A 144,179-nucleotide genomic window follows, 5' to 3' on the forward strand; every position below is an offset into this window, starting at 1 on the left:
CAATGGGTGCTAGGGTTGCCTCATATGCAAAAGGTCTCTCCATAGGGAGAACGTTAGGCTAGGAGGTGACAAGGGTGCTAAGGGAGCTTTGGCTGTAAATTCCTTGGGCATTGAGGACTACTGAGCCTGGGATGGTTTTCCCAGAAGGCCCAAATGCTAGATAAGGATGGATTGGTGGATTGTACCCATGCATGGGTATCCATGTACTTTGGATATAGAAGTCTTGATGTAAGGCATAGAATGCCACTATAACATTGTACCTAAATATACTACATACAATTGTTTTGAAATACTATTTGAAATTGTATTTGTGTCCATGCCTAATTTATGCGAATGAACATTGTTTTAAAGGACTAATTAATAAAGCTAATTTCTATATGTCTAATTTGAATGTGCTAGATTAAGTAGAGAACTAACTAAACCTATTGAGGAAAGTGGGTGGTTAGATCCATGATGCGTCTTTCTAAATGGTATGGTGGACTCAGTTACCCCGAGAAACCTCCATCATAACCCGAATGTTAGATTGCACAAGTTTGACATGCATCACTCTCCCCTCATTTCTTACTCTCTTTGAACCAAGTGCAATAATGGTTCGCTTCAGCTTAAGGGATAATAGCAATATAGTCACCTTGAAAGCTGATGCTGGATGGTTGGTAGGAGACTATAGCATTAAAATCAAGTTCTTGTTTTCAAGTTGATCCCTATGGGGTTGCAATAAAGCATCCCCTATGAGGTAGACTCAAGGATGTCTGGTTATTCTAATGAGTTTCAGGTGGGAGTAGTCTTGATTGCTTCTTGATGGGCGGCTAAAGTACATGCTATCAATGTTCATTTAGATAGGCACGTTACAAGATTGTAATGTAGTAGAGTTGGTTTGACAAGGAAAAGAAGCTGATGAAAAGGGTTATTGTGAGAGGATGAAGAGGACTACCCAATGGCCAATGTTATTGCCAATATCTATCTCATCCAATACATGTATACGATTGGTGGGTTGAGCATTGGAAATAATTTCAGTTATACACAACTCCAAGGTGGATTTGATAAGATTGCCTTTAAGACTTGGACATTATGGAAGAAAGGTTTCCCTCTTTGTAGAATTAGAACATGAAAGAAGAGACTAAAGAGAGTTTGGTACTCCACCCCAACACCTAGACTTAACTTGATGATATGGCAATTGTTGGCGGTAAAGTTATCCTCCAAAGACATGCTAGTCGATAAGTCTCAATCTCACCAATGTGTCCTCTCTCTAGTAAGAAAGAAGAAATAGTGGTCCACTTATTTTGGAAATGTACAAAGGTCAAATCAGTTTGGAGCTCTCTCAAGAAGTGGTTGGGGAAGCCAATCCCTACAATTCTCTCTCACTTAAAGGAATCAGGGTAGACTCAATGAGGAGTATATGAGGGTTGCGAACCTCATGAGAGCTCTAACCATGAAGTTCTTATGGATGCATGAGAACAATATTATTTTTTGTGAGAGACAGTTTCGTGAGGCTATGGATGTTAGCTCAACCCAAACTCGGCCTTCATGGGGATCAAGGTGGACTCAATTTGACCCTATGGCTGTTATCTCAGCCCTTACAAAAGACTTTATAGCCATGCTTACGGAATGTAGAGCCTAAATTCATGCCTACAATGTTGTCTGTATATGAAATTTACCAAGATCCAACGGTTTAGCATATGCTTGATGCATTAGAAGATGTTATTACTTTACGTTCTTCTCTCTAACATGAATGAAACCTGCATTATAAAAACTCACAACTTGAGAATATGGTTGTTGGTAAAGAAGAAATTTGAAGAAAGTTCAAATGGGAAAGCAAGAGATCGATGGGATAGAGAAGTTACTTGCGGCTAGGCCTAAGTAGACCCTTTTATCAAAGAGATTTTCAAAGACAACTTATTCATTAGTACAATGTACCAACCTTACCTCTTTGCTGAATATGCTAAGGCAAAGGCGCTTATTATTTTTACACTGAATTGTCCATTAGGTCTGAAAAGACCCGGCCCGCGCCCACAAATCTTCGGTATTTCTCGTCCATCGGGGCGTTTGTATATCGCCCTGAGGCAAGCTTTCCCCACTCGCACACGTACCAGCACCACCATCACACGCCGTCGCCCCCCCACCCCCCCTTCTTCCACACACAAACCAAACACCTGATCTACTTGACCGATCAGGATCCGGACCTGTGCGTATCAATCTCCAGCATCCTCATTTCACGTCCCCCTTGCAGAACGTGCCTTTTAGTTTGCTCTCTGTTCTTTACTTAGCTCCTTGTATATGGCGCTGGCAGGTGACGGAGATGGCATTGCCTGGCCTTTGAGGCCGTTTTGATCTCCCCATTGCCAACGAGGATGGATGCGATTCGCAAACAAGCGAGTAAATTTAGGGAGCAGGTGGCAAAGCAGCAACAGGTATGGCTCTTGTTCATTGTTCCATCAGAAGCCTACAAGCAATACCTTAAGTGATGGCGGTAACCGAAACAAGAGTTAACGAATTGGAATGTTCCTGCCAAAAGATTTAGACGAGCTAAGGATTTGGCTTCGACCTGACCGCAAATAAGAGAGAGTGTATCATTGTCGTCTCTTGTGAACAAGAGCTGGTATCTACCAATATGTTGTGAATGATCCTCCAGCATGTTGGAGGTAATATTGTTAATAAGAATTTGGAAATTAACGAAAAGCACTGAATGTGAAAGAGGCATTGATCAACATAAGCCTAGTAAGCTAAAAATATAGTAAGCTAGAAATGCAAATAAAAAGATTATAGCCATCTATATCCTAACCTTTGGCAAGATTATGACAAAAATGGTCGTCAGGTGCTGAAAGCCTTCGATATTGTTGGGTTATGGTTGCAATTTGAGATTGGCTAGTTCCTTATCTATATGATGCTCAAATCAATGTCAAAGACTACATAAGACAGTGCTCTTCTAATTGCACAACTCAGAGATAGTAAGAGAACCCAAAGGTGGATATGATCCTCAAATCAAATATGTTGCAGCTGTAATATTGTTATTATATGCAAGCATAAAGGCTTCTCACAGCAGCTCCATGCTGCCCTCCAGGCCTGTGCACAATGCTGCACATCCACATGCTTCAAATCCTCAAAGGCACCTTGCTGCCCTGTCCAAGATAGATCACTATCAGTCCACAACCAGTCTTGAAGACAGCCTTGATTGCGCATGAACACTCCTGCTTGCCTCGATCCATGAACATTGTTGTTTGCTGTATTGAAGACTTCTGCTATTAATGATTGGCTGATGATGACTTCATGAACTGTGAGCACCCACTTGAAATAAAACCCTTTGACTAGCAATGATTTGACCACCAACCTGCCGCATGGCAGTCCTAAACGTCGTCATACCTATCATGTCATCAATGATCAGGTGCATTGCATTTTCTCCCATTACAACTAACTGTCCTTAGCTGCATTGCATTTGACAGATCACACCATGGGAAGCAGTACTGGAGCTTCTTAGTGTTGCCTTCTCTCCAAAAGTATCCTTGTTTGTGAGTACCTTATAACTGCCACATAAGTATCTAGCATGAAAACAACATTGTCCAAAACACCCAATCATGCTTAGTAAGAAACCCGTATGCTCACACTTGTTCCAACTACTTTGAGAATCCGAGAACTCTATCCATATGACATCAACAAACAAATGCCCCAAACAAGCCTCTGAACTACTGCATTGCATTTGCCATTTCTTGCATTACAAATACTACTGTCCTTAGCTGCACTGGGTCAGAAGCCATGAATGTACAATCAGCATCTTGAATGGCTTGTGACAAGCATTGGGATGAGTATTGGAGTTTCTTAGTTTTGCCTTCTCTTTAGAAGTGTCATCGTTTGTGAATATCTATCATTGCCACAATAAGTATCCACCATGACAGCAATGTTGTCCAAAACACCCAATCATGCTTTATAGGCAGCCCTTGTTCTTCCACTTGTTCCAATTGTGAGAGTGCGCATCGGAAGAAGGAACATGAACACAAAGAGAGAAAGTAGAGAATGAAGGAAGAAATATTGCACTGACTGAAATGTATGCTGAATACAAAGATGTGGACTGATACAGTCTTTGCATGCAGCCCGAAGCGTCAGTGAGAGCACCAAATCAGGCTGAAATGAGTGGCAGCACCAATGTCGGAGAGGAACGGGAGCACGGTGTGCTGTAACCTGCAGAAGAGAGTGAGAAAAGTATGATTGGGGGTCAGCTATATATAGCCCCATCTCCCCAAAGCTGGCCGAATTGTTGGTGGCCAGCAAAACTGACCGGCTAGGCCCCAAAAATGGGCCAACCTGCACAAAAACGCCCTAAAAGCGCTACTGGCCGCTCGAGAAAGAAATGCAGCCAAACTCACAACCTAAATAAACTGACAGAGCTCCTCTGTCTCCTGCCAGATTCTGACAAGAGCTCACAACCAGGAGATGACAGAGTGACATGCTAAATAAGGCAGGCTACCACCCCCTCTTAGATCCTGGGAGGGTTTAAAGACCTAACAATCTCATGTGATGAAGCAAAGAAGCCTTGGGCAAAGGCTTTGTGAAGAGATCAACTGCATTGTCCGCTGTGGGACAGTAGGCCGCGGCCAACTCCGAATCCACGATCCACTCTCGAACATTGTGATACTGAGCCTTAATGTGCTTCGTGCGAGTGTGAAACACAGGGTTCTTAGCCAGAGCAAGGGCACTCTGGTTGTCCATGCGAAGCTTTGTAGGTCCTATCTGTGGAAAGCCAATCTCTGCTAACATGCGACGGAGCCAAACTGCCTCCATAGTGGTCAAACATAAAGCTTGGTACTCAGCCTCTATAGAAGAAAGAGCCATGGTAGGCTGCTTCTTGTTGCTCCAAGAGATAGCTCTTGAGCCAAGGGAGAGAGCATAATCTGCAGTGGATCGTCGCGAATCCACATCACCTGCCCAATCCAAGTCACTCCATCCAGAAAGAGTGACTTCCTCTCCATACATGATCCCGTAGGGTCAAGTCCCTTGCAAATACCGAAGAACACGCAAGGCTGCCCGCTAATGATCCCTTGTAGGAGTCGTCATGAAAGAAGACAACAAAGCCCACCACAAAAGAAATATTCGGCCGAGTATGGATAAGCCAGATAAGAGAGCCAACAAGGCACTTGTAATTGGTAGCATCCTAAAGGGGAACTCCATCTGCCACAATCTTGGACTCAAGGTCCATGGGGCAAGAAATAGGCCGACGCTCCGCCATACAAAACTATGAAAGAAGCTCGGAGATATACCTATGTTGGGAAATAAAAATGGCATGTGCCATGTGATAAATCTCCAATCCAAGAAAGAAGTGAAGGATCCCAAGATTAGTCATGTCAAATTCCTGTTGCAAAAGAGCCCAAGTGTGATCCATCTCTCGAGTATCGCTCTTGGTAATGATAAGATCATCAACATACAAGATCACCAAAACACATCGACTACCCTCAACCTTGAAGTATAGGTTCGGGTCATGATTGGAGCAATGGAAACCTCTTTGCACAAATAAGCGGTCAATCCTCTGGTATGAGAAGTGCGAGGAGTCTGCTTCAGACTGTAAAGGGCCTTCCGCAATCGGTAGACATGGTCCTCCTGTAAAGGGCCTTCCGTAATCGGTAGACATGGTCCTCCTTCCCCTGCACAAGAAGACCATGAGGCTCCGTAAGGATGCCATTCAAGAAGGCAAACTTGACGCCCATTTGATAAATAGGCCAGCGGTGGTGGGCTACAAGAGCCAGAATAACCCGAATAGTAGATATCTAAGTCGTAGGTGCAAAAGTCTCAAAATAATCCAAACCTACCCTTTGTGCAACACCCTTGAATTTTTTTTTTTTTCTATAAATTCCTTCCATAATTATGGCACATTGACATGAGCTAAAACCTTTCAAAACAAATTGAAAAATCTTTATTTAAATAGAAATTAACTCCTCAAATGAATAAATTCTTGAAAAAAATTCAAAATTAACAAAATAGCCAAAAAATTACTCAAAATTGTAAAAAAAAAGTGGATTTCCATGTTCAATTTTCAGCCAATATTTTGCTAATTGAAATGAATGAAAAATAAAAATCAAACACAACCATGCTAAAACAGCATAAAAAGGGAAATAAATATAAATACAAATCTCCAAGCGAAGAAAATCCAAACATAACCTAGCACAATGTGGTTCCAATTGTTACAATCCATTGATACACATCTTATTAATTTAACTTTTTTATTAAAAAAAAACCAAAATAAAAGTACACAAATACATTGAAAATTTTTAGACATGTTCTTATAGACCCACTTCACACTAATCACCTTTCGTCGCTTGGGACGCGGTACAAGCTCCTAAGTATGATTTTACTCAATGGAATCGAGCTCATCTAGCATAGCTTGTCTCCAAACATCTTGTGCAAGAGCCTCCTCAATAGTAGAAGGCTCGGAATCCTAAAGAATCTGTGACATAAGAGCATAGTTCACACAGAGTGAACTATCCCGTTGGGCATGTAAGCGGGCTGATGTGCATGGACCGGTAGGAGTAGCAAGAAAATGAGTGACACTTGAATCTTGCATAAGCTGCCTGTACCACCGGGAAATTTGAGTAGACTTCTCCTGCTGCGAGGGAGACTAAGTAGCCTTTGGAACTTGCAAAGCACTTGTCTGTGTAAGGGACTCCCCCTCACCAAGGGAAGGGAGATCCTCATCATCTGTAGAAGGCTTGTCCTTTGTTGGCTGAGTGTCCCTAGAAGGCTCCTAAAGAGAGGCTGAAGGGACAGAAGAACTCGATGAAGTAGTCGCATTCGCCAAAGACGGAAGGGAAGCTAGAGTAGAGAGTAGAGGAGGAGGAGGGGGAGGAGGACGGGAGGAGCTGAAGACGAAGAAGGGGTAATAAGAGGAAACCTGGAAGGAAGAAGAGGAACAGAAGGTGGGGGAGGGTTAGTCGATGATGAAGTATCACTTGTAAGAGAACCATCAATTGGATCCTTGGAAGCCACAGTCTCATCGAAGATCACATCCCTACTCACCTCAATTTTCCGTGTGGTTGGGTCATAGAGTCGATATCCTTTCATGGTCGTGCTATAGCCCACGAAGATAAGCTTCCTCGACTTTGAGTCGAGCTTCCTCTTCCTCTTCTTCTTGTCCACATGGACAAATGTATCACATCTGAAGATCCGAAAATGAGACACAGAAGGCTTCGTTCCAAAGAAAGCCCCATAGGGAGCCATGTCCTGTAATGTGGAAGTCGGAGAGCGGTTGTGGATGTAAAATGCAGTACCCCAAAGGGAATGAGGAAGTCTCCTATGCTCTAGCATTGATCAGGCCATCTCCAGCATGGTCCGATTCACATGCTCCACCACACCATTCTCTGATGGTGTGTTCGGATGGGTATACTCCACCTGAATGCCGTGATCCCTGTAAAACTGAGAAAAGAGGTGAGAAGTAAACACGCTGCCATGGTCCGCTCGTACACCAAAGCCATATTTGCAACCACCTTCCACTCGCAGAATCGGGAGTACGTCTCGCCCTTGTACTCCAAAAAGTAAGGCCACACATAGCGATTGAAGTCATCCACAATCAACATCAAATACTTGGCCTTCCCAAGGGAGGCCGTGCCCATAGGTGTGCTGCCTGCCTCGCAAGCAGCTAGGGCACAAAGTGTGAATAGGAGGGAAATCTGAAGTCCCTTCACCTTCTTCCAAGCAGCCCGCCGTATCGCATCAAGGTTCAGATGCCCATTACGAGCATGCCAAAGCAGCCCAAGCTCGTGAGAAGACCGTGCAACTAAGGCAATGAGTGTATAAAGCCTGCCCTCTTGTGTACCTGTCTAAAGAGCTGCACTTGAGGAAGCATCCTCCACAGTAACTGCATTCTGCGTAAAGACAACGCGGGTACCTAGCTTGGTCAAACCATAAACAGACAAGAGGTTAAAACCCAAATCTGGTACATAAAGGACCCTGGCAGAAGAAGACTGCCTATCCAGTAGTAAGGGAATAGTCCTCACTCCACGAATGGGAATGGTAGAGTTGCCACCAATGGTGACTATGCCCCCTTGAGAACACGTCCTGAAGCCAATCCTGTCGGTACGTCATGTGAGAAGAAGCCCCACTGCCCACAAGCCTAGGCTTCGCTAATGTAGAAGAAGCAAGAGATGTATCCTCTACCTCAAACAAATGTACAAAGACGGATTTTGTGGTAGCGGGGGTAGCCGTCGAATTCTTCGAATCCTTCTTCTTCGGCTTCAAATGGGGGTCCTTCAGCCAACACTTCTCCTTGGGGTGAGTGCCCTTCCTACAGTGTGGGCACTTGGGCTTCTTCTCCTTTAAATCCTTCTTGTCCTCTTCCTTCTTGTCCTTGGTCTTCTCCTACTGCTTCTTCTTCTTCTTGCCACTTGTACATGCAGTACAAGCCTTGTTGGAGCTAGAACCATTGGCCCCCATCTCTTTGAGTCGCTCATCATGCTCCAAGACAAGCGGTGAAAGCTCCTCCCATAAAAGTTTCTCATGGGTCCTCCAGGTGATAAGACTGTTGTAGAAGACATTGAAACGAGGAGATGGCTGTTGGGCCAAAAGAATCATAGCCATGTCTTTAGAGGAGATCTTCCATCCAAGAGAGGCAAGCTCACACCTCATATCCTCCATCTTCGTGATGTGCGCCTTCATAAACGGAGAATCATCAAAACCGAGCATGCGCAACTTCTTCTCAAGGGAGATCTTGTGGGAAACGTCTTGTGCTGATGCAAGCTTCTTCCACACTTCCGCTGTAGTCTGCAACTTGCGAACATGCACAAGAATAGAATCGTGTAGACTCATAAAGAGAAAGGAATGGGCTTGAGAGTTGAGCCGATCCCATAAGGTTGCATGGTTCATGGAGACCCCATCATCATGGTCCTCCTCAAGACGAGCAATGGGTGAAGAAACAAGCGCCCATAGGTCGGAAGTGTTGAGGATACACTCCACCTTGCACGACCATAAGGAATAGTTGGAACCATCCAATTTATCTTCCTTGGGTAAAGAAGGGAGGATGGGCACCTGAATAGAGGGTATCAGAGAAGGCATATGAACATTCGAGAGACGCTTCTTCGACGAAGCCTTCACTGTGGATGGAACCCTTTGAGATACATGGACAAAAGAAGGATGTGTTCGAGGAAACTCCTCCCGTCAATCACGAAACTCCTAATAGTCACGTCTCCACTCAAAGGAGTGTCGAGAAAGAAGCTCCTCCTTTGAGTCATCAAAGCCTGAAAACTGGTAAGATATCCTGCACACACCCAAGAAATCTTGCGTTTGCAGAGGGAAAGGATTGTGAAGTTGACGACTCCCCCCACTTGATCTAAGGACATCCTTGAAGGTCCATCAACTCCCTGTATACTTGCAAGAGATGCAAATTCAATAACTCAAAAACATTTTATGTGGGATGTTGGGAGCAATTGGGATTAGTATTGGCAAAGTTTTACTCAGCTGGGTCAGATTGGCTGACATTTATGCAAATTTGGACTTGAAATTTTGGAAATTTGCGCAGACTTTATGCACAAACAGCAGAGATTTATGCACAAATTTTGGAAATTTATGCACAAACAGCAGAGATTTATTTCTGGTTGAGAAAGAACAGCAGTGTATTTTGTTGGTTCAGCTTGTGCTTTTGCAGATTAGTGCATTTACTTTTGTGTTCGTGATAAAATGGCTGTAACTTCTTCCAGTTCAGACATCAAGAGTTTGATGAAGATCAAACAGTTTGATGGTCATGGCTTTGACCTTTGGAAAGATCGTATGCAGGGCATTTTGTTTCTAAAGGATTGTGAGGATGTTTTACAGAAAGATAAACCCGCACTAGTGTCTGATGCAGATTGGGCCAGAGTAAATAAAAAGGTTGTGGCTTACATAAAGATGGGTGTCACTGATGACATTCTGACAGACATTAAGGGTTTAGATACAGGTTATGCAATATAGGAGAAGCTGAAAACTACTTATGAGATCACCACACCTGTTAATCAGGTGCATTTATTGTGCAAGTTGGTGAATATGTGACTGGATGAGTCAAAGCCTGTAGCTGAGCACTTGAGTGCATTTACAGGGATTCTAAATCAGCTCAAAGATGCAAATTTGGACTTTGATGATAAGTTGAGGGCGATCTTTTTGATCATGACATTGCTAACTCTTGGGAGACCTTGGTAATTTCACTCAGCAATAATCCCAATCTCTCATATGATGGGATGAGGGGTTCTATCTTGAATGAAGAAATTAGACGTATGTCTAGTGGAGAAGGCAGCAACTCAGCTTATAATGTAAGAGGCAAGGCTGAAAAGAAAAATGTAAATGCAGGGTAGAGAAACAGGAGCAAGAGCAAAGGAAAGGAAAAGAGTGACATTACTTGCTATCACTGTGATCGGAAGGGCCACAAGAAACCTAATTGCAAGTATTACAAGAAGGAACAAGAGAGAAAGAAGAATGCAGGAGATAAAAGGAAGAAAGGAGATAAGACAGATGCATCAGAGGCAACCAAAGGCAAAGAAAAGACCAATGTGGCCTCTAGTGTGGTCATAGAGGAGCTTTCAGATACAGAGGCTGATGTATTATGTGTAGTTGATTATGATGCCCTTGTATGTCACATGTAGGATATGCAGATTACCAAGGCTGATGTGATTGATGCACTCTTGTTAGTTGATAATGGTGTCACTTAGACTTGGATTGTAGACTCTGGTGCCTCTTTCCATGTCTCCTTGCTTAGAGTGTTTTGCTATGTTCAATGCAGGCAGTTATGGAAAGGTGTATCTTGGAAATAACTATGCTTGCAGCATTGATGGGATTGGCACTGTACACTTGTCTTTAGACAATGGTCAAGAGCTTGTGTTGAAAGATCTCGTATATGTGCTTGGTATTAAAAAGAGTTTACTATCTGTTGGTTAGCTTGACCTGCATGGCTACACCACACTGTTTGGTGGTGGTTTGTGGAAAGTAAAAAAGGGTTCCATGCTGATTGCAAATGGAACCAAGAAGGGCACTTTGTATTGTTTGCATTGTAAAGCCTTGAATGGTAAGTTTCTTGCAGTTGCTGAAATTTGCAACTACTTGGAGTTATGGCATAAGAGATCAGGCCATATGAGCCAAAAAGGACTTGATGTCCTTAGCTCTTTGAAGAGGGTTGATGGAAAAAGCTCTAAACTTGACTTTTGTAATGAGTGTTAGTTTGGAAAGCAAATAAAAATTCCTTTTACTCTGGTGTCTCTCGTAAGTCCAATGTCTTGGACTTAGTGCATTCTAATGTATGTAGTATGCCCGTGAAATCGTTGGGTGGTGCTGCATATTTTGTCTCCTTTATTGATGACTGTTCTAAGAAGATTTGGGTATACTTGCTGAAAAAGAAAAGTGAAGTGTTTGCTGTTTTTAAAACTTTTCATGCATTTGTGACCACTCAAGCAAGTAGAAAACTGAAATGCTTGAGAATTGATAATGGGGGTGAGTTCACATCGGCTGAATTCAAGTCCTTTTGTGACTTGCATGGTATTAAGAGGGAGCTTACAGCCCCTTACAACCCTTCTTCAAATGGGGTGGTTGAAAGATATAATAGGATCTCATGTGAAAGAGGATTATTGCTATCTCATGAGTTTACACGCAACCATGCAGATCATTGCTTATACATGAAAAAGGATACAGATGGCAGCCCCATCATACTTGTTTTGTATGTGGATGATATGTTGCTAGTTGGGAAAAGAAAGACTAGCTTGGATGCTCTAAAAAATCAGCCGAAATCAGCTTTCTCCATGAAAGATTTGGTGAATGCAGAGCATATTTTGGGCATGAGGATTCACAGAGATAGAATGCAGAAATTACTGTTTTTATCTCAAGAAAAGTACATTGAAAAGGTACTGGATAGATTGAACATGACTGAAGCTAAGCCTTTTGGGGTACCCTTACCTCCTATCTTAAGCTTAGCAAAGCCAACAGCCCAAAAGATGACGTGGAAGCAAATGCTATGAATGGAGTCCCTTATGCATCAGCTTGTGGCTCTCTTATGTATGCTATGGTTGCTACTCATCCAGACATTGCTCATGCAGTGGGAGTTGTTAGCAGGTTTATGTCAAATCCTGGCAAGACACATTGGGAGGTTGTCAAGTGTATTCTTAGATACTTAAAAGGGTACACAAAGAAAGTGTATTTGCTATGGGCAGGGTGCAATTACTTTGCAAGGTTATTGTGATGCAGATATGGCAAGTGACTTGGACACTCCTAGGTCCACCAGCGGGTCTATCTTTACAGTTGCTGGTGGGGCTGTTTCTTGGTGTTCTAGGTTGCAAAACATTGTTGCACTGAGTACCACTGAAGCTGAATACATATCAGCTATTGAAACTTTTAAGTAAGCTATATGGTTGAACAGACTTGCAGAGGATCTCGACATGTCTATGGATATTGCAGTTTTGGGACGTGATAGCCAGAGTGTTGTGTATCTAGCTAAGAAGGCCATGTACCATTCACGCACAAAGCATATAGATGTGCGATATCACTTCATCGAACAAATTTTGGAAGATGGTCAAATTACATTGACTAAGATCAAAACACAAGACAACCTTGTAGATGTTCTAACTAAAAGCCTAAGCAAAACTCAGCACGAGCATTGCATACAACTAGTGGAAGTTGGTTAGAGGTTCACATGGGACCTTTAAGTGGGAGGTTGTTAGGATAAAGGCCCGATTTAACCTCCGTATAAAGTACACATACATTATTTAGCTATACATGTGAATGCACCCTTATGTGCCCTAAGTATAAATACGTTTTATTCTTTGTGTACCAACACATTGTTGGTACACTCTAACCGAATCGTACTTGACTCTGTTCTCACTCTTGCCCTCGAGCCGTCACACTCCCTCTCGCTCACTCCTGCTCGACTTTCATCTCTCTTAGCTGTGCACTTTTCTCAACAAGAATCAATTCTTGACCATTTTCTAGAGCTAGATGTATGGTGCCCATTCCTTCAATATCACATGTATGATTGTTGCCAAGGTAGACTTTTCCAAGATTACCTTCTTCATAAGTAGAAAAACGCTCCGGAGATGGAGTTACATGAAAAGAAGCACCGCTGTCAACAATCCACAATTGTGACAAACTATCATGAGTTGACAACAAAGCATCTATCACATGTGTTTTAGTGATATACATGTCCTCCACTGTCATAGCAAGCGGATCTGAAAATGCAACCGGCAAATCAGCATCTTTATCATCTTCTATTTTCTCAATAACAACAGTAGATACCATATTTACTTTTTCTATCTCTTTAGGGGTAGAGCTGCCATCCTTGTCATTCTTTTTGCCTTTTGCATTAGCCTGCTTCTTGCATTCTTGTTCCCTTTTAAAGTACTTGCAATCGGGCTTTTTATGCCCTTTGCGACCACATTGATAACAAGTTACATCTTGCTGTTTTTCCTTGCTTTTGCTGCGATTTTTGTTTTTATTTGCAGCATTATATCTTTTTTTAGTTCTTCCTCTTACATTGTAGGTTGATCCATTGTTTTCCCCACTTGCCTTGCGTTTAATCTCTTCATTTAGAATAGAACCACACACACCATCAAATGCCAAGTCGGGGTTATTGCTCAATGACAACCAAATCTTCCCATGAATTGGGCAAGGTCATGAGCAAGAAGATAGCCCTCAATTTAGGATCAAAAGGTGGCAAACCTGCATCATGTAACTGACTCAAAATACCAGTGAAAGCATTCAAATGCTCTGAGGCAGGCTTGGAGTCAGCAAGCTTCAAGTTGACCAACTTCCACATGAGATGTACTTGATTGACAAGAGTTGTATTCTCATAAGTAGCCTTGAGTTTCTCCTAAACTACATAGGCAGTATCAAGCCCCTTTATATCAACCAAGATATCATCTGTGTCGGTCATTTTAATGTAAGTAATGGCCTTTTTATTCATTTTAGCCCAATCCTCATTTAACAAGGCAACAGGCTTATGTTCTTCTAAAGCATCATCACAATCCTTTAGAAAGAGTATACCTTGCATACGATCTTTCCAAAGATCAAAACCATTTCCGTTGAATTTACGAATCTCAAAGAGATTCTTTGCGTCAGATGTAGATGCACTGCCAGCCATCTTCAGCAATACACAACTGCAATAAAGGGCTGAATGCTTTCAGCCAGTAGCAAGGTTTTTAAATTGTAACAGCAAGTACACACTCTTGTACTTCCAAGGTGTCCAAGAAGCAGATGTTTAGCTGCAAATTTCAATCTCAAGTATTGATTACAGCATATGCACGAATCAAATTTGATACATTTGCATTAAGGATAGCTTCCACTTCAATAATACATCACCAAAATTTCCAAATGCAATGACCCAAATGCTGTATTTACCACTGTTTCACCACATAATGAGTATTCAACAATACATGTATCAAGAAAAGCTGCCCTTTTTCAACATTTGAAGCATCCAGTACTCAAAATATCCCCACTCAGCAGTGAATCTGTTGCAAATTTCATTGTCTAGTCTCAAAACGACTCAAAAATACATCACCTATGTGAAAAGTCCCAAAATTTCTTCAGTGAATCTACTCCTATTGCATAAATACATCTTCTCGAGCATCAAGTATGGGTAAATGTTGCAGAAATTTCACGAATTCTGCAAAAGCCCCAATTTTCGGGGTCCAACAAGAGTGTACAAATTTCCAAGAAATTGGCTCAACCAAGTGAAATTTCACTTGAATCGGAAAATCCCCAAAATTTCCAAGACTCATGCACTCATTGTCTGCATTTTATGGTTCAGAAATCATTGAATCATGTGTCTGTTACCAAATCTGGGAAAAGCCTCAAATTTTGAGAAATAGATTTGCACAGATTTATACTTTGTGCTTGTATGTGTGAACACCTTGTAGAGAGGGGAAAATAAGATGAAGTAAAAATAAAAAAATGAGCCGTTGACTTGCTGACCGTTGGCCAAACACCTTGTCACCCATCACGTGGCAACCTTCCGTCGTGTTGCACGCTTGTCGAGTTGCCTGACACGCCGTAAACCGTCGCAATGTGCAGATTCGTCCGCTTGCTATGCCGTGAACCGATTGCCAGTCCGTCAGTCGTCGTTAGTCCGTCTGACGCCGGTGCACTGTTGACTGGTTGCCTACTCTTTAATAGTCCCCATACTATCACGCCTGTAACACTCCTGCGTGTAACTTGAGTCTAACAACTGTCGCTACCTTGTCGAGCTTGAAGCTGGCGGCTACTGTATGTGGCATGCAAAAAACCATTGTAGCTCTGATACCAGTTTGTAGAGGTAAAGCGGAAGTAGATAGAGAAAGAGAGCTGAGAGTAAGCACATCAATCGAGGAGCTCGACTTGGAACTGAACAGTGTTTGATAGTGATAGAGTGAGAGTGAGTCGATGGATAGGTGTGTATTGGTGTGGTACACACAAATAATAAAAGAATGTATTTATACTTAGGGTACAATACACTTACACCTGCTAGGGTGAGTTCATGTGTGAAGTAATATATATATGGGAGATACGTAAAGGGCCTTTACACCCAACATATTGGGTATTGGTCTCGAAGGAAATAGGCTAAGTCTGGGAAGCAACTATGGTGGGTATGTGGAGAGGCAAAAAAGAAGTGCAAAAAGCAAGCAAGGGATTCGCCTTAGGTACTGCTTGCAATGCCACGAATATGGTGGATCTAGAGTCAACCACTCCAAAGAGTGAAAAGGGATAAATGCGCATAGATGTATGTTTACAAACATAATGCCAATGCACTGGAGTTATGCAAGAGGCAATGCAGATGTGATCATACTCATGCAAAATGCGATGCAACGGTTCCTGTCAAAAGATGATGTACCAGCGAGATAGTAGGGTTTGCAGGGAGTAATATGGAGTAAACTCGGCAAACATGGACAAGAGAAGAGAAGAGAGAAGAAACTCTGATGAATTGAATGATGAAGTTCTGAATCATGGAGTGAATGTGATATAAGGGAAGAAGGGTGCCATAGCACAAGAAGATGATGAAGACAGCTACGAACCACGAACCACAATGCCCTCCTGAAGGGGTGTGAGAATAGTGGAGAGGTTGGAGAGAAGAGGTGACAGACTGAATGAATCAGCTGTGAGGAATGAATGAGAGAGTGGCCTATAAATAGCATAGTCAGTCTAGGATGGCGCCCCTTTTTGGGCTGCAAACCCCAAACGCAAAACGCAGAAATGCAAAAAATGCAAACTGCAGGTGAAGGGTTTCTCAACACCCCCTCTCAGGCCCAAAAAGGAAAATAAGAGAAGAGTGAGGTGGAGATGCAATGCTACATGCTGAAGAATGCTCATGTAGCAGGTGTCACTTGGACAGTGTCCCTCGTGGGGAAATTGGTCACTTGCCCAAGCGCCCTAGTACAAAGATGATGAAAACATGCAATGCATAGGAGGAATGTCGGACTTTGTGTGGTGCTGAGAACCATAAGGATATGCCCGTACTCGATCTCGAGAGGTTGCTCCATGCTGACAAGGTGACCAAGGCAAGAAGAGAAGTGGAGGAAGAAGATGTAGAGGATTCCTAAGATCCAAGATTTTCATCGGAAAGAGCATCTGCAGTAAAGAATAGTAGACAGAGTGAACTGGAGAAACCGAAACTCAACCTCGAGAGAGAAGCCACTAGCTCTGTGCATCCATGCTAGAAGGAATACGAAGGCCTCGTCACCAAGTCGCGGCTGAACCTTCGAGGTCCCGATCTAGGTGGTACCTAAAGATCCTGGGTATCAGTAGAGGAGATGACTGGTCGAAGACAACTGCCCTAAGAAAGTAGAGGATGGGTGAAGAGCTTCATGTGGAGTAGGTTCCCCCTCTAAGGTGGGAGGTGGAGGGGCCCCCACTGAAGTCAAAGTAGTAGATGTCCCCTTTGAGGGCAAAGAAATAACACCCCCCTTTGAATCCCCCTCTGAAATAGATAGGGAATCCAAAAACTCATGGATCACGGACTCCGAAATGTCTGATGACGAAGGAAGTACCGCCGGTCATGCCGAAGAAGGTATCTGGGGTGCCGAAGAGCTCCCAGAGGTAGCCTCTGGAACCTAAGTAGTCGAGGGTAGGGAATGGTGGGGCTTGGAATGAGCAAGAGGTGGGTGTAACAGTCGCTGTCTCTCAGTGGAGCAGACTGGGTAGCCGAAGAAGAGGAAGGAGTCGAGTAGCCACTGTCTCTCGAAGGAGCGGACTGATAAGGAGACTATATCAAACAATCACTATCTCTCGATGGAGCGGACTACAGAGCCATAGGTCGTGGAAGCTACTGTACCTGAAAATAAGGGGAGAAGATTGCCGCTGACATTGCGACGATCTCCAAGAGGTCGTAGCGCCAATCGATACTCCATGTGCTTGAAAGGACTTAGTGCGCATCGGATGCGTCTTATTGCCTTGAGCATAGTACTTTGATAGCCGATGTAGAACTATCTGTGTGGCCTAGAAAGGAGAGGTGGCACAAGGAGTGCTTGGTGGAAGACGCATATACTCCGGGGGAATGGGGAGCAAAGGTCGAAGTCGGCAAGCATTAGTGGTGTGTCCGGTGATGCCACAGTAGGAGCACCCAATAGTCTGGTCATCTGTTGGTAAAGAAGCCATGGATACCAGTGTGCCTTGTTGAAGAAGGAAGAGGTCAACCACCATGAACCACAAACTGCAATGTCCGCCTCAAGGGGTGTGAGGGCAGTGTGAAGCACGAACCGCAATGTCCGCCTCAAGGGGTGGGAGGGTAGTGGAAGGGCTGGATGTAAGCTGCCAGTGGGAGGAGGATGTAACCAGCAGTAAGAGGTTGCAACCAATAGAAAAACGCAGGTGAGGAGAGAGAAAGACTAAAAACGTAGGCAGTAGGTGAGAGAAAGACTAAAAATACAAGCAGCACAGCCTACAGGAGAGAGACAGACTAAAAACTCAGGCAGCAGGTGAGAGAGACTAAAAATGCAGGCGGAACAGCCTGTAGGAGAGAGAAAGACTAAAAACGCAGGCAGGACAGCCTGAAGGAGAGGGAAAGACTAAAAATGCAGGAAAAAACAGCAGCAGCAGTCAATATGGTGAAATTACCTCCGAATAGTGTGTGATAGGCTGGAAACAGGCACCAGACTGTTGTAGACAACAATGACTAGCTTGGACCGTGATGTCCTCCGCGTTTGGGGTGTGGGTAGCAAGCTGAAATACCTGAAATCTGCAAAAACGAGATTGTTTTTGAATGGAGAGTGATCAACAATAGTCGCTCTGCTGTAAATAGCTGCAAACTGCGGGTGGAAGGCTGGAAACAGGTGCAAGACTGTAGATGATAGCAAGGGACAGCTGAGATTGCGATGTCCTCCGCGAAAGGGGTGTGGGCAGCAAGCTGAAAACACCTGAAACCTGCAAAAACGAGATTTTGATGCAACGGAAGAAGAAGAGAAGTGGATGCTGAACCCGCCACCGGTCTTTGCCTTCACTGGAGTGGAGGATCTTTGCCACTGTTTGAGCAGATCCGGCTCTAATACCATGTCAAAAGATGATGTACCAGCGAGACAGTAGAGTTTGCGGGGAGGAACATGGAGTAAACTCAGCAAACATGGAGAAGAGAAGAGAAGAGAGAAGAAACTCTGATGAATGGAATGATGAAGTTTTGAATCATGGAGTGAATGTGATACAAGGGAAGAAGGGTGTCGTAGCACAAGGAAGATGATGAAGACATCCACGAACCACGAATGACAAGTCCTCTTGCAAGGGGTGTGAGAGTAGTGGAGAGGCTGGAGAGAAGAGGCGACGGACTGAATGAATCAGCCGTGAGGAATGAATGAGAGAGTGGGCTATAAATAGGCATAGTCCATCTAGGATGGCGCCCCTTTTTGGGGCTGCAAACCCTAAACACAAAAACGCAAATTGTGTGAAGGGTTTCTCAACAACGCCTTGGGGTAAACATTATAGGCCTTCCCTTTTGGCTCAGTTTTGGGCATGAGAGGGGGTGCTAAGCTAAAATGCGCTTTAGATTTGATTAGTATCTTTCAATAGTCCCAAAACATGCTTATTTAATGAAAAACACAAAATTGGAGAGAGTTTGAGTGGTCCCCCAAAATTTTAATTTTTTGGGGCACCCTTCTACGTCTATAAATAGATAGACTGCCCACCATCATTTAGCCTCACTCCTCTTGTGCAGATTTCACTCATTGGCCTTCATCCATATGGTGGTCCTACCCTTGCAATGACTACCACACCTTCCATAGCTTCTCCAATGCTTGGCATCTTCATCCATTGTTGTTGCCCACAGTCTGTCGCCCACAGTCAGGTGCTCCACACTTGGCTGCGTGCGGCAATCTCTCTTGTTGCTTCTGTTTAGACTCTATAGTCCTAGGCGTCAGGTAGCAGCCCTCCACTCCTCCAAGTGACCTTCTGGAACTTGCGTTTCGCCCTTCCCTTTGCAGGCAACAATTGGTTGTGGTCTTCCTTCTCTAGGCGGCAACTCTATTGCTGTTTTTTTAACAAGATGGTGTCGCCACCCTCCTCAGGCATCATTCTCTGTAGTCGCCTTAGTTCCCTAAAACTTTGGTGATTAGTGTTTGCTGTTTCCTGCACTCCGCACTCCGACTAGTGGTCACAACACTTGGGATCCATCTTGAGTGGACATTACTCTTCAACACTCCATTGCACTGCACTTGGGCATTTTGTACACTCTTACATTCATTCACTTCAGAGTTTATTCTCTCTGTGTTTGAGTTTTGAGTCTTGTATTTTGCATTTAGGGTTTGAGTTTTACTTGTCACAATCTAAGTCTTTGTGTTTCAGTCTTGGTCGTACATGCTGTGTTTCCTCAGTGTAAACCCTAGCATATCTTGAAACACAAAGGCTCAGAAAGTGACAAGCAAAACTTAAAACACAGAGGGAAGAAACTTTGAAGTGAATGAATGTTGTAAATGAATGTAAGGCGAGACTTCCAATAGCCGCCAACCTTGCGTTGACCTTGGGGAGAACTAATGCATCACCTGCGAGTCCTTCCGCCGCCTGTCGGCCCTTCAACCTTGCCTCGTCAACCCTGCCGTCCCTCTTTTGCCCTGCTGGATGATTGCCAGTGCCGCCAACTCCCTGTTCCTACTGCTGCCTCACCTTCCGCCTCCTATCACAACTACCTCCTCTATCCCACCATAGCCGCCTCCCTAGCTCACAGCAATCGCCCTGCCTATCACGTCTCAACCTGCTTTGCCCGCACTCTCTTCTCGCTTCGCAGCTATGGACACTTCCTCAGCCTCCTCATCCACCTTTGCAGCCTTCGTAAGATTCCTTGCACAAGCAACATCCATCTCCCCTTCCCTCGCTCAACCCCGACAGGCAGACTAGTGGCTATACCCTGCGCCAATGGACCAGGAAGCACTCGCACCACCGACACATGGAGCTAGTGTATCGCCTGAGATTGTAGCTAGTCCTCCACCATCCCTAGGGGGTTCCAGTGCAGCCCCCCGCATACACTTGGCAGATGCCTTCCCACCAATCCGCTTTGCTCTGGACACAGAGCTGGCACTCAAGGAGAGAGTGACAACTCTAGAAGGATCATCCTTGGCCTGCAGAATGGTTGGAGATCATCCGCCTATCCACAGTCTTTAGGACTGCATCCAGTCTGCTCTTACCGGCACCCCAGCCAGGATCACGTGAGTGGTGCCCCTCGGAAAGGGATGCTTCAGACTCCAGTTCAGCTCACCCGAGCATATGGAGGCAGCACTTGCTACCAGCCCGCTTGATGTTAGGACCTCGGTAGCATACTTTGACAGATGGATCGAGGGCCAGGAGGAGATGGCACTGCCATCACCATCTCTTTTCCTGGCCTTGATGGGTATTTTATGCCATATCTTTCTGAGATTGGCAGTGCAATCGGCCACGTCATATAGAGGGATAGGACCTTTGCTGATGTAGTCTCAGAAGGCCCACATAGATACCCATCGGTCCAAGTGATAACACCCACAGAGTCTTTGCAATGCCTTCCCCAGAATATTAGAATTCCCTCCATTCACGGGGGCTTTCTTATCCAGCCAATCTCTTATACAGGCCTCCGTGGTCAGTGCTTTGCTTGCTGGATGATTGGACATCTTGCAGCTGAATGCCCCAGGACATGCCGACGCCAGACCTCCTTCAGGGATGAGGGAGGTGGTAGACCTAAGACGCATTAGAGGAGTGATGCAGAGCGCTAGAGACTGCGCAAGGCTAGACAGAGGAGGAGACGGTGTTGGCAAAGAGAGCGCGCTGATGAGAGGCAGAGGCACGAGGGCCTAGAGCCGAGCCGTTGGAGAGTGATCAAGAACCTCAGGCCGCCAGCCCATGCAGAGCCACTGCAGTCCCACATTGCTCCCATAGACGCTTCTAGGAGTCCCACAGCCATTGATAGGGGCTCCATTGCAGATGGATGTGATTCAGCCCACGGAGGTAGCGACACCAGTAGCTTCTTAGGAGCTACAACATGCTTCAGATATGCCAGAGTCCCCCAGACCATTGCTCCATTAGGTTGAGCTTCCCGAGCTTAGCCCATCTCAGGTACCGGACACACAGCAGGTAGGGGAGGCCGTGATAGCCCAGGACAATGAGCAGGAGGTAGAGGACTCAGATGCCTACTCTGAGGACTACCCCCCATTACACCCCGCAGCAGAGATAGCGGAGAGGACACATGATCGGGTATATACTAGGAGGCAACAGAGGCATGCATGGGCTGTACAGCCATGCCGGTTCGAGAGGTTGAGACACACTCCATGAGGATACTCTCATGGAATGTACGAGGCTTCGGAGATCGTCACTTTAGGCAGGGTCAGAGCCTCATGCGACAGGATCTGCACAGAGCTCTAGTAGGAGGATCGATTGATTTTCTTATGTTACAAGAGCACCATCTTTTGGCAGACAGGATATTCCGATGCTGCGAGAAGCTATTGCCAGGTCAGAGTCACACTTATTGGGCAGCAGCTGTAGGTGCTACCGAGATACAAGTTGGAGTATGTATATGTGTTGGGGAGCTGTGGACTCAGTCGGTACAAGGCTGGGGTATTCTGATTCCAGGGAGAGCCATGTGGGTCTCGGTGAGAGTGGAGGAGGCACTCATTGGTTTGTTGGGCATTTACGCCCTGAATGGCCAACGAGACAGGAGATAGTTTTGGACAGTCTCTACCACAGGTTGATCACTGGATGGTGGGGGTGACTTTAACATGGTGGAGGCTCTTGAGGACAGGAGAGGCAGATGCACAGAAATCATTAGGGGAGGAGAGCAGGCTGCTTGGGAGGAGTTCTTATTCCATTTTAGAGGCCAGGACCCATGGTTCACAACAGAGTTTGGCAGGACCACAGGCTCACTTCAGTTCTCCAGAAGAGATAGGGCGATAGGAGCCAAGACTTTCTCCAGGTTTGATGGATTTTATGTGGATGACTGGGCCTGCGACAGAGGTGGCCTTACAGGCATCATACCTGGCACGACCCTTTCGGACCACTCATCGATTCAGATACTTCTTGAGAGAGTAGGGGGACCCCATTCCAGTGTCAGGATTCTAGGGCACTTGTTTTATGAGAATGATCTTAGAGAAATAGTCACACAATGTTGGAGATCTAGACCCTTCTCACCTGGATGGGCAACTAGTGACTTGGATGAGAGCCTACAGGAGATTAGTTCCCTCTTCAGAGAGGAGGCCACAAGGAGGAGACAGAGCCTTCTAGAGAAGGAAAGAGCTGCTAGGGCATCATTGGTTGCCTTACAGAGGGAGGAGGAGAGACGGCCAGGATGCAGATGGATAGTTGAGAGGATGCATACCGCCAGGGCAGAGATTGACTCCATGAAGGAAGCTAGATCAGAGTACATATTTCATGCGAGAGCCTCTTTTTGGACTCAGTCTGGGGACAGGGTTAATAGGGATTTTTTCTGCACCACAGGGCCTTAACACTCTAGACAGGGTGATCAGAGACTCAGGAGAGCTGATGGATCCATTGCCAGGGCCCTCTAGAGGCGAGATAGGTGGCCACACAATACTATACATCCCTTCTAGGATCCACCACCAGACCCCCTGGATATGAGAGAGATAGAGAAGCAGTTTGACAGAGCACGGAGAGGGTGGTTACAGACAGGATGAGCAGAAATCTGATGGCCCATTTTACAGAGGAGAAGTTGGAGGAGGCACTTCAGGCATTGCCCTCAAGCAAGTGTCTAGGGGAAGATGGACTAGATAAATCCTTCTTTGTGAGCTACTGGGATCTTATCAAAAAAGGCCTTCACTCAGCCTTTCAGGAGATTATGGCATCAGGGACTATGCCAGAGAGACTCTTTGAGGGGTCGATTCATCTTATCCCGAAAGGAAGTGGAGATAGATTGGAGATCACACAGTGGAGACCGATCACCTTGCTTGGAACTGCCTATAAGATCCTCGCAAAAGCGATTAGTCTCAGGCTGGCACCATTGATGTCAGATATTATACACCCCACTTAGACAGGATGTGTCTGAGAGCGCAGCATCTTGGACAACATCTTCACCTTTTGGGAGACCACAGCTTTGGCTAGATCCAGGAGGCAAGAACTTATTGTGCTCCTTCTCGACTTTGAGAAGGCATATGATCACATGGATTGGGAGTTCCTGGAGGGCACAATGTTGAGGATGGGCTTTCCAGAGCAGTGGGTCAAGGGTGTAGCAACTCTCTATTCTTTAGCACATAGTAGGTCATGACTGGAGGGGCAAGAGGAGATAGATTCAACATCCATAGATCAGTTAGAGAGGGATGTCCACTTGCTCCGTTTTTGTTTCTATTTGTAGCAGAGGCCATGAGTTCCTTCTTGAGAGACAGATCTATAGGTATCAGAGGCATCATGCTACCCATCCTTGAATTTGAGGAGCTTCTTGATGTGGAGTTTGTTGATGATACAGCAGTTTACTATGGGAATGAGGGCAACTTTAGAGCCTTTGTAACAGCCATGGAGACATTTTGCAGAGCATCAGGAGCATTAATTAATTGGCACAAATCCTTTGGATTTTGGATATGCAACACTAGACAGCCAGAGTGGCGACCACATGAGGATTTCACATGGGTTCCCGCGGGACTGTTGTGAGATATCTCGGATGCCATGTGGGGATTGACATTACCTCATAGCAACAGCTGGCACCCCTCCTTTTGAGCATCAGACAGAAGCTTTTGTATTGGAGTTCGGTGAGACTCTCGTTGGCAGGAAGAGTAGTGGTTGCCAACCAAGTTCTTCTTGCGACCATGTGGTACATCACTTCTTGTTGGGCATTCTCTAGGCCGTGTATTGACCAGGTGAAACGCCTCATTAGGAACTTCATTTGGTCAGGAGAAGATGGGAGTCCAGCCAGAGCAAAGGTGGCTTGGGATGCCATCATACAGCCTAGATCCAGAGGAGGATTGGGGATCATAGACCTAGATAGTCAGAGCAAAGCCTTATTGGTCAAGCTCATTGTTAGGGGTCTGCTTCCAGGTGAGGATCCCTAGAAGAAACTTCTAATGGGAAGGTTAGAGGACTTGACACCTATACATGGAGGACCATGGCAGCCTAGCATTCACTGGATATTTCAGGAGATCAGCATCAAAGATTTAGGGAGGAGCTTCGAGGTTTGATTTGCAGCTGCCATTATTAGAGCTTGGAGATTTGTATCTCCAGGGCTCCACTAGCTTCCCCCGACTACTATTGAAGAGAAGAGGAGACAACCTCTTCTCTTTAATCATTATTTGAGATCAGAGTCAGGCCACACCATTGGGCAGCAGACACACTTATCATGGGGGAGATTCTCTTTATAGGTCGCTACATCAGTGGGGGAGTGGTTTGCATTTCAGGAGTTACCACATGAGACCCAAAGGCAAAGATTACAGGGTCTTAGGGGAGCCAGGGCTATGATTGAGGCCGTGATGGAAGGGGTTCCACCAGATTGGCAAACTGAAACAGCTTCCTCTCAGACTTGGATCCTTCTTTCACAATACTCCTCAGATGGTTGGTACTTTAGCCTACCAAATTGGCTGTTTACACAACCTTTGTATCTTTGATGTACTTAGTTACTCTTCACAGAGTTTCTTGTACTTTGTATTTACCTTAGGGGGACTTTCTCCGAGGTGTTATTAATAGAATTCTCTTTTCTTGGAAAAAAAAGAAGTATGCAGAATGCCCAAGGGTAGAGCAATGGAGTGTCGAAGAGCGATGCCCATCGGAGATAGATCCCAAGTGCTGTGATCACTAGTCGGAGTGCGAAAGACGAAGAAAATACCAAACGCTAATCATTGGAGGTTAGATGATTGAGGGGATAGTAGGAAAGGTGTGTGAGACAATAGGCAACAATAGGAAGCTGCAAAAGATGTTGTAGGACAGTTGCCATTAGGGAGGAGATGGTTGCTAATCACCGCCTGGGGAAGAAAATGCCAAACACAAGCTGTAGGACTGACACTTGATGTAGAGGGAGGGCTGCCACGCGTCGCTTGGTTGATAGAGAGTTGAACATAGGAAGAAGAAGACAGTTTGTAGGCTAGCGATGGAAGATGGACCCAACGCAACAGAGAAGTGAGAACTTGCACAAATGGGATAGAGCAATAAAGTATCGGAGAGTGACCTCCACTGGAGACGGATTCCAAGTGTTATGACCACCAATCGCAAATGAGAGAGTGTTGAATAATGAAGGACAACAGGCTGGATACCAAAACATAGCAGTCGGAGCTGAAATTTGGTAAACAAAGTAGTGTACCACTAGAGAAGGCTAAAAGCTAGTCACTTGAGATAGAGAATTGTCAGGAGACAACAGGAGAGGCGTGTGCTGATGTAGGTGGCTTGTTGGATAGCAAGAACATAGGTACTGTAGTAGTTGTCCGGTGGGAGAGATGACAACAGCTTGTTGCCTGGCACCAGATGCTGAAAATGCAGGTTGATAAGTCCTATGATGATGCAGTAGATGGAGACCTCCAAGTAGCAGGGCGATGGCTGAAAACAGGCCGCCTAGGGCTAGATAGTGATGGGTTATTGTTAGTGGTGGATGGACAATAGATGGTAGGTGGTTGGTGGCTGAAATCTGCATAGTAGAGTGAGAAACCTGCATTAAAAGATGAGGTTGAATGGTGGGCAGGTTGTCTATTTATAGATGTTGAAGGGTGCCCCAAAAATTAGGGTTTTAAGGGACCATTGAAGCTCTCTCGAACCTCGCAGCAAATTTGTGCTTTTCAATAATTAAGCTTGTTTTGAGGCTGTTTAAAGATGGTTATTAGTTGTAAAGTGTGTTTTAGCTAAATATCCCCTCTTAGGCCCAAAATTGAGCTTGAAAGGAAAGGCTTGCAATGTTTATCCCAATACGTCTCACCCCAAAGCAACTAGGGTGTCGGACAAAAGGTGCACGGCGGTTGCACAATGGCTTGCCAAGACTATAGAGGTAATGGTTATCTTACGAAGGGAGCCCATGTAGTCACCCTAGAGAGGACAGGGCATTGGACAAAGGGTGCTCGTCGGTTGGCTAGTGGCCTACCAAGCCCTACAGAGGATGGAACTATATTGAGCTTTTGTTTTCGTTTGTTTGTTTGTTTTTTTTGGGTGAAAATTTAATGTTATGGGTGGCGACCTATTAAGTAACAGTGATCCAGAAGACGGGAGTAGGGATGGTACACCCAACACATCACAAACAAGTACAAGCTTGCCCATCAACTTGAGGATATTGATGATGAGGGAAAGGTAATGAAGTATCATGTGAAGAAGGATGGTGGTGTAATCCACTAGTGGAAACAACTTAGGATCCGTCCAGTGGTGCTATGCACAATGGGTTGCATAGTATGCTACATGTTGAAGAATGCTAATGCAATAGGTGCCACTTGGACAGTGTCTCTCTTGGGTGAAATTGTTTACTTGCCCAAGTGCCTTAGTACAAAGATGGTAAAATCATGCAATGCATAGGGGAAGGTGCAATAGGGGAGGGAAAGGCTGATGTCGAAGACAAGTGCTGAGACCTGTAGAATATCAAGAAGGGTAGAAATCCCCTCTTAACTTGAATAGTGATGCAGAAGAAAGAAGAGGAGCTTGAGGATGCTAGTCTTTCTATGATGCCAAGAACCATGTAGATGAAGATGATGAAGTATTCCTATTGGAAGAGCAAAGATAGAAGGCACTGCTATGATAGCATCAAGAAAGATGCTGCACGATCCGCTGCGGGAGGGAAAGTCTCCATGCTAGTAGAAGAACAAATTTCCAAGTAGATGAAACCATGAAAGGAATGGCATGTAGCTCGTCTCCAACTCAGGAAGGACTGGTGCAAACCTGCATACGAGTCCTATACTGAAATATAAAACCTTGCAAAAGAGATGAAAATCTACAAGCATAGAGGGGAGTAGTGAGATGCTCCAAAAAACAAAATTGAAAGAAAAGGAAAGAAAAGCTAAGTGCAATGCAATGAGTATGTAAGTATGCAACAAAAGTCTAAAAAAGAAAAAGGCCAAGTGTGTGGCCACCATCATGTATGCCCACTAGCACGGCTTTGCTAATGGAACACTTGATGAGGTGGTGAAGTGGTTCTAGAAGGTGCAGTAGATGCCCTAGGAATGGATGCATAGTGCAATAGGTGAGCCATTGGCAAACCAATTAGCTAATCTGTTAGTAGTAGTGAAGGATATAGGATGTTGAGGCTGTTCGTGTGCCATATGTCTAGAAGCCACTGGGGTAGATGGAGCGGTTGGTGTAGGAGTGGGAGGCGTAGCTCCATTGGACTAGGTTGCCAGAGTGGAGGTAGTCGCAACAATTTGTTGCAGTTTTCTAGGTGGAAGACCCTGGGCCCTGGTACAACACTCTTGTCCATATGGCACGACCTCTGGTAGTGTGTGCAAAACCTATTTTTCTTAGGAAGTTGCAAAAGGGGTTGTGTTTGTTTGGTTCTATTAGAGGAAAGGGTGTCACCCTTGTTGTGACTTGCCTTTGTATCTTGCGAGTTCTTGCCACTATTGGTTTTCCCTCCCCGGAGAAGAGGCAACCAACCCTTGCCTCTCTGAATGGATGTGTGTGGAGGACTTCTTGTGGACTTGATCGTGCAACCTCACGTAATGCAAGAATTGCTACTCGAACTCGTAGAAGGTTGGCAATCTAGGTAGTGAGATAATGTGTTGGATAAAATAGAAGCATTTGTCGTGTAACTTGTTAAAGAAAAACTTGACTTGATTGTTGTCTAGACTTTGAGGAGCTAGTATTGGCAAACTCGTTGAGTAACCACGGATATTTGGCCAACTTGACTTTTAGATCATCCCCTTAATGGAAAACTCCTGAGCCTCAAAATTGAGATTGACTCATTGAGTGAGATCTTGTGCTGCATAGCGGTCAATGAGATGGCTCCAATGCTTAGATGTGAGGGGAAAATGCTGTAACTGAGAGTGGAATACAAGAAGCAACCCTTGCATTAACTCAACATTGGCTGTGGCATTGTAAGTTCTCCATTGATGGTTGTGATTAGGGTGAGCCAATCAAGGGTCCGAGCATAGGCTCGGTACCAACGACGAGGTCTCAAAGTCCTTGAGATTCAAGCACTTGTTGCGTCAAGTTTGATCAAGTGGTGAAATTTGACCCATTAAAATGAGGCTTATCTGTGAAGGCATTCTTGGCCGTTGCAACAAGAGTGGTAGTGTTAGGAGATGGAGAACGTGTGTAATGGGGGTAGGGTGGATAGGAGAGATAGGGTGGGGAGTGGAGTACACTTGGGAAGAAATCCCAGAGTGCCAGTGCCTACCATGTATATGAGAAGTGTGCATAGTGGGTCAAAATGTGGGCATGGGCGGATTGGGTATGGGCATGGTAACCACCCAAGGAGCCCATGGTGGAGAAATAGGAACACGGGGACTAGAGGATGGAAATCCCCATGTAGGAGTGACCCAAGGGATGTGTGATGACAATCCATAAGCAAAAGATGGATATTTCTACGTCTGAAAGGTCGTTGGGGGGGGGAGGGTGGTTTGTGAGTATCCGAGATAGCGAGGGGAATGCCCATCACAGCCACCCCAAAGGAGAAAGATGTGGAAAACGGGGAGTATGTGGAAAGTAGAGTGTTAAAGGGTGGCATTTCCCCTAACAATGCATCGGGAGGTGTGGTGAATGGAGGGTAGGTAGATTATGGTATGGAGAAAGAGAAAGTGCTAGGAGCGGAGATGGAAGATCCAACCCCTAGCATGCTTTGAGCGAAAGCGGATTGTAATCCAAGATTTTGGAATGGAGATGTGAGTACATTAAAATGGGGATAAGATAGTTCTAGGATGGGAGGGAGTTGAGAAGTGTGGTTTACTTGCTCAAATGAAACAAATGGTAGAGATATACTTGATGAAGGGTATCTGCTTTGAGAGCCTCCTCTATTAAAGTTAACATACTGAAAATCATTCGGATCCTACACAACAAAAGAAGAAACACGAGAGGGTTTTGGCTCATACGACTCAAAAGGGTTATACGAACTTGAGATGAGGCTTGTTTGTAATGAAGGAGATGGATCACCAAATGCGCCAAGTGTGGTGGTCCCTCCAAGATAAAAAGATGGCGAGTCTCATCAATTGGTCTAGACAGAGTAGTAGCACTTGTTGGAGGGGTGTAAACCTGACTGTACGTGATGTGCAAGTACTCAAACTCCTCATTGTAAGATGACCAAAACGTGAAGAAGAAGATGGCAAAGGTGAAGGTGTGTCTACCAAGTGGTGAAATTCGACCCGTTAAAATGAGTCTTATCCATGAAGGCATTCTTGGCCGTTGCAATAGAAGTGGTAGTGCTAGGAGATAGAAAAGATGTGTAATGGGGGTAGGGTGGATAGGTGGGATAGGGTGGGGGTTTGGAGTATACTTGGGAAGGAATCCCAGACTGCCCACCACGCATAGGAGAAGTGTGTGCAGTGGGTCTAAATGTGGGCATGGTAACCACCCGATGAGCCCATGGTGGAGGGATAGGGACAGGGGGAGCAAAGGATGGAAATCCCTATGTAGGAGTGACCCAAGGGATGTGTGACGACAATCCATAAGCAGAGGATGGATATTATGTCTGAAAGGTCATTTGGGGAGTTTGTGAGTGTCTGGGAATAGTGAGGGCATTGCTCATCATAGTTGTCCCAAAGGGGAAAGATATGGAAAAGGGAGGGTATGTGGAAGGTACAATGTTAAAGGGTGGCATTTTCCTTAATGATGACCATGAGGTGTAGTGAATGGAGGGTTGGTAGATTGTGATATGGAGAAAGAGAAAGTGCTAGGAGCGGACCCCTAGTGTGCTTTGAGTGGAAGTGGATTGTAATCCAATATTTTGGAATGAAGATGTGAGTAGATCAAAATGGGGATAAGATAGTGTTGGGATAGGAGAGAGTTGAGAAGTGTGGTTTACTTGCTCAAGTGAAATAAATGGTAGAGATATATCTGATGAAGGATATTTGCTTCGAGAGCCTCCTCTATTAAGTTAACATACTGAAAACCATGTGGATCTTGTACATGAAAAGGAGAAACAGAAGAGGGTTTTGGCTCATACGACATAGGGCTTGGCTGAGATGAAGGAGATAGATCACCAGATGCGTCGAATGTTGTGGTCCCTCCAATATCAGAGAGGTGGCCAATCTCACCAATTAGTTTAGTGGAGCAGTAGCACTTGTTGGAGGGGTGTAAACCAAACTGTACGTGATGTGCAAGTATTTTTCAAACTCTTTCTTTGTAGGGTGACTAAAATGTGGAGAAGAAGATGGTAAAGGTGAAGGTGTGTCTACCTCCTTCTCTAGAATATAATGCCTTCTTAGAGCCTCCAATGATGGAGAACTGTGATAAGGCATCATAGGATCCGTAGAAGAAGGTGCCCAAGACATTATGAGTCAAAATCGAGTTGCTGTGAGGCTTGCACAAAGACTAGCCTTCAAATCACTGCAAGATACGCTTTAGAAGAGCATCGGCTTTGATACCATGTGAAGATATGCTAGAGGTTGCATAGAGGAACACTCCATGTACGACCAAGATTGAAAGACAATTAGACAACAACAAGCAAAACTTAAACGCTAAACACAAAGCACAAAACATAAACACAAAACTCAAAATTCAAACATAGAAACACAGAGAGATGAAACTCTGAAGTGAATGAATGCTATAAATGAATGTAAGAGTGTACAGAATGCCCAAGGGCAGATCAATGAAGTATTGGACAATGATGTTCATTGGAGATGGATCCCAACTGCTGTGACCATTGGTCGCATATGAGAGAGCGCTGAATAATGAAGGGTAGCAGGTTGGCCACCAAAACACAATAGTCAGAGGCTGAAATTTGCTAAACACAAGGGTGTACTACTAGAGAAGGCTGAAAATTGGTACATGAGGCAGAGAACTGTCAGGCGACAACAGGAGAGGTGTGTGCCGATTCAGGCAGTGTGCTGGAGAGCAAAAACTCAGATACTGCAGTAGTTGCCTAGTGGGAGAGATGGCAGCACCCTGTTGCTTGGGACATGGACAACTTTTTTTGAATGTGCTGTCCTCTTTTGCATTAGTCATTAACCAACCCAAGATTGAGTTCCTACCCATAATGTGGGAAGGTCCATAGGAGTGGATGCTCTCTTATCAATTCAAGGTTGTTTGCCCAAGGGAAACCATAAGGTATATTGGTGTGCCTATTGGCATTGGCATCACAATGAAGAAGAGATTTCTCTAGTACCTTCGCAAGGTTCAAAACCAAAGTTTCAAAGTGGTATGGGGTCCTGCTCTTGCTAGCAAGGAGGATTACAACATTCTGACTTCTACCATTGTATACATGGCTTTCTCATTCATGTTTAGCAAGTTGTCTTAGACCAAATGTTGAAAATGCAAGTTGATTAGGTGCTATGATGACACAGCAGTGGGAAACCTCCAAATAGTAGGGTGATGGCTGAAAATAGGCTGCCTAGGGTTGGATGGGCTGTAGTAGGTGATTGTTGGATAGCAGATGGTAGGTGGTTGATGGTTGAAATTTGCACGATAGAGTGAGAAACGTGCACAAAAGGATGAGGCTGAATGGTGGGCAGCCTGTCTATTTATAGATGTTGAAGGGTTCCCCAAAAATTAGGGTTTTGGGGGACCACTCAAACTCTCTCGAACCGTATACCAAATTTGCATTTTTCATTAATTAAGCATGTTTTGGGGATGCTTGAAGATGCTAATCAAATGTAAAGCTTATTTTAGCTCAATAGGGTGGAATAGGGTGAAATACTTGTCAAGACCGAGTAAGAAAGGGGGTAGTGCTACACCATCTCAAAGGCTAGAAAAGTCCTCCTCCTAGGTCCATCTATTGATATGTGAATTCCAAGGGGCTTTGTCTAGGGACTTCTTGTGCCTCGTGAGAGCCATCAAGCTTAACTTTGGACACCCCCTTCCCCTTTTGCATGATTGCAAGAACTCAAACAAAGTATCTGTCTATAGCTGCATACAATGGGTCTTTGATCAATTGGTCTCCCACCACCATGCTAGATAAAGAGGACTGCCTAAATCCATGTAGACGACATGCAAGCTGAGAGGATGAGGCTAGGGTAGCAGATCTTGGCGATGAAAATAGACACTTGCCAACACAATGAGCTGTTTTACAAGCATTTTCTGCAAAAGTCTCAATTTAATTGATGCCTGTTTATTTCTTATTGAGTATTTCTTGTCTTCTCAATTTGCTACCCCATAAAACTGTGGTGTTGTGCTGGTTTGCTGATTTTCGGTGTTTCATATGTCAATACCATTTTGGTTTAGAATATTGGTTTATAAAGTCTAATTCAGCATGTTGATAGCAATTAGGTTTCACATGTTTCCTTATCCGAAAATGGTCAGTAACTTGGGAATCTTCTTGACTTCCTGCTCTAGGCCGTCCTAAAGCAGTTTGCAGGCTATGCTGGGTCACAAGGTCCTGATCTTGTCACAGATGAAGCAGAGGTTCAAAGACACCATCAACTAGAGAGACTTTTCATATCCACACGAGCAGGAAAGGTTTTGACCTATGCTGACATGCTCTTGCATGCTATTATGTTTTACATTTTGACTACATGTTTGTGTGTTAACTGATTGGTAGTTTCCATGTGCAGCATTTTCAAAGAGAGATAGTTAGGGGAATCGATGGCTTTATCTCCACCGGGTCAAAACAGCTCGAAGTTTGTGTGTTCCTGGAATAACCCAACCACCAAATTTACCCTCCCCACTCTTCTGCTTTGTAAGATCTTGAAGTTTCAAGGTCATCAGAAATAATTGAGGTCATCTTTTGCTGGCTACATGCAGCTATAAAGCTGGCAGATGAATGTTCTAGATATGCAACTGAAGGGCCCAAGGCAAGTGGAGCACTCGCACGAGCATCCAATTGTTTTGGTAATTCAATCCACCAATTGGAGAAGGAAAGAGAGATTTTACATCGTGCCCTTGGAACTCAGGTTGATAATCTATAAACTGTATATCTGCCATGTTGTCATTTAATGAGTTCAGCAATGCACTCTCCAATATGTTCAATGAATTAAAAGTTGAGTAATGATGCTCTGTTTGAAGCAAAAGCAAAGGAGCACTCTCTGTTTTGTTGCACCGAAGTTGAATTGTGTGCTGAGCTCATATTCATACTGTTTTAGGGTTATGTACCTACTAACTGCTATTCTTAATTTTTCTTACTAAATTTAATGGCCAGTTGTTGTTGTTCACCTGCTCAGGTCTGTTTGGAGGGGAACCTCATTTTAAAACAATGCAACACAAAATTTCTTGAAGTTGGGAAAAGCCTGTTAAATGTACAATGTCTAATCTTCAAGAAGCCTAGGTCCATGGGCCTACCTCTTACTTTTTGGCTGAATGCTGCATACACGATCCCAGCAGTAATTTATCCATGCATAGTGATCTAACAGATAAGATTCCTATGAACATAGTGCACAGAGACACATGCTTGTGATTTAAAGTCTCGTCTGCTGCATTCGAAAGCCAAGGAAGAGTATCATTTGCTATGAATGGGTGTGATTCAAAATTTGAATATCATATATAGATTTGGATTATCTTGTGGGCTGGGAAATCACTTTTTATGCTAATGACAGGTTGGGCTTGGTTAATTAGTATCAGTAGCAAGCCATTGATATACTGGATACCAGCGGGTGGCGAAACTGCACTACTGCCTTGTGGGGTACCCGCTCTCCACCATTATGGAGTGGCACTACCATCACCTCATAGTGTTGAGGCTGGCTGGGGAGAAGAGTAATTTTATGTGTGGGAAAAATACCCTTGTGAAATGGCCCCCCCTAGGATCCAACCTGCATATGAGACAAGCCACATTCATGAATATAAGGGATTGGACATCAAAATCACCTCCCAACCATAGAGCGAAATGGGCTCATCCCTAAGCTTGGGAGCTAGTAGCACTTAGGGTCATGACCACATCCCAAGGGTTGACGTCCTATGCCACCAACCCACACCATCCCGTTGTACGGATGTGTTGGCTAACAGGCCAAGAGTCCAAGAGTGATGATTACACAATTATGTGCAGCATAGGGCCTTGAATCCTAGTTATAAGAATCGGCTGTCCTAACCCCAAAGTGCCCTTAGTGCATTTCCACAAAGTCACTTCATGGCCGCTGAGACCAATGCTACTAATGCCCATTTGGATATCCAAGGATGTAACACTTTCCTCTTATGAATGATTGTTGTTCTCAGCAATATCCTTAGGGATGAACTGGGAAAACGACTCTTCAATGAATGTACCGACTCCCAATTAGCCTCCGTCTCCGGGTGGTTTTTCCACTTGACCAAATACTCAGGATAAATGGTTCGACGGGATTGTTTAGTCCTAAGATCGAGAACCAATTCGGGTTTGAGTGGAATATAATGAGTAGTATCTTTGAGTCGTCGGACTTCCTCAATTGGAACAATGAGTTCACCTTGTTCCAATAGTTCTTTCAAATGACTAATGTGGAACACAGGGCGATCTCAGATTTCTGACTGTTAATCAAGCTCATAGAATATGCTACTCATATTCTTGGTAATTTGGAAAGGCCCATAATACCTTGAAGATAATTTATAACACTTGTCGATAGTTATTGAATCAGAGACCTTTGGGACTTCTAAGGTAAAACCACATGCCCTCCTAGAGCTCTTGAGGAGTAAGAAGTTGGTTAGAATAAAACTTGGAATGATCCTTGGCCATTTTAATGCTTTCCTTGGCAATCGTCAACATCTCCTACGTATCATGCAAAATGTCAACCATGGACCGCATTTTCACCCCCTTGAGATCAACAACAATCGGTGGTTTTGGCTCATAAACGTACATAAGCATAAATGGGCTATAATGAGTGGTTGAATCCTTAGCATTGCTATAAGCAAACCCAATCTGAGGAAGGTAATGCTCCCAATCAGATTTTCTATTGGAGACATATGCATGCAGCATACTGACTCCCATTTTGATGTCCAAGGATGTAACACTTTGGCTTTTTAATGACAATTGTCATCAAGATGGCTGGACTTTTGGGAAAATACATAGTACTGATTCTTTTAAGGTAAATACTGCTAATCAAGTCTTTGTTTAGCAGTTTCCTTACTGCTTTAGTTTCCCTTCATAGAGTAATGTGGATCATCAGCAAGGGAGGGTATTCCTTGCTTTGGATCAACTAGGGAGAGTGGTGTAGGTTGTAGGAGGGGGTTTTCCTACACAATAGTACCAAGGTTAGAGTTGATGCACTTGTGGATCTCTGCATTGACTTACCAGCCAGTTCTTGCATAACAATATGAGTAACATAGAAAAATTGGCTTGATGAAGTTCAAAGGGATTACATAAACATGCCACCGAGCCTGGCTGGGATGAAGACTTTGAATTGCCTGTCATTGTTGAGATGGGCTATTCTCCCCCAACTGAGAGGTGATCGGACTCATTAATTGAGTGCCCCAACCGAGAAGCATCTTTTGAAAAAGGAAGATGTAGATGAGGAGATTTAGGTCTTGAGGAATGGTAACTAGGTGATGAAGAAGGAGCATGTCTTCCACATTGAGAGAATGGTGCCACCTTAGGGTCTTTAATGAAAGAGAGACTTGATTTGACATTAAGACTCCCAAGATGAAGGTGTTTGAGACATCATGAATTAGATGTGTGTGACGTAAAACCCGAAAGCACAAAGATGTAAAACACAAATCACAGATGCAAAATGCAAAATACACATGCACCCACACATACACACTTTTTCTCTTTGTCTTTTCTCTATTAGTGCAAGATACTCTTTACAAGAGTGCTGGCTCTAATATTAATTGAGGATGCACCAGGGGTTGTAGAGGAAACACAATGTTCGAAGACGAGTAACACACAACGAACTCAAACAAGAATGCAAATGAAGAAGAAGAGTGAACGCTGTACAGAATTGATACATGAAGGGTAGAGAGACAATTGAGTATCCTCAAGGAGTGGAGGCTGTCCAACAGCCACTCTTTGGTGAGAGAAGGTAAGGGAGAGTGTAGTTCTTTGAGAATGGATTTTGAGTGCAGTAACCACCAATGTCCATGATGAAGGATGTTGAGGAGCTGAGGAAAGGGCTGATTGGGCCGTACAAAATAGTCAAAAGAGTGGGTGACTTATTGTCTCCAACTCCCTCTCTCCACTAAGATTCGTAATGTTTTTCACACGAGTCAACTGAAACCTTTTATTGGGTCCCCTAAGGACTATGTGGAGGAGCTGCCACCCATAGATGAGGAGGGCGTCATTCAGTACACTCTTGATTCAATCATTGGACAAAGAGAAAAGAAGCTTCTGATTTAAATGGCAGGGTTTACCCTTGGAAGAAGCTTCCTGGACATTAGAACCTAGCAGCCCATAGTTGACAGAAAATGTCTTTAAGGCAGGGGAATATCAGCACAATGATCATCAGCAGTGGGGTGGATGTTTGGGGCAGCAAACACAGCATCCAGAGGGCAGGCAACAGGTGCAGCAGCCCCACATAGCTACCAGCGGACAAACACAGGCTGTCAGATAATGTCAGCAGCCTGGCAAAGATGGCAGCAACCTGGTGATGATGCTGGACATCAGGGAAAGCAGGCAGCAAACCAGGGTGGGTTGAAGGGTAAGCAATGGTGATGAAAGCTGGAGAGTAAGGGCACCTTGATGATGAGGATTCGGGATTGGATGGTCATGCCCCAGGTGCCTATTTGGAAAACTCCTCCAGCCATTTGTCCTAGAATATCATATGTTTGAATCAATGTCTATATTTGTGTTCTGGATTTGTACAAGAGCTGAAGAAATTAGCTATTAATTATGGGATTGATCTTGGCTAAATCTTTGGTAGTTTAATAGAGGGATGCTTGTATACTACAAGGCTCATTTAAGATTTGTAGACAGATATCAATTGATGTCACACATATTGATAGAGGGATGTTCGTATGCTACAAGGCTCATTTAAGATTGGTAGATGCATATTAATTGATGTCACATAGATTGATAGGCAAGACGGAAACATCCACCTAGGACCCAACCTGCACATGAGACAGCTATAGAGCCAAACGGGTTCACCCCCAAGCTAGGGAGCTAGTAGCACACTGGGTCACAACCACATCCCAAGAGTTGGCATCCCATACCACGAGCCCACTCCATCTTTGTGTACAGATGTGTTGGCCTACGGGCCAAGAGTCCAAGAGTGGTGATCACACAATGAATGTGCACACTAGGGCCTCAAGTCCTATAAATAGGACTTGACTTCCCTAACCTTGAAGTTCCCTTAGTGCATTCGCACTAACTCACTTCATAGTCATTGTGACCTACTAGCGCCCATTTGGATGTCCAAGGATGTAACGGAGAACCACAAGGCAACTAATTCAACGATGCCTGGCTGAAATTGAGTGTCACAGAACCACCACTTGACATTACTTGGCATTAAGACAACTAATGAATATTCGTGGGTATCTGCTTACTTTCCATAATTGTGTAAAAGCTAGGGGATTAGGATGATATTTGTCAAGGATCTATGGAGCGAGTACCTCTGCTTGATTGTGCCACAAAAAATAGGCTCGAATCATATTCTTATTACTATCATCTATCATTTGAGTCACATCTCAACCAAAAGGGTATATAAAGGGGTGTATGATAAATCATTGCCCCTCACCTTACTTGTGTATTCTCCCCTAGCATAGCATCAAACCCTCCTCTTGCACAATGCCCCCTTTACCTCTTAGTTGGCACCTACCCAATTAGTATGGAGAGGAATACAAAGAAGTCCAACTCCCACCATTGGATATGCAAGTATTGTGGGAAGCACTATACAAGCGGTGCAACTCGGCTTCTCCAACATCTTTCCAAGCAGGGGGGGGGGGGGCCAAGTTGATTCATGCAAGAAGATCCCTCAAAACATCGTGGAGGAGATTCTTTCCAAGATTAGAGGGAGATCCACAAGAGGAGTAGGAAGTGGTTTATCTGCACCAACTCCTGTGCCTACTAATGAGGAAGCATCGAATGTGGGCGTATCTTCAATTGATGCGGGAGGCCTCTACCATTGGTGGTGGGGGCTCCACATCCACATCCGCATCCAACTCCGGTAAAGGACAAAGAGTGGAGGCTTATGCGATGCCGGAGAGACAATCCTCTCTCTCTCAAGCTCTTGGTCATGTGCGTGGATTGGTCGCCTTTCTTAGAGAAAGGCAATGCCTTGTGGACATTGAAATTGCACGCACGGTGATTGAGTGCAATCTTGCATTCAATGTCCTAAAGCAAGAGCAATGAAAGAAGATGGTAAAAGCCATTGCCAATGTGGGCTCATGTGAAGGATGGATTGGTGTCACATACAACGACACGAGGACGAAAAAGATTGAAGAAGAGGAGAGGATTGATAGACCCCTTGATCCTATTTGGGCTGCATGGATAAAATATGATTGCTCCATTCTCACCGACGGATGGAGTGATCGTAAGAAGCTAGGCATTATCAACATACTCGTCTCATGTCCACTCAACACTTACTTTTTGAGGGCCATAGATACTGGCAAGAGGGGCAGAAAAACGGACGATGCATTCATCTATCGCCACGTTCGGCAAGCTACCATTGAGGTATACATTTGTCATTGCTGTTTAAATTTGTTTCACTTTCTTTCATTATTATAATTGATTTATGCATAACTATCTATCTCCCTATTCTAATTTCTCTCTAATATCTATCTCGATTCTCTCTTTCCTTCCAAGCCCCAACCCTATCTCTCTTTATTCTTGAATCTTGAAAGTTGAAAGTTCAAAGGCTCAACTCTCGAGTCTCTCTTTCTCTCTCTAATCTCCAAGTATTGTTAGTATACTTGTAATTTGTAAATCGTGGTTGTAGGTGGGCCCCTTAAATGTGGTGCAAGTTGTTACCGACAATGCATTGAATTGTCGACACATAGGCCATTTGCTTGAGGCCGAGTTTCCCACAATTGTGTGGCCTCCATGTGCAAGTCATTGTTTGGACTTGCTCATGGAGGACATTGGAAAGCTCAAGTGGTTAAAGAGGGTGGTCTGCAAAGCTACATCAGTTTTGTCACCTTCTTTACGATAAAGGTAAAGGTGCTTGCGATGTATTGTGAGCGTAGTACAATGGAGTTGAAGAAGCCTTCTTCAACTTGCTTTGCTTTCATGTGGTTATTGCTAGAGCGCCTTTATGAGGTGTAGTCCGCCTTGTGCAGATAGTGGTGTCTACTCTATGGAATGAGTGGGATGAGCATGAGACAGAGGAGGCCAAAGCCATGTAGCGCTTGTGCCTTAATTAGCAGTTTTGGCAAAAAGTCCGTGCCGTTGTCATTGTCCTCTCTTTTATAGGGTGTTACATATGAGCAATTGCGAGGGGTCCATCATGGGCCTTCTTGTTCACTTCTTTAGAGTTGCATTGGTGGAGGCATGTGCTTGTACAATAATCACAAAGACACAGCATGCACATGTTTTAGAGATAGCAGAGAGGAGATGGGCATGGATGCATAAACCCATCCATGGTTTTTCCACATTGGTATATCTGGCCTACAAGTTGCCGACGGTCATGGATGATAGAGAGTTCCATTTGGACCAGCTTGCTTATTTGACTCGTGTGGTCCCTGTGGATGACCACAATGCAGTGCTGGAGAAGCTAGGATGCTATGTAGATTAGAGAGGGCATGTGGCTTTTGCTTCTCCCACTCGTTGGAGGAGGGAGTCACTTGTGAAGCCGTTTTTTTGGTGGCAAAACTTTGGATATACATTGTGTCACTTCCACTCTGTCTCTGTCAAGCTTCTGACACTCTCTCCTTCCATCACCTTCATCTCCTACCATCAAGCACTAGCCTCCACCATCTTTGGAGCAGTGTTTTGGTGGCTGCCCTCTTCCTCTTCCAGCTGACGCTCCTCCTCTAGTATTGGCAATAACTGGCTGGGACTTGCAAAAGTGTTGGGATGTAAAGGTCCTTTATTCACCTCCATGTATTGTACACGTGTATTATTGTGTTGTACATGTGAAAGCACCCTTACGTGCCCTAAGTATAAATACATTTTATTCTTTGTGTACCAACACATTGTTGTTACACCCAAAATCAGCTCGTACTCTCTCTATGTCACTCTCACTGACTTGCACACTTCTACTTCAAATCTTCACACTTTTGTTAGCACCACTCATAATAATTGGTATCAAAGCGAACGTTTTGCATGCTTCCTGAGGCCAAGGTGCAACCGATTGACACGTGACCAGGTCCAGCGAACAAGGCTGCGGGCGATGGAGAAGGCTGTGCGTGGCTAGTCAACGGACTCGAGGTTAGCACACAAAGGACTGACTTGCTCGTGATTGGGCGAACGGATAGGCCTAGGCGAAAGCTGTGCGTGGTTGACGACCGGGCAGCAGGCGCATGCGGGAATCAGTGTGGAGGCCGTTGTGTGGCGACGATGTCCAATGGGACGACACTGTGTGGTGACGGGGTCGCGTGACTGACGCAAAGGGTTGGCGGGTCAATGGAAAAACCAACCAACCCCCCCCCCCCCCCCCCCCCCCACACCAAAAAAAAAAAAAAAAGAAAAAGAAATTCTTTCAATCTCTCTTATCCCCTTGCTTTGACGGGGGTTCGTGCGTGGAAGAATAGCTTTCAAATTTGTGCAAATCTACTTCGGGAAATTTGGGGCTTTTTTCAGATTTGAAGCTGTTTACGCTTGACAGTGACATTTGTGTTAGGAAATGCAAACATTGTGCATAGCGACCTCAGTCAAATTGGGGATTTTGCCAAATTTGTTGGAATTTTACTCATCTAAGTAAAATTTCTTGCCATTGGACCCTGAAAAATTGGGGCTTTTCATGTATTGATGAAATTTTGCTCAGCTTGGTCAGATTGGCTGACATTTACGCACTGTTGGACCTGGAAATTTGGGATTTTGTGCAGATTTCGGTAAATTTTTGTAGTATTTGCTCGTGTGGTGGCTGGTTTATGTAAAAACAACAGAGGTTTATTTATGATTGGGCAAGAACAGTAGTGTATTTACTGATTCAGCTTGTGCTCTTGTAGTTCAGTGCATTTACACTTGTTTGTGATAAAAATGGCTGCAACTTCTGCCAGTTCTGACTTTAAGAGTTTGATGGAAATCAAATGGTTTGATGGTCAGGGTTTTGACCTTTGGAAAGACCGTATGCAAGGCATATTATTCTTAAAGGATTGTGAGGATGCTTTGCAGGAAGATAAACCCGCACAAATGTTTGATCCAGATTGGGCCATAGTCAACAAAAAGGATGTGGCTTATATAAAGATGGGTGTCATTGATGACATTTTGACAAACATTAAGGGCTTACATACTGGTCATGCAATATGGGAGAAGTTGAAAACTACCTATGAGATCACCACACCTATTAATCAAGTGCATTTAATGCGCAAGTTGGTGAATATGTGGTTGGATGAGTCCAAGCCTGCAGCTGAGCACTTGAGTGCATTTACTGGTATTTTAAATTAGCTCAAGGATGCTAATTTGGATTTTGATGATAAGTTGAGGGTGATCTTTCTGATCATGACACTGCCTGATTCCTAGGAGACCTTGGTAGTTTCTCTCAGTAATAACCCTAATCTCTCATATGATGGTGTGAGGGGTTTAATCTTGAATGAAGAAATCAGACGTAAGTCTAGTGGAGAAGGCAACAACTGAGCTTACAATGTTAGAGGTAGGGCTGAAAAGAAAAATACAAATGCTGGACAAAGAAGCAGAAGCAAGAGCAAAGGAAAGGAAAAGAGTGGTATTACTTGTTGTCAATGTGGTCGGAAGGGCCACAAGAAGCCTGATTGTAGGTACTATAAGAAGGAATAAGAGAGAAAGAAGAATGCAGGAGACAAAAAGAAGAAAGAGGATAAGACAGATATATCTGAGGCAGCCAAAGGCAAGGAAAAGGCCAATGTGGCCTCCAGTGTAGTCACACCGGAGCTCTCGGATGCAGAGGCTGATGTACTATGTGCAGTAGATTATGATGCCCTTGTATGTCACATGGAGGATATGCAGATTACCAAGGCTGATGTGATTGATGCACTTTTGTCAGTTGATGATGGTGTCACTCAGACTTGGATTGTAGACTCTGGTGCCTCTTTCCATGTAACTCCTTGCTTGGACTATTTTGCTATGCTCAACGCAGACAGTTATGGAAAAGTATATCTTGGAAATAACTATGCTTGCAGCATTGATGGGATTGGCACTGTACATTGGTCTTTGGATAATGGGCAAGAGCTTGCGTTGAAAGGTATCAAAAATGGCTTCAAGAAGAGTTTACTATCTGTTGGTTATCTTGACTTGCATGGTCACACTACACTGTTTGGTGGTGGTCTGTGGAAATTGAAAAAGGGTTCCATGCTGATTGCAAAAGGAACCAAGAAGGGCACTTTGTATTGTTTGCACTGTAAAGCTTTGAATGGCAAGTTTCTTGCAATTGCTGAAATTGGCTGTCATTTGGAGTTGTGGCACAAGAGATTAGGCCATATGAGCTAGAAAGGACTTTATGTCCTTACCTCTTTGAAGAGGGTTGATGGAAAAGGCCCTAAACTTGTATTTTGTAATGATTGTTAGTTTGGAAAGCAAATGAAAAATTCATTTTACTTTGGTGTCTCTCGTAAGTCCAATGTCTTGGACTTAGTGCATTCTAATGTATGTAGTATGCCCGTGAAATCGTTGGGTGGTGCTGCATATTTTATCTCTTTTATTGATGATTGTTCTAGGAAGATTTGGGTTTATCTGTTTAAAAAAGAAAAGTGAAGTGTTTGCTGTTTTTAAAACTTTTCATGCATTTGTGATCACTCAGACAGGTAAAAAGCCAAAATGCTTGAGAATTGATAATGGGGGTGAGTTCACATCTACTGAGTTGTGACTTGCATGGAATCAAGAGGGAGCTTACAACTCTTTACAGCCCTTCTTTAAATGGGGTGGCTGAAAGATACAATAGGACTTTATGTGAAAGAGTGCGGTGCATGCTATCCACTGCTAATCTCCCTCGCGAATTTTGGGGGGAGGCACTTAAAATCGCAGTTCACATTTACAACCACTCTCCAAACAGGCCCTTAAATTATGGCATCCCTGAGGAGGTTTGGTCTGGCAAATCGGCCTCATATGACCATTTACGGATATTCGATTGTGATGCTTTTGTGCATGTTAGAGATGAGCTGAGGAGTAAACTTAACCTGAAGTCCACCAAAGGCATTTTCATGGGCTATGGTGATGAGGGTGAATTTGGCGCTATAGAGTGTGGTTACCATAGTCCAAGAAAATTGTTCGCAGCCATAATGTTGTGTTTAATGAGGCAAAGTTGCTGAAAAGACTTTAGCCTCTGATGAAGACATGAAAATGTCAAATTTCAGAATTTGCATCCACCTATTCCTTCAAATGATGAGCCTCATGATGCTGTACCATAGGCTGAAATTGATGATCAGCCAGTTATTTTTGAGCCAGATGATGATGGACAGCAAATAGAAGCACAAGGAGGTCATGGACAGCAAGATAGACTTGCTGATAATAAAAATGTAGGTGCTGGAAATGAAAATGAAGGTGCTGTACAACATGAATAGCATGTTGAAAATGGCCTACAGCAGCCAATAAATGCTGAAAATAACATACCTCCTGATATAGACCCGATTCTTGAGAATGTAGATCATTGGGTATGCAGGTCTACATGCTTAAGAAGGCAGCCACATAAATATGACCCCTCTTTGCACACTGTGATGCTTACAGATGAGGGTGAGCCTCTTACATATAAAGAGGCCAAGTCATGCAACTTCAGCAGTAAGTGGGAGCTAGCTATGCAGGAAGAGATCAAATCTCTGTATGCTAATGATGCTTGGGATCTTGTGTTGTTGCCCAAAGAAAGAAAGCCTCTTCCAAACAAATGGGTTAACAAAGTAAAGACAGTTGATGGGAAACCCAAGTCCAAGTCAAGACTGGTTGCCAAAGGGTATGCATAGAAGGAAGGGATTGACTTCCAAGAGGTCTTCTCACCTGTTGTGAAGATGACCACTCTACTTGTGCTTTTTTCTCTCACTGTTGTATTGGATTTAGAGCTGTACCAAATGGATGCGAAAACAACTTTTCTGCATGGTGACATTGATGAGGAAATCTACATGAAATAGCCCGAGGGCTTTGTAGTTCCTGGAAAAGAGGAGTTGGTGTGTAAATTGAAACGTAGCTTGTATGGGCTGAAGCAAGCACCATGGCAGTGGTACAAAAAGTTTGTTTTATGCTCTCTCATGGGTTTACACGCAACCATGCAAATCATTGTTTGTATACGAAAAAGGTTACAGTTGGCAACCCCATTATACTTGTTTTATATGTGGATGATATGTTGCTAGCTGGAAAAGGAAAGTCTAGTTTGTATGCTCTCAAAGATCAGCTGAAATCACTTTCTCCATGAAAGATTTGGGGAATGCAGAGCATATTTTGGGCATGAGGATTCACATGGATAGAATGTAGAAATTGCTGTTCTTATCTTAAGAGAAGTACATTGAAAAGGTATTGGATAGATTTAACATGGTTGAAGCTAAGCCTCTTGGGGTGCCCTTACCTCCATATCTTAAGCTTAGTAAAGCCAACAACCCACAAGATGATATGGAAGCCAATGCTATGAAGGGAGTCCCTTATGCATAAACTTGTGGCTCTCTTATGTATCCTATTGTCGCTACTTGTTTAGACATTGCTTATGCAGTGGGAGTTGTCAGCATGTTTATGTCAAATCTTGGCAAACCACATTGGGAAGCTGTCAAGTGTATTCTTAGATATCTAAAGGGTACACAAAGAAAGTGTATTTGCTATGGGCAGGGTGCACTTAGTCTGCATGGCTATTATGACGCAGACACGGAAGGTGACTTGGACACTCGCAAGTTTACTAGCGGGTATGTCTTTATAGTATCTGGTGGGGTTGTTTCTTGGTGCTCCAGGTTGCAGAACATCGTAGCACTGAGTACTACTGAAGCTGAATACATATCAGCTATTGAAGCTTCTAAGGAAGCTATATGATTGAGTAGACTTGTAGAGGGTCTCGGCATGTCTATGAGTACTCCAATGTTGGGATGTGATAGTCAGAGTGCTGTGTATCTGGCTAAGAATGCCATGTATCATTCACGCACAAAGCATATAGATGTGCGATATCACTTTAATAGACAGATTCTAGAAGATGGCCCAATCACATTGACCAAGATCAAAACACAGGACAACCCTGCAGATGTTATCACTAAAAGTCTAAGCAAGGCTCAATATGAGCATTGCATATGACTAGTGGGAGTTGGTTAAAGGTTCACTTCGGACCTTTAAGTGGGAGGTTGTTGGGATGTAAAGGTCCTTTATTCACCTCTGTGTATCGTACACATGTATTATTGTGTTGTACATGTGAAGGCACCCTTATGTGCCCTAAGTATAAATACATTTTATTCTTTGTGTACCAACACATTGTTGGTACACCCAAAATGAGCTCGTACTCTCTCTCTCTCTCTGTCACTCTCACTCACTTGCACACTACTACTGCAAATCTTCACGCTTCCGTTAGCACCACTCACAACAAAAAGTTTATCAAAGGGGCTGTTGGGACCTGCAAAAGTGTGTCATAGGGGCTGCTGGGACTTGTGTTTTTGCAGCCTAGCTTCTCCTCCATCACCTCTGTTACACAGAGGCTGCTAGGACTTGTATTTTTGAATCATGGCTCATCTTCCATCACTTGGTGTCATCATTATCTACTTGGTATCAGCATCTGGGCTGCTCTCCTTGCGTTTGATAGCTTTGACACTTTGGGATTTGCGTCTTGCTGCCCAGGTAACTCCCCACCATTGGAGGACAATGGTTTGCTCCCTCGACATTGGTAATCATCTTCTATATCTCTGATGGCATCAGAGTACTGGGGTTTGGTCCCTGGAGAGCTGTCCTTTATCTTCGAGTGATTACTTTGATAGCCCATTGCTTGGAGGACTGTGTTTCGCTCCCTTCACTATGCGGATTTCCGACAGGCACTGTCGCTTGATTCAAACAGGATAGTGCAGTTATCTTTTGAGCTTCGGCTCCACTGTATCAACTTTTCTTCTCATAGTGTGATTCCATGCATTATTACTGTGTTCTTCTTGTGTTTCTAAGATTCTCTTCTCTCTCAGTGTTTGCCATACACACTTTGTGTTGCTCCCCACAAATCCTACTGTCTCTCTACACTTCACTTATTTTGACATGGTATTAGAGCATACTTGTTAGTTTTTGACATAGTATCAGAGCATAGGAGCTCAGAGAGCTAAAGACCCTATTCATCAGAGAAGGAAAAAACAGGTTGCAGGTTCGGCATCATCTATTGATTTCCCCCTTCATTTTTGTTGCATCACTAGGAGATAGAGATACTGATATTGGATTGATGAAGGCTAGGAATAGTTATCATAGTAGATACTGGAATGGAAACAAAAAGGCTTTCACTTCAAGAGAGGAAGAAGTGCGAAATGCAAAATAGCAAGGATCAGTATAAACGTAAGGAACTTAGTTTTCGTCTAGTTAGGGAGGTACAAGCTCATAATCAAAATGTTTCAATTCAAGCTCCACAATGTCTTTGGAGTTTGGGTTTCAACAACTTCACGTACAGCCAAGATGTAGTCTCTGTGGCTAATCCATTTAAAGTTTCCTCCTTGACTCCAACATCAATTTCTTCATCCACCTTTGATATGACAATGGTTGCATTTGTAGCACCATCAACTACGACGTGTGGATGCATTTTCCAGCAAAGAGCTACCCCCTTTGCACCTTGAGGCCTGTGGAGTTGAGATCTAAGAGATGTGCTTCCATGGCTGCTATTTGGTATCCTGTTCTTTCTACTTTTTCTATTCATAATTGAGCTTCTTGTTCTTCCAAAATGTCGTCATTGCAAATGTCTCTAGCATTGAAGGTGGGATGCTTCCGTAGGCAGCAAACGTTTAGCAACTCATCGACATGCATGTTGATATGCAATGCAAAGTAGACTTGAGTACTTGTCAATTAGTAGCCGATGCTCTCCTCTCACCTTGGACCTTGTCTTATGTAGCAGTCGTCTTCTTCAATACTTGCTTTCTAGATTGGTTTTTCGTAGGATGACGCAATTCTGCTTTCTCTAGAGCCTTCATAAGTAAGATCACATGGTACATATTCTTAGCTGAAACTTTAGTAATCACACTCCATGTTCTTGCAGCTCTCGCTGGATTCCGCTTTTCGTGTTTGTCTACTTGCATCTCTTTGGAGAGTAGTGGAGACATCCAAGCAACATACTTGGAGAATAGTGGAGACATCCAAGCAACATACTCTAGATTGGCTCAAACAAAAGGAGATTAGAGGCATGCAGTACTTGATAGTTCACATACTATCTTGCTAATTCTGCTTACTCTTTCCATCATAAGATAATCTCCATCAATATATGCATCTGCCTCTAGGCACTTGCTATGCCACCTCTCCCTTTTGGAGCACAGAGTTTATTTTGCATCGGCTTTCAGATTTTTATGCTCAAGGCCATAAGATGCATCCAATGCGCACTAAGCCTTTTCGAGCCCCAAGAGGATCAACTGGTACCATGGCCTCGTCGCGACTGCCACAATGCGCTATGGAGGTTGCTTCTACTTCTTCTAGGGTTTTAGGAATGGCACCTCAACAACCCATGATTCTGCATTCTGCTCCCTTGAGAAACAACAATTGTTGGATATCGTCCCCTCGGCAGTCCACTCCTTTGAGAGAGAGTGATAGTTCAACCCCTTCTTTTACTTCAGCTTCGCAGTCCGCTCCACTGAGAGATAGTGACTGTTACCTACTCTTGGCTTAGTCTCAGCCTCACCTTTTAGCACCCTTGACTACTTAGGTTCAAGAGGCCACCTTTGGGAGTTCGACACCCCATATATCTTCTTCGGCATGACTTGTAGCACTTCCTTTATCATTAGATGATTCGGAGTTTGTGATTCATAAGTTTTTAGATTCCCTCTCTCTCGTGGAGGGGGCGTCAGAGGGGGATGTACTCTCTTTGCCCTTAAAAGGAGCTTCTACTTCTTCGACTTTAGAGGGTGTCCTTGTGTCTCCACCCTCTAGGGGGGCACCTACTCATCCTAAAGTTTGTCACCCTCCATTTACTCTTTGGGGATGGCTGTCTTCAAGCAGTCATTTCTTCTATTGAGAAGCACTCCAATGTAAATGTCTTCATCCATCTTCAAGTTGATTCCTGCAAGTTGTGTCAACAAGCTTTCCATATAATTCAAATGAGTTGCAAGTGAGGTATTACTTTGCATGTTGAGCCTAAAAAATTCAATTAGTAAACCGTATTTTGAGGATTTGGAATGAGCTCCAAGTAAGGTTTCTAAATCAATCCCATGTCGCGTAAGAGGTTTCACAATCATCAACATGATGAATGTAGCTGTCATCAAGTTCGAGCTTGATAATAGCTTGAGCTTGTTAAGGACCACGACAGAAACAGAAAGACACAGACACAGACACAGAGGGCAAAACTCAAACCCTAAACGCAAAACTCAAAACTCAAACACAAAAACTCAAACACAAACAGAAGAAGGGAGAGAGAGAACACAACTCTGAAGTGAATGAATGCTGTAAATGAATGTAAGAGTGTACAGTGTGCTCAAGGGTAGAGCAATGTCGGAGTCTGACGTCCACCGAAGACGGATCCCAAGTTTGTGACCACCAGTCCGAGTGTAGGAGTGCTGAATAGTGAATGGCAGCAGGCTAGTCACCAAAACGCAGCAGTCTGGAGACTGGAAACTGGTAATGCAGCAGTGTACCACCGATCGGGGGCTGGAAACTGTGCACAGTTTGCTGTAAACAGCAGGCTGAAACAGTGTTTGAGAGTGTCAGGGCCTGCAATGCTGAAAACACAGGCTGGCTGACCGTGGAGATGATGGACAGCAGGCTGAACAGCAGTCTGGGGCAGTTTGGAGCAGTCACCAGCAGCTGAGAGCTGTCGCCTACAGCAATGGACAGGCTGAAGATGATGTGGCTGTAGTCGATGATGGTTGGACAGCAGATGGAGGCGGGTTGCAGGTTGGAAACTGGGCGCCAACAGCAGCAGAGGGTGTGTGGGCTGGTGTAACTTGCAAAACAAGGATTATTATTGAATGGGGGCAGCCTGTCTATTTATAGATGTGGAAGGGCGCCCCAAAAATGAGGGTTTCAACTAAACTTTCTTGAACCGCTCCCCGTTTTAGGGTTTTACTCTAAAAGAGCTTTTTTAGTGTGTTTTGGGGCTGTTTAAGAGGCTAATCAGCAAGTAATGCATATTTCAGCTCAACACCCCCACTCAGGCCCAAAATTGAGCTGAAAGTTTAGGCCAACCATTGTGGTGTTGATGTACCCCAAGGCGTCCCACCCCAAAGCAGCCAAGGCATCGGACAAAGGGTGCACATCAGCTGCCCGGTGGCCTACCAAGACTACAGAGGTGATGGTTATCTTACCAAGGGAATCTAAGTAGTCACCCTAGAGAGGACAGGGCATCGGACAAAGGGTGCACGTCGGCTGCCCAGTGGCCTACCAAGCCCTACAAAGGCGGATGGAACTACATGGAACTTTTGTGTATGTGTGTGTTTTTTTTTTTTTTTGAATAAGTGTGGTAAATTTTATGGGATGTGGCGGATTGGGGAATAGTGACCCAGAAGACGGGAGTAGGGAGGGTACGTCCAACACATCACAAAACAGTACAAGCTAATCCATTCACTCAGGGTGTCGATGGCGAGAAAAAGTAGGTGATGAGGTATCCATGTGATGAAGAAGGACGGTGGTGTGGTAACAATAGCCGCCGGTGGAAACAACTTAGAATCCGCTCAAGTGGTGCTTTGCACAATGAGATGCAAAGTATGCTACATGCTGAAGAATGCTCATGCAGCATGTGCCACTTGGACAGTGTTCCTCATGGGAAAATTGTTCACTTGCCCAAGCGCCCTAGTATAAAGATGATGAAATCATGCAATGCAAAGGGTAAGGTACAACAGGGGGGAGAAGCCAATGTCGAAGACAAAGTGCTGAAGCCTGTAGAATACTAAGAAGGGTAGGAATCCCCTCTCAACCTGGATGTAGATGCCGAAGAAGGAAGAGGAGCTTGATGTCGGTCTTCATGTGGTGCCGAGAACCATAAGGAATGAAGAGGAGGAGGAAGCATCCCAGCTGGAAGAGCTAGGTAGAAGTCACCGCCATGATAGCATCAAGAGAGATGCTACACGATCCGCCTCGGGAGGGAAAGCCTCCATGCTGGTAGAAGAGCAAAACTCCAAGGATTATGAAACCATGAAGGAACGGCGCACATCCCAAGTCTCCAGCCTAGGTAGGACCGGGCAAACCTGCATGTTAGCCCTACACTGAAAACAAAACCTGCAAAGGAGATCAAAGTTTGCAATCACAGAGGTCAATAGTGAGATGCTCCAAAAATAAAACAAAGCAAAAATGAAAAGCTAATTGAAGGAACAAGTGCAAAGATGCAAATGTGTACGTGTGTGTGAGTAAATGTAGTAGAAGACTTAAAATGTAGAGACAAAAATCCTATGGGTCTGGCTCTAAGAGTGCAAAAAATAAATGCTAGACTGACCTAGGATATCCGAAAGGACCTAGAGACATGCTAGTCTAAGAAGGTGGCCACCATCGCGTACGTCCAGTAGCAGCAGGGCTATGCCAAGGGAACACTTGACGAGGTGGGGAGGAAGGTGAGATAGATGCATGAAGTGCAGCGGGATCGGAACCTGCAAACCAATCAACCAATCCTTCAGGAGTAGAGAAGGATGGCCGTTGAGGCTGTGCGGGCGCCACATGTCCAACAGTCGATGTGGGGGCTGGAGAAGCAGATGGGGCAGCAGCGGAAGGCGTAACCCCACTGGACTGTGAAGTCGCAGCAGTCTGCTGAGGCTTTTTAGGTGGAAGACCTTGGGCCTTGGAGCGACACTCCTTGTCCACATGGCCTGCTCTCTGGCAGTGTATGCAAAACCGGTTTTTCTTAGGGAGTTGCTGCCAGATAGGTCTTGATTCTTTGGTTCCATCGGAGGAAGAGGAGTCACCCTTTGATTGGCTTGCCTTTGCATCTAGCGAGTTCTTGCCACTGGTGGTTTTCTCTCTCTCGAAGAAGCAACCGACCCCCTTTGCTCTGAGTAAGGTTGTGATGAGGATTTCTTGTGGACTTGATCATGCAGCCTTGTGTAACGCAAGAACTAGCACTTAAACTCGTAGAAGGTTAGCAATCGAGGTTGGGAGATGATGTGTCGAATGAAATTGAAGTATTTTGCGGGCAACTTATTCAAGAAGAATGTAACCTGATCGTCATCTGACTTTGGAGAGCCAGTAGTGGCGAACTCGGCAAGTAACCACTTATAGTCAGCCAGCTTGACTTTCAGATCATCCCCTTCCTTAAGAGAGAACTCTTGAAGCTCAAAGTCGAGATTGATGCGCGGAGTACGATCACGATCCGCATAGCGGTCGAGAAGGTGACTCCAACACTCTGACGCGAGCGGGAAGTGTTGCAACTAAGAGTGAAACTCAGGAATCAATACCTGCATTTGCTCAACATTGGCTGTAGCATTGCGGACTCTCCATTGACGGATGTAGTCAGGGTGAGCTAGTTGAGGGTCCGGCATAGGCTCTAGACCAATGACGAGGTCCCAAAGGCCCTGAGACTCAAGCACTTGTTGCATGACATTCGACCAAGTAGTGAAATTTGACCTGTTAAAATGTGTCTTATCCATGAAGGCATTCTTGGCCGTTGCAACAGGAGTGGTAGTGCTTGGAGATGGATAGTGTGAAGAAGTGTAGTGTGGGTAGGATGGGGGAGTGAAGTACACTTGGGAATGGGCCCCAGAGTGTCCACCAGGCATGCGTGTAGTGTGCAAGGTGGATCCATAGGTAGGGATGGGTTGACTAGGCATGGGCATGGTAGCCACATGAGGAACCCAAGGAGGTGGGATGGGAACACGGTGAGCAGAAGATGGGAATCCCTGTGTAGGTATAACCCAAGGAGAGTGTGAAGACGCACCATAAGCTGAGAATGGAAATCCCTGCGTATGAGTGGTCATGGGAGATGTGAAGCTGGGGATAGTGAGGGGGATGTCCATCACATCGACCCAGGAGTGATGGGTGTGCTCATTTGCTGAAAGGTGAGAGGCACTCTATTAAAGGGTGGCATTTCCCCTAACAAAGTACCATGGTGCAAAGAGGCAGAGAATAGGGTGGAGAAGGAAAAGGTGCTAGGAGCGGAGATGGTAGATCCAACCCCTAGGGTGTATGATGCAGATGTGGAGTATAATCCAAGATTTTGGAAAGATGATGAGAGATGATCAAGGTGTGATATAGAAGAGGGTGGGATGGGAGGGAAGTGAGAAGTGTGTGTAATATGCTCAAATGAAACAGAAGCTGTAGATGTACCTGAATTTCGTCTGCTTCGTGAGCCCTCTCTATTGAAGTTCACATACGCAAAGCCATCCGGATCCTGTACCTCAAAAGAAGAAACAGTTGAGGGTTTTGATTCATGCAACACAAAAGAATTGTACAAACCTGACATTGGACTTGGCGGAGATGATGAAGATGGATCGCCAGACATTCCGAATGCCGTATGTCCTCCATGATCAGAGAGGTGGCTAGCCTCACCAACCGGTCCGAACGTGGTAGCAAAACTGGTAGGAGGGGTGTAAACATCACCGTACTTGTTGCGATAGTACTCCTCAAAGGCCTCCTCTGTCATGCTAGTGAAATCTGGTGAAGGTGGAGTGTCGTCCTCCTCACTGAGTCCATAATGCCGTCTCAGGCTCTCCAATGATGGAGAAGCTTGATAAGACATCATAGGAACTGGAGAAGAAGGTGTCTGGGACATTGTGATTCGGTTATGAGTCGTATTGTGTGTCTTGCACAAAGACTAGCTCTCAACAATATCCGCAGGATACTCTTTACAAGAGCACCGGCTCTAATACCATGTTAAGAAGACTGCTAAGGTTTGCATTGAGGACACACAGAGTGTACGACCATGACAGAAACACAAAGACACAGACACAGACACAGACACAGAGGGCAAAACTCAAACCCTAAACGCAAAACTCAAAACTCAAACACAAACAGAAGAAGGGAGAGAGAGAACACAACTCTGAAGTGAATGAATGCTGTAAATGAATGTAAGAGTGTACAGTGTGCTCAAGGGTAGAGCAATGTCGGAGTGTGACGTCCACCAAAGACGGATCCCAAGTCTGTGACTACTAGTTGGAGTGAAGGAGTGCTGAATAGTGAATGGCAGCAGGCTGGTCACCAAAACGCAGCAGTTTGGAGGTTGGAAACTGGTAATGCAGCAGTGTACCACCGATCGGGGGCTGGAAACTATGCACAATCTGCTGTAAACAGCAGGCTGAAACAGTGTTTGAGAGTGTCAGGGCCTGCAATGTTGAAAACGCAGGCTGGCTGACCCTGGAGATGATGGACAGCAGACTGAACAGCAGTCTGGGACAGTTTGGGGCAGTTGCGAGCAGTTGAGAGCTGTCGCCTACAGCAATGGACAGGTTAAAGATGATGTGGCTGCAGTCGATGATGGCTGGACAGCAGATGGAGGCGGGCTGCAGGCTGGAAATTGAGCGCCAACAGCAGCAGAGGGTGTGTGGGCTGGTGTAACCTGCAAAACAAGGATTATTACTGAATGGGGGCAGCTTGTCTATTTATAGATGTGGAAGGGTGCCCCAAAAATTAGGGTTTCCACTAAACTTTATCGAACTGGTCCCCGTTTTAGGGTTTTACTCTAAAAGAGCATTTTTAGTGTGTTTTGGGGCTGTTTAAGAGGCTAATCAGCAAGTAATGCATATTTTAGCTCAATAGAGTCTTATTATCATTTTTATCCCATACAACTGAAAGTGCAACTTCCCTTGGTTTTTTCTCTTGATCACTTGTGATTGACCACAAGTCTTTCTTCATTAGGATCAATTTGATCCTAGTTTGCCATGTATGGAATCCAACGCCATTGAATCGGGATGTTGGTGAATCCTTGCCCATTTTGAGATTTGCAAGATCAGCAGCAAATCAGCTCCAAACAATTTCAATTTCAGTTGAGCATAAGTGCTAAGAATCACTAGGGGATTAGTATCAAGAGATATTGGGCAATTTAGTGACTATGATGCCCTTGAAGTTGGAATCTTCAAGATTTGATGTAAGTCCGAGTCTTTCCCTCCTTGATTTGATGCTGGAGTTGCAAAAAAAATCAGTTTTGATTAGAGGTAAAGTTGATTGTGTTAACTGACATTAGTGCTAAAAGCATTAGATGAGTGTCAATGGACACTGTTTCTTGAAATGCTTGAGAATCTTGTTAAGATCTTCTCTCCTTGTTGGTAAATAACTTGAATGCTTGCTGAAGACTGAGTGTTGGAGCAGATTAGAGAGTCAGTGACTTGATTTGAGCCATAGGAGTGAGAGAAGGAAGTAAAACAAGATTTTGAAGCTTGATAGCTATGGAGTTTGCATTAGGGTTTTAGGGGGCAGCCTGGTTTTTCACCTCCTGTGAGCTGAATACTTGATCATTTCCAAAACTTTTTTGATAGAAATGAAGCTTAGGAAGTAGGCTATCAAAGCCCTATGATGCTCATCAGCATCGCGACGTGTACAGGCGGAATTTGACGTACGAACAGTAGAAGGTGCAATTTGGACAGCGTGCTGTTGCAGGCGCAATGCTGGAGGAGAGAGGCAGTAATGTTGGGCTTTGAAGTGATAGGGAGGAGCTCCTAGAGCAAAGGAAGAGTTCTCCAGAAGAAAGTACGAGTTGAAATGGCCCGGTTTGAGAGATTCAAGCCCTCCACTGAAGATGAGTAGCTATGGAGGTAGGTGAGAGATTCATGGAAAAGTGGAGAGAGCCAGAAATTCAAACTGGAATGACTCAATTTGTGGGCTGATGACTCATCGACTTAAAACCCGCTCTGATACCATGTTAAAATACTGAGAATGCATGCTATGGAGGATCATTGATGAGCAAATAGACAATCATAATGAGTCAGCAACATTGACAAGGAAGAACAACTAATATTATCCAAGCATAATGCAAGTACAACTAATTCATAATGACTTACTGAATGAGTGTGGGGATGAGTGCCTTTTATAGGATTACAATAGGTGGTATTGGTAGGTGGAAAGGGACCATGGTATTCAACAACCGTGGTTTTAATAAACCGTGCATATATGACCTAGTCTAAGGCTTTATTTGCAGTTTGTTTCTTTGCCTTGTTTGTCCCATACAAAGAGGCTATGATGGATGTGATTGCACATTTCTCAACATGGATTAGATGCTTGCTAGCTAATCTGGTTGTAACTGTTACGGAGCCTACTCCTTTGTTCACTGATAGTCAGAGTGCCATTGTAGTGGCACGAAACCGAGTGTTTCATGCACGCACGAAACACATTGAGATACACTATCGCTTTGTCAGAGAGATGCTACATGCAGGTGATATCAGCCTTGTCTATTGTCCTACTACTAGTAATGTGGCAGACATCTTCACCAAAGCTCTTCCTCGTGAAAAATTTGGAGCATTTTGCAATGCTTTAAATTTGATCTCCTTTGGTGGTGGATGATCCTTGTACTCTTGATCACTCTTCACTCCAGGGGGGTTTGTTGGGTATTTCGCTCACGCCTCACTTACGCCTACGCTCACATAGGAGTGTCGAGGATTAGTAGGACATTGGGGCACTTTTTACTCTCGCTAGGAGAGGTTTTTTCCCCCAGACTTATGGTATTATTTCGTATGTGCTTATGACACACACTTACAAGCACTTACCATGTTCGGGTGTGAACGCCCCCTATAACCCTAAGGTTTAAGGGTTGTACCTTGTACTTTTAGTTTACACTCTTTTAGTCTATTGCATTGGGTGTCTGCTTCACTCTCACACTGTCTATTGGTTTTTTGTGGTGAGCTTCTATCGTGTCCTCTCACACAGACGCAGCAGCAGAAGGTTGCCTGATGAGGGAGATGGGTTACTAGCTGTCGCCTACACAGTCGAGGTGCAAACACAGCAAAGGGAAGGTGTGGTAGCAATCGTTGGGACTTGACAGCCACGCGTGTGTGGATTGATGGCTGAAATATGTGCTCAAGGGTGAGAAACCCGCAAAGACAGGATCATGTTGAATGGGGGCAGCATCTCTATTTATAGATGTTGAAAGAATTAGGGTTTTTGGGAGACCACTGAAACTCTCTCAGACCGCTCCCCTTTTTAGGGTTTTTTTAATTAATTAAGTGTGTTTTGGGGCTGTTTAAGAAAACTAATAAGTTGAAAAGCGAATTTTAGCTCAACACCCCCCTCTCAGGCCCAAAACTGAGCCGGAAGGTTAGGTCAACTACTTTTATTTTTACTTACCTCAAGGCATCCCACCTCAAAGCAGCCAGGGCATCAGACAAAGGGTGCACGTCGGTTACCCATTGGCCTATCAAGATTAAAGAGGCGATGGTTATCTTACCAAGGGAGTCCAAGTAGTCACCCCAGAGAGAACAAGGCATCGGACAAAGGCCGCACATTGACTACCCAATGGCCTACTAAGCCCTACAAAGGCGGATATGGAACCACATTGAACTTAAAAAAAAAGAAAAAAACTAAGAGTTAAATTCTATGGGAGGTGGCCTATTGAGTAACAATGACCCAGAAGACGGGAGTAGGGAGAGACCAGGGTACACCCAATGCATCACAAAATAGTACAAGCTTACCCATCCACTCGAGGGTGTCGATGATGAGGAAAAAATGTGACGAGGTATCCATATGATGGAGTATGGTGGTGTGGTGATAACAACTGCTAGTGGAAACAGCTTAGGCTCCGCTCAAGTGGTGCTTTGCACAATGAGATACAAAGCATGCTATATGCTGAAGAATGCTCATATAGCAGATGCCACTTGGACACTGCCCCTTGTGGGAAAATTGTTCACTTGCCCAAGCGCCCTCGTACAAAGATGATGAAATCATGCAATGCAAAGAGGAAAGGTACAACAAGTGGGAAGAAGTAGATATCGAAGATAAAGTACTGAAGCCTGTAGAATATCAAGAAGGGTAGGAACCCCCTCTCAACGTGGATGTAGATACCGAAGGAGGAAGAGGAGCCTAATGTCAGTCTTCATGTGGTGTTGAGAACCATGATGAATGGAAGAAGATGATGATGCACCCTACTGGAAGAGCAAGGTGGTAGTCACCGTCATGATAGCATCAAGAGAGATGTTGCACAATCTATCATGGGAGGGGAAGCCTCCACGCTGGAAGAAGAGCAAACACTCCTAGGATGATGAAACCATGAATGGAACGGCGCATCCCCATGTCTCCAATCCAAGAAGGACCAAAGCAAACCTGCAAGTTAGCGTGACTGAAATACAAAACCTTGCAAAGGCGATAAGAATTTGCAAGCATAGAGGTCAGTAGTGAGATGCTCCAAAGCAAAACATAACAGAAAGAAAAAGCTAATTGAAAGTACAATGCAATGAATGTGTATGTGTGTGAGTAAATGCGCCGGAAGACATAAGAATGAAAAACTAAGGACAATGAATCCTATAGGCCCGATTCTAAGAGTACAAAAGAAATGGATACTAGACTAGTCGAGGGTATCCTAAGGGACCTAGAGACATGCTAGTCTAAGAGTGTGGTCACCATCGTGTACACCTAGTAGCAGATCTTTGCCAATGAAATGCCTGATGAGGTGGAGAGGGAGGTGAGATGGATGCATGAAGTGCAATGGGATCTGAACATGCAAACCAATTGGACAATCCCTCAAGGGTAGTGAAAGAGACTATCTTTTGAGGTTGTCTACATGGCACATGTCCAGCAGCAACGACTGGTGTTGAGGGAGTAGATGAAGCAGAAGCGCGAGGCGTAGCCCCACTGGGAGTGTGTAGTCGTAGCGGTCTGTTGAGGCTTTTTAGCTGGGAGATCTTGGGCCTTGGAATGACACTCCTCATCCATATGGTTGGATCTCTGGCAACATGTGTAAAACCTATTTTTCTTAGGGAGTTGCTACTAGATAGGTCTTGATGCTTTGGTTTCGTTTGAGCAAGAGGTGTCACCCTTGGATTGGCTTGCCTTCGCATCTTGCGAGTTCTTGCCATTGTTGGTTTTCCCTCCCGAAGAAGAGGCAACGAACCCCCTCTATTCTGAATAAGGTTGTGATGAGGATTTCTTGTGGACTTGATCGTGTAGCCTCGCGTTACGCAATAATTGACACTCAAACTTGTAGAAGGTTGGTAGTCTAGACTGTGAGATAATGTGCTGGATGAAATTGAAGCATTTTTCAGGCAACTTATTCAAGAAGAATTTAACGTGATCGTCATCTGACTTCGGAGAGCCAATAGTGGCGAATACGACGAGTAACCGCCTATATTCAGCCAACTTGACTTTTAGACCATCCCCTTCCTTAATAGAGAACTCTTGAAGCTTAAAGTTGAGATTTATGTGCCGAGTACAATCTCTGGCGGCATAGCAGTTGAGAAGGTGACTCCAATGCTCTAACACAAGCGGGAAGTGTTGTAACTTAGAGTGAAACTCAAGAAGCAATCCCTACATCAACTCAACATTGGCTGTGGCATTGCAGGCTTTCCATTGACGGATGTAGTTAGGGGGAGCTAGTTGAGTTTTTGGCATAGGAACTAGACCAACGATGAGGTCCCAAAGACCTTGAGACTCAAGCACTTGTTGCATGAAATTTGACCAAGTGGTAAACTTCGGCTTGTCAAAACGAGTCTTATCCGTAAAGGCATTTTTGGCCGTTGCAACAGGAGTGGTAGTGTTAGGTGATGGATAATGGGGAAACTGTAATGTGGGTAGGATGGGGGAGTGGAGTAGACTTGGGAATGGGCCCCAGAGTGCCCACCGGGCATATGGTGAGTATGCAGGGTGGATCCATAGGTAGGGATGGGTTGACTAGGCATGGGCATGGTAGTTGCATGAGTAACCCAAGGAGGTGGTAGGGGAACACGTGGAGTGGAAGATGGGAATCCTTGCGTAGGTGTAACCCAAGGAGGGTGTGAAGATACACCATAAGCTGAGGATGGAAACCCCTGTGTTTGAGCGGTCATGTGAGATGTGAATCTGGGCTCACGTTAAATATCGGCCTGCCTGGTGATGTGGCACCCGGTCACAACCGGTGATAATGAAAAGCCCTCCTTTTGGGCCAAAAACTTACTACGTTGTTGTCAGTAATCGAACCCACGCCCTCCAGCTGAGGGACAGGCACCCTACCATCTCACCCATGCGCGTTAATTGACACAAATTAAGTTTATTAAATATATATATTTAAAAAAAGCAATGTGACCCCTAAAAAGTGCAGGGTCACCGACACGTGGCCTGTCTACGGGCAATAGCCCGTAGCAGGCCGATATTTAACGTGAGCCGTGAATCTGGGGGTAGTGGGGGGGATGCCCATTACAGTCGTCCTAGGTGCTATGGGTGTGCTCTTTTGCGGAAAAGTGAGAGGCTTTGTGTTAAAGGGTGACATTTCCCCTAACAAAGTACCAAGGTGCAAAGAGGTAAAGAATGTGGTAGAGAATGAGAAAGTGATAGGAGTGGAGATGGAAGATCCAACCCCTAGTGTGTGTGATGTGGATGTGGAGTATAATCCAAGGTTTTGGAAAGATGATGAGAGGTGATCGAGGTGTGATGTAGAAGAGGGTGGAATGGGAGGGAATTGAGAAGTGTGTGTTACATGCTCAAATAAAACATAAGCTGTAGATGTACCTGAATTACGTCTGCTTCGAGAGCCCTCTCTATTGAAGTTCACTTACACAAAGACATCCGGATCCTGCACCTCAAAAGAAGAAACATGCGAGGGTTTCAATTTATGCACCTCAAAAGGATTGTACAAACCTGACATTGAATTTGACTGAGATGATGAAGATGAATCGCCAGACGTTCCGAATGCTGTATATCCTCCGTGATCGAAGAGGTGACCAGCCTCATTGACTGGTCCAAATGTGGTAGTCAGACTGGTAGGAGGGGCGTAAACATCACCCTACTTGTTGCGATAGTACTTCTCAAAGTCCTTCTCTGGCATGTGGATGAAATTTGGAATGGGAGTAGAAAAAGAAGGTGACGATGAAGGTGGAGTGTCGTCCTTCTCACTGAGTCCATAATGCCGTCTCAAGGCACCTAGTGATCGAGAAGCCTGATAGCACATTATAGGAACTAGAGAAGAAGGTGTTTGTGACATTGTGATTTAGTTACGAGTCGTATTGTGTCCCTTGTGCAAAACCAAGCTCTCCATAATATCTGCATGATACTCTTTACAAGAGCATCGGCTCTGATACCATGTGAAGAAAACTGCTAGGTTTTGTACTTAGGAAACATAGAGACCAGAGAAACACAAAGAGATAGACACAGACTTAGAAAGCAAAACTCAAACACTAAACGCAAAACTCAAAACTCAAACTCAGAAACTCAAACACAAACAGAAGAATGGAGAGAAGAACACAACTCTGAAGTGAATGAATACTGTAAATGAATGTAAGAGTGTATAGATACTCAAGGGTAGAGCAAAGTGTCGGAGAGTGATGTCCACCAAAGACAGATCCCAAGTCTTTGACCACTAGTTGGAGTGTAGGATGGAGAGGATGCAGCAAATACAGGTGTGAGGAGGACATGGAGCACCAACAAAGCTGGACACGTGTGGAAGAGGGCTGACAGCTGTTGCTTGATGAGGAGGAGTTGTTGGTTGATGAGGAGCTATTGCGTGATGGAGGAAGCTGTTTTGGGAAGTTGCCCAGCTATCTTGTTCTTCTCTTTCGGTCTGAACCTATAAGGTTGCCGGGACATGAGATGGCTATTTGGTAATGTCTCAATCCTGTGGTCTAATATATCACAAGACAAAATATTTATTCACATTTGAATTCACATTAATGTTATTATTAAAATAAATTGAAGTACATTGCAACTTAGATGATTGGACTTTTTTAGTGAAATAAACATAAGAACGAACATCTAGATCACAAAAACATCTACTAAATTCCAAAGCTGATATCATATACTCGTTAATATTGGTGATCTCGAAGGGTGAATAGTTCTCAATCAAATGATAAAGACCATTAAGTTGAAAAGATAGTACATGAGTTTTATAGTCAATGTACAAAGAGGAATATCCATAAAAAAACCATGGCATGCCTTGAATGACATGGACATGGTTAGAACTCATCAATTGGAAGTCTACAAGTTCATGATATGGATAAATTGAAAGATCCAACCTTAGCATGATTTGATTTCAATGATCCACAATGGGGCCCTTTGCATAACGGACATGATATGCTCGGTCAACGGGTATTGTGTGGAGCTAGAGTTTTTGCAACAATCACTTTTTGAGTTGATTTTGATTGTCCAAGGTGTATAGTCTATGATGATAAGTCTTCTTTTTCTATTGTATTAATTGGTACATTGGCTAAAGGTCTATAAGCTTGATTCTTATAACCAGCAGCTTGTCGATTATACTTTTTCAGTCAATGCTTCTGTGGCAAACACTCATTTATGGCATCAAAGCTTAGGTACATTAATTACTATGCATTGCTGAAGTTAGTTAACTCTAGTTGAGTTAGAGCTAGGTCTAGCTTAGACCTATCTTGTACCTTTCATTCTCATTCTTTCAGTTCAGCAAATACGCCCTACTCTTTTGCTTCAGAGCACACTCATTTTCTCTCTTTTCTCTCCTCCATAGCTGGTTGTCATTTTCCAACATTTGGTATCAGAGCAGGTTCTACGCACAGATTCAGTTCAGCCACCGTCAGCCCATGCTGCCCCACCTAAGGTCCTGTTGCTGTCAGCCAGTTCTCTGCCCGAGGAAGAGAAGGATGAGCTGTTGCTGTTTTCAGCCTGCGCATAGCCCTACACGTAGTTCCGCTTGGAGCCTGAGGAGCTATTGTTTTGGAGGAGCTGCTGCTGTTTTCAGCTCTGCCTCTTATTTTCTCACCTTTGCCTGCTATATTCACGTCCTTGCTTGCAATTTTCTGCAAACCCTAAAAAGTGCAGAAGCCTAATTTTCAGATTTGGGGTTTTTTCGAAATTTCTGCAATTTCCCATCCATTTTGGCCATCTCTATCTGAATCTCAGCTCGTGCCACCCAAATTTGGGGCTTTTGTCAAATTTCGCTCCTGGAGTTGAAATTGACAATCAATTTGTAAACTTTTGGGGCTTTTGCCTGATTAGCAGTTCCATGTGTAAATCTTCATTGGAAATACCGACATTGCACAATTTCATTGACATTTGTGCAAGAAATTTGGGACTTTTTGTCCTAGAGGCTTCAGCATGCCATCAGAGACAGATTCCAGTTGCTATTTACTGTTGACACACACCCCAAGGTGACATTATTGCGGAAATTCAAACTGTAAGGTACACATTTCTTCAATTTCTTTGAAATTTAAGAAAAAAAATTAGGGGCTTTTGCCGGACACGCATTCCAAGGTAGCAAACAAGCGGTATAACAACATTTAATTGTTGTTACAATTAGATTGAGCAAAATTTTTTGGGAAAATTCAGTAAATTTTGGTAAGAATCGCATTAAATTGCTGTAATTTGTACCTTTGTGGATACACATTATGAGGCAGGTGTGGTGCATTGCTATTATTTCTTGGCTGAGTGTTGATTTGGGTCAAATTGGGCACACTTTGACATTTGTGTGAGAGTTAGGTACTTGTTGCATAATCTCGAGGGGATTTTTTGGTAGTCTGAGAAGTACAATCTATACTTTAGCAGAGAAGCATTTGGGTGCAGATTTTTGTCCATTACTGACAGCATGGCACATCAGGGGACTAATGCTCAAAGAAACATCCTTGGTGTCCTCACTCAGGAGGACAAACTTGATGGATCAAACTATCCATTGTGGAGTTTTATGGCTTTCAACTTTGTTGTAGTGACGGACTTGTGGGACTATGTTACAGGTGATTTGCAGCGATCAGGAGGTCTTGCAGCTCAAACACCTTTGCGTAATGCTAGAGGATAGGTTGTTGGTGTTGCTTCCCCTTCTCCCCCTCGTATCGAGGTTCAGAGGAGATAGGACTCAAAAGATGCATAGACACTTTCTTTGATTGCCTTGTCAATGAAAAGATCGATCTTTCCACACATTTGGTCTTGTAAGACCTCAAAATCAGCATGGAATGTACTTGAGTGTATGTTTGCAACACATAACGAGGCCAGAATATCTTATCTCCGTAGAGAGTTGGCCAATGTGTATGAATGAGGGTGATAGCATGACAAATCACCTTATTCACATATAGGATTTGTGTGAGTAGTTGCTTAATGTGGATGAAATCATTCAAGATGTTGAATTAGTAAACATCACACTGAACTCTCTTCCAGAGTTGTATCTTGGTTTCCATACCTCTTTGATGTTGTCTTTGAAGGCGGGGGAGAGGGGGGAGGCAATAGCCCCTTACATTTGTGGTGTTGGAAGGCCTCTTGTTGCAAGAGGAATAGACTCGAAAGAATGTTGCATTGCATTCAGGAGATGTGGCTATGCTTTCCAAGTTCAAAGGCAAAGGAAAAGTCGAGCAAAATGCAAAAAATCAGCAAAAGGGTGATGTTGAACAGCCATCAAATAAGGCTGTCCAAGGCATACACAAGTCTAAAGAGAAGGGAAATGTCATTATTGCAAGAAGCAAGGTCACTATATTGATGAATGCCGCAAGAGATTAGCCAATGAGAAGAAAAGGGACTTGGGTTTGACTGTCCAAGAGACATCAACCAGAAAATCTATTGATGGTGATGATTCAGTCAACTTTGTGGAGGGTGACTATGCATTTGTGACTTGCAGTTATGATTCTTCAAATGGCTGATTCAGCATTTAATGCTGTTGAAATGCAGCAAACATGGTATTTTGATAGTGGAGCTTCAAAGCACCACACTTCTAGGAAGTATTTGTTTTCCTCTTTGCATTCAGCCGATGCTGAGAAGTGTGTTACATGTGCGAACAATAGCAATTATGATGTTTGTGGCATTGGGGCAATCACTATTACTGTTACAGATGGTTTTGACTTCATGCTTCTAGATATCTTGTTTGTGCTTGGCATTACAAAGAACTTCTTGTCTATCTTTGCTTTTAACAAGCATGGCTTTCAGGTTATCTTTGAGGATGACAAATGCATTGTTAGAGATAGGGAGATGGATTATGCACTCAGGCTGTTTGGGACCTTGTAGAAGGGTTTGTTTTCGTTGGATACCCGTGGTGTACAGTCTCATGATGCTCTGGTAGTCACTACTCTATCACCTACTATGCAGAATGCGGAGCTATGGCATGCCTGCTATGGACATATGAGTTTTAGGAGTTTGATGACCTGTCAAATGTGTCATATGGTAGATGCATTGCCTCCAGTGGAGACTTCATCTCCTCATGTATGCAAGGGACGTATTTTGGGCAAGATGCACAGATTTGCCTTAAGAAAGGATGGTGTAGTGCATGCTATTCGGAAATTGCAGCTTATTCACTCTGATGTTTGTGGTCCCATGAGGACATGTGCACTTGGAGGTCATCTTTACTTTGTTACATGTATTGATGACTACTCTCGGTATACATGGGTGTATGGGCTGAAAGCAAAATCAGATGTGTTTATGCATTTTAAACATATTGTTGCAAAGCTTGAGGCTGAAATTGGCTTGAAAGTGCAGACACTTCGCACGGTTAGAGGGGGGGAATACATGTCTCGTGCTTTTGAGACATTTTCTTGATCATGGCATTACGCATTAAGTCGTTGTTAGAATGACTCCTCAGTAGAATGGCGTTGCTGAAAGGAAGAATCACACTCTTATGGAGATGACTCATTGTATGCTCAAAAGCAATGGGTTGCCTCATAAATTTTGGTTAGAAGCCTTTCAGTGTGCAAATCATGTGTTGAATCGTGCACCCACTAAGACACTAAAGACAATCACCCTGTTTGAAGCTTGGCATGGTAAGAAACCCAATGTTGACTACTTTCAGGTGTTTGGTTGCATAGCCTATGCACATGTTTCGAAAGAGCTTTGTGGGAAGCTTGATGACAAGGTTGTAAAATGCATATTTACAATGTACAGTTTGGAAAGTAAGGGTTATTGCTTATATGACCCACGCACAAAGAAAGTCTTTGTTTCTTTGGACTCCATGCCTGCTGTAAATGGCCGGATAAACATAATACAGCAAGTTGTTGCTGCACCATATACATCTGAATAGTAGGGTATTGATGATGGTTTGCTACATGTAGTGGAAGATGCAATACAACATGAAAGGGCTGTTGTAAATGCAGCAAAAACAGTCCCAAGATGGCTGTTACAAACTCTCCAGGAGAGTAAAATGGATGCTCCTTTAGCTCAATGCACTAGAAGGGCTGCTAGACATGCATCACATGATGCAAGGGGAGCCCATTTGGCTGATTTTACGGAAGAGATGATTGTGATGAGCATGTATTTATGAGCTTATTGTTGGATGATGATGAGTCTACTTCCTTGGACGAAGCTCAACAAGATGTACATCGGATGCAACCCATGCAAGATGAGTTACTCGTGAATTGTACTCTAAAATTGATGCAAATTTGGCTAGCAAAAGGTTCAAAAACAGTCTAACTACTGCCACTCTATATATTAAGAATGAAGGGGACGACTTGCTGATTATCATTCTTTATGTAGAGGACATGCTGTTCATTGGACCTTCAGAAGTAAAAATTGCAGATTTCAAGGCTGAATTAAAACATGCATTTCCTATATTAGATATGGGCTGTCTACACTATTATTTGGGGATTCAGTTTATCCAAAATCAGCATGGTATCATCATGTTACAGTCACAGTATGTGGATAAGTTGTTACATAGGTTTAATATGCAAGATTGCAAACCTAGGTGCACTCGCTTGGAGCCACGCTTAAAGCTGTGTATACATGATGGTGAAGAGATGTTTGATGTTGCAATTTACAGCTAGGCTATTGGCTGTCTTATTTATCTTTGCAACACATGCCCTAACATTCAGTATGCAATATCTCAAGTGAGCAAGTATATGTATAACCCATGGACTATACATCGGCAACATGTTAAGTGGATCTTTAGATACTTGCAAGGTACTCAGTCACATGCATTTTTATTTTCTTTTTGGTGGGGGGGGGGGGGGGGAGACTTGCAATTACAGGCTTATAGTGATTCAGATTTGGGTTGGTGATGCAGACACTAACTAGGAAGTCTACTAGTAGACACTCTTTCTTTCTAGGTTATTCATACATTTCATGGCTAAGCAATAAATAGCCTACAGTGGCTACCTCATCCCGTGAGGCTAAGTACAAGGCAGCCTTCACGGCAACAGTGGAATGTGTATGGTTGCTTAGATTGTTGATTGATCTACATTTACCATTGGAGGGTCCTACACCCATTCTTTATGACAGTCAAAGTGCTATTGCAGTGGCACGAAATCGTGTGTTTCATGCTTGCACGAGACATATTGAGGTGCATTACCATTATGTCAGAGAGAGATGCTATGCAGGAGAGAGAAGCTTGATCTATGTTCCTACATAGGAAAATGTTGGAGACATTTTTACCAAGGCACTACCTTGTGAGAAGTTTGAGGCTTTTGCAAAACCTTAAACTTGCTACTCTTTGGTGATTGATCATTCCTATACTTTACCACATTGGCACTGTAGGGGGGTGTTAGAATTTGTCAATTCTATGGGCAGTTTCCAAGGTTTTAGTCTTTAGTTCTTTTTGAGTTCTTAGTGTTAACACAACTAAAGTTACAAGTTGTGTCACCACTCTTAAGAGTCAAGAGTTAGAGTTAGTTAACTCTAGTTGAGTTAGAGCTAGGACTATCTTAGACCTATCTTGTACCTTTCATTCTCATTCTTTCAGTTCAGCAAGTACACTCCACTCTTTTGCTTCAGCACACTCTCATTGTCTCTCTTTTCTTTCCTGCATAACTAGTTGTCATTTACCAACATCAATTACACCTTTTGTCGGTCATTCTCAGCCACCTAATCAGTCTGATTTATAGCAGCTAATTCAGCCTGATATAACCCTTGACAATCAACTTACTTCACAAAATACTTTGGAGCATCCATGGTTTGACATTCAGCAGCCAAAGCACATCCCTAGATGGCTGCTAGAGATGTTGGCATGCAGTCTCTTGGCTACAACATGCAATAAAGAACCCTTGTATTACAAGGATGCATTTGCACACGATTGCTAGGTGGATGTTATGAAGGCTGAGTTGGATTCCGACAATTAGAATGATACTTGTGAGCTATGTACAAAGACCGCCTAGTTGCTAAGGGCTATGCCTAGGGGTAAGGCATTGATTTTGAGGAGACTTTTGCTCCTATCCCTCACATTACCCACATCAGGCGTGTTGTTTCACTTGCTGCCCACTTTCATTGGCAAGTACATTAGCTAGATATTTAAGACTGCCTTCATGACTACTTGATTGAAGGAGTATATGCCATTCAATCTTCAGCTTTGAAGTGAAAGGCTTCGAGTTCAAGGTATGTTCTTGAAGAAAGCTCTTTATGGCTGAAAGCATAGCAGCTAAGAAACACGTTTCTTTCAGATTGAAACTTACCAAACGTTCTTAAAGTAAGAAAGATTTCTGAGAGTAAAAAACGTGGGTTTTTTTTTTTGTTGTTTTTTATTATACGACTTTAGTCTCATTTATGAGTTATTTATGATATATTATGATTCATTCTCGATTTTGACATTTTGTTAGTTTGTTTTGAAATGAGAATCATGTGTTGCAACTTGACTTAGTCCATATTGTAGATAGGCTATTTACATGTTTATTTCAATTTTCTTTGTATTATATATATGAATCATAATGTTTAAGTTCTAAATCGTAGTATAGCTTGTCCAAAGACTAACTTTGACATAAGTGACAAGTCAATAATGAATCATGGATATGTAATGCATTATTCTCAATTGACTCTATTATCACTCAAGCTCAATTGGCCATTCTTTGTTTAAGGGAGAGTTCCATATAGGTTTAGAAGTTCCTTCCCTAGTAAAAACTATTAAAAATCCCTATATTAAAAAAACCCGTGTCTCTTATTTTACCCCCTCTTGAAAGAAACTTACGAAACATGTTTCTAACGCTTCGTTTCTAAATGTTTCTGATGTTTCTAGCTGCTATGGTTAAAAGCGGGTCCCATGGGCTTGGTACATGCATATTCATTCTCATCTATTGCATTTGGGTTTCCTTAGTAGCCCTACAAAGGCTGCTTTATATGTTGAACTTAAGGATTCAGATTTTCTCATTTGTATTCTTTACTTGATGATATGGTTGTTACTCGGACCAATGCTGATCAATTTGCAGCCCCATGATCTATAATAGAAATTTCTATAATAGATTTGGATCTATTTCAATACTATTTGTGCATTAAATTTGCCACCATTGAGAGGGACATTATTATGACACAATCCAAGTATATTGGACAGCTTCTACAACGCTTTTAGTTTACCCCAGCCTAGTTTTAGATTCTCTTTTGATTATGGCAGTAGATCATTTGACACTACTCCTTATCATGAGATGTTGGATGTCTTGTCTATTTATTTCACAACTAGAACAGATCTTTAGTTTGCAATCTCCTAGCTGAGCAAATTTATGCACGGCCCTTCTATTCTTCATTGGTAGGTAGTGAAGCATATCTGCAAATATCTCAAGGATACCTAGGATCTAGGCCTCTTTATAAGGCTGATTCTTCACTTACCATGCATGGATTTATAGATGGCGATTGGGTTGGTTGCTCAAACACTTGCGACTCTTATAATGGCAATTGTTTCATTTTGGATACTTCTCCTATTTCTTGTTTGAGCAAGAAACAGACTACAATTGCTACTTCTAGTTGTGAAATTGACTCTTGAGTTTAGAGGAGCATTTACAACTATTGTGGACTGTGCTTGGATCGGCAAGTCACTTGTAAATCTTCATGTTTACCATATAGCACTAAGATGCCTTTAATTGGTAGCGAGAGTACTTGCACAGAGCCCGGTTTTCCATGGCCACACAGAGCATATTTGAAGTGCATTATTACTATGTTCATGAGTGCATATTAGTAGAAGATATTCAATTGACTTATGTATCCTTCATTGAAGACAACTTGGTAGATCTCTTCATGAAGGCTCTTCCTTGACCACAGTTCTAGATTTTTTGGAAAGGTTGAACTTGATAACTTTTGTCATCTGATTTGTCATTCTTTGTATAGTCATAGGTTTCTATATGCATTTGGATAAACTTGTGCAATTATGATTATGTATATATTCTAGGTTTTGTTACATTTTTCTAGATTTGTCAATCCATATCATGGTGCGGGTTTGTCGGTCATCTTATGGGTCATCGTTTATGTGCTTTGTCCCTTGGTTTGGGCATCCTAGCTAGTCTAAGCTGTTACTTAGGATAGTTAGGACAATTATTATACCAGCAAACAGGGTTGTCAGGTACAAAAGGTACGATACAGTACGGTACTAATTGGTACCTTATGATTTTATAAGGTACAGTACGATATTAGTACGGAAAAAAAAAACAAAAACTTGGTTATTTTGGATTATAGATAATAGAACACATGTTTAGAGCTAAAATAGCAATGTCACTTGAGTTAATAGGATGAAGACATGAGGATAACAAGGAAAAACCTCATGCACAACATGCGCAATGCGCTACTAGAAGACAAATGGGAGTGTATATGTAATACATCAAAGAACAAAGAAAAGTTTAGGGTGGATGGACAAACAAGATTTTCATTCTTTTGTGTGTGTGTGTGTGAGACGAGAGAGAGAGAGAGGAGGGGGGAGAGGGATGCTCTTGGAATTGCATACCCATCTTGGAAGATGGGAGAGAGAGAGTGCGTGTGTGTGAGAGAGAGACTTGGAATTATGATAATAAACATAAGGCTTAGGAGTTGCAAGATATTGTATGGTCTAGTCTTCAAAGGCCAAAAATAGCATGTTTTTTGGTATGAAATGGTACGGATACGTACCGTACGGTACGGTACGAACCGTATGGAATGAACTAGTCCGTACATAGTACGAATGCAACTATGCTAGCAAAGTTAGGGCTAAGTGTCCCTATAGTTTTCTATTTAAAGTCATTTTGTGCATCTCAACACAACAATGTGGTCATTATTAGTTTGGACATTTGATTATTGTACATTGATTAATTTAGTTGAGTACATCTATCATTGTGATTGAGTATCATTGTGCTTATTTTCCCTCTCCCTCTCCCTCTCTCTGTCTTTGTCTGTCTGTCTTTTTCTTGTATGAGTTGTTATATTATATTAGGGATAGTATAGAAGAATACATGCATCAGGGCAAGGTCACAGAGGAGACCACTTGATATCAAGAAACTAAATCATCTTTGACCACGATATTAGTATGCTATATAAGATAAAGTTGCCATTGGAGAAGTCCCTTAAGCTTCACAACATAATGCTGAATCCTTGAGTTGGTAAAAAATAAATGCATTGCGAGACCCTAAAATCTTAGAAAGTGAAATAGAATCTTCATTTGAGGTTGTACTAGACCATGATATTTAGCTTTACTAAATATAGGAGGATGTGTCGTAGTCCCCACCACAATATGCCAAATGTTTGAGAGGAGGGCCGAAATCTTCTGAGCAAAAGGGCAAGAGATGAATGTGTGACGGGAAGGTAGTGGTATAGAAGAAACAATTCCCATCAAAAATACCTCTGCGGGGTGAAGAGTGAACGCAAGGGGGAGGCCTCCCACCAACATTCTCCAAGTGAATACCTTACATTTGAATGGTGTCTTATTGATCTATCCCTCCTTTATTGTTGATTTCCACCAAGCTTTAGATTTGTGCAATCCCCAACGTGCATTGGCTTTGGTGGTCTACCATGCGTGGTTTCGGGTCATGGAATGATAAATCTGATTGATTAAAGAAGTTTTAAGGGTCAAACATCTTGCAAGATCCCAATCTTGCCGAGGACAATTAGAATCTAGGATAGGAAAGGGTTGCCGGTCCTACAAAAGATCAGAGACTTTGCCCCAATGATCAGTGTAGCCATGACGTACGTGAAAGAGCCATTTGATAGCACAAAAGGACATCCGAGTGCCTTGGGCAAGAGAGTAGCATCAACCACTGAGTTCAATCCAAGATGAGCTATGCAATTAAACTTTGGTCTCTCCTTTGATTTGCCTTTCCAAGAAAGTAGACGAGACACTGCTAGAATTTCCATCTGCAATGGCAACCTGCTTTGCTCTGTCTACTGTCATTGGGCCTTGGAAAGTACCATTTTCGATGAGCACACCAAATGATTAAAAAGAATCAAGGCAAATGTAGAAAAGTGAACCTCAGCATTAAGCACATGCCTTGAATCTTTGTATTACCATGCTAAAGGCCCTGGTCCTCAAGAAAAGCACGTGCAATAAGAGTACAAGGTGGTTGGTGAATACAAAACACTTGAAATAGTGACCGACCGAGGGCTGTCATATGGATCCCTACATCCAAAACAGCCCCACATCCCATGGATTTCATAGTGCAACATGACTCTAGGATATCCAAGATATACCCGCCTACATAGAATCTTTCTTCCATAGCACATGGAATGGAAGTGCAGGGTGAGATCCTTCAAGAGAACATTGGTCCAAGGCAGCAATGGTAAGAAATAGGTGAGCATGGGGAGCATAACGATGAGTGCCACTTTAAGGTGCACATGGAATGGCCAAGCTTGAGATTTCCAATAAACAAACTTGGCCTCCAATTTTTGTGATATCCATTTTAGAAAAAGTCATGGCTGTAGAGCAATCCCCAAGGGATAATGAACAAGCACACCCTACCACCCTATTGGCAAATTGGACCCTATGCAAGGAATAAGGAAAGATTTGATAGCATTGATTCAGAGGCCCACCGCACGCCCAAATAATTCCCATACATCCAAGACCTTCTGAATATTAGAAGCATCTGCTTTCGGAACCATAAGAGCATCATAAGCTAGTGCTTGACCAACAAAATGTTGTTGCAAAGGTAGAGATAAACCAACTAGCTATCCCATATCGACAAGGTGTGATAGCATAGAAAGAATAGGGTGAGTAGCAAGTGCAAAAAAGAGTGGGCTGAGAGGGTAGTCCTGTCAGACCTAGCACGCAAGGAAAAAGGGCTCAGTGACAATGCCATTTGGCATAGCATGGGAAATGACACCCATGTTGATGGTGTAGATCAACCTAGACATGCGAGATCCAAAACCCATGACTTGCATGTGATTTGCAAGAAAAGACCATTCCAAGACGTCAAACGCATTTTCCGAATCCAATTGTACTAGAACAACCCCTAGACATGCGAGATCCAAAACCCATGACTTGCATGTGATTTGCAAGAAAAGACCATTCCAAGACGTCAAACGCATTTTCCGAATCCAATTGTACGAGAACAACCTCTTGCTGCGTGTGTCGTGCGTAGTCTATGGCTATTTGTGCATTTAGAATATTATGAAGAATGATTATGTCCTTGAAAAACCCATATTACTGAGGATGAACAAGATAGGCAAGTGTTTATGGAGATGGTTTGCCAACACCTTCTCAAAGATCTTATATGTAGAGCCCATCAATGGAATTGGTCTCCATTGTGCACGTTTCGATGGCGAGGGAACTTTAGGTATAAACTTAATCACCCCCTCTATTCATTGATGGGGAGGGAACTCCATGTATCAACATAATCACCCTCTCTCTTTTCACGATAAAGGCATGCTGCCTAAAGCTAAACTTGTTGGCACATGGCAGCCAAAGGTTTTGCCAAAAGAGATGTATACTTGCCAAAGAATTCATTGGTGAGACTATTTCCATAACTTCACCCTCATGGATATCAACTTCAAAGAAGTCTTGCATGTCATGGGGAACTTGATCTCCAACCAAAGAATTAAAGGGTGCATAGGCTTGAGCAATTTGAGAGGAACATGTTTATTGCTAACCCAAAAGATTTGCAAAGTAGTCCGGACACACACACACAATAGGTCAGGAATTGGTGACCATGCGACCTTTTGCATTTCAAAATCTTGCCACATTCTCCCACGCTGGGGATGCATGCAAGGCTGAAAGAATTTATGAGTCTAACAAGAATTGTCTCAAAGATCGTTGGTCAGATTCCTAAGCTTAGCTTGTTGGTAATACCACAGCTGAAAACCTTGAATAAGTTCACCCAGCCATGCCGATAGTAAGATCAAAAGATCATCATGCAGCAAATCAAGCAAAAGTATACTGATCAAGGCCAACATGTCTTCTGCAGCATGCAAATGCTGCCTAGTAAGTGAAGCCTGATAGATTCCATATAGTCTTGACACCGTCTGGACATTGGAAATCAATCGCTCAAAAGAGTTCAATCCTTCTAGTGAAAAATCTCATAAAAACCTCTCTAGTAGTTGGGTCATATAGCCCTTTAAAATAGCACGACTCAAGAAAGAAGAGTTGAATCTCAATGGTAGTCTACCCAAGAGACTGGTGAAAGCATTTGCTGGCTACGTAATCATGTCCAGCTGCAAAGAGAAATGATTAGACAAGACATACTGCTGCAAGTCGGCATTTCCAAAAATTTTGGTAGAAAAGAGTCCTCATGCATGGGATAAATATGGTCCAGTTGAGATCACGTGGCCAAGTTTTGAGTTGAGTGAAAGGTAAATCCCATAAACACTTGGATTAGCAGAGAAGATAAGAAAATTTGAGCTATACTCCATCCATTACGAATAAAAGCTAAAGAAATACCAAAAGAGCCGCCGGTTTTGGGGTCAACAAGCTGTCCATTGCCCAAGATTAAAGCGGTAAAGTGTGCATTTTCAGTTTATGTAAATTTTATGCTTGTTATAATTGTTGATTAATCAGATTATTGACCACCCTATCCGGGAAGGAAGGTTAGTTAGTAGAGCATAGAAGGTTCATAGTATTACTGGATGCTTAAGGGGGAGGGTGCACCTTCACTCTGGTAGTGATGGATAGCTTGGTTATATAGTGGATTTTAGATGTACTTGGTTTGCATCCATACTATTGTACGTTGACAATATTTTTGCCATTAGAATCATCGTTCAATATACTAGTCACTAGGGTTGGTATGATATGGTATGGTTTGTACCTAGGCTCTGCAACTATACATTTGCAAGGTTATTGAAATGTATGGAATACATGGAATGTACATTTGCAAGGCATGTATAGAATACATGGATGGTATACAATGTACATTTGCAGGTGATATACAAAAAAAGTACAATTGTACAAGTTATATTTGGTTTGCAGATGATGTATACCTTACATTACTATCATGTGGTACATCATTGCTATGAGATGTTGTTTATGCTCGGTTTATGTATTACAATGCCTTGGCGGCTAGAATAGTAGTGGGTTTTTTAGCATGTGGATACATTCCTTATGGTTCTGACAGTGGTTATTACTCATGTGTGTGAATTGTAATTAGTGAACTAGAATTTCAAACATGTAGAGGGCATGAGTATAGTTAAGAAATAGATGCACATGTTTGAGTACAATGCCAACATGTATTTCCTGTAGTAGCAATGGATGCTTTGGCACATTGTAGTACAATTGAGGATGATTGCAAGCATTTCAAGGGGGTTATTTGTCATGAGGATGCGAAATTTTATTGCTTTGCTTAGCATTTGATTAAAAGTTAATCAAATGTGCAAATGTGTGAGAAAAGATGACGTACCAGCTAGACAGTAGGGTTTGTGGGGAGGAACACGGAGTGAACTCCGCAAACATGGAGAAGAGAAGAGAAGAGAAGAGAGAAGAAACTCTGATGAATGGAATGATGAAGTTCTGAATCATGGAGTGAATGTGATACAAGGGAACAAGGGTACCGTAGCACAAGGAAGATGATGAAGATAGCCACGAACCATGAACCACAATGTCCTCCTAAAGGGTGTAATGGTAGTGGAGAGATTGGAGAGAAGAGGTGACAGATTGAATGCATTAGCCGTAAAGAATGAATGAGAGAGTGGCCTATAAATAGACACACTAAGTCTAGGGTGACGCCCCTTTTTGAGACTGTAAACCCTAAACGCAAAACGTAGAGGTGCAAAAACGCAAACTGCAAGTAAAGGGTTTCTCAACACCCCCTCTCATGCCCAAAAAGGGAAACAAGAGAAGAGTGAGGTGGAGATGCAATGCTACATGCTGAAGAATGCTCATGCAGCAAGTGCCACTTGGACGGTATCCCTTGTGGAGAAATTGTTCACTTGCCCAAGTGCCCTAGTACAAAGATGATGAAAACATGCAATGCATAGGAGGAATGTCGGACTTTGTGGGATGCCAAGAATCGTAAGGATATGCTCGTACTCGATCTTGGGAGGTGGCTTCATGCTGACCAAGGGACGAAGAAGATCCACCCTGTAATCTGAGAATACCACTTGAAAGGAGACCTTTGAAGATAGTCAGGAGACTGGATGAGCTGTAGAACCTGAAACTCAACCTTGGGAGAGAAGCCACTAGCTTTGTGACTCCATGCTAGAAGGAATACGAATGCCTAGCCACCAAGTTGCTGCTGAAGACCCAAGGGCCCCGATCTGGGTAGATGCTCTATATCTTGGGTATGAGTAGAGGAAATGATTGCTCAAAGGAGAGCCACTCCTCAAAAGTGAAAGGTAGTGGTGTGTGAAGAACTTCATGGCACATAGGGCCCCTCTCTGAATCGGAAGGAGTAGAAGTAGGAGCCCCTTGTGAAGCTGAAGAAGAACTGGAAGTTCCCTCTGAGGGTGAAGTAAGAAAATCCCTCTCTGAATCCCAGTGTGAGAGAGAAAGAGAATCCAACCACTCATGGCTCATAGACTGCGAAGCATCTGATGATGAAGGAAGCGCTGCCGATTGTGCCGAAAAAGGTATTTGGGGCTCAGAAGAAGAAGCTGGAAAGCACCTAGAAGGGGCCTTTCGAACGTGAGTGGAAGAGGGTGGGGAAGAAGGCTTAGGATGAGCCAAGGGTGGGGAACAATCGCGGGCTCTTAGGAGACTGGACTGTGGAGGAGATGTGGGCCGTGGAAGCCACTGTACCCCGAAGTGGGTGGGGGAAACCTCCGCGCAGTGGAGTGATCTCTAGGAGGGCTTATCGCCTCATAAGGTCTTAGAGCCTCTGTGTGCTCAAAAGGACTTAGTGCGTGTCAGGTGCAGCTTATTGCCTTGTATATATTGCGGAGGGGTGGGGAGCAAAGGCTGATGTCGAGAGTCTTCGGTGGGATGACCGTTCGTGCCGCAGTAGTAGTACCCAGTAGAAGGGCAATTTGTCTGTGGAGACGCCATGGTACCGGTGTGGCATACTGGAGAAGGAAGGGTGGGAGGGAGAAAATGGATATCGGATCCCAAGTGTTGTGACCACCAGTCAGAGTGACGGAGTGAGAGAAACACCAAAAACTGATCACCAAAGTGTGAGGAGATTGAGGCGACTGTAGAGGATGATGCCTGATGATGCTGTAGTGACGGGCTAGGCACGAAGATTGAGACAATAGAAGTTCCTTAGGCGAGAAGAGATGGAGAGAGTGGGAGAGTGCAAAGCACAGAGTGTGCACGATTTTAGGTACAATGACGAGTGTACCACTTTAGGTTTTTAGATAGATTTATATGTGTAAGTACAAGTGCTAAGGGTGTGTTCACACCCGTGTACATTTAAAGGCACGAGGGCCTTTATTCCCAACAACCTTCCACCTAAAGGCAATGTGCCTTAAGAGGAGAAAAGAATCAGCTAAGTCTAGGTATGTACAAAGCTGAAATACATATATCTATCCAACTCCCATCATCTATCGGCAATGAGCAAACTGCTCTACTGGAAGACCCTTCGTGAGAAGGTTTGCAGGATTATCATCTGTATGCACTTTGACAAGCTCAATGCTCTTGCTATCAAGTACATCTCTAATGAAGTGGTACTTCATCTGTATGTGCTTTGTCTTTGCATGAAAGAGAGGATTCTGTGCTAGCATGATAGTACTTTGACTATCACAATGGAGAACAGGTAACTCTGTGATGCCAAGCTCTCCCACCAGACGTGAAAGTCATAAAGTCTCCTTGCATGCCTCAGTGGCAGCCACATACTTTGTCTCTGTAGTAGACAATGCAACGCTTTTGTAGCCTAGAGGTCCAAGAAAATGATTCTCAAGGTAGTCATCTTGACTATAGGAGGGAAAATCTCATCAAAGTCAATTCCATGCTCTTGCTTGTATCCCTTTGCAACCAATCTTGCTTTGTACTTTGGTGAGGAACCAGAAGTGACCTTCATCTTGTAAACCCATTTGCATGGAAGTGTTTTCTGCCCTTTAGGTAATTGCACCAAGTCCCAAGTGCCATTTTTCTCAAGAGATTCCATCTCTGACAACATGTCTTTATACCATTTCTTACTGTCCTGTCTGTCCATTGCTTCCTTGAAGCAAAACGGTTCACCATAGTCTATCAACATGACATAATCAGCCACATTATTTGCACGAGGAATGAATCTATCAGGTTGTCTAGTAGCCCTAGACGATCTCCTAATCCAATAATCATTGTTTGCTGGTTGTTGAGCATTTTCAGCTTGCTGTCCTGGCATTTCAGCCTGAAAATCAGCATTAACAACTTGCTGTTTTGGGTGTTCCTGCACATGTAGTGGCTCATTTTCATGGGCAATAGCTGGCTGATCATTTCCAGCATTATTTTCTGCATTTACAGGTTCATTTATAGCAGGTATTTGCTGCTGTACAGCAGACACATTTTGCTGTCCAAAAGGTATTTCTTCCCGGAATACAACCCTACGGACCTCCTCAGTCTTTTTAGGCTGTTTATGCATGCGACCTTCGCGGAAAATAACATCATTGTTGCGTACTACTTTCCTTTTCTCGGGATCCCACAGTCTATACCCCATTTCACCCTCATCACCATATCCCTAGGAAAATGCATTTATAGGACTTTGGCTCAAGTTTGCTGCGTTTTTCTTTACGAATGTGCACAAAAGTCTCGCAGCCAAACAATTTCAAGTGAGCATATGAAGATGGCTTGCCCGATCACGCTTCTTGGTAAAATCACCACCCCCCCCAAAGACCTATTTGGTGACCGTTTAATTAAGTGTACGGTTTTCATAACAGCCTCTGCCCAAAAACCATGGGGTAATGCAGCATGAGACAGCATCGTACGGACCTTATCATGTATGGTCCAATTCATATGCTTTGCAACTTTATTTTGGGGTGGATTATGAGGGGCAGTGAGTTTCCTCTTTATCCCTTTGCTATCACAAAATGCTTGAAAGGCCTTGGACACATATTTTTCAATATTATCAGGGCGAAGTCACTTGAGTGTCTTATTTGTTTGATTTTCAACCAAAGCGAAGAATTTTCTGAACTTGTCAAGCACTTCATCTTTGCTACGAATAGGATAAACCCATACCTTTCATGTAGCATCATCGACAAAAGTGACAAAATATTTCTTTTCCCCTAAAGATAATCTTGGCATCTGACATACATCTGAATGTACTAACTCTAGAGGAGAAGATTTCAAAGAAAGAGACTTTTTGTGAGACGTCTGTGCATGTTTACCATAAATACAATGATCACAATGCTCAAAATCAGCATAACGAAGACAAGGCAAGTAACCCAAACGAGAAAGCACTTTCATTCTAGTTTGACTCATGTCCCAACCGGCCATGCCACAAAGAAACGCTTGGCTGCTCGGTCACGGAAACAACATGATCACTCACACTAGATACATGAAGAGGATACAGAGTATCACTTTTACAACCTCTGGCAATCACTCTAGATCCCTTACAGATCTTCCATTTTCCATCGTCAAAGGTGGTATGAAAACAACCATCATCTAGCTGCCCTGTGCTAATCAAGCTTTTCTTGAGTTGAGGTACATGCCGTACATGTTGAAGTGTGAAGACAATTGAAACTGCAACTGCACATTGCCAATACCTGCAATGTTACATGCATAGTTATCCCCAAGATGGACAACACCATGCCGACCCCTTGTATAGGCAGAGAACCACTCTCGATGAGGGGTGACATGAAAAGAAGCACCTGAATCGAGAATCCAGGTATGCATGTCCTCATTTGTATCTGCAAGTAAAGCATGTGCACCAGTGTAAAGAGACCAAAAGTATGTCATTCCCATTGTCCTCACTGTCATGAGTGACTACATTCACCAGTGACTATATTCACCTCTTCAATTTTGACACTGCTATTCTTTGGTTAACCCTCTTTCTTCTCTTCTTTGCTATCATCTGTTTTCTTGCCTTTTCCTTTCTCTTTCTTCCATTTGTAGCAGTCACGTTTAAAGTGACCCTTCTTGCCACAATGATGGCATTCAACATCTTTGCCACGTGATTTACTGCATCCCTTGCTATCATATTTACTTTTTTGCTATGATCTGCCCCTAGTATGCAAAGTACTAGAAGACTTATTGGATGCATTGTTCTGCCGATTCATTTCTTCCATGAGTAGAGCACTCTCTACATCAACATACAAAAGGATCACATTAGAGTTGCTCATAGCAGTTCTGAATGTATCCCAACTCTTTGGTAGAATGCAAAGCAATAACATAGCCTTAAATTCTTCATCAATCAAGAACTTCAAGGCAACCAATTGGTTGAAAATAGAGTTAAACTCACTCAAGTGAGTAGACATTCATGTACCCTCTTTCATATGCAAATCCATAAGCTTTTTCAGCCAATACACTTTGCTTGCAGCACTCTTCTGTGCATACAATTCTTCTAGTCTAGTCCATATAGCATATGCAGAATCCAAACCTTCAATGTTAAACAACAAGGCATCAGAAATTGATAGCTCGATAGTTGAGCGTGCAAGCTCATTTAACTCATCCCAATCTTCATGTTCCATGTCCGCGGGCTTTACCCCTTTGGTTTTGATCGGCTTTGCGTGCTTCTTTTGCAACATGATATTGTAGCACTGTTTTTGCCAAACTGCAAAGTTATGTGCTCCTTCAAGCTTCTTTATGTGCATGAGATTATTGCTATCACTGCTACTAGCCATGATTTTCAGTCCAAATGTGACCAAAAAATCAGCAAGTGCAAGCCCAAACTGTCACCCAAGTGACCAAGGTACAAACAAGTACCAACCAACAATAAATGACCATCTAGAAGCACAGATTTCAGATCTGTAATTAAATTTTCAGAAGCACCAAACCATATGCTGCAGCATTCTACAATTGATTACAGCTGTTCCAAGGGCATATGCATGACATTACATGAGAAATCCCAAATTTTAGCTGCAATTTCTGTTGTATATGTACCCACGGGCATAAAATTTGACACGCACATTCAAAAGCCCCAAAATTTTTGTGCTCAAAGCATCAACCACACATCTGCATTTTCTCTGTCATGCATAGAACAAGCCAATTCTGCCAAAACAGAGCAATTTCAGCAAAACCCCCAAATTTTACCAAGTGTTGATGTCCAAATTGCATGGCATTAAACCTGCATGTACATAGAATGACCAAATGGTGCATAAATTTTGCCCAAACTGCAAAAGCCCCAGATTGCACGGGGTCCAATGTGCATTAATGTTGAGAAATTGGGTAAATTTCAGCCCAATTCGTGCTTATACATGAAAAGCCCCAAATGTCGGAGGCAAGATGTCACAGATTCCTGCAATTTCTGAGACAGATATCACTGTTGCATCTTGCTCGCACCAAATCTGGATAAATCTCCAAATTTTCCAAGTCGTGCGTGCACTAATTTCAGTGAAATTGAAAGGATTTCACTAAAATGTGAAAAGCCCCAAAATTCCTGGGCAAATGTGCACCGACTTTACAATTTCTGAGTCAGATTGTCCAATTCTGTGTTAAGATCTCCAAATTCGGAAAAAGCCCCAAATTTTGGAGCCTAAACCTGCATAGATTTGCACATTGTGCTTGCGTGTGCGAGCACCTGGAGGAGAGGAGGTAAAAGCAAACTCAAAATTTTTGAAAAAGAAAAGGAGAGGAATTGTGGGTCAACGGCCGTTCAGGTCGGTGACTTGTTGCGCTTGCCAAACGGCCACCCGCTGGTCGCTCGTTAGTTACTACCCGTTGCACGCTATCCGCTACTTGTTGCCCGCTTTTGTCGTCAGCGCTTCAGTCATCCCGTTACGCGACCAATGCCCTATTGGTCTTGTCTCCTCGTTGGAGGCTCACGTGGCGCCTGCGACTGTCCACAATGCCTCATGATCTGCTAGTCGACTGGTCGCGTTAGGCAAGTTGCGTTTGCCTGCAGCCTGTTAAGTTTGTCGATTGTTGCGTGCAAGTGACTCCTGCTGGCACCTGACTGCCTATTAACGTTCGTCGAGTCCACCTGGGACTCTTGCAACACCTGAGCTGTCTCTTGCCTGCTCTGATATCAGTTTGTAGTGACGGGTTAGGCACGAAGATCGAGACAGTAGGAGTTCTTTAGGCGCCAAGAGACAGAGAGAGTGGAAGAGAGCAAAGCAGAGAGTATGCATGATTTTAGGTACAATGACAAGTGTACCACTTTAGGTTTTAAGATAGATATATATGTGTAAGTACAAGTGCTAAGGGTGTATTCACACCCGAGCACATTTAAAGGCACGAGGGCCTTTGTTCCCAACAGATGTGGGCAAAGCAGCAAAATGTAGTAGTAGAATATAGTAGTAAAATACGGCAGTAGAACATTGCAATAAACTGTGGCAGTAGAATGCTGTAGTAAAATGCACTAGTAAAACGTAGCAATAGAATGCCGCAGTAAAATCTGCAGTAGAATGCCACAGTAGAACAAGGTGATGGTAGCAGTCACGAAGGCTAGAGAGGTTGAATGGGGGTAGCCTGTCTATTTATAGATGTTGAAGCAGTGGGAGAAGAAGAGAAGTGGATGCCGAACCAGCCACTGGTCTTTGCCTTCACTGAGTAGAGGATCTTTGCCACTGTTTGAGCAGATCCAGCTCTGATACCATGTTAAAAGATGACGTACCAGCGAGACAGTAGGGTTTACGGGGAGGAACACAGAGTGAACTCAGCAAACATGGAGAAGAGAAGAGAGAAGAAACTCTGATGATTGGAATGATGAAGTTCTGAATTATGGAGTGAATGTGATACAAGGGAACAAGGGTGGCGTAGCACAAGGAAGATGACGAAGATAACTACGAACCACGAACCTCGATGTCCTCCTGAAGGGTTGTGAGGGTAGTGGAGAGACTGGAGAGAAGAGGCGATGGATTGAATGAGTCAGCCATAAAGAATGAATGAGAGAGTGATCTATAAATAGGCACAGTCAGTCTAGGGTGGTGCCCCTTTTTGAGAATGCAAAACCTAAACGCAAAACGGAGAAACGCAAAAACACAAACTACGGGTAAAGGGTTTCTCAACAATGTGACCTACACATGTGAGGTGCAAGTTAATTATTTCATAGTGTGTGACCCAAGATGCTGAAGTATTAGTTGATGCCAAAGGCAAAAATTGTAGTAAGTTATGTCTGATAGGTACGTGACATAAGAGACTAGGCATTAGTTAGTTAATTAATGTTGGTCTAATGGCTAATAACTATTGCGGGATACTTGGAAGAAAAATTGGGCTAGTCAATTTAATTATTGGTTGGTGGAATTATTTTTATGGATACTAGAATAATTATTAGATTAATTTTCAAAATTGATATTGTGGCAATTAATTTAATAAGCTAGATAATTCTAAAAAATGGGATTAGAAGGTTGCCACTTGGCAAAACTTGCCTGTGCAAGTGGGAAAACCGTTTTTGGGTCTAGTGGAAGTCTATTCCAGTCATTCTGAGAGAGAAGAGATTGTTAGAGAGAAAGGAGATACTGTTGATGTGATTTGCAACCACCAGGGACTAGTCCTACAGTAGGGACAATAGTTTTGAGCCCTCTAGGTGTAGGTGATAGTAGTCCAAGCTTCTTCTAGTGCAAGTGACAGTATATAGGAGGGGCAGCAGCCTTTCTAGTGGTCCTAAGTTGTAGTGATGACTTCCATGGTTTTTTGAGCAGTGCAGCAGCCGTTTTTTAGCCTTTCTCACAATGAACCTTTGAAATTTCTCTCTCCACAGCATTCTCTCTCATTCTACAGCTATCTCTCAAGTTATCTCAACAAATCCTTCCATTCGAGTCATTAGAGGTGGAGATATTTAAAAATCTTTGTAGTAAACCTTAATTTAGAGTAGAAATTAAGGCTTGACAGCTACCTTGGGATGTATGCTCAGAATTGAGGGACTTGAATTCCAGCAGTTGAAATTAAAGAATTTCAGGGAGTTTCAAGAGGCCTGCCAACCTATGTCAGATTTGGGGCTTAATTTTCTTTGAGGGAGCAAGGTGAGGGCCAATCACCAAGCAAACCAAGGGGAAAATCGGTTTGAAGGCTTGCTGGTCAGTTTTGATAGCAAGAGGTACTTGGGTTAGTAAAGGAGATCAGAGAATCTCAGCTTTACTCCTTCCATTTGCAATAAAAGCTAAAGAAATACTACAAGGGGTGCCAATTTCGGGGCCAATAGGCTGTCCATTCTCCAAGATTAAAGTGGTAAAGTGTGCAATTTCAATTTATGTGGATGAATTCCTTACTGTAATTACTATTAATTTATGTTTTTGCCACCCTATTTGAGGAGGAAGACTGGTTTCAGATAGTTTGCCCAAAAGATCATCTCAGTTCATGGCTGATGTAAGCATGACCTCATAGAAACCCTTGGGGCCTACAAAAACCTCTTCAATACAGTCACACTTAGAATGGAAGCCAACCACTAACGGATCCAAGGTATCACTGGGATCATGCCCGTGAAAAAAAGTATGACTCAATGCTCGTAAAAAGTAGAGAAAGATCAAAACACTTTTTGTGTGTCAACCTGTGTATCCACAATATCTTGTTCATCACAATTTGGAAGATTTCTATGATTGTGTTGAACATATTCCCCTAGTAAAGAGTTAGTGAATTCTAATAGATGCTGCCAATCCAACTCTAGGGAATTGTTGGAATGATTGGTAGCCTGCACATATGAATGCCGCTGAGATTCCAAAGTGGCAGGACTTCCAGCAATCATCATAGGAGCATCCACATCATGTTTATTTCTTTTCACTGCAGGCTGTGCATCAGAGCGTGGAGGTATTTCCTCAGCCATCTTCTTAGTACATAGGACCATCTCATCTTCTGCCTTTGAATCCAGTCTCAAAGCATCAACCACATGGTTTATGAAAGCTGTATTGAGCTCAGACATGATGCTTATAGGGTGGGCTGCAGATCTATCTTCAGGGTAGTTTATTTTAGAGTTTATGACAGATTTGGTTGGCTGCTGGACCACAGGACTTCTCACAGTAGGCTGCCTGGACTGGAGAATTGCTCTGCAGGCAGGCTGTTCACACTGGAGCTCAGATGGGCATCAAGTTTGCAGGTGTACAGGCCATGCCTGTCTGCAGGACAGAAGGCTGCAAGGTCACAGGATAACAGGGCACTCTGTGCAGTCATACAGATTTCTCGCGCTCTCTCTCCACTGATCTACACTCTCTTTGGTCTGCACTGGTTGCGGCCTGCACTGCAGAGACCAAACCAGGTCTGTACTGCGAAGCATGATCTTGGCCTGCAGTAGTCGTGACTTCTGCAAGCTTGGGGTAATGGATAGGAAGGGCATCTGAATCTAACAGACAACCTGTGCAAGTCTGAATATTTTGCCTGATGATTGACAGGCCTCACTGATTGCAACCAGTCCTGAACCTGCACCTGAAAACTAAAACTTGATCCGCCCTGGAGGTACGCAGGCTGGCTGCAGGGTAGAGCAGCAGCATTGAAGTCTGCGCTTGCTTGTAGGGCAATGTTCAGGGCAGGAGCGTGCCTGTCATGCAGACCTGCTATCTCTGCACAAGCAGGTTCTGGCACGATGCTTAGCAATTGACTCCTTCCCTGGTGGCACAAGAGCAGAAGGTGGTGATCTGCTTGCGGGCAGGATGCTGGGTCGAGCAGGTCATGATCTGTAATCACGAAGGGTGCAGGGTTTCCAGCACCATTGTCAGCTCTCTCTCTCTCTCATAGCATTAGATGGTAGCTTTACTGAGACCTGGAAAGTTTCCCAGACATTTTGTATGTAATGTTTTGGTCTCATAGGCCAACTTGGCCTTTCGTAGACGTTAATATAACTTTCTTTCTTTCTTTCTCTCTCTTGCAATCACTCCACACCTGGGCCAAAATAATATTCTTGTACTCTGTTGTGATCTGTGTGTCCTTTCGTAAGTTCAAGTTCAGTGACGGTTCCATCTTGCCCACTTCCTCTGCCTTATCATGTCTAGCACTTCCCTTCTCTAGCTGCCTTTGCACACTAACTGCACTTGGCATCACTAGTCTTCTAGGCTGTTGGTCTTTGTTATCTTATAATCTTCTTGTACTCTATGTTCTGATCTGTGTGTCCTTGTTGCTTAAGTTCGAGTCCAGTGATAGTCCCATCTTGTCCATTTCCTCTCCCTTATCATCTTTAGCACTTCCCTTCTCTAGCTGCCTTTGCACACCAACTGCACTTGGCATCACTAGTCTTCTAGGTTGTAGGTCTTGTTATCTTCAACTATACTCTGGATGAGCTATGGAAACAGGGCATTTCGCTCTAGCCTAGCTTATCTGCACCCTAGTCTTGCCACAAGGAGAGGGTATGCTCAAGCAGGACCCACAACGATCCCCACTACAGATCAAAGAATATATGGCCTCTCACAGGTACACCAACTTCACTGACTAGCTGAAAACCAACCACTAAGGTAGAGGACTGAGCATAATAAGAGCCTTTGCCTGAAGATGAAGCTTCAAATTGCACTTTCTCCCACTGCTTTCTTGGCCTAAGCCTTTAAGGTTTAACAAAGATGATGCAACAAAGTAAAAGCAGATACCAAGCTGCTATGTTTCTGTCAAAATTTCTTATGCAATGTACCAAACGTGATGGTATTGTATAGATTTATTATAATCCCTTGAAGAACATCAAGTTGGGGGGAGAGAGAAGGGAAGCTAAGCCTGTCCCACATAATCCGCAAGCACAAGTGTGTGAGTGGGGGTGACACTCCCTCATTATCATGTGCACTCTCAAATGTCTGCAAGTAGACAAGCTTCAGCCCTAGCAGGAAGTTATTTCATCACAAGGTCATGAGCATAAATCACTTCAACCTGAACATTTTATACGTTAAAGGTACAGTACATAGTGCCTGAACTGCAAATTTGCTACTCAAATTCATGCACTTCCTTACATCTGAGGAATTCTTCTTTGAGAATTTCCGTAATCATTTCATCTCCTATTTAATGCAAACATGTCACACACTGATACTTTAGAGTTTCAACGAAGACTATCAAACAGTGTAAGTTGTTTTATTATTATTATTATTTGGGTTGGTCATCACTAGTGTTTTGTCTTGCTTTCATGTGTGGGTTTTCCTTCTTCCAGCTGAAGATAATTTCAAGTGAGGTATTGGATTAGGCTTGTTAAAATGAGGAAAAGAAGAAAAAAATTCAAGGTTGTAACTTGATTTTTTATCCATTCTAGATCGCAGAGCCTTTGAGAGCTATGGTAATGGGTGCACCGTTAGAGGATGCAAGGCATTTGTGCCAACGCTATGATCGTGTCCGTCAGGAAGCAGAAGCTCAGGTTTGGCTTCTGAGGACTTCTTCATAATGACAAAAACAATCAAAATTTGGAGGTTTTAGCTCATTTGACTGCCATAAACAGGCAATTGAGGTTGCTAGAAGACAATTGAAGGCCAAGGAGGCAGGTGGCAATGCAGACAATGCATACAAATTGCAAGCAGCAGAAGCCAAGCTAGGAGAGCTTACATCGGCCATGGCCACACTAGGAAAAGAAGCTGCAGCTGCTATGGTTGCTGTTGATGGGCAGCAACAGCGCCTCACTCTTCAACGTCTAATTGCTATGGTTTGTAACCTTGGATGTGAAGAATGATCCTTATGATTTCTTACGAAATCAAAGCCTCTTATTACAAGTGTGCCTGAAGCAAAGCATGTGAGCATACGAATGTGCATATAAGCAAGCATGTGAGCATACCTTGTGTGAAATCCGCCACTGTGCAGGTTCGCAGTTTATTGTGCATGCCAACACTCGGGCTCACATGTGAGCAATTATTTGTGTATGTATCAAATGCCAATCTTGCTACTTCAAAATCTCTTTGGAGCAACCTCTATGTATTGTCCTAGAATCCTTACTACTCAGTAGCTTGAGTCTTTCCTCACTGTTCTTGTTTATACTATGCTGAAAGTTCTCACATTAAGGAACACTCTTCATTTTCTACTTTAAGAAATAAGACAATCCTTTAACTTCCCCTGAAACACAGCATCACATTGGAGTTTTTGTGCATGGTCATGCTTGTGAATGTCTGCACAGTCTATGTGCATATTGACTGAAATATGATGTGTGTGTTGGACTGTTTGCATGCACATGTGCTAATGTCTGTATGTCTTTTTGTGGCTATCATGTCAACACAGGTGTTGCCATTTATTACTATTTTTGCATGGTGGTGCATGTTGCTTTTAAGTGTTCAAAACATGATAATATGCTGCTGGTTTTAAAGTGGCGATGTGGCTTTTGCTCGTTAGCTAGAGGGCCACTTGTACATTATAACCCCCTTAATGAAGAGAGAAAGAGGAAGAGGACGAAGGGAATATTAACTGTGAATGTTTGAGTGTTCTTTTATAGGTTGAAGCTCAACGTGCTTATCATCAGCATGTTGCAGAAATTCTTGATAATCTTCACAATCAAGTGGGTTTCATGTTTACTTGAATTGGCTACTGTTTTGTTTGTGAAAATTGGCTTTGAGCTTGCTTATTGCATTGCACTTCTTTTATGATGATTAGATGACTTCTGAGCGTCAACGTGGTGAAGCACCATCCACAATCAATGCTCTGCCAGAAGCACATCCAGCTCCACCATCATATGATGAAATTAAGCCTAATGGAATTGATTCTGGCAACTCTAATTCAGGACCTATAGGGACACATATAACACCGTACTTTTTGGCAGAGGTATATATGCTGCATTTCTAAACAAAAGAATTTTTAAAACGTTTCTCCTCACCCAGGGCCAAGAGTTTGTTGTTGATGTTGCGTTTTTGTGTGCACCTTTTTTATGCATGTATGGATTTGTATTTATTTGTTAGCAGGTGTAAAGTACCATGCTTTTGGAACGTGTTTGTTGTGCATGTGCAATCCACAAGTGACTAGTCTGATCTTGATGCAGACCTTCTAGGTCGCTTTAGGATGTGTCTCTATCTTGTATGCATACATACATATTGTGTGTGTTTGTTTCTGGTTGGGAAAAAGAAAATCAATAACTGCACAGTTATTCATGTCCTTTTATATTTCCAAAAATAGTTTTTTTAAAAGAAGAGAAAAGAAGTTCCTGTTAATGACATATCCAAGAAAATCCCCTTGAGGTAAAAATCGTTGACCTGTTTTGGAGGGTTTCAAGTTGCTACCCTCAAATTTAGTCTTTCCGCCTTCAGAATAGTCTTTTGAAGCATCTTTGCTACTCTTAAATCCAGTAACATGACCTTTCATCACACACAAGCTTTATTCGCATTTTTAGTCAACTGTGCTATGCTGGTCATTTTGTCTTTGTGCAATAGTCACATATATCCATAGATAGACCACAACAATAGGTCTCTATTACTTAGCTATCATGATCTCACAAAAAGAGCTAATTGACAACAAAACTGCCCAAAATTTGTTGCTACACTCTTCCAAATTAGTGTGAAGCTGTAGTCACATTCACTTTTAAAGCATTTCTGAGCCATTGGAAAGAGAAACCTAGTTACAGTACCCATGCCTTGCCTCACATCAAAAGGCTATCCACTGAAGTGCATTCCCTTTCTATGAAAGTGGTTACCTTGTGCGTTTTCAAATGCTCAGAAAAATATTGGATCAATGCTCAGCTGTACACATTCACACTCGTAGTGAACAACGAATAGCAAGATTTCTCCTTCACTCACTCAAAGTAGGCACAATGCAAGAAAAAGGTCTCGTGAAGCGGGGGTGCCATTGATGATTGGGTGTATGAAGAGAGAGGAAGAGCTTGAGAGCAGAGGGTAGGGAGGGTGGAGGTGGAGAGTTTAAGATGTAGAGACTCGGGAGGATGGAGGGTGGAGTGATTGAGGGAGTAGAAAGGGTTGAGAGATTGAGGGAGTAGAGAGAGCTTGAGGGAGAAGAAAACCCTTTGAGATCCTCTTAAAATGAATAGGTAAATTATCCAAAAGAGTGGTGCAAAGAACACTGCCAATTATTGGTCTTCTGTTATAAGCCAAATCATCAACATAGAGCCTGCCAATCCTAGAAAAGTGTCTTGCCCTTGTTGCTTAGTCTTTATAGAAAACTGGAGGAAGCATGTCGATTTGTCAAATTTTGCTGCAAATCTCTTCCCATGCAGTGTGCTTGCTCCACTTACTATTTCTATGCCGTTGCTTTGTGCTTTGTCCTCTAACGTATTACTGCAATTGCGACTCCTATCCTTCAGGATCTTGGCTATATTATAATTTCTCCCCGGTAGCCAATCGTTAACTTGAGGCAAGGTTTGGCTTAGGGAGGTCCCAAGTCCATCTCCTCTCCCACTGAAAATCTTGGCATAAATTCCTAGCAGTCCAATAATCATGTCATTCACATCTACAGAGATCTAGATGCCCCTTCTTGGGACTTAAGAGCCCCAATTCTTCACCTTACTTAACTGAAAGATGTTCTCTGGGAAAAGAATGACACATCAGGAGAATCTTCAAAGTGATGTTTGAATAATTTAGAGCATTCACTCATATACAAAGATATGTGAATTTGGCTTAAAGCTATTATCAAACCTTGGACTTTCGTTGAAACAATTCTATAGTCCTGTTAGTATGGGAAGTCTTTTTCTCCTTGTTGGTAGTATCTATCCTAGCATACCAAATCATGCCATCATTGCACAATATACACATAGTCTTAGGTATGGAGTTCTACAATGATTGAAGTGCATGAAGCATCTGACTCTTCAAAGTTCCATGTATGATAATGTTGCACCCCGTAAATTCCATGTATGATAATGTTGCACCCCATAAGTTTTCATAAGAACCCTAGAAACTTGTTTACTAGCCCCATCACAATTGTCCTCGAAAGTAGCTGCATAGCATTTTTTTCAATTGAATGCATTGTGTGTTTTGCATGCAGAATGCATATTTCAATGATGTTTGGATGGATGTATTGTTTCTTTCTATTCAAAACTACTGACTGCAAGTTGGATAAGCAACTGGTCTGTTACTTCATACCTCGTTAAAATTGCATTTGTTGTTTCCTATAGCATGGTCTTGTGACAATAAAAAACACTGTTACAATGAGCACTTCTTGTTGTGTCTGCCTTGAAGGTCATTCATTCTTTTGAAGCAGAGACAGAGAGTGAGCTGTCTTTGACTGCTGATGATTATGTAGTTGTTCGCCAGGTAATTTTCTCATTGATAAATCACAGCAACATATGACTGATCTCATAAGTTATTACTTGAATCCAGTACCAGTTCTGTTATGTTACATTGCTGATTAGTCTAGGGTTGTTAAAGTGGAATTTGGAGTAGTAGCATTTTTGTTCCAATGTCTTCTTCAAAGAGAACAGTTCACTGCAGTTGTTGATTGTATCTTGTAGAGCACTCTTGACTCCCCCTATTGTGAAACTGCTGTGCCTTGTCCATTTCTGTGTGCAGGCCCGTGCTCTCTCCATTTGTGCAGCCTTCTTTTCACCCTGCCTCCTTTTCACTCCCCTTTTACAGCTCTCTCTTCCCCCTCGTGTGTGTGTGTGTGTGTGAGAGAGAGAGAGAGAGAGAGAGAGAGAGAGAGAGAGAGAGAGAGAGAGAGAGAAAAGTTCTTATCTAACTACCTTGAGAAAGTACTGCCAAACCCCAATCCATAGTCTTGTCAAGACAAAGGTTTTATATATCTGAGAAAATGGCAGGTTAGAAAAGGATTATAGTCCAACAACATCTGGTTCTGCACTTAACCCTGTACACATGTCTGGACCTCGACATAGCCACCCTGATAACTTCATCAGTGCTGTGCCCAAAGCCAGGTTTTAGGTGCATGTAATTGGGATCTAAGTTTCTGTCACGCCTTTGGGGCAGTTGGGAGACCTGGCTCACCATTATATGGGTTTAGATAATCAATCATAATAAAGGAATCGGTCTTCATTAATTTGCAATCCATCAAACTTTGAGACCTAGTTGTATTATGTCCCGAGGAAGCTTTGATTAATTACATCAATATCTATGTCAATGTAGTTCTTTTCTGCAAAATAAAGTGTGGCCGATTATATTACCCATGATCAAGAATGGCTGAAGCAGAAAGTCTGCACTACATAATTATAAAGCCTCTCAAGGCAGTCTAGGAGGAATGAGGGAAAGATGCTGGGGGTTTGTAGCATCTCAGGGTTTACCATCCCATAATGTGAAAGGACAAGCTGTGTAGAGGACAACTACTGTCAAAGAAAGAGTTAGAGCTCATATCCATTGATCACAAATATTTTGGAAGTGTCCTTCAATGCTTTGAAGGTCTCTGTCTGTGCTCTGTGGAGCAACCTGAGAAGCACCCACAAATCTTTTGGCTTCTCTGACAGCTTGATAGTAGTTAGAAATTCCATCCCAAAGCCATCTAACTACCCTCTGTAGCTGCACCAAGCTTGTCAAAGCCTCTTCAATGGGGGCACCACTTCATGACGCTTGAAGTGTTTATCACCAGTCCCCAGTAATTACATCACTGCTGCATTACCGTTGCAGTGGAATGAGCAATAGAAACAATAGTGTAAGCCTCTGGTTAGGTGAATAAGAGCTTGCTCAAATCTAGGTGGAAGTGAACAAGATGAAACCATAGAAGCTCTAAGGATAGGCAAGGTATACAATGAATACATGAGTCAAAGCTTGGATAATCTGAGTGTATGGGAGCTAGTGTTTATGTAGGCAAGGTATACAATGAATGCTCGAGTCAAAGCTTGGATAATCTGAGTGTATGGGAGCTAGTGTTTATGTATGTTGGTCTATTTGGCTTCTGTGTGAGCCTTGAGCTCCAAGATTTCTCCATATTGAGTGTGGGGGCTAGTGTTTATGTATGTTGGTCTATTTGGCTTCTGTGTGAGCCTTGAGCTCCAAGATTTCTCCATATTGAGTGTGCAGGCTGCTTCAAAGCCTTGAATGTTGCCTTCTAGCTTGATAAAAAAGATACGAGTTGCTTTATGCTGTGTAGTGCTTGGCTTAATGATTATGATGGCTTGAACAGCTTTTGCAATCATTGATGTTAATGATGTCCAATATGGTGTGTTTGCTGCACCTTCTCTTCCCCATGATCACTGCAATTTGTTGAAAGAAAGCAAAAACATTGTTTAAAGCTTTTTGTAAAGCTTAAAATATCTATATCTATTACAAAAGCAAAGGTCCTGCAGACTTGAAGAACCTTTAAGGGTTATCCAAATCACATGTCCATGGCTCAAAGTGGCAAAAATAAGTGCCCCAACCTTCTGTCTGTAAGCTGTATCTTAAGTCTAGTGAACCTCCCATTCACATGCCCATCAAAAAGCACCTGGGAAATGTGGTTAACAGATGGCTAAATGCCAAAAACTTCCTGTCAAAGTGGCTCATATATCCTAGAAAATACATATGCGGAACTGATGAATTCTGTGCGACCTAAAATGCTTTATGTACATGGTCATATTCCTAGAAGCTGTGTAATCATACAACCAAGATAAAGATGCATTTGAATGTGGTGAACCAAAAAGCCAAAGCTATTAACCTGGGTAATATGCATACATGAATTATAATCTTTGACTGTTTTTTGGTGTTTTATTTGTTGTGGAGGCTGTCCGAAAGTTTCTGTTGAGATCTTCAATATTTATTTTGGTCATTTTGATACAAATAAAATTCCATCCCTGTCCAAGCAGGCCCATATATGCTGCACTGAACTTCATGAGAGCATTTTACTCTTTTATGTCTTTTGTAGTTTTTAGCCAACTTCCACTCTTGGCAGTCGATGTGCAAACATGTTCTTGATTTTCTGAATGTCCTCGTTCATTCTTTGGAGCACTAGTGTTTCCTAGCATTGACCCCCCATTTTGGAGAGCGTCCAGGAGACCTGAGAGACAAAGTACTAGAATTTAAAAATTATTGTCTGAAAAGAGGGCAGAAGGGAGTGAGGGAGGGAAAGAGAGGGAGGAGGGCCTAAAGTTATCACATTGTTTTTGGGATTGAAATTAGGTTTCTCCGATGGGTTGGTCTGAAGGAGAGTGCAGAGGTAAATGTGGTTGGTTTCCAACATCACATGTGGAACGACGGCATCGTGCTCCTGCAAGCAAAGTAGTGGAAGCTGGATCATTCTTGTAATGCTAGGCTGCTGCTTGAGAATGTTTATATTTTCTCTTTTTACGAACGTGGACAACTTTGGCTTTGTATTGTGGCCCTTTGCATATTATCATGTCTTGGTTGAATCAAGAAAAGCCTCCACCTTTCACACATGAGTGCACATGCATGCACACACATGCACTGCATACACCTGCAACAGCATGCATCCACATGCACCATGTGTGCATGGACACACACACATATACACAATTTGTGGGTGTGCATGCCCCCTCGAGGGTGTGGGTGGGTGCATGCACGTGTGTTTGCATGTGTGTGGTCTTATGTATTTATGTTTGCATACATAAAATATATGTATGTGTATGTATGTATGTGTATGTGTATGTGTGCACACACATGGGTATATTATTTATTCATTTATTGAAGTTATATATATGTATGTATGTATGCACCAAAAATTGAATGAACATCTACCTGGAAATCATATTTGCTTCAGTTGTTCTCATGATGAACAACACTGGCAGTCACAATCTGTGGTTGTGCAAGTTAGGCGATTTTCCTATGTTTTGGAAATGTCTACTTAAATTATTAAAGCCTAACAAGTAAGAGAACTGTTGAAGTCATAAGTATATCCCATACTGCAGTTGATTTGGCAGCTTTCAGGAACCCACCATCAAGGCCTACAAACACTGAGTAATGTATCTCCTCCTTTTATCTAACGTGAGATAATTTATTGCTTGGAAAAGCCTGATACCACTTTGTTCTACACTACACGATCAAGAGCTGATGAAGAATCCATGTACCTTAGGGGACAATGTCATTGCAATGCCAACCTCTTTGGGCACACTACAGGGCCCATTTCATCCTGGTTGAGTTCATTGCTAGTAGCAGCAAGTAAAGAGTAGGAAATTATTGGTAGTGGAAGCTCCTTCAAGAACCAACATTCAGGACTGCAAGTTGTGAAGTGATCAAGAACATCGAAGTTGTAAAGTAGTCATTGATATATGGCAATTAGGTTAATAGATCCAATTCTTGTAAAGGATTCTGATTATTAACTTTCATACGGTGCTGTCATTCTTGAAGGATGCATTTTCTTTGGGCTGTTTCAAAAAACATGAAGCCATTTAATGCTACCATAAAAATTTTGGCATGTTCCTTTGAAAGTAGGTCAAAAAGAGCATGAAGTCCCTACAAGTACAATGTAACAGCCATATCCAATATACTGCTTGCCCTCTTGGTACTGTTGTTTGCAAATCAAAAGGGGCCAAAAGCTAGTCAAGCATGCCTACATAACAGAGATGGCATTACATTATTCACAATGCCTAATATCTTGTTGAATTGGAATAATTATAAATAAAAAGTGATTCTCGTGAACCGTGAACCGATGAACCCTTTGTTTTTGGGTAAAATAAAGCTCCTCCTTGAATGCAAGCTTTGACATAATTGCCCTTATTTTCCTTCAATGTCGAAGCCATATGCAAAAGGAAGACTAAAATTACAAAGGTTAGCCCAATAAGGGAATGACGAAGAATGAGTTTTCTCAAAGTTTCTAGCCTTTGAAGGCAAATTAATTGCAGTTAGTATTCATTTTAGGAGGGTATGTCAGGGATTGTACACAAGTTCAAGTAATCTGATACTTAGCCATGATAAAGTCTTGTCCTGTATCAGTGCTTAATTGTTCTTAGAAAGGTTTTACTTCTTTTTCCCTTGACCAGTACATTCGAGGTTGATTCACATGTATCCCCTTTTCCAAGGTTCCCATACTTGTACCTTTTGATTTCATAGCCAAGAGAGTACCTTAAACATATCACCATTTGCTAGTGAAGCATTGTAATCTATGGGCTGATTTACTGTACTGATGGGTTGCTTCTTTGGCTCTTTAGCAAGAGCATGATTTGAGACATGCAAATGTTGAGTTTTTGAGCTCCACATGTACCTTCTACTCTATAGCCTTTCGTTGCCTGTAAGAGTATGCCAGTCTATGATACGATGTTTTGCAAAATGGCATTTTTCTTTATATAAAACAAGCAACCTCAGGGCCAACATCTTAAAAGCTGAAATACATGTCTCCAAGCTTACATAATCATATGCCAATTAAAAGTGAGCTATTCACCTTTGAAAACATGTAGAACTTATCAAACAAGAATGTGGCACAAAGTGAACTAGTAGTATTTGAGAGTTAAAAAGTTACATCTACATGTTGGGAATTTCCACATTGAATCAAAGCAAGCATCATGAGATGGTTTCATGCTTATTGTTCCCGTAAGGTACGCATGGATGCCCAATGTATGGGGCATACCTGTGTATAACATGAGTGTTACATCAATTAGCCTTTACAACTTTCTAAATGGTTATTGTAGCAAATATGGGAAAATTGATAAATTTTCCTTTCTAAGGAGCTAATACCCATGAGATGAGAGGTTGATAGGTGCTATGTAAGAGAGGAGAAATGTGACATGAGAATGCTAGAGAGAAACAATGTGATGTGAGGACAATTACAAGTCTCTATCATGAATGGTGTAAAATAGTGAAAATTTATGACTCTATTTGCTTGTGCATCTTATCTCAAGGTATAGTCAATATCTTGCTTTTTTACCATGCATCCATACCTCAACATTTTTACCTTTAAAATTTGACAAGAACACCATATTGAGGAATATGGGAATTTCCCATAAGTTTGGGACACATGGTCAAATCTTTGGATTTGTCATAACTTGAACACTATAACTCCAAATCGAGCGCTCTATAGCTCAATAGATTTCATTTTTTAAGTGATTTCTAATGATAGGTCACATCATATGGTTTTTAGAAACTTATGGGCATGTTATTCGGGTGCCACCTTTTTAGTATTCAAAAAATGGGAATTGGGAGATTCCCAAACTCACTAATATTGTGTTCAAGAGTGTATTGTGTATAACTAGAAATGTGGATAAAGGCCATCTAAGGAATCTCAATGACATGATAATGTAGTGGTCATGTTCAAGCATTGCAAATGAATTTATGAATGACGCATCACCATGTAGATCATACTATAAGTAGAGGTGTTAAATCAAGTTGGTCCCCAAAAAGCCTCATCCATGAGACTTACTCATTTATTAGATAAGTTATTTCGTAGTTGTCTTGCTATAAAGCTTATTTTCTATTTTGCGGATGGTATTGAATCAACTAAACTTAATGTATTGATAGCTCTTTTAGTGCGTCAATTGTGGCATTAGAGCTAGGCTTTGGTCAATTCCTTGATTGACATTGTGAATCCTATTAATAGAAGGGAATTCTAATTTGTAAACGCTACAAACTCTTGAGGACTCTCTAGGATCCGCTAAAATTCTATGCACTTGTTTGGGGGTACACTAGTTAGTAAATCATTTTTGAACTCCAAAACTTTCAAGAAAATAAGTCACCCTTGTGAGACTCCATAGCTGTTCAATCATCCATTTAGAGGTTAGTTTGCTTGTGGGCTTTCTTATGGTTAGTCTTACATTTACGATGTAAGGCCCACATTTTCAATTCCTTAGATTTGTGTGTTACATTCTCATGGAACATTATTAAAGGAATATGGGTCTTATAACCAATATGCCCTAAAAAAGGCACAAGTCAATGTTGACATAAGTAAAATTGTTGTAGGTAAACTTAGCTAAATGAACCAGTGGTCCCAAGAGGCTTAAGCATTATTGCAATAGTGTTTGCAATAAGTTTTTAGCCACTATTTAACTACCTCTATTGGCCTATTTGTTCAAGGATCATAAGTAGTGGAATGAGATAACTAAGAGCCTATTGGGCTCAAAATAGATTACCTAAAGGCCTTAAGGACTTGTGATTCTTATCATGTACAACCACATTATGTAAGCAATGAAGCTTGAAGCTAGAGTTCATATCAATTGCCACATCAATGGAATTGCAGGTAATTTGGTCACAAAATTGGTGGTGATATACATCCATTTTGTGAAGTGTAGCATTTTAAATAAGGTCACATATAAACCTCCAAGGTTCAAGGAGTTGTCCTTATTTTGCAAACAAGGCTAGCAATATGAAACACTTCCAATTAGGTGGTTCTAGAGATCCTATTGTATAGGCCTTGAATGTACCTAGATGACAAGTTGAACTTGGAAAGTGTCATTGTCATATAATCTTCTCTAAAAATGGTGTAACAAGAACAACCAATTTTCCATGATAGCAAACTTGTAGTGATTTTGTTGCAATTTTGTCAATATCTAGGAAAACTCGCATATTTGGTAACACTAATAAGTAATTTCAAGACACACAGGAGTCTAGACATTTAGGATAGCAATAGATACATCTAATACATGATTTGGGCGTTCTATTCCTAGAGATACATTGGGTCTTTGTGAGAGTTGATGCACATGTCGAAGTGCTATCCATTTTTCCCCCAAGTGGTTAGCAAGCTAGCAAACATGTTAGGACCACCCTTAGTCACTCCCTATGGTGGGTGAATTATTAAATGTAGGTAGAGATTTCTTTGGTGGAGGCTTTGGAGAATAAAGGTAAGATGAATTGAAATCATTGGAGGAGAGCATACAACATAGAAAAATTCCTTTTACATTAGAGCCAAGGAGACTTGGCTCACATTTGACTTTGATAAATCCATAGTCTCTCAAGTTTAAGATTGCTAGATTTTATATAGGCAATCAGGCTTGCGATAAAAAAGTACTAATTTGTATTATTCCTTCCCCCAGTTTTTTAGATTACTCTTGTATCCAAGTAGTTATTTATGAGAGAATTCAAGGAGTTTCTTCCAAGATCACAATTCTTGATCACTTTTGGTGGGATGATCATGAGCTTATAGATCTTGTTGCAAGGGCTAGGCCATGCTTGATGGTGGGGGAAATTTTTCTAGTAAGCTTGCTTGGGAGAGATTTTTTGAATTACTTGAATCATTAGCAAACTTTTGCATTAAGATTTACATCTATAACATCATGTTTTATTACAGATTATTGTCCACAATCTTGCGATTTGCAAAGTCATGACTACACAATACTAGTTATGTAAGAGAACTTACACCAAAAGTTGGTTGATAAAATTGTAGTTTGGTGGTACAAACATGTATAGATATTTATTAGTAAATCTAGTGCAACAACCCTTGGTGGTTGGATAAATGCACCCAAAAAAAAAAAAAGAGCTTAGCTTTGGTAGTTTAGAATGCTTTTACATTCTCAAAATCGTGCATATATAATCTTGTTTTATGGAGTTGGATCTCTAGCCAAGCAGATGGTCATGGATTGTAGTGCCTTGCTTTTACATTCTCAAAATCATGCATATATAATCTTGTTTTTTAAATTACTCTTGTATCCAAGTAGTTATTTGTGAGAGAATTTGAGGGGTTTCTTCCAAGATCATGATTCTTGATCACTTTTGGTGGGATGATCATGAGCTTAGAGATCTTGTTGCAAGGGCTAGGCCATGCTTGATGGTGGGGGAAATTTTTCTAGTAAGCTTGCTTGGGAGAGCTTTTTTGAATTACGTGAATCATTAGTAAACTTTTGCATTAAGATTTACATCTATAACATCATGTTTTATTACAGATTATTGTCCACAATCTTGCGATTTGCAAATACATGACTACACAATACTAGTTATGTAAGAGAACTTACACCAAAAGTTGGTTGATAAAATTGTAGTTTGGTGGTACAAACATGTAGGCAATCTAGGTCGACGAAGAATGCTCAATACATCCCTACTAGAAAGCTTAGGTTGGTGTATGAGCATGCCTTCTTTTTCATGGAGGCCCAAAGCCCTTATGAACACAAAGTATAGATGTTTGCTGAATAGTATGACTTATCAACACACTCTCTTTTCTTAAATTTAGGGCATGTACAAGAAGGATTAAGTTTTATATCATATAACCCACCACTATCTGTGGCTACATGGAAAAAAACATGTTTGAGATCCTCAAGGGTAACTTCACTCACAAGTCTTGCAGCCATACTTTGTGCACTTGTGACCCTTTTGGTAGCCTCTCATGAAACCTCATACCTCCACTTTATAGACCTTGATGGCATTGGGGTTGGAGGAATTGATAGACTTGTAGGTACAATAGGCATGGTGGCATCTACATGAATGGCCACATAGCCTACTCTCTTTTTGTGAGTGCTTCTTTTCTAAATTGTGCATTCATCAAGTTGCATGCCTCATTATGCTTGATATTTATACATGTATCTACGTTCAATAGGAGGGATTCTTGGGGTGTATACTATGTTTTTATTAACATAACACGTATGTGTTACATCATCCTTAGAAAAAACCACATCATTTGTGCCTTTGGGCTACTCTTCCTCGGATGTTGTCTTTCTGAGAAGAAGCTTGGAGCCAAAACACCATGTGAGCAATTTTATAGTATCTTACTACATCTGGTCTTGCCTCAAATCGGTCCCATACACTTTTCAACCTACTAGAGTCTTGCGTATTGCCCACAAAGCCGGATTGATGCTATGCTCCACAATTGTGAATTGCTCTATTAGTGGAGTTGGCACATCCTATTCTAGTAGTGTTGTGTGGTGTAGAGTTTCTCTTTCTCCATCCTTAATGCCTCCATATGTAATGTCACCCTTTGGATAGGCATTATTTCCTTTCATAGCATCAAATGAGATCTTTCGAGGGTAGCCTTTTTATGGTCACCCCCTAGTTTCAATGACAAACCTAGGCTTGTGAAAGCAAGTTCCTATTGTACCCATCGATTTCCTCCTCTTGCATTATGTGATTCCCTCGTTTCCTTGTAAATTTGATGTATCAGCAAACATGGGAGTCCATGCCACTGTGCCATGCACCATATGTGCAACTTATGTTGAGCTTGGGACATTCCTCTCATTGGGAATGCATTGCAAAAATTCCATGCTTGGGCCATGATCAGGATGCACACCTTGGTATACACATATTATCTTAGACTTTGAAGCATGACATTGGCCATGTTCGACAAACATGCATCATACAATGCAATCTTGTTCTTGAATCCCTCCCCTAGCAAACCATGAACCATGTATGCTCTCTAAGAGATTTTTCCTTAGCATCAAGGTAGCCTCCATATCACTCCTTGAAACATGCATAGGTGCCAAGGATGGCAATGAGTCAAAGTATTATGGAGCTCGCAAATTGTAGTAGAATGAAATCATATGTGTTAAGAGTAATTACGAGTTGAAATGAGGCTCCTCCAATAAGCGATTCGATCATCCCACCAACTAAGACAAATATCCATTGAGGGAATGCCACACTCTTGCATATTGCCTTTCTACCACCACGTTCTTTTGAATTCCCATTGCCAGCCTCCATTGCTCACAGATGGAGAGGCAATCCTATTGCTTTTCTTTCTTTACAAACTTATTTGTATGCTTTGTATTACGACCTTGCTTCTAGAGAAACAATCATGATCTCTCTCTTCCATCCCATCACATTTTCTAGGTCCCTATTAAAGGTAGTCTTAATAGCCAACCAATTTGCCCATACATTTTTTGCCATGAACCCATAAAAATCAATATGTAGATATCCTTATTGTTGCATCACAGAGTTTATTCACTCCCAAATCAAGACATAGTTGTCCCTTGCTATAGTCGGCTATAACTTTTGTGGCCCTATGCTCTGGTCCACACTTAAAACCTTTGATGCCATCTTCTTCATTTTTGTAATCATTGACTTTGATATGCCAAGTTGCACTTCATGAGAGTGTTGACCATTATGAAGCATTAGTCTTCTGGTATTGGCATTGTGGTGGCATGATATAGTACACCACACATTTGCATGTCTCCATGCAAATGGCTAGCTTTCGATAGTAGTGGCATGCAATAACATTGTTGCCATCCTCAAAGTAATGTCTAAGTTCCAATTTCCTTATTAATAAACCCTTGATGAAAGCACTATTAAATTTGTGACTGGTGCTATACGTGAAATACTCCATGGCACCCTAACTTGCATGATGCAAGGGATTTACATGCTGGACATTACAAGTTTATTCCATAAGTGACAATCATACTTCTACTCCATGCCATCCGTTCATGGTGCCTTTCCATAGGTGGCTAGTAGCTCAAATATTTAGTTGCCATGATTCTTTTTGTGAATTTTTGTCATAGTGACCATGTTCTTTATTATTTACATTTTGATTTGAGTAGAGTATTGGTATTGCTCTCAAGTATCATATCGATAGCACTCACAACAATGACACAATCTTTCTATGATAATTCAAGTGCTTGAGAGTCAACTATTTCCAAGATATTGTCAAAGCCAATCATACCATCAATGCCAACACCTAATGAGCTAGTAGCCCAAAACAAAGGGTGATCATCAATGCTTTGTGGCAAAGATATTGTGTTTTACAAAAAAGGAGTTATAAATTACCCATGAGTCGTGACTACCCACCACCCTCTCTCTCTCTCTCACTGACCTCATCATGATGGCATATTCCCTTGAGCCCTTATAATCTTTGGATAAACTCTATAAGGAAGGATCACTCCAAGTAGTTGAAAGCTATCTCCAAATATAATTTAACTAAGATCATCCCTCTAGTTATGGTGTTGCTAATAATCTATGCCCATTTATGCTAGTTGCATAGTAGTGGTTAGGGGGGAGGTAAGGTTTAAAGGTTTTAAGTTTAATTTAAAAGAAAATACAAAAAAATATGAAGGAAAAGAATGTGAGATTTTGGAGGCCATTTCAAAGAGGGTCATGAGGAAGAAGGGAGGCACCAATTGGAAAGGAGAGGAGAGAGGAGATCAAAGAGAGAGGGATCATCATCGGCATTGCTATCATCTTCCTATCATCATTCGTCATCATCATCTGCATTTCCCATCTGCATCGCCATTCTCATGCATTTAATCTTCTTCATGATTATTATCATTCCCATTCTCATCAATCCTATGTTATTTTCTCCATGTTTGCTTTCTATTTCCCCTTCCTCGATCCTCTGCCATTCCCTTGATCATGGTGGCCAATCTGGAGATGAAAGGACAACATTTCACGATCTATTTATCATTCCTTTAACCTTTGATGCTAAAATTACAATGCTTCTACCACTAAATGAATCTTTAAGAATTTGTGGGAGTTCATAGGGCATCTAAATTACTATTGCCACTTTATTTTTTATTTTGTAAAGATTTAATAAGCTCGTTATGGAAGGATACTCCTTTTAGTTATAATGGTGTTTGCTAGACAACATTTTAATTTTTTAAGAAGAAATTAAGTGAAGGACCAATATTGCCTCGACCAAGAAATTTCATATTCATGGTATGTATGAGGTAGGAGCTATTTTATGTTAGGTTGATGATAATAAGAAGGATTATTCAACTTATTAAGTAAGTCAAAAATTAAGAAATACAAAAGAGCATGTGTAGATGTTATGTTGGTAGTGTAGGACTTATTTCTAATGATATGGTACCATTTCCATGTAACATGCTATAGGGTATACTTGTCAACACCATGATTATGTTGGTGTATTTCCACCATGGCGTGGTGTCACCTAGCTTAGGGTTGGTAGAGAGCAACAGGAGTTTGTCAGTTATCAAGCTGATGTGTCATGTGGTGCTAGCTTGCCTTGTAGCATTCTTTGATAGGCATTTCACTTATCAATTATGCTATTTTAGCATTAATATTTCTAGTAGAAATGTAGTGTGGCATCTAATTGTCTAGAGGGATTATTATTGTTTAACAATTCTAGAATTTTTTCTAGTTGGTATATTCTATGTACTAGATGAAGCTATGTCATTCAAGTTAAGTATATGACTGAGTAAGGGAAAGGCTAGATTTCACCAATTTTTAAACCACATGAAAAAAAAGGTTAACAAAACACCAATAAAAACATTTGATACATTTTTCAATGTCTACAACTCTTGTAGCTGGCTCTATATTTTTTACTTTTGGGGATGTGATACTCATGGTAGTGGTGTTCATGATGCGTTGGATGTTTGTGTTGTTTGTGGGGCTCATGTGGTGCTTGCGAGGAGGATTTGCAATCCCATGGGGGAGGAATGACAACCCCTAAACTTGCTCCAAATTTGCAAACATTTTTAAATCAAGTTGTATATGATTGATACACTATTGCCAAAACTTTGACATCATGGTAGTGGTTAAAATTGCGTGTGCATCAAAATTTCAAAGGATTGCTAATTCAAGGCTTTTGTAATCATCTGTCCTATCAAACCTCCAAAGATGCACGACAAATGCACATTTCCAGGTAAGCAATCTTCTTTTTTAATCATTTATGGACAATGAATATTTAGTTTCTTTATCTTAGAAATTTTATTTCATTGCGTGAAAGCCTTTCTCATCCTCATTATATCAACATCTTTTATGGCTTCCATTGAAACTTTTGAAAATATAAAACTGTTGAAAAGCCCTTCAAAATGCTCGTCATAATGTTAAAAGTGTTTGTGAGTTGTTGAATTTTCTAACATAATGTTTATGCCATTTTACCTCTCCTTTTACATTCTGGCCTCTAAAATATATCATTTTCCTCTTTACCTCTCAAAATTTCCTACTTTTGCATTTTGTATTTGATTGAAAGCATTGAATGGATTGATCTTCCTTATACGCACTATGTCTCATATTTGGGGGCATTCAATAGATTGGCCCTTTATGGTATTGTGGTGCTTTGCCTTGTCATCATCTTTGTTATCTCTCGTTCTGCCACTTGCATCTAAGCTACTTAATGAACATACTATGAGCTATGGTATATGAGGAACTAGCATGTGTGAAGATTCACCCAATGGTAGTTACTCATATATCTCCTTTATGGTATATGTGTAGCTACAATGTGTGAAGCAAAGACACCTGTAATGAACATACTAGTAAAGCAAAGGTTAGTTTCATTGTACTGATGATACATAAAGTATATAATCTTGATTGCTTGGGCTAGATGCTAAATTCCACAACTATTTTGGCAAGTACAACTGTGCAAGGGTGAGAAGCAATCAATTGAGCCAATAAATCTATGGCAAAGCTTCTTTGTGAGATCTTCCATGTATTTGTCTTGTCAAAAGGTAACAAACAAGTATCAAGTTTACATTGCATTAGGTTTTAGCCATATTGGATCAAGTCTATTGAAGTATGCCATGGAGGGTCACATCCATGGACCAGTTCTCATGAAGGTGCCCCTCCATGGCATTCTTCGCATGCAGATTGCAATGCCCAATAGGGGAGGTAGTTCAAATGCAAATATTCAAACTTGAAATGAGTAATACCATGTCCAAAGAAAAGGCATTGGTGATGAACATACTAGGAAAAAGTGAATGCCTATTTTATCATGCTAATGATACATCAAGTATATAATCTTAATTCCTAATTGATTGGAGCAACATGTTTCCTTCGATTTCTAAGGTTTCATGACTATGATTGTTCTTCATTTCGTAACACAAAACCCATGCAAATGTAGGCATCTAGATTTTGGATTTTGATAGGAGTGAGCAATGTTGTGTAGAGGCACCTCACAAGCATGTTCCTGATCTACGCTAGCACAAACTAGAAAAGTGCTTGTGGAGGCGCCTATCCACAACATATTTCTACACACACAAATCACAATAATTTGGGTCATTCATCATACAAACTATACACATTTTGCATTGCCTTTGAGGTTGTGTGCACATGTACAAACATGTGAATTATAGATCTAGATATTTTCATGCATGTTTGTGACTTTAGTATGTCCAGGGAGAAATTACAAGTGCAATTTAGAAGCATTAGTTACATTATAAAGTAACCATGCATGTACAAAAATTCATGCACGAGGAAACCCTTGAGAGTTTTGAGGTTGCAAATGAGTTTGAATCAAGCTTTCAATCCACTATGTATAAAATGCAAAAATAATGCAATTGCAAAAAGAAGTATACAATTCATTTTGTGTTTCACATGATGAAAGGCAACACAAACAAGCAAGCAACCCCAAATGTATGAAACACTAAAAAAGGACTCCATGAAGAAGGTTAATTGTGAATAGATTCACGTTTCACACGACAAAGGTACACACATCCACCATCAACGTATGCAACATGATAGGTTGGCCAAGAAATGAGCTACAAACACTCCATTTGCATTTCATTTGATAGGTTAGAGCAGATTCTTTGACCATACCTTATTATTTCATGAAGGTTTTGCCTTGGGAGGGTTGAGTCTTGCTAGGATACTCTTGTTGGAAATGGAGAGTTTGCTAGATTCGAAATGAGCTTCTACTAGAAAGGCTAGATTAAAATGGACTTTTATTAGAAAAGTAAAATGCTGGAGTTTATGCTAGCTTTTTAAAAAATGTTGAAATTATTAACTATAGTGGTCCTTGATTACACGTGGTCTCATTAAACAAAATTTAAAGACCCAAAGAGTATAATGTTTGAAAAGGTACCTTTTAAAAAGTAAAATAATAGGAGCTCTCTGTTTGGCACAAGTTCCAAGAACAATGGCTCTATTATTAAATGCCTTTTTTGAAGTCTTTAAGAGTAGTATCTCACATTGCCATTTCCAGATGCACTTTTCTTGTATCTCCATCAAAGTGAAGCAAAGTCCTCATGTGCCCTATTGCAAGAAAAAACATAACATCCACCACCAAATCAGACCCTATAAGTGATCAATCCAACTAATTTTTTTGTCTCAATGTCATATGAAACACGAATTTTTTGTCCATGATTGTATTTATTTGACTTGTTCTTACGTTTCATCCAAATTGATTGTCAATTAACTTATTTTGCATAATGTTGTATGAAACACAAGTTTCATGCTGATCTTTTCTCCTGGCTATATGGCTTTTCACATTTCATATGTCAAGCACTCTAGTTTGCATCTCCCACTTAATTGTTTAAATTTTCTTACTCATTTGAGTCTATTTTGTAGTTCATTTTTGCAAGGTTAGAATGTCAAAGAGGAATATATCCCTTGAGGGAATGGAGCAAGAGGAATTGGAGGACATTTGTGATGATAAACTCTTTGATTTTCTTTAGAAGATAGGAAACTCATCCAAGTTTATATACATTAGGGATATGATGAATGTCCCTTTTGATTTGTGAGAGCTCTTGAAAGCTTCTCACAATTGGTAGTTATGTTCATTTTATTGATGTGATCCAATCAACCAATGCTCCTAGGACAACTTTGATTACTAAGTATTATCCTATTGATGAGGATTTTAGGTGTGAAACAAACTACAACTTTCACAGGGACCAAGAACAACGTCTTTTGATCCAAAAGACATAGGATTTCTTATGTATCTCTAATATAGGGAAGATTCTTCTTCAAAGAAAGTGCAAAAGAAGAATGGAGAAGTTCCATATAGATTAAGGGGTTGAATTAGATATGTTTCAAGAGGATGTTGAGAACCAGATGATCCAAGGTCTTGATCCAACTGTGTTTAAGAGTCAGAATATCACATAAGGTATTAGGAAATGTGATAGATTTGAGTATAGAGTAGACTGAAGAAGGCCCTCTTGATTGTATCCCTATATCTCCTATGTACCTTATCAATAAATATATATATATATTTCTCAATGATATTTAGCACTTCTTTACCTTAGGGAAGATTACTACTTAGCTATCCTAACAGCATAGGGCCAAATTGACAAGGATTTCATAAGTTATGAACCATGCCCACAGTAGCTTTGGATGATCATTTGAGAGGGAGAATTTTCAACGTAGCTACATAGCCTTGCATACATGTATTAACCAAATTGTGAAATATGAAAAGAAGGAGCTACCCACAATTAAAAAATATTTTATCTAGTGTTTCCCAAACTTTGGCTTTTCTATTCCAAGCATATCCACTATTAGCATGATTCTTAACTACATTATGTAGGGATTCCCATTGATTATATTTAATGGTTGTGTCCCCATTTTTAGAGTGAAGGAGAAACTCAAAAAACAATTTCATCAAGAATTCATCCAATTAAGTAATTATCCTTGGATTGTACTAGTCTCATTTCAAAAAGAGAAGGATGGACCATTCAAACTTTTTATTGAGATTATATGGTACTATATCAAGTTACCATTACAAACCAGTATTTGCTTCCTCGAATTGATGAAAAATATATCATAAAAATGACTTTAATAGTAGATATGGGCATTATGAGTTCATTATTATTTATTTTGGATTGACTAATGCATGGACTACCTTTAGTAGATTAGTATGGGATATTTTTAGGTCATGGATGAAATTTTCCTATTCTTCTTTGATTATATTTTAGTCTATTCTCATTAGGGGAGTTTTGAGGTCTCGAAAATGCCCTGTAAGTGATCCTACAGAGATAAAATATTTTAGGAAATAAAATCATTTTTTAAATTTTTTAAAAAAATTATATTTTGGTAAGTAAATATATCAACAATTGTAAATAATTCATTGTCGTGATATTCTCGTGGTCACATCAAACCTAGAAATCTAGGCCACCTACCATAAAGGTGACAAAGATTGTCATAATGAAGATCTTACTCATCCTCATTAAAGTGAAAGCTAATATTCAATTTGAATTTTGTTCGACGTTTGATTACTTCCCTCCATTCGGAATATGATTTCGATCCTTGGACTTTTGAATATATGATTCAATAGCAACATTACCTCCATGCAAACAATTGCAAATAAAACTTGTGCAATATTTATTATAGCATCTTATCTAGTCGATAATGCTTTTAGCTTCCAAGAAAACCCTATGTAAAGATAAATTATCTTTTCAATCATTCTACAAAGTTCATGAAGTGTACCTATATAAGCATTGGCCAAAGGTATATCTAAAACTAGCTTGAAGCATGGGTCTTCGACATACCTAGAGAGGGCTCTATTCTAGTTGCTTGAGCTCAACTGTGTAGCTAGGGACATGCAATATAGGTAGGCATATCTAGAGTTTTCTCCTTTAGACACATTATACATGCAATTGAGTGTCTTTAAGTCATGAGCTATGTGCCATTCAACCTTATAGTTTCAAAATCTCTTAATAAATAGCTCCTCTCCTACTTGTTAGCCCTTAATCACATCATGTATTGATCTTTGATGGAAAATCTAATACAATATATCAATATCCTCTGTGTCTACTTTAAAAGCTCCTAATAGCATTGTATCACTACAATGGCTTAATGAAAGTTTTTATTTATAAGATAATGGAGACCCATTCTAATTTTACACACTCTTAAATCTCACTTGTATCAAGTTTGATTACAAACCTAACTACTCCTTATGCCTCTTCTAGAGACAAATCAAAGAATCAGATCATCAAATGTTGTAGGGTAGGAAAATCAAGAAACATGTTGTTAAATTCATTGAAAAAACGTATTTCCTTTTGCTCTTAAAGCTAGCCTTGAAATGGAAAGGATTACCCAAAACTTATATTCTCGCTCTCACAAGCTAGACCACTGGGCTTATGGATCGCTTATTGTTTCGAGTATTTCCAGTAATGTGGCTATGGCTATCTCTCACCTAGACATTGTAACTCTTCAAACAAGTTTAGCAAACTCATTGATTTACCTTCTCATTGTAGTCTATTCATCGAAGGCTTGTCGATGGCTCCACGATTCTTGCAATACACCCCCAATGAGCTCCACCTCATTTTCCTCTATCACCGCACAAGCTCCACAAAGAAGAAGTTGGAGAAGAAGAGAAAGCAAGAGCTTATCTAATTGGTCCCTCTCTCTACCTAACACACTCATTTTCCTCTATCACCACATTTTCCTCTATCACCACACAAGCTCCAAAAAGAAGAAGTTGGAGAAGAAGAGAAAGCAAGAGCTTATCTAATTGGTCCCTCTCTCTACCTAACACACTCTGTCTTGCTCTCTCTCTCTTTATCTCTCCCTCTCTCACACAAGCAATAAGCAAGCAGGGAACTCACAAGGTTTCATACCATAAGAATAAGTTTATCCATTCACTTTTCAATTTTTATACATGACCTCAAATTTTGGGCACCTTCCTTTTGCATTTGTCTAGATCGGCCTTCTCTCAGGTATTATATGCCATTTACATTCTTTTACTGGTTTATTGACTAGTTTGGCAGAGGGGGTAGTTGGCACAACTTGCATGAGAGCGAGCTTGACACTCTTTTACAAACATAATTCCAAGTAATTTTCTACTTTGAAAAACCACAAGCTGTATTTCTGTTCCTTTATTTTATGCTTTCCTTGCACCTCTTGTAAACTTCCAATTTTTTCTTCTACCTTCTCTTGCACCTTCCTTGGTTGCAGCTTCATAGATGGGGTCAACATTACCCACCTTCTAGATTTGTGTTAGTTCCATGGGACTCTAAGGTTCGATGGGGTTCATGTATAGTCATTGCCAGTTTGGAGGTGTGCAGAGTAACCAGTAGTATCCTTATGCTTTACGCCAATCCATGGCACAAATGGAATTAGTTTCGGATTAGTCTTTGAGGATAGGCTTGCTATCAAGTGCAATGTAAAACTCATGGAGATAGGTCTATTGATGTTCTCGAGATGTCCTACCCTTCAAGTACCCTGAGTTAAGTGAAGTGGGAAAGGGCTAGGAGTTAAGGTCCCGTAGGTCCTGTGTGTGGTCCTTAGTCTTTTTTTTCTCTCTTTTTCTTGTGTGGAAAGCATTGTGTATAAGTAGATGAGAAGGACTTCATTGAGGATCTTTGCGATCCCTGGATAGGGGCTGCAATGATATTTTTAGGCATATTTTGCTCATCATATGGGCCTTCAGTGCAGACCTTGTTGTCAAGGGTATCCTTGGGAGAACAGGGTATCTAGAAATAGTGAACTAGGTGATGTTCATGTCATCCAATAGCTCAAAAAAATATGCTAGATTGATGTAGCACGAATGTGTAATCTCACCATGGTGTACATATCTATTCCTGCATTCACATCAAAGAACAATGGGTGGAGACTCTCCTTAAATAATTACATGTCGTAAAATGAAAGTAGGTTCTGGGTAGGAAGAGAAATCTTCTATGATTCTTTTGAAGGAAGAATCAGGTTCTTCTCCTTTCCTCCAGACATCTTTTCCCAAGTCTTAATGACACTTGAATTACCTTTTGCACAATTGTTAAAGAAGGCAACACCTTTTTGAAGTTAAAAACAAATTACACACGCAAACCCTAAGTCTCGCATTGTTCCCAAGCGATGAGCTCTCTACCCCAACTAATCGATATGTACTCCCATCTTTGTGGAAAGGATATGTTTGTGGCATTAGTTGAGTAGTGGCTGTGACTTCCTTCCACCTATTCTCTTCTCTTTGCATGGCTTCCTTAATATTTTCTAGAGGTGTGAGTGCTATTTCTATTTTTGTGGTAGTTTTTTGGTTGTGTGGATGTTGATTGTGTATGTTCTTCATGTTCCCAATCTACTTTAAATGCAAGGGGTGATGATGGTGGTGCTTCCATGGTTTGCACATGTTCTTTACTGATGGTTATTCCAATCATCTTTAGTTCATCTATGGAGAGTCCCTTTTCTCTAAGCCTTTGCACTTGTTGTTCCTTCATCATATTGTATTATCACTAGGGAACTATCACCTCTAGACTATGCTTGAGTGCTTTCCTATTGAATTGCAGCTTCTTCTTATTGAGACCATCTTGTTATCCTCACATGGCTTCCATAACTCAAGTAGTGTGTTGATGGAGCCGTGCTATTGAGCCTACATCACTACTTCAATTTCCTTAGCTCTTTCTACTGCTAGGCTTCTTTCATATTCTGCTTGCACTAAATGGGTGGCCATGTTTTGTAGCAGATCCACATTCTTTTCTTCCCAATGACTCACCCTTTCCTTTACTATTTCTAACCCTCGGTTTAGCCATTTAGCAAGGATTTTTAGTGTGTTTTTCTATTCTTGCTAAGCTTTGACAAGGATGTTTCTTTGTTGCAATTTCTTGTCTAATTTATTTTGGAGTTGGGTATAGTTATGCACGGATTTTTCTATCTCATTTTCCAACTTCACTAGCTCTTATTTCTTTTATTGGGCCTACTCTTTGGCCCACTTTGCCTCCTCCATCTCCCTTATTTGTCATCCATGGACCTGCTTCATCTCCTCCGGTTCTGCTTCTAACTTAGTTTTGTCTTTCATGGCTTAAATATACTAACCTTCAAGTTGCACAAGGTTTTCCCTTTCTACTTCACATTATTCTGGCAACTCTTCATACTCTTTTTCCTTGTCATTACATTCCCTCATTGCAACCAATTCTCTCTTTAGACTAAAAATATCTCTTGTTTTTTGCTGTGGTAAAATGTATGGAGTCTCTTTTCCTTTTCTAAAGCTTCCAAGGCTTACTTCCTCTCCTCATCTAGCTGGTCCCTTTGCTCTTCTAGGTCTTTTAATAGTTCTATAAAACCTAGTGCTAGGCTTAGAGGTTATGGGTAAAGAAGTAGAGGACCTTTCCACTCTTGGCACTTTAGATGCCTTCTAACTAGACTCTGCATATGCAACTACCAACCATTTAATACCAATGGCCGTGGCTTATTCTAATCTTGCATGTGAGAGAGCGGTGACCTATGCAACAAGATGATAGACCATGCTCTCCATTGCACTTTTAGCCAAATTGTCTATTGTAGGGGCTAGAGTGGGTGATGTTGTGGCTATAAGTGAAGGGGAAGGCATTTTTAGTGGATCATTACCTTTGCCTAGGATGATTGGTGGCCTAGGTGTAGTAGGTCTAGTTGTATTGATGCATGTGGTGTTGGCACCCATCATTGATGGTTCATGTTGGATGGATATACATGACTGGCTCGTCTATCATGGTCTATCTGAGCTTTGAGAAATTCATTGAGGAGAGTATCATTGCTATTTTATCTTTGAGAAATTCATTGAGGAGAGTATCATTGCTCTTTTTAAGGGGTGAAATGGGGTGTATGGGGAGCGTCGATGATAGTACATTCTCTATTGAGGCATTAGTACCTTTGTGCAGAGGGTGCGTTAGTGGATAATATTTTTTAATGTGATTGTCGTTACAAAATCCTAAGCCTTCACCATAGGGTCTTGAGCTCAATATTGCCAGTTCTATTAATGGCACATATGTGAAACGGACCTAGACCTTTGAATTTCATTTTTTTAGTTTACCCCTTAATGGAGTATGATAGCACAAGGTTGCCCTTTTCAAAATCTTGTTATTAGACATGCTTATCAAACCAAGCCTTCTATCTTGCTTTTTCAAAAATAAGGGTGTGTTTTGCCAACATGTAGGTTTCAGCCAATTATTCCAATTCCATCAAGTGATTGGTCCAAGCCTCCCAACCTTCCCAACTTGCTTGCACAATTGCTCACAAGTTTGGAATAAAAAACTCAATAGGCATACTGGTGTTGGTCCCATATGACAACTTGAATGGTGTTCCACCAGTTGCAATCTTGTAGGATGTTTGATATGCCCACAATGTTGCCATGAGCTTACTATCCCAATCGTGTTAACAAGGTAGTAGTTTGTATATCAGTCAAGTAATCAATGCATAGTTTAAGACAAACCACCAATAATATCCTATGTGTCTAAGCAAGCATTTAACTCCCTTGTAATTTTTTGATGGTAGCAAATCTACAATGACCCTAACTTTTGTGAAGCTATTGCAATGATGTTCTTCGGCACTACATGTCCTAAGATGCATCCATTAACCCAAAACTAGCATTTCAATGGGTTCAAAGATAAATTGTACTACATACAATGTTTAAAACCTCTCAAACTTTTAAGATATTCAGCCCAATTGGTGTGGATATACATATTGTCTATGAACACTTCCAACTGTTTGCAGAGCATGTCTTTAAATATTGTGCACATTAGTCATTGAAAGATTGTAGGAGCATTTGTTAGTCCGAATGGCATTACTATATATATGCAAATACACCCCATTCAATAGCAAAATCCATATTATGCATGTCATCCAAGTGGACTTGCACTTGGTTATAGCCTAAAATATCATTTAGGAAATTGTAGACTTCTTTTCCTATGACTCTCTCTAGCGTGCGCTCAACGTACAACAATGGGTAGTTGTCTCGTTTCATTGTTGCATTGAATTTCTTGTAATTGATACACACTTTGATCTTGCTATTTTTCTTTAGCACTATCACTAGTCATACCCAATCCATGTGCTCAATTTCATAAATGGATTAAGCATTCAATATTTTGTCAATTTCTTCTTTGATTGCATGTGCATATTGGGATTCATAGCATATGGTTGTTGTTTGACTAGAACCACATATGGTACCATGGGAATATTATGAGTGACGATGCTAGGGTCTACTCCCTTGACCTCCTCAAGTGACCAAGCAAACACATCCTTGAACTCTCGTAAGAGGGTTATAAGGTTAGTCTCCTTGTCCCTCCTCAGTCAAGTTATCATCGGTAATGAACACTAGCAAGGTTTCTCACCTTCCTCGACTAAGTCAACTTGTTTTGGGCCTTCTATCAATTCACTAACTTGCCCTTGCCATTTAGCTCCCAACAACATCACTATTTTATCTCCCTTTTTGAATTTGGTAAAACATTTTCGAAGTTTATGCAGTTTCTTTTACTTCTCGGCATTAGAGTTTTTCCCATCGTTTCTCTTCTCTTCCTTTAGCCATTTGCATCATAGGTGACCAAAAGATCCCCTTTAGTGCACTAGGTTTTAGGGAGTGATATCACTATTAGACTTGACTTCCAACTTAGAGTTAAATTTGCAGCCTTTGTTGGATGAGGGTATTTATCCACGCGGTCGTAGCTCCGATGTAGTTTCGATTTTGTATAGAATTACTAAATCGCCTTGGTTGAGTCTTGCCTATTCATAGTCCAATACTTCCAAATATTCCAGCCAAGTGTGATTGCAATCTATCTTGACTCTCAAATCTAGACATTTCAACCAAGTTCTTTGGGTTTAGAGTCAACAAGGATCTGCTCAATCACCTACCCCTCAATGTTATAGTGAATTGTCCAAGGTCTAGATTTGAGACTTCATCCCTAGATTAGCAATCAGTGCACTCGCTTTTTGTTTCTTCCCAATCCAAAAACTCGTCATTGGTTGCTATTCCTTCTTTTAGCATGCTACACTTTTCAATGAGGGCCCAATTGTATAGCAGGTTCAATTCGCGGACCTTAGTCCACTTTCATTGTCTAGCTTCCAACATTTCTTTGAGTGGTTTTAGGCTTGCACCATGGTCATCGTACAACTTTTCTGTTAGGAATTCCAAAAAATCTAATAATTCCAACTTATTCATGGGCACATGATGGGGCATGCTAGGAGATAGTTCAATGTTTCCCATAATCATGCAAATCGAAATTACTGGCAAGGGTTGGCCTAGGGTTTTCATTGTCTTCCTTTGTTTTCCTATGTTGCTAGCTGCTTCGGCCACTTTTTTATAGTCATCCTCATCATTGAGAAGGGTAAGTCTGTTGTAGCAAGGATGTAAATCCAATCTTCTTCATCATCCATGACAAGAAATGAATCTAGTGAGTGGGCCTAGTTAGGCACATTTCTTGTGTCACTTTGCAGCAATCAAGGTCAAGATGGCATGTAGGTCAATGGGTGAGGTCTTCTAGGTGTCCATCTCAATTCTCATAGCTTTTGAGCAATTGCCAAATAACATTAGGCTATTGCCTTGATCCTTGATCGCACAAACGTTTTACATCTAAGGTCACCCTAGCATGATATCATAGTCTGCTCCCTTCATCACAATGAAGTTTACAAAGAATTAGACTCCCATGATTTTAATTGGCCAATCCTTCAATCCTCCAAAGGGTCGTACCTTTGTTCCATTGGCTAATGTGACATTGAAATGCATTGATTCTATGGTTAGATTACCCATGCTTGCAAAACTACACGGATAAGGATGCTAACCCTACCCATGTGTCTACAATCCCTTTTCTAGTTGTGGCACCTAAGGCTACAATTGGGATTATGTCATGCATCTCCATCCTCTCCCAAAATGCATTTACTTGTAGATTTCCCACCCTATCATTTAGAGAAAGGCTAGGAATGTGTGTTTGTGTCATAGCCTTGTGTGACCCCCTTTTTTTATTGTGGTGATTCCTCCACCCACTTCCTTAGATCCTTCTAGAGAGTAGGGTCCTAATTTAGTAATTGTCCTAGTGGTAAAGTCATTGGAGATGACGTTATGGTGGTCTCAATAGGCTTGCACATGGACCTTTCTACTCGTTTTTCTCTACATTCTACTCCTAGTGCTCATAACCATGCTAGTCTTGAGTAGCGTGGCTTTGTTCATAAGGTGGTGTAAGGGGTGTTTCATGGTCATTTAAACTTCCAATTTTGAGGTAAATAGATGGGCTTACACTTGAGAGATCTTGCAACTCATCTTCTATGATTGATTTAGCATCTTGAAGGTGCATGTATGACTCATTTACCCAAATTTTGACCTTATCTTGAAGGTGGCATTGTCATTAGGTGTCTCAACATGGAAAATTCCTACAGGTATAGATGGCACAATTGTTGAACTAGTGGGAGGTTTGCACCTCAAACAATTAGCATACATGTGTGTAACACCACACTCCAGACATCTCAAGTTGGCATTATCCTTATTAGTAGGGTCCCTCTCTAGGCATCTTGACGAGATGTGCCTCATGTGCTCTTTATCTTATTGTTCTAAATTCATAACCTATACTATGAGGTTGTCCCCATATCTAGCTACTATGGCTAAGTGTATAATGAATAGGTCTTCAAGCATTTAGAAGTGGTATTTCTCAATTGCATCTATCCTTATGAACCACATTACCCCTTATCACCTAAGCACCACCACCTGAGCACATTATTTCTTGATTTCCAAGGTGAGGTTTTTTGCAGCATCGTAGACGTGTTTAAACCACTCTATAAAGTTATTCTCCCTTACTTATATTTCTTCATTTTCTTGGCAATTAGCAAGATTTAAGCCCAAGTCGTCCAACCTTCTCTACATCAAGTACTAGCCTCCTAATGTCATTTAGCTCTCACTACATACTCTTTTTCTCATGTTGGGATACTATGGTCAAGTCCATGAGTTTATCTAACATTCTCTCACTTTGCCCTACAAGTGTCTCGTATTGCTTCTCTAGATTTGATAGCTCACTAATGCATTTTCTAATGTGGCTTGAAAGCTATCAAGTGCTACACTTGGCTCTTCCGATATGTCCTTCAACTCCCATTTCTTCTTTGTTGTGGATATCTCATTTCCTATTGTAGTGGACTAATGGTTTGGGCATAAATGTGGTGTTGTAAACTAGGGTGGGGTTCTATCATGTACTTTCCCAAAAGCTCTTGCGTAGCTAGATCCAAAATCACATTGTTTGTTTTTACATAATGATTTTATGTGAGGTTCTTTTTAATTCATAAGCTCAATCCATATTAGCTTTTGAGGTTCAGGTCCTTACACATGATGGATTTCTTTGATAGGTGTTTAGGTTTTCCTTATGATAGTCTCCCCTATTGGTCTTGGTTATGTACTTAAGTCATTGGTTTTGAGGGCACTCAAGTGTATCTCCATGAAGTGCTTAAGTTTAATTGGGTTGAGTCAAATATAGGCTTGTGGTTGACTCAAGGGCTTGATTGACATGAAATTGTTCTTTGAGAGGTCTAGTCTTTAGTGGTCCACTAGGACTTACCTTGAGGGCTGGCTTGGGAATGACTAAGTGTGTAACCTAGGTTCTCTTGAGTCTAAGTCCACTCAGTCAAATCTAATGCTCTCAATTGGGAACTTGAGTTGATTGGTCAAGCTTAGAGCTTTAGAGGGACTCAATATTTTCCTCTAGATTTCTTGGCATGAAGGGCCTTAAAGGATTGAAGTCCTTTATACTCAAGGGGGCTCCTTTTGCCTAGTCCCTCTTGAGTCCTATAAACTAGAGGGAAAACTTTTTCCTAATTGAGAGTTCAAGACTTGATCGATTGAGTGTACAAGGATAGGTCTCTTGAGAGGATCTTGGTTCAGTCAATTATGCTTTTCTCTAGCAATTTTATGCTTAGCAATGTAATATTTCCATGCAATAAAAGTTAGTTGGTTAGTTCGAAAGTTAGTTAGTCAAATAATAACCATCTCCTCTTACACTCTTCCATCTCGAATCTATTCCACCTTCTTTATCTCTTGAATCCACTTGCGAACGATGGCCTCAAGCAAAGTATGTCACGTGTGGATGGCAGTCCCACAACCAGCAACGAAGCTTCGGGCAAAGGCATCATTGTCAATCCAACTACGGTTCCGGTTATAAGTAATGTATTTCCAAATTGATAGATGCTTGTTTTGATTCTCATATGAAATATGTTAGGCCCCATACTATGATGCATGAGTATAGGTCATTGGAAGGGATAAATTTTAGCTCACATATTCAAAAGATCGAGCTTGCAAAGTGCATGTATTAAGGAAAGTTAATTGCACCTAGCTGCATATGGCTTGTTCGTTGATAGAGCAATTACAAGGAGGAATCGATCAAGGGTTATGAATAGCATAATCATGACATTAAAAATTATGCATACAAGTATTAAGTAATTTTTACATAGAATCGCTCTTTGATCCCAAGGGGAAAAACATATATGCGATGGTAATGTTATTGCGACTATTCTTGCATTGTTTGGCAAGAATACAATTGGTTTTTTGCTGGTTGATTTAACAATATCCTAAATGCTTTTACATTCAACTGGTTGTTAGTTTGTTGTCTGGATGATTGTTCCAAGTGCTTGTGATTTATGCTAATTGCATGGCAAGGGTCTGTGATGACAAGTTGCCATGGGGATAAATGAATGTTTTCCTAGAAAATGATATTAGGGCTGAATGCCTTGTTGTGCTGGATTCTTAAAGGATTTAATTAAGGAAGGATATATTGCATGGGTGGATCACCTCCATGATCGCACCGTGGATTAACCCGAGAGGGCACGGCTTGATTCATGGGCCGAAGGTGGAGTGGTGAAAAGGCCAACCACTGAAATGATGTTTCACTCCTAGACAGCTTGCAGGTCAGGTGGAGCTCTAGACTGTGGCCCCCAACATCTGGGCATGTTGGGAGATCCTATTCTAGATAAAGGATTGAGTTTGTGGTGCCATGTGATTTGGACCAGTTACTTCTACATGGAAGAAGAGATACTTCTATTGGACAGAAGGGATACAAAATTTCTCATTTATGGGCAGGAGATAAAGATTAACTTGAAGATAAGTTAAGGAACTTGTTTGAACTTGTTTGTCAATAGATTGCTTGCTCTATTTTTGTGTTTGTACTATAAGTTATGCGAACGAACCATGTTCCCTAAAAGGCTTAATTAATGAAGCTGACTTTAAGTGTCACACATAAATATGGTAGGACCTAATAGAAAACTAAAGCTATTAAGGGAAGTGGGTGGGTGGAACCCCCGATGGGTCTATTGTACGGCAGGGTGGTCCCAGAGAATTGGGAGGCTTCTCACAAGATTTTTACCATCATTCAACATTTAGGTATTGTTAGGTTAGAATCCGATTCATACCGTTTTAGGGGACTAGAACGGGACTATGCCCTACGGGCAGAGAGGTTGAGCGGCGCATCCCTCTCGTTTCCCATTCTCTTTGAACCAAGTGCGGTATGGGTCTGCTTTGGCTTGGGTATCTCTGCGTAAAGTAGGATGTCTAGGATCTGATGCTAGAATGTTGTTAGGAGACCTTGGCCACTAGGACCCCAAATTTTAGGTCGATCCTAGTGGGTTTCGGCCACGAACATTCCGTTGCAAGGCGGATTTGAAAAACCCTAGGCGACAAAACTCGAAACATTCCATGGGAGTGCCGGGCAGCGACGATTAGATTCGTTTCTCAATAGACTGCTAAAAGCGTGCCTAGACAGCCGATGGGCGGGCATCTTACAAGCAAGTTGTGGTTATAAAGTTAGGTTGGGTCTTGAGTGAATCTCTCTCACGTGCTACATGTGAATGATCCTATGGGTGTCAACTCGATGCCTCAAGGGCAATTGATGGAGTTGAGGGTTTTGGCTCTTGATTAGTCAAGGCTTGATGATTGATTGGAGTTGTTCATATGCTCAAGTAGGCTATGTAGACCTCAAGTAATCAAGGGACGATTGGGCATTACCTCTGTGAGATTGAGTTCATCCTTGAGGGATTGTTGAATGCTGAAATGACATGTTTTTTGGTTGATTTTTGTGATTTTTGTGGGTTGAATGGTTGATTTTACATGATGATTTATTGGTTTGTAAGTGGTTTGAGAGTGTTTTGGATAGGGTGGAATGGTTTTGATAAGCTCATGATGCTTTTCAGTAGAGATATGAGGTTTTGTGATGTTCTGTTATGTTCTGTTGATGTCATGATAATGTCTAATTGGTTCTGATAGCTTCTCTTTTGCTTCTGTTTTGTTATATTTTTCTTCTATATGGAAGGATGGAGTGATGATTGATTAAGTTTGAAGTTTTTTAAAATCTCATTGAATGGTTTTTGATGGTTTTGTTTGGTTTTAATTGAGTTGGATTCTTTTTGTTGACCTTCTGTAACCCTCTATTGAGCTTCTGTAGAGCTTTTGTAAATCCTCTGTATGCCTTTATATGTATTTTGTTGGATGAGGGTATAGTTTGGAAAAGCTTTCTAGCCTTGGAAAGAGATGAATGCAAGTTCAAAATGCTCAAAGAAGTGGAAGAATTAGCTGATGAAGACTCAAGTGAAGACTGGAGTGAAGTGATAGTGATGAGCTATGAAGAGTCACTATAGTGGCTCTGGTGACTTTTCATATCAAACATACCTCTTGGGAAGGGTATTCACGATCAAAGAAGGGTTATTGTGAGTGATTATTGAGTATTGTAGTGAGAATATATGTACTATTGAGAGAGAGAGAGAGAGAGAGAGAGAGAGAGAGAGAGAGAGAGAGTGAGTGAGTGAGTGAGTGAAAGATAGCCAAATCTATACAAGACAATGTATCTACCTATGAGAGATTGTGAGAGAAAGCTATGGAGCCTTTGAAAATGAATACTATATGATATCTTTCCATTCAAAGAGGTATATTCTCTTGTGTTTTTGTGGTCTATCAATGAATTCTATGAAGAATATGAAGAGCATGATCGATTTTGTTAAAGTTAAAATTGTGGGAGATTGTTGCTACGATGTTGTGCAAAGATTTCTTGCTCATGGTGTTCTTTTCCTTGTTGTGGTGATATCAAATATTAAAAGATGATTTTTAAATGATATAATATAGATTTTCTTGCAGTAGAATCTCTGTTTTCTTGGCGTTCCTCTTGCAGCTCCATGTTTTTGGTGCACAGCCGAGGAATAATGCCATCAACATGCATTAGAGGAGGCTGAAAATGAAGGAAATGGCATTGCTGATAGGAGAAGAATTCAATGGATGCTTTCAAAGTCCCTTCTACCACTGAATAATTGGAGATTTTCAATGCTAAAGCCACCTTCTACAAGAAATTTATTCCACAATGGCGAAAGCATATCATCATCTTGATGCATGCTCTATATGGTGGACTATTTCCTCTTCATACGCTGAAACAACAGAGACGTGTATCTTGGTGGCAAATTGTTTGGGAGAAAACTGAAGAGCAGAAATAGAGAGAATGAATAACCATGGTAGACTTGGAATTCATTGAGAAGTTTTCAAACATCATCAAGTGGAAAATTTTGAAGAAGCTTCAAGAGTCATGGTCAATGGAAGTTCATGAAAACAAGAAAGAAAAGACTTGGAATTTGTTCATGGATACTCAATAGGAGGACATGTGGTATGCATGGTGCACTAACAATCTCCTGATGTTTGTCCAATTAGCAACCCATTGGAAGCTAGTAGACAGAGTGTTCTTCACAACATATACTATTGAAACCATAAAAAATTGGCATTACTATGATGTTGGCACCACAACGATCCTCAAAAGAATGAGTTTTGATACCTTTAGAACTGAATACCTTCCCCTCGTAGAGCTGTCTGAAAGCTAAATTCAAAGGCATTGAAAAGAAGAAAGTAGAAGAAACATTAGCAAGAGAGTCCTCCATAGACTTAAGCCTTCCCCGATTTTGTTATGTTGAGTATATACCAACTGGGTGGAGCTAACTCCCTGATGAATGACGCAATCAAGAAGCAAGTACTAGAACGAGTCCACAAGTATGTGAGAAGAGAGAATACAAAAATCAAAGCTGAGAATGAGCTAGCAACAAAAACCTCTTTTGACGCCCTTGTAGCACTCTTTATAGAAGTCCCTATGGCGGCTCAAGGTCCCCTTACTAGTCAAATCCCTGTCCTAGAAATATTAATGACATACTAGTGAATGTAGTCCCTTTGCCCATCTTTAAGGGAGAGTACAATGAAGACCCTGATCTTCATGTAGCTGAGCTCATGGTAGCATGTGTAGCTGACAATGCCAAGACCCCTGAGCATTGGTTTGCAATATTTTCCGCCACATTCAAAGGCGCAACGTTTCAATGGTATAAGAGATAAGCAGGAGGAACTTTTGGCACATGGGGCGGCCTTTCTCACTAAATTCAGCCACATGAAGGTTTTGAAGAGTGGATGCAAGAGGAGTCCATGAACCAAAGTTAGTCCTCTAGTGAATGAGTAGAAGCTTATTTCTTGCGAATGGAATCCATACTGAAGAGATGGACCAACCATCATTTGGATGAAGGCATCCAGAAGGGAGTTTTCCTTAAAGGCCTATAACCAAAAGTTTGCAAGTTTGTGAAATTAAGAAGACCAGTTAATCTGCAAGCTGTAGTGGAAGGTGCAAGATTGTATATGATGAAGTAGAAGAAAGATTGTCAATGACCTCAAGAAGAGAAGTCCTACCTCCTTCCATGCCAAGAATGGTATACCCACCAAATGCAATCCTAGGGATAGTTCCCTACCCCTATCCTCATATGCAATAGTGCGGCAGTACAGTGCACCAAATCCATAGTGGCCGCAGATGACAGTGCCTCAAATGATGGTTCAACCATAACAATAGTGGCATTAGACAATTCCCCCAATGATGACTCAACAATGGTGGAATCCTACCAATTGGAACCAATAACTACCAGTCTCAATAGGAGCTTTGAATTAGAACCAAAACAAAGGACCCTTTGGGTCGACTCAACCAGTATATGTAGTGATTATAGAAGCTTCCCAAAACCCTACTACAAGTCCTGTAGGAAGTGAAAATATGAAGGATTACCTATCCAATTCAGTTACAAGCATCGAGAAGGAGCTTATGGATGTGATTACAGAACAGTTACCGATGCTGAAGGTGAATCCGCCAACATATCCACTCTTGTGGGAGGAGGAAGAGATGTGATGTGGTCTAATACATGGTGTGGAAAGTACCATCAAGCAGGATATTTAGCCAATGAATGTACTCAAAAACTAACCATTCCTAGAGCCTTCTATTTATACTGTTTGAGGAAGAACCATACAGAGGATATTTGCTCTCTGAAGGAGATGCACGAAAGAAGGAAGAAAGATGAAGAAGCAAGATTCAACTTTCTGGAATCCAAAATGACAACGCAAGACATTGGACCAAAGCCTAGGGAATTTGATTCTAATTTTTTCCCAAGGAGGTTTCCTTCTCAAAGTTACAAAGGAAGACAGTCTAGCGGTGGCCAATATCAGAGATGGAGTGTTATAGATGTGGAGAAAAGAGACATATCAGAGATGGAGTGTTACAGATGTGGAGAAAAGAGACATATCTCAACAAACCGTCCAAACCCTAAAAGGTCTATGGACTACAAGCCCTTATGCAGCTGATGCAAAGGAGAAGGTCACACTATAAAAGACTATCCAAGTCCAACCCCTATGAAAGCTACTTCTGATACCCAACAGAAGACCCAAAAACCTGCTTCCAAATTGGTGGAATCGAAGGTTTTCACAATAATGCGTTCAAAGAAAGGAGAACCCGTAGTTCCAAAAGAGAAGATTCCCTTTGCCAAAACAGTAAAGTTCAACCTTTCTAGGGAGAAACAGAACAATGCGGCATAAAACAATGTAGTATAGAGCATTATAGAACCACAAAGAGCCACAGAGACAGTTGCAGAGACAAGACTAGAGGTCTAGGAAATAGAGGATGTCGAAGTACCTCCTAAAGAAGAAGAGGTACAGATGTTCATTAATTAAGATAAAAAATCATTTGTCCTCAGTTGATAAAAAATAAATATTATGGGTGATTTGGCACATGCTAATGCTACCTCTCATGCAATGGATCTATACTAAATTAATGAGGCAATCCAAAATGCCTAAGTACTACCTCATGCAACAAATCTATGCGTACCCTTCTATATGTAAAAAATGTATAAAAATGGTATTTTAAAAATACCTTATTTTGAATCCACATGATGCACACATATATTCATGAGTAACTTACCCAAGTCTGTAGAATTCAAAGTAGACCAAGTTGGGAAGTATTGGAGCACTTGTTGATGGCCACTCTGCACTCTAAAGCAGTAGCCATATAAGTAATAGTGTCATTTCTTAATAGCATAGAGGATGGCCAACATCTCTTAGTCATAAACATTCATTTGCATCTCATTATCATCAAGCTTCCACATGAGGCCATGTCCTTCCTAAATGAACAAGGCTGATGTGAAGGGAAGAATGATGAGATGGCTCCTTTTGTTTTAGGAGTTCAATTTTGAAGTGGTTACTAAACTTGGTTGCTCCCATGTCTTGGTTGATCATCTGTCGTGAATCCCTCAAAACGATGAAGAAGAGTAGGATACATAACAATCAATACAGCTTTGCTTAATGCTCCTGATAGTCCTCTTGGTGATCCTGATGTTGTGGCTTCGTTCTATTAGCCCCTCACTGCTACCTTTCCCCCCTCCTTGGCTTCCTTTCTGTCTGATGCAGCAGAGATGGTGATGATGGTTCAGATACATGGCATTTCTGCTACTCTCCTCTTTCAAAAGAAGGATATATATATATATATATTATATGTATGTATATATATCATGGGAAAAAATGATTTCAGTCCCTGTGATACCGAACTATTCTTCGAGAAAAGATGGAAACACCCTCGAAAGTAGGGCAAAAGAAAAGAAAAAAATATATAATTAAAAAATTGTTATGGGACAAAATGAAGAAATTCCCTATCATAACAGGCCTCGTTCTAAGAAAAGGTGGCACACACCATTGGATGGGTAGCTGGCTGTGGAAAAGGTGGTAACACCTCGTAGTCCACGATAGCTGAATTACTAGCATAACTCTTTCAGAAGAAGTTTTAGAGCCGCCTCCCTTGATGCAATGAATCTTGTAACCCCACTAATGCTTTTGCTTCCTCCAACAGATGATATTTTCCATATGCAATCCAAGTACCGAGGACTAGTTAGCTACATCCTCCCTGGGTATGCCTCTTCATCAACCAATCCACGTTGACATCATTAACCTAACAAAGCTAATCTTTATTAGCAAACCTAGAGCGATGTGAGATTTCATCCTAACCAAATGGGGATGTGAGTATGGGCTGCCCTTTGTATTCATCAATAGAGCATGAGATAGAGGGTGGGGTGAATGACCAGTCCTTGTCCTTTGTATCCAACAAAGAGGTGAGATGTGTGAATGGAGAGTTGGATACACGGGATGGGTCTCTCAATGCACAAAGCACAAATCTGTTCATATGCACGCCACTATAAGGCTCCTTGGCCTCATAAGGAGAGATACATTGTTGCACCATCAATTGCGTATAAGGCATACAACCTTCGTACAAGTGTTAGTGAGGATTCAATCAAAGGGATGTGAGGAACTCGATTGCCCTCCTGTAATTATTAACAGAGCGTAAGATAGAGGGGGGACTGAGCGTGATTGCTTTTCCCTTCAATATCTAAGAGCTGAGGATTGAGGGACCTTCCGACACTTGGAGATAGGTACATTCTCGTTTCCCTATACACACACGGAACAAACCTCCTCTGCCATCACTTTACACCTCATCTTCTTTGGTGCATTGCACGATAATGCTCCATGGCCTTCCTTCTTGCACATATGCTAAATGGGTTGGGATACATTGATGCACCATGAATTGTGCACACATTGGCATACTCCCTCTAAACCATTCCCTTTGTCAATTTCTCAACTGGATGTGAGCTATGGGTTTCAATCATTATTTTTTGAGTGCCATAAGTCATAAGGGTGAGTGACTGATCTATCATTTCAACATGAGTGACTATCGAAATTGAGTGATGTATACCTCGCCATTGACAACCTAACCAACGCTTCATTAACAAAGCTACCTCCCTAGGTGCTGCTATGTGGTCCCTACCATGCTTTGGATGAGTGTGCTGTGGCAAATGCCGGTACCTCCTGCCGACGACTACGATCCTTTATGCGGCAGCGATGGTTTCCCTTGATTGTCTGCAAATTGGACCAATTTTTTCTCACCCTACCCCTTTTGATTGCAAGAGTTAGTCATGTTTTAAGTGTGGGGATGTATGTGTATGGATTATGATCTAGTGATAGGCCCCTATTGCATCGTCGATCTAATCTATTAAGGTCTTAAGTGTGGGAACACATCCCTATGCGTTCGTTGTTGTGCATATCCTCCTGGATGATTTAAGCATACCAAGTCCTAATCTTGCCCTAATGGGATCCCTTCCCCACCCACCCATCCTCTTTTCAACCCGTCTTGGGGTTGTTCCTTGTCCATTTGCCTTTCTCCTTTGTTTTTTCACTTTTCCATGTGAACGCACCCTACGTTCACCAAAAGTAAAATTTGACCTCACAACCCTATTTTTCCCTTTGAACTAGCCTCTTTTCCCTTTTAAAACCCTCCATTCTAAGCCACAGATCATGAGCTATTATTTTTTTTAGGATTTCTGCCCATTTTATGTGTTTCCATGTGAATGCATCTTTTTCACTTCGAAACATCAATGTAATAATACATCCCTGATCTTCACCTTCCCTCTGACATTTTTTATTTTTATTGCCCATGATTTTGATGTATGGTTTGTCCATTATTACATTTTCCATCTTTTCGAGTATTTGTGTGTGTGTTTTTGAGACCATTTTTTCATGTCAATCTGCCTTAACTTCCTCAGAATTCAATTTTGATTTGACAATCCTATCCAACTTGCCCCCTTGCATACTTTTCCTTTTTTCCCCTCTTTTTTTGGTCCAATTATTTTATTTTATTAATTTTTATGTGTGTTTCGAGCTCCTTTTTCCTATTTTTTCCATGTGACCGCCCTCTAATGCCATCAGAACTGCATTTTGACCTGAAAAACTTATCCCACAAGCTTTCCCTGTCATTTTCTTTTTTTTGTTTCCCTCCATTTTAATGCATGGATTTTTTCATATTAATTTTTGACTCCCTGTTTATTTGTATTTTTACCGTTTTTTCCATGCAAACGCACTCTACCATCATCGAAACTACATTTGACCCTATCTGTCCTGTCATACATCTTCTGCATGACAAATCTCTCTATATTAATTTTTATATCTAATTTTGAGTGAATTTTTTTGTTTTTCCCATATGAATGTGTCATATCCCTGTCGAAACTATGTTCTCATCTGACATGCCTATGTGGCATGTCATTCTACACACTTTTCCTTGTTTTTGCACTTCATTTCAATGGTCAGATTTTTCGAAAAAAAAAATCTATGAATTTACGTTCTGACATTTTGCGTGTCTGCATGTGAACATCCCCATTTATGGCTTCTGAGGCACATCGACACGCCTGTCATGCCATCCTCCATCTATACATGTGCTTGCACGCCCTCTCAATCCCAAGAACATAAACTTTTTTACCCTCGCCACGTGCACATACACTAGCGGAAGGGGACACCGGTTATTATTATTATTATTTAACAAACAAACAAACCCAAAAACAAAAACACAAGAAAACAAAAACCACCCCACCCCATTTCCATGCCCCTAATGGCCCCCCTCCCTATAGGACCCCCCCCCCCCCCCCTCCCGCCCCATCATAGCCCTCTTCCTATGCCCCCCCATGGGCTCCCCTAATGTCCCCTCCTTAGTGTACCACCCTTCCCCCTCATATCCCTCCCTCCCTAATGGCTCTTCCCTATGGTGCCCACCACCCCCCTTCCTAATGGGCCCCTCTCCCACAACCTGCCCTCTCCCCTCCTCTGCCTCCTCCCCCCCTCCCCCAACTGCTTTCCCTCCACCTCCATCCTCCCTCTCCTCGCGTCCTTCTCCTCCCCTCTCCCTCCTCCCTGGCCACCCACTCCCCCTTGGTGGCTCCCCCCCTCGCTACCTTGCCCACCACTGACGATGTCATTCGTTGTAGCAACCCTATGCCACTGTGATGTCAATGCGCCACCTGTTGTATGTCGACCTTCCGCCATTAGCACCCCGCCATGGGCCATCTCTTCTACTATTGTCGTCCGCCCTCTCCATCCGTTCGACCTCTCCACCGGCTACCACCCCCTTGGCGTTGCCACCCTGCCCTGCACCTTGTGCTGCCCACGCCCTCATCAGGCATCCTCCTCCTCATGTCCTTCCCCCTGCCCACCCCACCCACAAGGCCCCATTCAGCCCTTCTCTTTCCCACCCCTTCCCAAGCTCCCTTCCCACACTTTTTTCCCCAACTCTCACCCAATTCTTCACCCCCATAGGCCCCTATTCCTACGCCGGCCATCTCAATTTTATGCAGCCCTCTGCATATCTTGTTTTTGGCAGCTGTATACACACTCGCTGATGTGCTAGATATCTTCTATGTGTTATTCATGGTGGTTCACACACAGCATGCTTGTCGCGCATGGTTGTGATCGTGTCATGTCGTGTGCACAGGCGTTCACGTACGAGGATGCACGTGCGGTCTGATCTATGAGGCGAGCAGACTCTTTCACTAGTTGTTGTTCATCCGCTCCATGAACCAAGGGTAATGGCAGTCACTCCTTCCGAACAAGAAACCTCTCAAAGGACACCCTTGGATGTGAGTTAGTTGGTGATAGATGACTGTTAGGTCAATGAGGAACCTTTAGGTCGGTTCTTCGTGCCCCTGTGGGGTAGACCTAGGGTTAACTAGCAAGACAAAATCCGATCATTCTGGTTAGAGTAGGGATGGCAACGGCTGGAAGGTAAACTCTAGGCAATTATTAAAATGTTACTCGTCACGTAATCAAGGACCATACGTTACAAATGGTATCAAAGCCAAAAGATATGTGTTTTTTTTTAATCTTACCCAGAGCAATGAAGATTGAGAGCAATTCCTAGTCTTCCAAGCAATGTTTACATTGGCAATGCATTCTACGAATTATGGATGGAGAATGCAAGTAATGCAGATTCTGGATCGCATCTAGGATCCTTCTCCACTATATCAGGAAAGACGATGGATGATAAGAGGTGGATATTGTTATATCGACGTAAACCATTTTGCCTTCCTTCAGACCAATTTGAAGAGGATAAGATGGATGGAAAACCTTAAAGTTGTGAAGGTTTATTTATTCCATGAAGCCAGAGTGAATTCAACTTTATTCACTAAAGGTCGGGAGGTTAAACTAAATCGATATATTTACGAGGAAGTGACAAAGGTCGTCGCAACGGACAAAATTATAGTTTTTGGTCGCTCTAAATGCCACAACTATGTTAAAGATGGACTTCCTGATCTTCCTTTAAAAAACCGATTTTTAGATATTCATTCTTCAAAGCCCGATTATTACCCAATGGATGTATCCAAATGCCATGCTTAGATTGTATTAGGGAAATCTTCTCTCCCAAATAACTAGCCATCCCAAAATAAACCATATATTTCTTCCCTACAACAAAAGAAATTATTTTGACTATCCATGAATATGAAATTGGTTACCATTCTAGCAATTAAGAATTACAAGTCAGTAGATATATCTGAAATACATGGTTAGATTCCTTAAGTTAATTTGGAAAACTCTATCATGATGTAACTTCTTTGAAAATTTAATATAATGTATTTCTATCCTTTTAAAATGATTTCTCTTTTTGAAAAGATTCTAGCAAATTGTATGATAACATTCATAGAGCTGACTAGAGAAAATCTTATAATACTACTGAAAGCTTATTACTCGAAGTTTGTGACACTTCTCAAGTATGCACTGTCTACGGATATTGCGCAGCAAGTATCAAAGTTTTGCCATGGATTGGATGATCCCTTGAACACACTGCTTGAAGCAATGCATCCATCAGACCTCCAAGATGCATTGATAAGAGCAATACCGATTGTACAAGAACTCCAATCCAAAACCAAGAAACAATGAGCCTTGGAATAATAAGTTCCAAAACACAAATATAACTAGGGACTATGCAAAAAGAGCCCACGGTCAATTCCAACCTGTTAATAGAAGGCTAAGACATCGGCAGTGGAGAAATTTATTGGTGGTAATAAGGATACTTTCATGTGCTATTATTGTAACGAACCTGGCCACATCCAAAGGCGATGCCCAAAACTCAGACAGAATGAATGCCAAAGCAAGTTTCATAATGACCAAAGATGGACAGCCACAACTAGAGAAAGAGTTTCCGTCATAATCCTCAAGGAAGTAGAAGATGATGAAGGTCCCACCTTGGAAACTGACATGGAGTGAGCAAGAATTCACGCCTCTCTCAACAAGAAGGGACCAAATCAACCGTTCTCGGTGATTCAAACACCATCAACCTATAACGGCAAACTCCTTAAAATTTTGATTGATTGTGGAAGCACACATTCATTCATATCACCAAGGTGTGCTAGAAAACTAGGCATAGGCACAATGCATGCACTTGGGCTGATAGTTGAGTTAGCTGATGGAAAAGAAGTTTCCTCAACACAACAGACAAGTAAGGTGGAGTTTAATCTGGGTGGCAATCAGACCAACATGCAATTCAAAGTGATGAACCTGGGAACCTATGAGTGCCTGTTAGGAATGGACTGGTTAATTCCCAACAATGATCATATTCATTGTGAAAAGGGCCAAGTTGCATTCTTGAATCTTGTAGGACAACAAGTGACCACATAAGGAGAAGCAGGAAAACCAAAGATTCAATTGGCAAAATCTTCTTGAATCGCTAAAGGTTTGAGAAAAGGCTCACCTGTATACCTAATCACATTAAATAAGACTAAACAAGATAGAGAAGCCGAAGATGAACCGTCGTGGCTTAGGGAATATGTTGACGAATTTCCTAAAGAATTAACTAAACTTCTACCATAGAGAGAAGTCGATCACAAAATCAAGCTTACCAAGAGCTGCACCAGTTTGCAAAGCGAACATATCGAATGTCCATTTCAGAAGCCATAAAACTTAAGGAACAACTCAAACAACTCTTAGATTAGGGGTATATTAGACCCAGTAACTCACCCTGGGGAGCTCCGGTGTTATTTTAGAAAAAGAAGGATGGGACTCTTCGTCTATGCATTGATTATCGAGGGCTAAATCACGTAACAATCAAGAATAAGTATCCGATTCCAAGGATTGACAAAAACTACTTGATTGACTACAAGAAGTGAAGATTTTCTCTAAGATTTATCTCAAATCATGGTATTACCATATGAGAATCAAGTAAGAAGATATCCCAAAAACCACTTGTAGCACAAGGTACGATCATTACGAGTTTATCATAATGTCATTTGGATTAACAAACGCCCCTGCTACCTTCAATAGATTAATGCAAGATATATTCAGACCTTATCTTGATGATTTCGTCCTTGTATTATTTGACATATTAACATATTCCAAGGATGAAGGAAGTCTCAAGTCACAATTGTGGACAGTTCTTGAGACAATGCAGACTCACAAGTTGTATGCTAAGAAGAAGAAGTGTGTGTTCTTCAAGAAGAAAATCGAGTATTTAGGGTTTATAGTTTCAGTAGAGGAAATTTTAGTAGATAAGGCTATACAAGACTAGTCACCTCCAACCACCGTAAGTGAAGTTCATAGCTTTTTGGGTTTAAGAGGATGGTATCGGATCTTTATCAAGAATTATGCCTTGATTGCTGCACCCCTCACCGGCCTACTCAAGAAGCAGGTTGCCATTAAATGGACCCAAGTTGAATAGTCTAGCTTTGATAGGCTCAAGCTAAGTTTAGTCACAGCCCCGATCCTCAAACTACCCGATCTTAGCAAAGAATTTGAAGTGGTGACCGATGCGAGCTCTCTTGCTTTGGGATGCATACTCATGTAGGAAGGACATCCAGTAGCATATTTCTCCAGAAAATTGAAGACTCATGAGAGAAATTATGCTACTCATGACCTAGAGTTACTTGCAATTATCCATGCTCTTAAGTTATAGAGACATTATCTACTCGAGAAGAAGTTCTCACTGGTAACTAACCATAAAAGTCTTAAATGAATCTTCACTCAACCAAATCTAAATATGAGGCAATGTTGGTGGATTGAAGTCTTGCAAGAGTATGAATTTGAGATCAAATATAGACCAGTCAAAGAGAATGTAATTGCAAATGCTTTAAGCTGCAAATCATTTCTCCATGCACTTATCTCAGAAGAACCTCTTAGAGCTAAAATACTAGCTACAATGATATCAATGCCTAGCAATCCCATCATCGAACTAGCCAAGAAGAAGGCAAATAATGATCGCAAATATCAGCAAATGCTAAAGGAAATTTAGAATAAAGAACAAAATTTGAAGCTTAAGACAAAATATCTTAACTTCTCTGTTGATGAAGGACTTGTCTATTTCAAGACAATATTATGTATTCCTTCAAGTCAAAAACTTAAGAAGAAGATACTATGGGAAATTCATGATTCCCCATTTTTAGGACATCCTAGCTATGCCAAAACTCTCAATGCAATTAGGAAAAGCTATCATTGGGAGAAGCTCAAAAGTGACATACTTAAATATGTAATCGAATGCTTGAGTTTCCAATGAATAAAAGCCGAAGGAGTTAATCTGTTATGAAAGCTACAACTACTTGTATTCCTTAGATGAAATGGGAATTCATTAGTATGGATTTTGCAATTGGATTGCCCTCAATTTGAGGATACAACTCGATCATGGTAATTGTGGACATGTTGACTAAGGTTACCCACCTTATTCCAGTCAAAACCAGCTACAAAGCCTCAGATATTGCCAGGTTATTTGTCAAAGAAATCTTTAGACTTCATGGACTGCCAAAAAGAATTATCAATGATCATGATTCTCTATTCACTTTGCATTTTTGGAAGGGATTATTTGAATCTCTCGATACACAGCTTTGTTTTAGTATAGCTTATCACCCTCAAACTGATGGGCAAACAAAGCGTGTAAATCATGTCATTGAGTACACACTTAGGGCATATTGTTGCAAAGAACCTAGACTATGGATACAATATTTACCTTTGTGGAATTTTCTTACAATGTGTCCTATCATTAGAGCATTCAATGACCCCATTTGGGCAAGAATGCCTAACTCTGCTAAACTTCTCCGACCCTACCTTGAAGGTTGAAGCTTCTAAGAATATGCTTGAAGAGATGGACGAGCAAGTCAAAACCATCAAGCAAGATATACAACCTACCAAGGATTGGCAGAAAACCTATGCTAACCTAGGGAGAAAAGAGTGAATCTTCCAAGAAGGGGACAAGGTTTTTATCCGTGTATGCCAAAGAGGAGTTCTTTATCCTTGGGAAAATTCAAGAAGCTAAGCCCAAGATATTGTGGACCTTACAAAGTCATAAAGGCTCTTGGACCTAATACTTATAAGCTGCAACTTCCTGAGACCCTAAAAGTTCATTATGTATTCCATGTAAGTCTCTTGAAACCCTATGTACCTAATCTTGATCATATTCTTGATGGTCAACAAGTGGTAATGCCGAGCCAAGGTTTACTTAAACTTCAACTGATAGAATCTTGGATGTAAAAGAAAGAATCCTTAGGAATATGACCCTTAGAGAATATCTCATCTAATGGAAGGATTATCCTAAAGAGGATGCCACTTGGGTCCATGAGGTAACCCTTATGAATGAATACCCCCAGTTTCTCTCGAGATGAGGATATCTGAATTTTCTAAGGAAGGAAGAATGTAACGTCCCCATTACTTAGTTTATTTTAATGTGCGTATATTCCAAAGAAAATTGATTTATGAAACTGACTCTCACTATGAAGATAATTATTATTATTAATGAGGTATTATATGCCAGTTCATGGAAGAAAGACTTGGGAGACCCTCCTAAGACTAGCTTATTAAAACTATGTTTGTAGTATAGAACAACAAAAAGAACTAGCCTAGTAGATAGTCACTTGGCAATTAAGCGCACTTGGGTGATGATGCTGTCGAGATGGGTGACCTCCCGGGAAGTTTTTCCTACAAGCTAGTGGGAGCTTCTCGTAATATCCACACTTAAGGGCAAGCAAGGTCCTTTAAAGTCCTAAGCTCTCTATTTTTCTTCATTCAGGTGTAGCATTCTCATGTTCTATATGTTCTTGGCCATCATTTATTTGCTTGACTATGGCTTAAGCTATGAAGCCTAACTCTAGATTTTCTTATTTCCTAATCAATTCCTTTGGGGATTTCTCTTATCTCAGCTTATTTTTCCCTTGGTTGCTCTTTGATGTGTTAGGCCCTTGTGTGACTAGGTGTGTCTTGATGTGGTCATTGTTTTCTTGTTTTTCTTTTTCATAATTTGGTCATTGTCCCTCTTGTTTGTTTTGTTTGATGAGGCCACAATTTGTTTTCCCTTTTAAGGTTTCTTTTTGACCCCTTGATAAATAGGTTCTTCATAAGATTTGTATTGTTAATGCTTCTTTAGAGAAAAATATATAGTGCATGAATATTGAAGAAAAGATTGCTTTGCTTCCTATATAAACACAAGTTTAGCTATTGTAGCAAATTTCTATTTGCTTTCTTCATTTTCTACATACATGAGGTCTTACAAGACAAAAGCTTATTCTTTTTGTGAGGAACATTCTTTTTAGGAGTTCTTTTGCATTTCTTTGATGCTTTGGTTGACTTAGGTGTTGAGGTCATTTCTCCTTCCTTCTCTACTTTCACACTCTCTACCCCCTCCTTATTTGTGCCCTCCTTGTCTCCTTGTTCTTCGTGTATACAATTGATAATTATGTACTTGAAAAGCTTTGCTCATACATACCAAACATGCTTATTATTGTAATAATTTGAGTGAAATATTATCTTTAAGTTAAAACCACACAAGAATGACTATCATCTTGATGAGAGCTCTACAACCAACAATACAAAGGAAAATGGTAGTCTACGGAATCAAATATCTTGATATATTTTAAGAGTATTCTATGTCTTCTCATATGTAGGAGGAACCGACTCTAAAACCTTGGAGAATTTGTATCTCAAGCTTCTTAAGATAACCGTATCCTTATCCATAAGCATCACCTTATATGCATGGGCAACACAGATGTATGCATCCTAGAGAAACTCAATCAAGAAATCCTGTGTGGACTCCTCAAAATCCTCTATAGACTTCTCGATGCAATCGAGAGTGCTTCTTATCCACCTAAAACTATTGAACCTATGCTTGTCACATATCTCTCTAACCACCCTTTGGAATGGCATCTTTGGAATTGCATTATCAAGAATGTCCATTTCTTTTTCAATCTCTCTAAGACGTCTCACAGCTTGCGAAAATATTGTCTTATGCTTTTTTGGTGGCTTGGATGGCTTCGAGGACCAATGGATCTTCTGAGCAATATTCCTAGGATCTACCTTTTGCTTCTTTGTAGTACCTTTAGTTCTAGGCATAGCTTAACTCGCCAACTACACAAAAAGATGTGGCAATACAATCAATTACTATTCATATCCACATTAATGTATAATATGCAAAAACACTACCCTACAACAATTAGATGTCTCTCAAATCACATTTCACACCATATGTGTGCATATGAGCTTTGAAATATCATATTCTTTGTAGTATACATATACTTGGGGCAAGTACAGCTTCATCATTTTCATTAGGTGAGATATGAGTGTGTTGTCTATGGTTGAGATAAAATTATTGAGGGTTACTATGCATATGTTTATGCATCAATATATATTAGGTCATATATATACATGCGCTCTTTGAGTTCTACATGTGATATTGTTGTTGTGTATGTCTATGCATCAATCTATATTATGTCATACATGCATGCACTATTACATGACTTTGTGTTCTATATGTGATACCATTGTTGCAAATTTTTCTATGGAGATTAGATAGAGCCAATTGCAGCATGGAAGAAACAATATGGAATAATGAAATTATTGTAATTCTTATTTATAACTAATTTTTTCTATATCAGTTATTTATAACAAACCCTCTCAATAATAGGGCAATGTACACACACACATACACACACACACACACCCCCCTTATCCTTTAATAGTTATTTGGTATCCTTGTCAGAATGGTTGTGGCTCTGCTATAAGTGTGATGGAATACGTGCACTATGACCCTTAACTTCTTGTTTGGAATTACTTGCAATAGGACCCCTTCATTGTCTACTACTGGTTGATCTCATATTTGTGATACTTAGGGTATTATTTATGATCTCGCGTACTGTCCTATTCTTGCTTTTGATCCCTAGGGTCTCTTTTTTCAACCTTGGAGTAAAGTCAATTTTCACTTGTGTCTTCATAGCGTTTGTCAAAATTTTAGTGAATAGATAAACCTACTTGTTCTAGTATCTAGATCATAATTCCTTATAAGATCTACACATCATAAAGTGATTCTAAGTTCCTATGGCCTTGGCATAATCGGCTAATCCACACTTGGCTATGAACTACCTAGTGGTTTGGTACTTGTTGACAAGGCTCTTAAGGTTAGTTATTAATCAAAATCAAATAGGACCCATATCCCACATGCTCACTTTCATGTTAAATTATTATCTTTTGTTATGCGAATAACATTTTTTTGTCTTTGTTAGGGGATCTTTGATACACATTGGAAGTGTTGTAAGCCAGAGTGGAGGGGGTGGAATTATTGATGATAAAAATTAAATCTAATTTACTTACCTCCTCTTTACCTAACCAAGAAATTCACTTCATGAGGGTGATCAAAAACTTGATGTATGGAGGATGTGGAGAATGGACAATGGCTTTTTGCTTTTCTCCCCTCCTATAGAAAAAGAGTTCAATATTATGAGTTTAGAGGAGTTGATTAAAGTGTGTGTGATTTTTTTGGGTTTTGGTTTGTATACAATGTGTTATTTTATTAGTATTAACAAGCAAGGATTACTTTTTATGTACAATGTTTGTTTTAAACAAGGGTTGTTTATTTATGTACAATGTTTGTTTTAAGAAGCCATCGGTCGCTAGGATATATTTGAGCTCAACAAGGCATCTAGATTAGAGGGTTGAAACATAAGCACGCATAAGTAAGATGTAATATCATTGATCAACAAGGAGTTGTTAGATCAATTGATATGTGTAACTCTTCCATGATTAAGATTTTATCCAATAGTAAGGAATGTAGCAATTCCTTATGTGAGTTAAGTTTGCAAGATTTGATAATTGATCTAAGAGATGTAGTCACATTGTGTGGGTTCACATTGCAAGCAAATTGACTACACCATGTTGTTCCCCCAAAGTTATGGCACGAGTGCCTACAATGGCCATGCCATACCACAAAAGTGTATCAATTCCTTGTAAAATGGCTCATAGAGCTATGCTATTGCTTGAGTTCCTCGATTTGGGATTCATGCTTGAGTTTAGTGGTAGGAGTTGACTTGGGAAGTCTTTGACATCTTTGCAATTCATTTTCGATGAGCTCATATGAGATTTGCCCTTGGATGGGGATGCTTTTGCGATACAAGTGTTCTTACTCTTCCCAAGTGGGATGCCACTTGGAGGGAAGTGAGACCACGTCATTATCTGTTATGCTTAAATCAATCATTGCAAATAACTTAGCAAATGTACCAAAGGTTGATTCCAATTGCAAAAAACATTCTATCAAGGAGGAACATTTAGTCTATTTTACCATTTCCTAAAGGGATGTGCGTAAATATTTTCCTCCATAAATAGTTTGACTAAGGCGGCTTGAGGTGCATCATTGTTGTCTTCCTAATGCTTGGGCCTTTACAAGTCATTTTGGTTGGCACCCCATGAAGAACCAAAGAGTTCAAAGCGGGTTTCTTTGATCTAAAAACCATTATAGGCCTAGATTTGTTGTAAGATGTGGTGTTTCAAAGGTCTTTTTTGTGGGTTTTAGTGGCTCAAAGTTTTTGCTTGTTCTTCTTGCTATTTTCATGTAAAGAAAGTAGCGATATGGGGTTGCTTGTTATTGTGGTTTTGATTTTTGCTTACTCATGGTAGCTTATGTAGGACATGGGAAGTATCCTGGTTATGCACCTTCTTGGGCTTAGGCTATTTAGGAAGCTCGAGATATTAAGAACCTTGATATTAGCTTTATGCATATAAGAGGGCCTTGGATACCCATCTAGGCATCATATAAAACCTCCATCAAGTTTGTCTTTACCTTTAAGATCTCCCCCTGAAAAGATTTGGTGGCCTAACCTAGTGGGATTGTTATTAGGCCTTTTATTGCAATTGAGAAAATGGGATATACATGCTTATAGGCTGCTAATCTTGAACCCAAGTAGTTAGGAGTTTCTTAAGCACAATGATCTTTGATGTTCCTAAGCCACTTCAATGGTAGTTGCATAAAAAGATATTATCCTCTGGGGCATTATTTGCATGAGCCACCCATGAAGAAGCTCGACATTCCAATCAAATCCATCATGGTGGTAGAATAGGCCTAGTACAAGAAAATGAAGAAACAAGCTCAATGTTGCATCCAACCTTGGACCCCCAATGTTTGTCCCATATTTACAAGCTTCAATGTAAGGGCAATGACTATTACTAGCTTAGGATTAGATAATCAACCTCATAATAATGCCATTCTACCTCTACATCCAATTGGCCACATATTCAGAGCGGTAGCCCGTTGACGCACTCAGCAATGTGAGGGAACTAATGTTCACAGTCTTCCTTAGTGTTATAGAAAGAACTAGGTTAACCTCATATTCAATCAATTAACATTAAGCTCAACCCATATGGAGGCAAGGTCTACTTGAGCACATTCACTTGTAGTTCAATGATGCAAGAGTCATCTTAGCTTTTACTACTCACAGGGATTTTGACAATAGGAGACATGCATATCACTAGTCCTACACCACCACCTCAATTGTCAAACCAAGTACAAGATTATTCCCTTAATCTTGTAATAGAGATTATAGTTAGCATCAATATTTTGAAATATTGGATATATGAGATGGTGATATATCTTCCATTCCAAGATTTTGACAAGCTTCAATCCATATGATCTCTTTTCATCTTTCATACCAAATTCTCTTTACTTGGTGTTATAACAACATTTTGATTTCATTACCAGGACACAATGTAATTGACCCATTAGAGTATACATCCTCTCTAGCGTGTGACAAAATAGGAGTGCACAATCCAAAAGGAATAGAAGCTTTCACTCCAAAATGGAATATGTGCATGGTGCAATTTAAGAGGAATGGATTATGATGGGATTGATTATTGTTTTGTGCTTTAGTTCATTTTTTGCTTGTAAAATCAAAAGGGTAGCATACAAGGAAAATAAATCCAAAAATTAGACATGAAAAGCTTTAAAAGCCATTAAAATTTTTGCATTGTAAGATATTTGTCTTATCCTTATAGAAGGAATCTTAAAAGTCCATAATATGTTTTGATTTGTAAGTTCTTTCTCTTGTCCTTATGGAATGAAAATGGAACATTGTTAGTGGTGAATAGTACAACCCTAATCGTAAAGTCAAAGGTTTGGAAAGTTTAGAGAGAGAAGAAGAAGGAGGTGGAGAAGATCAATCCAAGCATTGGGCAATGCACCATGTTTGTACTCTTTACACACACACACACACACACACACACTCTCTCTCTCTCTCTCTCTCTCTCTCTCTCTCTCTCTCTCTCTCTCTCTCTCTCTCTCTCTCTCTCTCTCTCTCTCTCTCTCTCTCTCTCTCTCTCTCTCTCTCTCTCTCTCTCTCTCTCTCTCTCTCTCTCTCTCTCTCTCTCTCATATCTATTCTATTCACCTAGCCAAGTGTTAAATCAATGTAGTATTTAAGAACTTGTTGACCCTTCCTTCACTCCTCTCTATTTGTGTATTCTCTTCACCGTTTAGATGCTCCTTAGGCACCATGTGAGGGAAGAATGGTGGGATGTGAAATAGAAGCTATGGAGTGCAAGAGGGTATGGAGAGAGAGAGAAAGAGAGTTATGTGGGTAGAAAATAAATGGTATCCTTATTATTTGCTAACTTCACTTATATATTATTGTACATTGTGTACACATACAAGGGATGCCCAAATGGATATAGGCCATTGGCCTTTAAGGCAACCACCTTCCACTTAAAGGCCAATGTGTCTTTATGGGAATATAAAAATAAAGTTAAAGGTATTATTCAATATCCATCAACACTCTGTAATGTGCAAAGCACCCAGAAAATAAACTATTTGTGAGAAGATCTATAAGGTTATCATCCATATAGATCTTGATATCTTGTAACGTGCCAAACTGAGGAGTCCCCAATGGCATGATCTAATAGTCCATTGATAGACTTTTCCTAAGGAATGCCTCCTGGTACTCCTTAGTATAACATGGGGTTTATCACCTAGGCTTTCTTGAGTCCACTCTGCAACGAAAGGTTTCTAGTTGTTATTCATAAGGATCAAGCTAAATCAGGGTTCCTAATTTGAAGCTAAGATCATCTAATAGCTTAATTGGTGTCGGTCAATGCTATACTTGGTTCATAGTGAGTAAGAAACAAGGGGGAGCGATACATGTTGATCCATCTACCCATAGAATATAGTCTCGATTTTGGTCCCCTAAAATGACATTGATTGGGATCTTAGATGACACACTAGAAACTCAAGCATTCTATCTTTTTCTAAATCTAGCTCCTTGAAAGAAAACTCTTGGCTCACTGAGACCACCCATCCTTAGGACAGTGGACCTGTCGAGGATTCAGCCCTCTTGCTTTAATTGATGGTGTGTTTTAGTTAGAAAGGACTACCCTCCTTCTTTGTTTGATGGTGTGTTTTAGTTATTTAACTATCCTAACATATTGATGTAATTTGTTGTCATAGACATAAAGACAATGTCAAATAATCCTTTGAAAGTAGTTACAAAATAATATATTTATCATGCACCTTCTCCAAGGTGCAATGCCAACCCAACATTCCATTCCCCCTTAATTTTAGAGTCTAGCATTAGAGTCTTCTAGAAATTCCATCTTGGGCTTGTATGAATTAAGCTAGTCCTCTACAAACCCAAGGGATTTACATCCATAGCCCCCTTGTCTCCCTTGTTGCCTCTTAGCCTAACATTCTCCCTACTGAGAGATCTCTCGCATTTGGAGCCAGTCCTAGCCTCCAGCATGGTCATACCCATCCCTTGGTGAAGGGCTTCCACCCCTAACCTTAAGGGAGGTTTAGCGCATAATCAAAAATCCACCCGAGAGGATGCAATAATTTTTATGAAAATACACAACCGAGCGGTCATCCTATCATCATCAAGTAGGAAAACATTCATTTGTCATAACATCAATCCAAACAAACATTTTGAATATTTCATACAAATCAGCCAACTTATCTTGGTTAGCAAGGCAATCTCTTACCCCATAATAACAAGCCTTTTCTTGAAAAAGGACAATTCAACAATCAAAACAATAACCTTTGGATACTTTGCAAAAGAAGATGCAATCCACAACAACTTATTGTCAAGATTGTGGGAGAGAAGGACGGAGTCTCACTTGTAGCTTTCTCACTTAACAGAATGGGGGAATACACACAAAGGTGGAGGCTGAAACCAGTTTTCCTCTTCTTAGTTGTGTAAGCCAAAAAGAACTCTGGTACATAGAAATAGAAGAACCCTATATATGGGTCTCAAACCAAACTCAACTAACTAAGGTGGCATACTAGCTGAGCCACGAACTATAGTAGATAAGGATAGCTGTCATCTAGCTATTATTCATGGGCGGTGTACCAACCGCATCTGCAGCTAACAAGTCGATGACATAAATGCACAACGGTCACCCTAGCATATCACGAGTGGAGCTCGATATCTCAATACTCCCCCTCGAGCTCAATCCCAATTCCTACACACCAAGTAGGTCTTTGAACTTGCGCAGCTTCCCTGCGCCCAATGCCTTCGTGAATATGTCAGCTACCTGATCCTCTATGGTGACATAAACTAGATCAATAAGACCTACTAAAACCCTCTCCCACACATAGTGATAATGCACCTCAATGTGCTTTGTTCTAGCATGATAAACTGGGTTATTTGCCAAGTGTATACTGCTCATGTTGTCACAATAAATGACAACTGGCCCATCTGTAGGCTGATGCATATCATAAAGTAGCTTATGCAACCAAGCTACCTCACATGCAGCCATTGCTGCACCCCTATACTCAGCCTCTGTGATCGATAAGGCAACTGTAGGCTGTTTCTTGCTGCTCCAAGTGACTACAGCACTCCAAAAGAGAACACATATGCACTGGTAGATCGTCTATCAGAAATACTACCAGCCCAATCAGCATCAGTGTATCCATGCAGCTATATCTGAACCCTAGTCTCATAAAATAGTCCATACTACAATGTGGACTTCACATACCTGAGTATGCGTCTAGCCGCATCCAAATGCGGTTTCCTTGGAGCCTGCATAAACTGACTTACCAATCCAACAGCATAGCTCAAATCTGGCATGGTAATAGTCATATAAATCATACTTCCTACTATGTGTCTGTCCATAGTAGGGTCTTCCAGAAGCTCACCTGCATTTGCGCTCAGCTTCACATTTTGCTCCAAAGGAACTGAAATAGGCTTATAGCCTGTCATCCCATATTTGGATAGCATGTCCAATCCATACTACCTCTGCAAGAGCCGTATCCCACTTGGTGATCTAATCACCTCAATGCCCAAGAAATAACGCAGCTCTCCCAAATCCTTCATCTCAAACTTCTGCTTCAATAGCATTTTCACATAAAGGATATCTTCATCACTATCACCTGTCATAATCAAATCATCAACATAAATGACAAGTAGCATAATACATTTCTCTGTTTTTCTCACATAAAGTGAGAAATCTGCCTTGGAAATCTGAAAGCCAATAGTGACAAGATACTGTCCTATCTTGTCAGACCATGCTCTAGGTGCTTGCTTCAAGCCATACAAGGCTTTCTTCAACCTGCAAAGAAACTCAGGATAAACAGCATGCACAACCTGGTGGCTACTCCATATAGACCTCTTCTTGCAAATCACCATGCAAGAAGGCATTCTTTACATCCATCTAATGTAAAGACCATCCCTTTGATGCAGCCATAGTAATGACTGCTCTTACGGTTGCCATCCTTGCAACCAGACTGAATGTTTCTTCATAATCAATGCCTTATATCTATTCACAGAACCATCTGCATTGTGTTTCACCTTATAAACCCACTTACAACCAATTGCATTCTTATCTTTAGGCAAAGGTACCAATTCCCATGTAGCATTTGCTTCCAAGGCATCCATTTCTTCATCCATGGCTTTCTCCCTTTTTTTCTTTCCCATGGCTTGCTCAAAAGAAGTGGGTTCTAGTTCTGTATCACTTTGACCATATAGGCATAGTGAATGGCTGTAAATCCATCATATTTCAGCCTATCCATAGGATACCTAGCTCTGGTAGACCTGCGCAAAGTAGGTTCACTCCCAGGTGCTCTCAAAACATCCCTGGTCTTCCTTACTTCAGGTGTAACAATAGAAGGAATACCCAACTCATCATCAATGCTCTGTTCTGAGCCACTGGATTCACCATCCACATAAGAGTGACCTGCATTCACATCAAACATAGGCTGATCTACCTTCTCTTTTGAGGAGATTCTCATGATCTCAATCTGCATTGTTTTGAGGAGATTCTCATGATCTCAATCTGCCTGTCCATGGCGAAGAATGTGAACCACTGCTAGAGGACACTCCAAGTCCACTAATATTTTGTGACTGCTGCTGTGAATTCTGTGCAGCATTACCATTTTATGCATCTACATCATCAATCACATTTGCTGGTTTATACCAGCTACTCATCTCATCAAAAACAATATCTCTGCTCACTATAAACTTACGAGTAGAAGGGTTATAGCATCTATACCCTTTCTGCTGGCTGCAAAGAGTAACCAATAAAGATGCACTTCTCAGCTTTTGGATCCAACTTGGATCTCAACTCATCTGGCACATGAACATAGGCAATGCAACCAAAAATCTTCAAATGACAAATATTTGGTTTCCTACCAGTATACCTCTCCTTTGGAGTCATCCCATGTATTGCTGCAGTGGGAGTCCTATTTATTATGTAGACTGCTGTAGCAACTGCTTCAGCCCAGTAAAAATCTGGCAAGTCTTTTTCTTTGAGCATGGCACGAGATACCTCTCCAATATGCCTGTTTTTCCTTTCTGCAATTCCATTTTGTTGTGGGGTATGACTGCATGAATATTGCTGCTTTATGCCATGCTCCTGCATGAACCTTGCAAACTCATTTGAGAGGTACTCTCCCCCTCCATCTGACCTTAGGCATTTTATTTGCAGGACTGTTTTTTTTTCAACCATAGCTTTAAGAGTTTTGAAATGCCCAAACACTTCACTTTTCTTTTTCATAAAATACACCCAAACTTTTCTGCTATAGTCATCAATAAAAGTAACAAAATAATGATAGCCTCCAATAGATGCAGCTTTAGTAGTCCACACATTAGAGTAGATTAATTCCAATGGCTTCTTACTCTCTTGAACATGTCTAGGAAATGGTTTCCTTGCCTGTTTTCCAAATTGACAGGCTTCACATACCTTATACATTTCTGCAACCTTGAATTTAGGCAATCCTGCAACAATATTTTGGGCTTGCATTGATTTAAGTCATTGTACATTAACATGACCAATGCATTTATGCCAGATATCAATATCCGCAACAACTACACCAGTCCCATGTGCAAACATTGCTACACTCAATTCAGGCATGTCTGCATCCAACGTAAACATTCTGTCCTTCTTCTTTCCTTTTGCTATCAAGCGACCTTTATTTTTCATATCCTCAACAAAGCATCCATGAGAAGTAAATCTGACCTGCAAGCCCTGCTCAACCATTTGACCAACAGAAACC

General features: G+C 41.6%; 1 protein-coding gene across 1 annotated transcript; it reads left to right on the forward strand.

Moving 5' to 3' along the window:
* The first annotated feature begins 1,997 nt into the window (after nt 1-1,997).
* Nucleotides 1,998-93,537, forward strand: LOC148018266 (SH3 domain-containing protein 2-like). The gene is made up of 11 exons (XM_087661194.1): nt 1,998-2,182; nt 2,288-2,408; nt 32,716-32,838; nt 32,934-33,003; nt 33,124-33,272; nt 86,593-86,694; nt 86,776-86,976; nt 87,754-87,816; nt 87,912-88,079; nt 90,437-90,511; nt 93,299-93,537. The coding sequence occupies exons 2-11, from the start codon at nt 2,349-2,351 to the stop codon at nt 93,422-93,424; spliced, it is 1,137 nt and encodes a 378-aa protein (XP_087517320.1). The 5' UTR covers nt 1,998-2,182; nt 2,288-2,348; the 3' UTR covers nt 93,425-93,537.
* The last annotated feature ends 50,642 nt before the right edge of the window (nt 93,538-144,179 follow it).

The sequence above is a fragment of the Lygodium microphyllum genome, chromosome 21 (genome assembly GCF_053477565.2).
Source record: "Lygodium microphyllum isolate KBCC chromosome 21, Lygodium_microphyllum_v1.1.10, whole genome shotgun sequence".
NCBI classification, from domain to species: domain Eukaryota; kingdom Viridiplantae; phylum Streptophyta; class Polypodiopsida; order Schizaeales; family Lygodiaceae; genus Lygodium; species Lygodium microphyllum.

Excerpts from the sequence above, each read along its gene's own strand:
- LOC148018266 (XM_087661194.1), top strand. The coding sequence starts at position 2,349 with ATGGATGCGATTCGCAAACAAGCGAGTAAATTTAGGGAGCAGGTGGCA. Across the intron at positions 33,273-86,592 it reads ATCGTGCCCTTGGAACTCAG|ATCGCAGAGCCTTTGAGAGC; the intron begins GTTGATAATCTA and ends TATCCATTCTAG. Across the intron at positions 90,512-93,298 it reads ATTATGTAGTTGTTCGCCAG|GTTTCTCCGATGGGTTGGTC; the intron begins GTAATTTTCTCA and ends GATTGAAATTAG.